The sequence below is a fragment of the Astatotilapia calliptera genome, chromosome 23, assembly GCF_900246225.1.
Source record: "Astatotilapia calliptera chromosome 23, fAstCal1.2, whole genome shotgun sequence".
In the NCBI taxonomy this organism is placed as follows: Eukaryota; Metazoa; Chordata; class Actinopteri; order Cichliformes; family Cichlidae; genus Astatotilapia; species Astatotilapia calliptera.
The window spans coordinates 29,407,840-29,513,452 of record NC_039323.1 but is presented as its reverse complement, the minus strand read 5'-3'; the positions used below and the strand labels follow the sequence as shown (position 1 = coordinate 29,513,452).

At 40.6% G+C, this 105,613-nt stretch overlaps 7 protein-coding genes across 10 annotated transcripts; 4 read left to right on the top strand and 3 right to left on the bottom strand.

Moving 5' to 3' along the window:
- Positions 1-13,923: 13,923 nt before the first annotated feature.
- LOC113016191 (B- and T-lymphocyte attenuator-like) lies at positions 13,924-20,912 on the bottom strand. Of its 2 annotated transcripts, XM_026158820.1 has the most exons (7): positions 20,323-20,912; positions 17,085-17,405; positions 16,904-16,945; positions 14,849-14,890; positions 14,646-14,771; positions 14,537-14,571; positions 13,924-14,457 (listed from the first exon to the last, which is right to left on the bottom strand). In XM_026158820.1, the coding sequence occupies exons 1-7, from the start codon at positions 20,405-20,407 to the stop codon at positions 14,353-14,355; spliced, it is 756 nt and encodes a 251-aa protein (XP_026014605.1). In that variant the 5' UTR covers positions 20,408-20,912; the 3' UTR covers positions 13,924-14,352. The 2 variants fall into 2 exon arrangements, with proteins under 2 accessions (XP_026014605.1, XP_026014606.1); XM_026158821.1 differs by lacking the exon at positions 14,849-14,890.
- A 2,657-nt stretch (positions 20,913-23,569) lies between these two features.
- Positions 23,570-30,291, bottom strand: LOC113016190 (B- and T-lymphocyte attenuator-like). The gene is made up of 5 exons (XM_026158819.1): positions 29,702-30,291; positions 24,747-25,067; positions 24,570-24,611; positions 24,367-24,492; positions 23,570-24,285 (listed from the first exon to the last, which is right to left on the bottom strand). The coding sequence occupies exons 1-5, from the start codon at positions 29,784-29,786 to the stop codon at positions 24,005-24,007; spliced, it is 855 nt and encodes a 284-aa protein (XP_026014604.1). The 5' UTR covers positions 29,787-30,291; the 3' UTR covers positions 23,570-24,004.
- A 9,723-nt stretch (positions 30,292-40,014) lies between these two features.
- LOC113016856 (uncharacterized) lies at positions 40,015-41,885 on the top strand. 2 transcript variants are annotated; one of them, XM_026160014.1, is made up of 3 exons: positions 40,015-41,389; positions 41,484-41,602; positions 41,692-41,885. In XM_026160014.1, the coding sequence occupies exon 1, from the start codon at positions 40,424-40,426 to the stop codon at positions 41,189-41,191; it is 768 nt and encodes a 255-aa protein (XP_026015799.1). In that variant the 5' UTR covers positions 40,015-40,423; the 3' UTR covers positions 41,192-41,389; positions 41,484-41,602; positions 41,692-41,885. The 2 variants fall into 2 exon arrangements, with proteins under 2 accessions (XP_026015799.1, XP_026015798.1); XM_026160013.1 differs by having other exon boundaries at positions 41,484-41,885.
- A 2,120-nt stretch (positions 41,886-44,005) lies between these two features.
- On the bottom strand, positions 44,006-49,028 carry LOC113016855 (B- and T-lymphocyte attenuator-like). Its single transcript, XM_026160011.1, has 6 exons — positions 48,760-49,028; positions 45,809-46,129; positions 45,625-45,666; positions 45,425-45,547; positions 45,309-45,343; positions 44,006-45,230 (listed from the first exon to the last, which is right to left on the bottom strand). The coding sequence occupies exons 1-6, from the start codon at positions 48,857-48,859 to the stop codon at positions 44,904-44,906; spliced, it is 948 nt and encodes a 315-aa protein (XP_026015796.1). The 5' UTR covers positions 48,860-49,028; the 3' UTR covers positions 44,006-44,903.
- A 919-nt stretch (positions 49,029-49,947) lies between these two features.
- Positions 49,948-65,381, top strand: LOC113015687 (splicing factor U2AF 35 kDa subunit). The gene is made up of 8 exons (XM_026157807.1): positions 49,948-50,052; positions 53,623-53,710; positions 55,373-55,439; positions 61,878-61,927; positions 62,453-62,551; positions 62,650-62,783; positions 64,922-65,014; positions 65,103-65,381. Exons 1-8 carry the CDS (start codon positions 50,009-50,011, stop codon positions 65,209-65,211), a joined length of 684 nt encoding a protein of 227 aa, XP_026013592.1. The 5' UTR covers positions 49,948-50,008; the 3' UTR covers positions 65,212-65,381.
- An 811-nt stretch (positions 65,382-66,192) lies between these two features.
- On the top strand, positions 66,193-76,810 carry LOC113015686 (cystathionine beta-synthase-like). Its single transcript, XM_026157806.1, has 15 exons — positions 66,193-66,384; positions 69,916-70,176; positions 70,511-70,617; positions 70,801-70,935; positions 71,033-71,112; positions 71,856-72,060; positions 72,187-72,278; positions 72,373-72,498; positions 72,617-72,701; positions 73,500-73,605; positions 73,727-73,804; positions 73,888-74,022; positions 74,176-74,284; positions 74,581-74,665; positions 76,022-76,810. The coding sequence occupies exons 2-15, from the start codon at positions 69,923-69,925 to the stop codon at positions 76,153-76,155; spliced, it is 1,731 nt and encodes a 576-aa protein (XP_026013591.1). The 5' UTR covers positions 66,193-66,384; positions 69,916-69,922; the 3' UTR covers positions 76,156-76,810.
- A 3,942-nt stretch (positions 76,811-80,752) lies between these two features.
- Positions 80,753-104,583, top strand: LOC113016160 (uncharacterized). 2 transcript variants are annotated; one of them, XM_026158766.1, is made up of 10 exons: positions 80,753-81,000; positions 82,530-82,675; positions 94,353-94,434; positions 94,672-94,807; positions 95,147-95,349; positions 95,584-95,612; positions 95,774-95,915; positions 96,007-96,288; positions 96,635-102,113; positions 103,486-104,583. In XM_026158766.1, exons 1-10 carry the CDS (start codon positions 80,875-80,877, stop codon positions 103,500-103,502), a joined length of 6,642 nt encoding a protein of 2,213 aa, XP_026014551.1. In that variant the 5' UTR covers positions 80,753-80,874; the 3' UTR covers positions 103,503-104,583. The 2 variants fall into 2 exon arrangements, with proteins under 2 accessions (XP_026014551.1, XP_026014550.1); XM_026158765.1 differs by having other exon boundaries at positions 95,476-95,612.
- The last annotated feature ends 1,030 nt before the right edge of the window (positions 104,584-105,613 follow it).

Sequence of the window (105,613 nt, the reverse complement as noted above, 5' to 3'; positions counted from 1 at the left end):
AGTTTCCCTACCTCTGTTATATCTGCCCCTCATACAGTATACAATTTCACATACAATCACACTTCCATGTTTATTCCCCCAAAGAGGCAACGGGGTGCTCTGAATGTGTCACATGGTGGCCGGTGGGCGATGTGTTATCTAAGGTGGGATGTTTGTGAGTATGTGCTTGTGTGTCTGTGCCAGATTTTGCAGCAAGGCACGTCAACTTTTAGTACCTATGAAACCACAACGTCCTACAGGTGCCACATACTCCATGAAGGCCTCCACTGTCAGTCTGACCCCGTCTACCTCTGCAGTACCCTCTGCTCACTATAAAGTTATTAGAGGCCATTTTGTCCACATTTAAAAATAAATCTTACACTTTTTGTAGCTTTAAAACAGCTGCAAACTGCTTTTTTTGCCAATGTTGGTGTCGATTATATAATCTTTATCAGATAAGCACTGTGGTTAAAGCCACAAATTAGAATTTCAAAGCCTAAACTCAAGCGCTTTCCTTTTAGTGTTATTTATATACATGTGTCATTTACAAGCATGAATGTAATGTTGCTGCAGGCTGGGTATCATCAGTGTCAAAGCATGTGACTAAGAACAACATTTTCTTAATATCCGTGAGATTGCGTTTGCATCGTGGATTCTGCATGACTGAAAAACTTTGTTCTTCTTTTTCAATGCTAATTCTCTGTACTCTTCTGTACTGTGCATGATTTAAATTCTAACACCATTTAACTGGTGAGAAATTGCCCTTTTTTATTGTCTGTGAACGTCAGTTTAGAAATGGTTCCTGTTCCAGACTTAAGGTAACGTAAATATGGGAGACTCAAGAGAATTTCTTGGTTCATTTTTTTTATAAGCGTCTGTAGCTGGTTTCAGTCTGAAGTGAAAGGTGTCACTTCCTGCATTCAAGGTGTAAGAAAGTACGTCACATCTTTGGATGAGCCAAAGTTAAAAAATAGGGGGGCGAGGTTTCATTGACTGCGCCAAGCATGTGATTCTGCACATGCTGTGAGTAATCCAGACAACGGAAAGTGAAAAATATGACATAAAAATCACATGCTCTCAATCCCCACCTTCCAAAGTCCAAACTGTTTATGATTCTCAATTTAGGATTATAACTTGAGAGTATATTTCAGGTTAATTAGCAAGAACCAGCATGTAGCATGCATCGGAAACAAAAACATGTAAGTCAAACTAATAATGGCTTGAAAAGGCTGCTCTGTGGTGCGGTGGTTGGCACTGCTGTCCCACAGAAAGGATGCTATCTGGTCAACTGGGGCATTTCAATGTAGAGTTTAAGTGTGCTCAGTGTGCCTGTGTGGGTTTTCTCTGGAGTATAGCGACGATGTGTTGCACTGCATGAGGCAAATGGTGTTCACACCAGATACTGACCGGTTCTGGGTCCCCAGACCCCCAATAGCACAAAAAACTGCACATTCCAGGGTGGCCTTTTGTTGTGGGCAGTCTGAGGTACACCTGTGCACTACTCATGATGTCAGATCAGCATCCTGATGTGGCACACCTGTGAGGTGGGATGGATTATCTCAATATAGCAGATGTGCCCACTACCACACATTTGGACTGATTTGTGACCACTGTTTGGGAGGGATGGTTATATTGTGTATCTGGAATGAATTTTAGGTCTCTACGTCCATCCCATGGGGAATGGGAGCAGTAACAAAGGTGTTGCGTTTATATTTTTGTTGAGTGTAGTATCTGAAACTAGGCCCAAACATTTAGCCAAGGTTTCTGCTTTTTAAAATAGCCATCTTTCATAAGCTGCACTAACTATCACACATAGCATTCTGTGATAATGGCTTTACTATTAGCCTGCAAATTATACTAGTAACAATTTTTGTTTCCTACAAAGTTTGGTTTGTGCAGACTAGTGATGGGTCGTTCGCGAACGAAATGGCTCTTAGAGCCGACTCTTTGAAGTGAACAACGCCAGCCGGCTGTGAGGTTTTTTTTTCTTTCTCTCACCCTCTCTCTCGCCCTTTTTTCCGCTAAACTCCACACACGCGGCCTGTACTTTGCGCAGGCCAGAGGGGGGAAGGGGCGTTAGTTACACTCGCAGTAGCACAGGAACAGAGCCAGAGAGAAAGAGAGCGAGGGACAACAACGTCACATTAGAAAAGTATAGTAATCATCCACTATTTTCAGTTGCAAATGATAAAGGATTCAGAAATCATGCAGGCCCATATGACAGAGAATGTGCATCTTCTTTTTGTTTTAATATTTAAATTTATATTTAATTGTGTTGTGGTTTGCAGTGTTTTGTGTTGTTTCACATTATTTGTTTAAAAGGAAAAAGCTGAAAATTTAAATAGTTAAAAGTTTAAAATGTAAATAGTTGTTTTTTGTATTATAAGATTTATTTATTACATTTTATGTGGAGTGAATAAATAAGTTATATTTATGGTGGCCCTTAGAGACAAAGCACGTACAAACTCCAAAACACGTACAAACTCCAAAACACGTACAAACTCCAAAACATGTAAAAACTCAGACGCACTTACAAACCTCGAAGCATGTACAAACTCCAAAACACATAAAAACTCACAAGCACGTACAAACTCCAAAACACGTAAAAACTCAGAAGCACGTACAAAAGACAACAGAAGTGCTCCAGGATGCTAGGGCGCAGTGTTGAGCTTTTGTTACCTAGTGGCTACACAAGCCAGGAAGTATCAACAACCGGATTTGGTGTGTGGTAGTAACGGGTAAATGAACTTTTTTTAAAAATTATTTGAATAAATATGAGTGCTTGTCTATAAATACACAAACAATACACACATGCTTTCAATTGTGTAATTTAAGTGATCTGGGTAGCTCTGTTTTGGAAGTTCAGCTAACGCTAGAAATGTGTTTTGGAGTTTGTATATGCTTTAGAGTTTGTACGTGCTTTGTCTCTAGGGGCCATATATAAACATATAAATAAAACCACTTTTTTTACATTAGTAATTCCTTTTCTGCATAATTTTATATTATTGTTAATGATAAATTAATTAAAGCAACAAAACAGCCTGAAGATCCGGTTCGGAGCCGAAAGAACCGGCTCTTTTTAGTGAGCCGAGCCGGATCTCTAAAAAGAGCTGGAAATCCCATCACTAGTGCAGACCTAGGGAAGAAGCATATCTTCCCTTTGATTTCACCTGCACAAGTGCCAAGGTAGGTCTCCCCTGCATAATTGGTTTTCCCTGCATCGGGAGCACGCGCTGGGCTCTTCAAATCACGGGCAAACAGTATCCCACATTCTTGATTTTTAGTTCACAAACACTTCTCATAATGACTAACTACTCCTGACATTTTGGAGATGTTAGCTCTTTATACAGTAAAGTTACAGTGGGATGCAAATTTGTCCCCCGGTTCAAATCATGGACAAACAGTATCCTACAGCTGTTTATGTTTTTAAACCCATTTTGCACAGAGAGGCATTCTTGGAAAAATGTATTGACAGCAATGTTGAATATTATTACACGGGGAAAAAATAACTACACGTAAAATAATTACACCGTGACACCTCTGTCTTTCTAAATGGAGGGACAGTAACTGCGTGTGTGTATGTAAGCGTGTAAAACTTGAAGATAGTCAGATTAACAGTATTTTGTCTCTATCTGCCATTCTGCAATTCATCTCATGTAAACAGTTTTTAAAAAATGTCAATTTTCGTTGATTCAAAACGCTGTTTACATGTGGATGAAACAGCGTAGCGTAAAAGAGTTAGTATTTTATTTTATTACTACCTGTAATTTATTGCAGATTACTTGTATTTGCTTAATTGTTTACTAAATGTTTGAGGTGTGAAATAAACTGCAATGGAGCAAAATAGGGGTGTGTGTGGTTGGAGGATGTGTTTGTGCCCGTGCGGGGGGGCGAACATTTTTCTTGTAAAACAAAGGGGGGCCTAGCAAAAAAAGCTTGGGAACCACTGGGTTGGTGCAACATGGTAGTAACATTCCTTATTCTGATGCTTGATATTCTATGCTCAAAAACACTGGACCTGAGCATTGCTGTATTGTTACAAAAGAATGTTCTAAATATATTTCATCAACTTTTTAAAATGTTTCACAGTTATTATTACACCATTACCCCAACTGTGATAGAAAATTATGGGTGCAATCTGTAAAATACATCGTATTACTGTTTTATTACATTGCTGCAATGTTGCACAAGTGTCTCATTGCGGTTTGGTTAGTTTGTCACAATAGAGCGATGCTGCGACAATATCACCATCTGGTTATAATGGAAACTTTCCAAACTATGAGCTAATGCATTGCAGCCATTGTGCAACGTGTTGTAGTGTGGTTTATTTTAGACACATCAAAGTATTTTGTTATGTTGTTATTTAACAAGTAACTTTTGAAGTAAAATTTAGTTTTCTTAGTGCAATAACAGCTGTGGGATAATGAGTGGAAGGCTAACTTTATGAGTTACATCTTCCTTTTCTTTTTCTGTAAAACCATTGGAGCCGTTGTCTTCACATATGCTCATGTGGTGTGTGGTTCAATTCTACTTCCTGCTCCCAAATGCAAAGACACTCAAATAACAAAGAAGAAAAGCTTCTTTAATCATCAACGACAGAGAGCAGCGATGCAAACACACTAATTCAATCATAAATACAGTCAAAGGTCCTGTTTGCACAGGATGTGTGCAAAACTGTTACCTGTACAGGAAGCAAAACTATTACCTTTCCAATGTGTCATACACCACACACACGCACGTACACACATGCACACTTACGCACACACACACATGCACCCGCAGTCTTTGCAGACTAAACAATAGTGGTTTCTCAAGTAGGAAATTTCACTTCTACAGTTTGATTTGATTTACAGGAATTCAAAAAATGCTAAACTGGGTACACGGTAACACACACCAGTGAGACGCCAGTAGATTTAAATAAGAAATTGTAGCAAGGCTTAGCTCACACATCAGTAAAATATGCTGATTATAATAAATTGAGCTTTACAGACTGATTTTAGAGCATTTCAGACATGAGGATCGTCATCATACATCGTTGTCATAGATATGAGTGTAGAGCTCCTGACTTGGTTTTGTTGTCTTCCTCGGTTTTCCTGGATAACACAGATGAAAGGAAGTCAGTTCATCTTCTCAGGATCATGATAGTGAATGTGCATAGCATGACATAAGTATTAACTTTATGTGCAATTTTAATTAATTAATTAATTGGGGGGGTTTTTGTTTTGGGTTTTTTTTTACTATTTTTCGGTTTAAACTTTATCCTTTCAGCAACACAACCAGTTCCTCTATGTACAAACCCAAACATCTCACCTTTGCAACCTTGCTTCGATGTAACACATATTAATATTACTACGGTGACAAATACCACACTCCCAACAACACGGTATATGACTGGCCAGAAAGTGTCAGCAGAAGTTGTATTCACTGCAAGAAATCAGAGGACGATTGATGTAGCATCAAAGAAGCAGTGATATAAAAATTAGTGTGGGAAACATAATGTTCGCAAAACAAGGCAAACAAAATGGTAAACGGAAGTCTCTTACCTGGGCCCTATTTCAGGAAGCCGGTTTAGTGCAAACTCTGAGTAAGTATACCTTGAGTTAACGAAAACTCTGGGTTTTCGGTTTCACAAAGCGAGTTTAGATTAATTCTGAGTGAGTTATGACGACACACTCCGTGAAGCTAACCTGCCCCCTAGCAGGTTTACTTCAACTAACCCTGACCTTCTCCGCCTCTTTGTCGGAAACCTGACTGTAGGAAGTGTCAGACATGGCGTGTCCCTTCCTTGAAGAGCCAGTAGATGTTGAAGCCCAAATTCTCCGCAGAGCTCTCCGCCGGGAGAGAGTGATCAGAGCGCGTTTGGACATTTTATCATTTCCTGATGATTTTCTGTGTGAACGTTACCGTTTTTCAGCACAATCTACAATTTATTTGAATAACATCCTCAGGCCTAATATTGCTCATGTGACACATCGTGGACATCCTCTCAGTTCTGTACATATTATTTGTATTGCACTTCGTTTTTTTGCAAACTGGAGCTTTCTGTATAATATTGGTGACGCTGAGCACGTTTCCAAGGCTACCGTCTGTCGGGCAGTCAGGAATGTTACAGTTGCACTGAAACGTCTCCTGTACTCGTTTGTGGTGTTCCCCGGTCATAGACCCACAAGATTTATCAAAGAGGGATTCCACAAAATTGCAGGTAGCAGGATGAACAAAACTTAATTCATGATGTGGTGATACTTGAACTACTACTTAAATTTTACATTTATTTTCACGGTTCCCAGGCGTGATTGGCTGTATAGATAGCACTCACATTCCAATCATTGCTCCTTCAGTAAATGAAGGAGACTATGTGAACAGGAAGTCTTTCCACAGCATTAATGTACAGGTACATAGTTCCCTGTAGCATTTCAAACTAACAAATTATTTCATTATTAGTAATGGATGCTAATTTATGTTCTCTGCACTGTGAAGATCATATGTGATGCTGCCAACATTATCACAAATGTGGAAGCCAAGTGGCCAGGCTCTGTGAGTGGTGGTGGTGGAGGACCCCCACCTGTTTTTCGGGCCTCCGCTTTTTTTCTAGTGGCCATAATGGGTCACATTTGAGCATACAGAGTAAGCAAATATGTACTTGTAATGCTCAGATAATTTCAATAAGTGCTTACAGAGGGGAAATTAATGTAGCCTCTAACTGCAATTGATTTACATCGGACAAACAGACCAAGCACTATGGCTCATAATACAATTACACCATACCTGTTTGGACTATATTTTTATATTTAATTTTTACTTGCTGCCAGGAACGTTTGTGGCCTGTTGGGTTGCACCTGCGCTCACATCACATCACAAAATAAAATGTATGAAATAAAAAATAAAATATAATAAAATAACGTGTTAAATGGGTGGAAATCCCTAGATCAATGTTTAAATTAACACTCACGCATTGACTCTGTCGGCTATGTTTTGCCATGCATGCTCCCTTTCTTTTGCAGCTGAGGCTGTGTTACTTTTTTTCTATATACTGCCATCAGAATTTCGGCCTCAAGCGCTGTAAAATACATTGACCGCGCCTTCTTTCCCTCCGTCTCCCTGGTGACTCGCTTAATCTGTGCTCCACTAATCAGGGCTTTATGTATCCTCGTGCGTGCGCTTAATTTGGGGTTAAAGCAACTCCGCGTTGATTGAACTAATTGTTATCAGCCTTTCTGAAACCGAATATTCCGAGTTGGACAGTTCGGGGTTACTCAACCCTGAGTATCGTTTTTCACTCTGAGTTTTCTAAACCGGCTTCCTGAAATAGGGCCCTGGTGCCAAAGTTGTCCACAAAGCTGTGGTGAGCTTCACATTATCTGAAAAAGATTTGAGCTGTTTGTTTTTCAGAAATCATATCATAAATCAGATTATCTGAGAATTAATGAGGGATGTTGAATGAATTATTCTGTAGCAGGAAAAAATAAAATCATGTAGTCATCATTTAGTCTTGATATGTATAAAGGATCACTCACCGTGGACATTGACAGTGATTGCATGACTCATACTCCCTCCACCATGACACTGATACTGACCAGAGTCACTTCTGAGAATGTTTTGGAAGATCAAATAGAAGATCCTTGCTGACTTGTTTAAAGGTTTCCACTCTGTTTTAATGTGATTGTCACTGCTGACATTGACGGGGACATCTGTTTTCTCAAGTTTATACCAGGTTACTGTTGGTAGTGAATCACTGCAAAAAATAACTGTGCAATTAATCCTAAGTTGATGTCCAAGTGAGGCATTATGAACTGTGTTGTGACGTACTCTAATTTCTGTAGAACAGTCAGAGTCATCACCTGCAGAAACAAGAACAACAAAATATAGATTAGGAAAGACTGAGCATATATTTACCTAAATTAAGTTTTTCTAAATCTATCTGAATTAGATCACAGAAAAAGCTTTATAGGTTTCCATGCTGCACCTGTGTCACTAAACAGTACAATCAGGTTAGAAAGTCAGTCTGTGGTGTATTTGTGGTTTGAGCACGTTGCTGCTCTGAATTGACTGAAACAAATTCTTTAAAAAAAAAAAAAAGAAACAAACAGATTTAAGCCTTTTAAACTTTGGAATATTAGAGTCTGACTGTTTTTAGGATTTGGAACTAAATGTTCACAAAGTGGTTAAATATAAGTTTCCTTTAATGAGTCCAGTCCTTCAGTACAGATTTGTTAAAAGAATCATCATCATTTTCAAAAAAGTTTTTTTTTTTTAAATTCAGATTTATATTGATTCAAGATTGGCACAGTATTGTGGTATTGTTGTTGCTACTATTAACATATCTGGAAAAAGTCAAAAAATCATTCACATGTTGAGCTAAAATCTACATCATAGCATCAAAGACCATTTCACAGCGTTTTGTCCTTCGTGTTGAGGCTTTTGGTAGACAGAGGGTGTGAGCGCTGCACGGTCAAGCCTTTTGGTGCACCTTAAGAATACTATAGAAAAAATACTAGACGCGTGCACTGAATTAACATTTAAGGTAAACAGTAAAGGATATTTACAATTTTGTAGCTGTTTTCTGCATTTTGCACCTGTAACAGTGCAAATATTAAACTCAGTAGGGTTCAGACTGAAATAGAGCCATTTAAAGTTAGTAAGAATCACTTACTCTGAGCATCCGGAGTGATAATGAGGACTGGGAAGATCAGCAAATAGAGGATGGTCCAGCACAAGTAATGTTTCATGGCAGACATTTAAGGAACCAGCTGTGTACTTGTGTAAAACCTGTATGTGCTCTGTATGTGACAGTGCATGATATATGGTTGACTTCACTTCCTGTTTCTGATTACAGGGGTCTTCGGATGCATAATAGTGTTACACCCAGTATGTACCTACCACAGCACCAACACACCTTGGTGTATTTTTCAGGGTTTTTTTTTTTTTACTTTAGTGCTTTACACGAACACAGTATGAGAATAATTCATTATCATGATCTAGAAAAATCAGTATTATTTAATTGCACAAAATGACTAATATTACATCCTAAACTTCCAAATGAATCACTAAAACTACAGGAGCTCATCAGTCAACAATGTAGTTCTTTCTTCTTTCTTTTGTCCCTAGCCGGCGGTTGACAGGAGAGGTTGTCCACAAAGCCAATACATTGCTGTGTGTACCGTAGGGTTTCCATCTTGGTCAACAATGCATTTCCAGGCCAGGTGATCTCTGGCCTTGACCTTTGCAACTACATTAATGTAGTTGGAAAGTGAGTGGATAGCTGATATGGTACAGACAGTGTGTAAGACATTAAACGATAACTGTTATCAGAGGTGTGGTTTCACAACAGTACGGATGTCATGGATGTGCACTGACACCACTGAGACTAATTTTAGTAGCAGGTTAATAAACATTTGATAAACCAGTGAGCATTAATGGCAGGATGATTGTGTGCATAGCATTGGCTGAAAATAACAGCACCCACATTCTTGGTAATGAACTAACATGCCAACAGAACAATTGTGCAGCTGTTTAACATCATTTTGTAGCAACACTGGAGCTCTGCAGCACACAGGAATAAGGCCGATACAAAATTTTGGAAATAACAACAATTTGCAAAAGAAAAAACACACAAGCATTTTAGCAAATCAACAATTCAACAGAATGTCTTCTATTAGCGTGGATAATATTTTTTAACCTCCTGCAAAACCTATTTATTAATGCATTTTAGAAGTCCTTCATGCAGGTGGCGCATCTATGTAAATACATCTGTCAACTGAACTAGGGCGTAGAGCACAGGTGTCAAAGTCAGGTCCTCGGGGGCCGGTGTCCTGAAACTTTTCCATGGGTCCCTGCTGCCACACACCTGAATAAAATTAGTAGTTCATTAGCAAGTTTTTAAAGAACTTGAGTGTATGTTGAGGTGCCAATTCAGCCACTTGTTTCATGTTACAGCAGCTCATGACTAAATGAACATATTTTAACAAATGGCAGGATTGTAAAAGAGGCTATGAAATGTTAGCTATGTCCACACTAGCCTGGATAGATTTGAAAACGGCGTTTTCATCTGAAAATGCTCCGCGTCCACATTCAGTCGTTTTCACAGAGTTGTGCGTCCACATTGAAAGGGCCCAAAACGCTTACGTTCAAGTCCTACACATGAGCAAAAGCGAGTGAGAATTAAAGAATTTGAAGAAAAGCTATCTGGAGCATGTACAAACTGATATTAATCTTTTTGTAGGGCTGTCAGAATTGAGAGCAATCAAAACAACTGCTGTACAATGCCCTCTTTGTTTAATTGGTCACATGACTGCATCACATGACTAAAATGTGTCAACATTTTAGAAAGTCTGCCTTTTTGATTGTCCACACTGCGACGGGACAGCTCCGTTTTGAAATCTATGTGTTTTTGAAAGCATTTTCAAAACGCTGTGTTTTTCCTTGGGGAAAACGCCATCGCAGTGTGGACGGGAGGCCAAACCGAAGAGAGAAAACAAAGCGTTTTCAAAGGAAAACGCATTAGACGTAGCCGTTATCCAGTGACCGTAAAAGTACTAAAGAAATTTTGTCTGCTATTGCCAGTGTACTTGGTGCAAATATTGTGGCAAGGAGAATGTCTGCAATGTCTGCAGATGCATTATAACAGCTGGAATTGGACATGCATAGGTGCAAATCATTTTTAATTCAGTGTGCGGAGTCAGCTGGCTGTTGTCAATCAGATGGTGTTTGGTGACTTTTTTACTTCAACTGAAAACTACAGGCAGAGCAGCAGATATTTACAATTACTGAAAGACTACTTTGCAAAACAAAGAAAAAATGCCTGTTGAAAAGCTTGTGTCTGTGACAACTGCTGTGGCAGGTTGTTACTCAGGAGTTTAGTTTCTAAACTGTCATTGCATCACTTACCAACAGGCTATACCCATATGGAAAAGATATATATAAATCTTATAAAGTTTGTATCTGTCTTGGGTGAAACTTGTATGAAAAGCATAAGTATGAAAACAGATATAAAATCCCTTGAAAAATTATATAATGAAACTTGTATGTTTTGGATACTTACTAAAACAATATATGAAAGTAAAGTACTTTCATGAGTGATTTACTCATGAAAGTACTTTACTTTCATGAGTAAATCATGTAAGCCTTATATGATTTACTCATGAAAGTGGCCACTTTAATGAGTAATCACATATAAGTTTTTACTATTTCTTTTCCATATGGGTATGCCCAAAAGTTATGGAATTTGACCATGTCGTGCTGCCTGTTGTTAATAATGTTAATGTCATCAGCTCCATTCGGGCAAAGGCAAAGCAACACCGAAGCTTCAGGTTGTTACTGGAGGAACGCTCTGCCGAGTATGGGGATGTCCTCCTCTATACTGAAGTCAGATGGTTAAGTCGAGGTAAGATACCAAAGTGCTTTCTTTCATTCATCTGGAAAATGAGGGAGGAGGATACCACACTATAATCTGATGAAGGGTTGCTTCTTGATCTTGCTTCCCTGACAGTTGTAACCTACAGTTACAAGGCAGAGATTTAAAAAAAAAACTCTTGAGAAGTGAAACAGGGATATGAATGAATAAGTAATATCTTTGTATCTGCACTGTTTTAATTTAGTGTGAGATACATGTCTTTGCAGTGTATACAGACATACAACATGCACTTGGTGCAGTGTCCCTGTGTCTACCCAGCTGACTCAGTGAGGCTACATGTTTTTTTGTTTTGATTTTATTCCTGCTCTCACTCTTCCTCCCTATTCCTCTGTCTCCTGACTGCCTGGGCAGAGCTCATCTCAGGCTCCCGCCATTGGCCTACGCACCTGGCTGTAATCACACACCTGAGGCTCATTACCTGGCAGTCTACGGTCTCATCACTGGACCGTTACTGACTCTCATTAGCAACAGGGCTACTAGCACTAGGTTAAAAGTAGTCAAAAAAGGCCAATTATATTTTGGACCCAACAAATCATGAAAAACTAGGTTTAACCTTTTGTTCACGACAGTGTAAATTTAAGCATGTAACAATTAGATTTTTTTCTAACAAAAAACAGTTCAACTTAAATTAGACTTGTGTTTGTAAATGAACCACCCCGTGGTTTGTAGCTTTCTGGATTTTATAGTTACTGGGCTACATATTTATTTATTATACAGGCTATACAGTAGATTAAATCAGCATTCAAATGTGTTATTTAACTAAAGTGTTTAATTATGTGGGCTACAGAAATAATTAAGTTATAGACTATATTTATATGAAACGTGTATATTTACTGGATTTTAGTCATTTTAACCATATGTAACACCTGCATATGTGTTTTTAAAAAGGCTTTGATTTTGCCACCCCATTTGATTTCCATGCCATTCTCATGCCACCCTAAGAAAATTTCTTTAGATTCGCCCCTGGTTAGTGAAACCCAGCTTAGTGAGTTCCCTGGTGTTCTTAGCGGTAATTCTCTCATTTCCCTGGACCTGCTCCTGTGTTTCCTGAATGACTGCACTTGTGTCTTTGGAGTGAAGCCAGTTTGCGTGAGGAGATTCGGAGTGCGGAAATGGAGCGACTGAGCGAGGAAGTGGAGCGTGTGGAGTGAATGGAGTGAGGATCAAAGAGCAAGTGTGGAGAGTGTGTTTCTTCCCTCCATCTGCTGGGGATCCCTGGAGCCCTGTCTGTCCCCTCACGTTGTATATAGTTCACATGGTGCTTTGTGTAGATAAAGACTGTTTTCTGCTTTGATTCCAAGTCTTCGTAGGAGTCCATTCAGTCAGCCCTGACACTTGCAAGTGAACTAAATATTTTTTTGATGTGTTAATGCAAAATGTAAGTTGTGGACAACATCATTTTGTAAATATTCAGGACAAACAAGCTTTTTGGGTTGTTTGAGTTGAAATTAGGTATGAAATATTAGAAAGCATGAGTAGCTCTCGGGGGGGTTGGGGATCCCTGCCTTAGAGTATCTGTTGGTAAAGCTAAAAGCTAACCATTAAAACCAGCACACATGTTAACCCTTAATAAGATTTAAAAGAAACTTATCCAGCTGTTTCAAGGTGTTTAATATGAGGAGTGAATCAGATGCACACTTAATGTAACGGCTGCTGTTATTGTGTATATATATATTTATATTCCTTCATACATTCTTATATATTTCTATACTGTGTATTGTGTATTTTGTTGTACAGTTATTTTATTGTCAACTTTAATTTATATTTTTTATCTTATTCTTTCCCAGTTAAATTTACCCTTCATTCTAATTTGTGTTGTACAGTTATTTCATTTTTAACTTTTATTTTCATATTTTACTTTATTCCTTCCTAGTTAAATTTACCCTTTTTAATTTTCATATTTATTTCCTATCTTATTCATAGCCTTTTCTTTTTTTCTTTAGGTCACGAGCAGTTGTCTAAGCATTTCACTGCATATCGTACTGTGTATGACTGTGTATGTGACAAATCAAATTTGAATTTGAATTTGAATGCAAGCCATTTATTGTGGACTGAAAGCAGGTTGTACAAAACTTAAAACAAGTACAAAATAATAAAAATGGACAATGAACCAAAAACTAGAAAACATACTAAGGCTAACAATAGTAGGATAGAACAGACACTGACAAAGGACAAGGAGAGAGAGCAACTTTATGTGCAAAGAAGGGCAATTAGGGGAAGTGGACAGATGGGGGGAGATGGGGAGGATGAGACAGTTGAACAAAGTCAAAAGCAAAACTGAACACAACACATGCAAGACTAGCAAAATAAAACAGGAAGTAGGTAATTAAAGGAACATCTAACAATATGATGGAGAATAAACAAGATATGGACAAACATGGGGACGAAAAAAACTAAAATAAGGAACAGAAGACAGAAACTTCAAGAAAAAAAGCCTTAGGCTATATAACAAAATCAACAAGAAATAACTAATAGAGATTTAAAAAAAATTTGTTTAATTATATGACTAGAAGTCAGACAGAAAAAATAAAAATGACAGAAATTGAAAGTAGAAAAACTGAAAAGGCTGGATCGAAAACTCCAGGATTCTGACAAGCTAATGAAATAAACTGGGAAATTAGCCACAGAGACCAAAACCATTTTCTTGTACCATCCTGTAACCATGTTTATTTCTGCTGTAAACTTTGAGACCGCCTCAAGTGGACATTTAAAGAATTGCAGGCTTTGGCACTTGGACATCATTTTTCAGCCCTGGAGATGACTGCTTATGGTTTACAGGTTGTATTTTACACTTCAAGTAAATCTTTGCATCACCTGCTAATTGTACAGCTTGTGGTTGGGAGCAGCAAACACAACATAGCTGCTCTCCTCCTCGAGCAGGCATATTGCCCTCCTTGGTCAATATGCCTGTTCATCATATCTTGATAATGTCAGCTCATTGAGTTACGATGATGGTGTCCTTGTTACATCTCCGAGATCGCAGAGCAGAGGGTCTTCCTCTTTCCTCTTTCCAAGTGCTTGAAGATGACTTTTGAAAAGAATTGATCCACCATGGGGATCTCCATCTGCTTTAAACATTCAAAAATGTTTGTGGGTTAACATTATTGATGGAAAAATGTGATAAGCTTGAAATATTTTATATCTTACCTGATTTTCAACTTGACTGTCTTTCTTTGGCTTCCCTGCAGGATGGACAGTTTACATGTTCAGTACGTCTGGTGATGTTTTATTTTGAAGAGGCGAGAGAACAGCTCACCTTTACAGCCTCGCATTGATATGACAGATATGATTATGACTATGATGACGAATGTGGTGATCCCAGCAGCAGAGTACACGTACAGCAACAAGGTTTCTGTATTGTCAGGAACAGAAGTCGTGCTGACTGCAAGAAAAACAGGTTTCAGTCAGTTTGGATTTAATAAAGCTACAACAACACAAATTATATAAAACCTTTCTTACCTGTGAGATTATTCTGTGTAACAGTGGTAATTTCACCATGATCTGTAAAAACAAAACAGGGAAGCTGTCTGAGATCTGAACAACAGAAAAATATCATGAGATTCAGAAAAAGTCCACTGTTCAGGGGAAAAGTAATTTGCATGAACTCCAGCAGTTCAGCAAACTGTGAGTGAACCCGTCCTAACACAAAGGGAAACCTAAAGCCACGTGTATTAATTTCATGTCTCCCTTTTACTGTCAGATATTCCACTGCTCTTAAATACTGAGCTCACACTTTCTCCTGTAAAAAGAAAACCTTTAAGAGATGATTTTGCTTTTCACCCAGAAGCAGTTTAAAAAATAGCTGTCAGATGTTTGCTGTGAGAATATCAATGTAGTTCGGTCCACCACTGGCGCCCTCTGTTTTTCACCAGTGAGAGCAGTTTCACCCTGAGCACATGTGACAGATGTAAATGAGAGTCTGTGGAGATTATTCTGCCATTGTGGGGGGTCACACACACTGCTGAGCACTATTTTGAGTTGCTACAGTAACAGTTTTCCAAAATGGACTAGCCTGAAGTCATAATTTTTGTCTGACTTTGAATTCGGTCTTTGTAGTGCATGCTGCACTGGTGTCCGCCAAGCAGTAAATTCACGTAAGTAAGTCATCTGTGGTGTGATGGCTGCAGTTACAGCCACACATATTGGGTAATATCCACCAAACATCACAGTGCTACAATCAGTGATGGGAATAATGGTGTTAAAAGTATTGGCATTACTAACACCATTACTTTTTTCAGTAACAAGTAATCTAACTAATTATTATTTCTATCGTTACAAGGCCATTATCATTACTAGCAGAAAATGCAGTCTGGATTTTTTTCAACACACGGATGGGTGAAGCTATCTTTGTCTTACCAGGAGCTAGAGGGGCGAAACAATTGTACAAGTGCTACTGCCTGGCTGAGGAAGAATAAAGTAGTCTGTAAACTGTAAACCAATCACATGACCAATTTAAGATGACATAGCAAGAAGATGCCATGTCAACCCAAGACAACCCCGAGTCTCTATTTTTGTGTTAAAAGTGGAAACTTCAAACTATGTACCAGTTTTTAAATGTTCGGTAACAGTAAAAATATTAAACTCAGCCATGAATAGAGAAACAACAGCCTGTTCAGACTGCAATGGAGACATTTAAAGACAATAAGGATCACTTACTCTGAGCATCCAGAGTGAGGATGAGGATTGTGAAGATCAGCAAATAGAGAATGGTCCTGCATGAGTAATGTTTCATAGCAGACACTTACTGTAGTAAACCAGCTGCCTACATGTGTAAAGCCTGTATGTGCTCTGTAGAGACAGTGCATGGTATCTGGCTGACTTCATCACTTCCTGTTTCTGATTACAGGCGTCTTTGTTAATAGTGTTAGAGTTTGTGTTTTGGAGGCTGATACACTCAGTATATATCTACCACTTGAAACTTTGGGCATTGATGAGATTAAAACAAAAGTTGTTTGTTTGTTTTTTTCATTGCTTTAGAAGAAACACAGAATGAGAATAATTTGTTATAATATTTTAAACCTAACAGATATGGAGAATATTTAATGTTTTTTTAATCGCAAAAACAATTAATTTTACATTTTGCATTTCCAAATGAACCACAAAAATTTCAAGAGCTCATTAGTCATTCATGTAATCGGAAAGTGAGTGGATAGCTTGTTGCTGTACGTGATATGTACACATAGAGCAACAAGCCTTCTGTGTTGTCAGGAGCAGAAGTTGTGCTGACTGAAAGAAAAACAGTTTTCAGTCAGTTTGGATTTAATACAGCTACAACAACACACACTTAACGTAAAACCTTTCTTACCTCTGACATTATTCTGTGTAACAGTAATTTCACCATGATTTGTAAAAACAAAACAGAGTCGCTGTCTGAGGTCCGAACAGCACAAAAAATATCATGAGACTGAAAAAGACCACTGTGCAGTGTGAGTGAAGGTTTCTTAGAGAAGAATCCACACTCATCGTAGACATTGACAGTGATGGCATGATGGCATTATATAAAACCTTTCTTACCTGTGAGATTATTCTGTGTAATAGTGGTAATTTCAGCATGATCTGTAAAAAAAAAAACAACAGAGAAGCTGTCTGAGGTCTGAACAACACAAAAAATATCATGAGATTCAGAAAAAGTCCACTGTTCAGTGTGAGTGAAGGTTTCTTAGAGAATTATAATTGGTGAAAAATCCACACTCACCATAGACATTGACAGTGATGGCATGACCCATACTCCCTCCACCTTGACACTGATACTGACCAGAGTCATGTCTGAGAATGTTCTGGAAGATCAAATAGAAGATCCATACTGATTTGTTTAAAGGTTTCAACTCTGTTTTAATGTGACTGTCACCGCTGACATCGACGGGGACAATAGCTTCCTCAACTTTATACCAGGTGACTGTTGTTGGTGAATCATTGCAAAAAAATACTGGGCAATTAATCCAAAGTTGTTGTCCAGCTGATGCATTATAAACTGTGTTGCGACGTACTCTAATTTCTGTAGAACAGTCAGAGTCACCTGCAGAAGAGAAATTATACCAAACACATGAAGAAGAACAATTAGAAATTAAGAAACGTTTGATGTTAATTTTAATTTAATTAAGAACATAAAACAATATATTACACAAGAGACTGATCAAAGGTGTTTAGACAATACATTTATATAAAGACTGTTTAATTGGACAAAACAAATAAATATATAAACAGAAATAAAAATTGTGCACATTCCTATAACCTTTCTAGAAAGATATTAAAAGTATAATGAATACTCACTGTACAAAAGAAAGAAAAAGTATAATTTGCAACAATAAGATCAAAAGAGAAGTAAACATGAGGTATGACAGACATCAAAAATGGAAAAAAAAAAATCTAGAATAAAAAGTGTCACTGGGTGACATTTATTTGATGATGTCATGACAGGCTGTGTGGCAGGCAGGCAGCAGGAGTGGTGGACCGAAAATGCAGGACTCTTGGAGACGGGACTTAAATTCAAAACCCAGCTTTTTTGCTGGAAAAAACTCTCAATCAATTAAACTCACCAAAACAAAAACAAAATCCAAAACTCTACGGACTGAATTGGAACAGAGAACCTAAACAGGAGCCAATCACACAGCAGCTAGAGGGTAGCAACATTGATGACATGACAAAGAGTAAAGGAAAACACAGGGCTTATATACCCAGGGGAGTAATCAGGGAATGGGAAACAGGAGGGAGACACAGCTGGGAGGAATTAGGGCAAACGAGACAAAGAGACGTAAAAGTGAATTCACTGACATAAGTCATGGACTTTCAATGTAAAACAAGAAACAAGTAACAATGATGCAGACTGAACTAAATCTAGAATAATGATAGTGAACACAGCACAACTAAAGAATCAGAACATAAATCCTAGTACAGAAAAAAACACCAAAATATAAGAAAAAGAAAATGTTGGGTCAAAATGACCCAGAACTGTGACAGGAAAAGTAATTTGCATGAACTCCAGCAGTTCAGCAAACTGTGAGTGAACCCATCCTAACACAAAGGGAAACCTAAAGCCATGTGTATTAATTTAATGTCACTGCTCTTAAAAACTGAGCTCACACTCTCACTACAAGATCCACCAGCAGGTGTCACGGAGCCGTTTATCATATGACAGAAAAACTGGAAGTTTAAACTTCTGTGACAGCACGTATCATTACTGTCCTCTAGAAAACCTTTAAGAAATCATTTGCTTTTCATTTTGTACCAAATAATTTTATGTTGAGAAGAATAAGATAAACCCTGAGGATTCACAGTAGTTTAAAAAAGAGCTGTGAGATTTTTCCTGTGAGAATATCAGTATAGGCAGGTCCACCACTGATGTCCTGTGTTTTTCACAGATGGTTTGGTGGAGGGTCAGTGGTGGAAGGAACGATGACTAAATCTGGGAGTTAAATTCTTGCACCCACTATCAGATTCTACACTGGTGCAGTGGGTCCTGGGTTCCTCCTAGTCAACAACAGTACCCGGCCTTATGTGGCGAGAGTTTGCACATGAGAGGATGAAAGAATTTGCACCACTGACTGGCCTCCACACCAACCTGACATAAATCCAACAGAACACCTGTGTAACATTATGTTTCAGTCCATCTTACACCACCAGGTTGCACCTAAGACTGTCCAGGGACTCAGTGATGGCCTGGTCCAGATCTGGGTGCAGATCCCCAGGACACCATTCCTTCCTCAGGAGCATGCCCCGATGGTGTCTGGCATACATTCAAACATGTGGGGGGTGGGGGTCACACAAACCGCTAAGCACTATTTTGAGTTGCTACAGTAACAGTTTGCCAAAATGGACTAGCCTGAAGTCATAATTTTTGTCTGACTTTGAATTCAGCCTTTGTAGGTCGATAATTTTCATCTCCAGTACAAAATGTGGCATCCTTGTTATTCCTAACACACTACCCAGTCCATAGTTTTCCCCATTGAGATTTGTTGCATTTTCAAAGTTTTCCTTTAATTTGTTTTTAGCTGTATAGTTTAGAAATGACTATGCACTCCAATCTTAACTAGTGCACAGAAAATGTTTCACAGGTTTGTGTCCACCACACAGTAAATTCAGGGAAGCAAGTCATCTGTGGCGCATCTGTGGTTTGACACTTTGCTGCTCTGGGGTCTGAGTTGGAACCAATTCTTTCTTTTAAAACAAGTTTCATGTTCAAATTTCTGAACGTTAAAGGCTGGGTATTTTTATGATTCGCTCAAAATGTACAAAAAGAGGCTAAATATGAGGTGAAACAGCTGCATTGTGACGTTTAATGAGTTTCTGTTATGTCAGAAAAGTTGAGGAAAAAATATTCAGATTTTATATTGATTCAAGATTGGTACAGTAAGTGGATGGTATTGTTTTAGTAATTAAAAATGTATTTTATCAAAAGCGGGTGTGAATGTGAATGCAAATTGTTGCCTGTGTCTGTGTTAGCCCTGCGGCAGTCTGGCAACCTGTCCAGGGTGCACCCTGCCTCTCGCCCCAGGTCGGCAGGGTTCCAGCCCCCGCAACCCTGAAAAGGGATAAGCAGAAGCGAATAGATGGATGGATGAATATTAAAACATCCAGAAAACCTCTAAAGATCGTCCACATGTGTGAACTCAACTAAAATCTCCAGCATAGCATCAAAGACCATTTTACAGTGTCTTGTTTTGTCCTTCATGTTGAGGCTTTCTTTGAAGGCGGAAGGTTTGAAGGCTGCGCGGTCAAGCCTTTCAACGTGTCCTTTTCAATTACTATAAAAACTACTAGATGCCTGCTTTGGGTTTTTGTGTATAGCAAAAGATAAAGGATATTTTAAACCTTTTACAGCTGATTTCCACAATTTTCGATCTGTAACAGTAAAATTTTTAAACTCAGCCGTGAACAGAGAAGCAGACGTGTTCAGACTGAAATGGAGCTATTTAAAATGAATAAGAATCACTTACTCTCAGCATCCGGAGTGAGGATGAGGACTGTGAAGATCAGCAAATAAAGGATGGTCCTGCACAAGTAATGTTTCATGGCAGACATTTAAGTAACCAGCTGTCTACGTGGTTAAAACCTGTTTGTGCTCTGTATGTGACAGTACATTGTATGTGGTTGACTTCACTTCCTGCTTCTGATTACAGGGGTCTTTAGATGCATACTGGTGTTAAAGTTTGTGCTTTTGAGGCTGGTGCACCCAGTATATACCTAACACTGGCAACATTGGAGCAGCACACAGGAAAAACACACTGAGATAAAACCTTTAGTAAGAAAGTACATTTGCAAGAGAAAAACACAAATCAAGAGACTGTCTTTTTCTGTCAGAGTGTTATTATTTTTGCTAATTTCTGGCTAACTCTATACTTATGCATTTTAAAAGTCCTTCATGCAGGTGGTGCATCTATATAAATACTTCTTTCACGTCTCAGTCTTTTGCATTTGTTGGCAACAATCACCTTACATCTTCATCTCTAGCTACACTGGCCATTGTGATCTCACCCACAGGTTTGAGGTCTGTTGTTTTGAATTCTTGACTTTTTGAAAGGTGCCGTTTTGTTGTTTGTTTGTTTATTTATGTATTTTTAACAGAGTGTGACCATATTCAGTTCACAGGATTAGGCAGACTAGCTCATTTAGTTAGGCTAGCTTGATTAGTAAAATGCTTATCCCTGTGACACTAGATAGCATGGTACCTTTAGCTAACTTAAAAAAACATTCTTAAAATAAAAGGAACTTTCTGGAAAATCTGGACAGCATACTTCTTAGAGCAGGAGCCTCCAACATGTTGTTCCTTTTCAAATACATTTCAAAACTTGTGTAGTCAAATTTGATTGGTCAATCATCAAACCAACTTATATGTACGAGGAATCAAATTCATAGTTTTTCTATCAAATGATTATTTGACAATTAGGTGTCAAACAGTTGCAATGCTGTCAAACTTGATGAGTCAGTTTTGATGGGCAGTACGAAGAAGGTCAATGCCGCGACAGAGGCCTTGTTGAAAGTGGCAAATCACTCAATGAAGCACTAGAAGCCCTTCACTGATGGCAGGATTGTAAAGGAAACTATGACTGCATGGCTGAAACGTTATTAGGTGACTGGCAAGGAGTATGTCTGCACTGTCTGCAGATGCATTAAAACTGCCGGAATTGGACGTGCAGAGGCGCAAATCATTTTAAATCCAGTGTGCTGAGTCTGTCGACTCCAGTGATACAGCCCAGCTGGCTGTTTTCATTCAGATGATGTTTGGTGACTTTTTTACTTCCACTGAAAACTACAAGTAGAGGAGCAGATATTTACAACCACTGAAGGACTACTTTGTAGGAAAAAAAAGATCCCTGTTGAAAACCTGGTGTCTGTGAAAACTGATGGAGCACCTGCTGTGACTCAGGATTTAATTGGACCCGGACTTTCTTAAGTTTCTAAACTATCATTGCATCACTTACCAACAGGCTCTATGCCCATAAATGATGGAATTTGACCATGTCATGCTGCCTGTTGTTAATAATGTTAATGTCATCAGCTCCATTCGAGCAAAGGCAAAGCAACACCAAAGCTTCAAGTTGTTCCTGGAGGAACGCTCTGCCAAGTATAGGGATCTCCTCCTCCACACAGAATTAGACGGTTAAGTCGGGTTAGATACTGAAATGCTTTCTTTCATTGATCGGTGAAACCGAGGCTTTTATGGAAGTGAGGAAGGAGGATACCACACTATTATCTGATATTACCTGAGTTGCTGCTTGATCTTGGTTTCCTGACAGATGTGACTGAGAGAGAAAATTAACCGCCTGAACCTACAGATACAAGGCAAAGATAAAAACATATTTAGTGTGAATGCTTTTGAGAAATGAAACAAGCACATGTAACGAAATCATAATTGAATAAATAATATCTGTGTATTTGTAATTGCATTGTTTTGTTTTGACAGCATTGTTTTAATTTAGTAGTGCAAGATACATTTCTTTGTAGTGTATACAGACATAAAACATGCACTTGCAAGTGAACTAAATATTTTTGTGATGTTAATGCAACTTTTAAGTTGTGGATACCAACATTTTTGTAAATGTTCAGGAAAAACAAGCTTATTCGGTTGGTTTGTGTTGAAATGAAACATTTGAAAGGATGAGTAGCTCTCAGAGGGGAAAAAGGTTGGAGACCCCTACCTTAGAGTGTCTGCTGCTGAAGCTGAAAGCTAAACATTAAAAAACAGCACACACGTTAACCCTTAATAAGATTTAAAAGAAACTTATCCAAAAGCTGTTTCAAGGAGTTTAATGTTAGGAGTGAAGAGGCAGACTGAATGGAACTGAAAGCAAGTCATTTATTGTGAGCTGTACAAAACTTAAAACAAGTACAAAATAATAAAAATGAAAACAATAAACTTAATGAAACCAGAACCTAGAAAACATACTAAGGCTAGCAATACCAGGATAGAACAGACACTGACAAAGGACAAGAGAAGACAGCAGCTTTATATACAAAGAAGGGCAATTAGGGGAAGTGGAGACAGTTGAACAGAGTCAAAAGCAAAACTGAACACAACACATGCAAGACCAGCAAATTAAAGGAACATCTAACACTGTAAAGGAGAATAAACAAGATACGGGCAAACATGGGGACGAACAAAACCTGAAATATGCAAGAGAATACAAACAAGCTAAAACCATGGACAGAAGACAGAAACTACAAGTAAAAAGACCTGAGGCTACTGATTTAAAAAAAACTACAACAAAGAATAACTAATACATCTGCACAGCAGTGCTGATTTTCTAACACTGGAAAATAACTCAAAATGTTAGAAATATTCCAGTGTTAGAAAATCAGCACTGATCAGTGTTAGCCATTGTTAATCTTCAAAACTGACTAGGTTACTTTTAAACATATAACACTGTCAAAAGTGTTAATTTAACACTCAACAGTGTTTAACACTCAGAGGTGTGGGCCCATATAGACACTCTCCAGTGTTAATTTAACACTGGAGATTTTGCTGTGTGTGAAGGTTCTCAGTCATCCAGGTCATCGTAGTCAAAGGAGCTTGCAAAGAAAAGCGTCTGGACTTCTTTAAGTTACTTGAAGACGTTTCACCTCTCATCCGAGAAGCTTCTTCAGAACTAACCCTAACCCTAACCCTTCTTCAGAACTGAAGAAGCTTCTCGGATGAGAGGTGAAACGTCTTCAAGTAACTTAAAGAAGTCCAGACGCTTTTCTTTGCAAGCTCCTTTGACAATAACTAATACAGATACAAAACCAAAATACGACTACAACAAGAGTCAGACAGAAAAATTAAAAATAACAGAAAATGAAAATAGAAAAACTGAAAAGGCTGGATCGAAAACTCCAGGATCATGACAAGCTAATGAAATAAACTGGGAAATTAGCCAAAAAAACAGAAGCATTCTCTTGTATCATCATTTTATCTATAAGGACTGGCTTTTGGACACAGCCTCAAGTAAACATTTAAGGATCTGCAGGCTTTGGCACTTGGACATCTTTTTTCAGCCCTGGAGATGACTGCTTATGGTTTACAGGTTGTATTTTGCACTTCAAGAGAATCTTTGCATCACCTGCTAATTGTACAGCTCGTGGTTGAGAGCAGCATACACAACAGATCTGTTCCTCTGTCTCTCTGCCCACGCGGATTGGTCAATATGCCTTCTCATTATCTCTTGATAATGTCATCTCAATGTGTTGCATTGATGGTGTTCTTCCCTTGTTACATCTCCGAGATTGCAGAGCAGAGGGGCCTCCTCTTTCCAAGTGCTCAAAGATTACTTTTGAAAAGAACTGATCCACCATGGGGATCTCCACCTGCTGTAAACATCCAAAAATGTTTGTGGGGAAAACTATTGATGAAAAAATGTGATAAGCTTGAAATATTTTATATCTTACCTGATTTTCAGCTTGACTGTCTTTCTTTGGCTTCCCTGCAGGATGGACAGTTTACATGTTTAGTATTCAGTATGTCTGGTGATGTTTTATTTTGAAGAGGCGAGAGAACAGCTCACCTTTACAGCCTCGCATTGATATGACAGATATGATTATGACTATGATGACGAATGTGGCGATCCCAGCAGCAGAGTACACGTACAGCAACAAGGTTTCTGTATTTTCAGGAGCAGAAGTCGTGCTGACTGCAAGAAAAACAGGTTTCAGTCAGTTTGGATTTAATAAAGCTACAAAAACACAAATTATATAAAATCTTTCTTACCTCTGACATTATTCTGTGTAATAGTGGTAATTTCAGCATGATCTGTAAAAAACAAAACAGAGAAGCTGTCTGAGGTCTGAACAACACAAAAATATCATGAGATTCAGAAAAAGTCCACCGTTCAGTGTGAGTGAAGGTTTCTTAGAGAAGTATAATTAGTGAAAAATCCACACTCACCATAGACATTGACAGTGATGGCATGACTCGTACTCCCTCCACCTTGACACTGATACTGACCAGAGTCATGTCTGAGAATGTTCTGGAAGATCAAATAGAAGATCCATACTGATTTGTTTAAAGGTTTCAAATCTGTTTTAATGTGACTGTCACCGCTGACATTGACGGGGACAATAGCTTCCTCAACTTTATACCAGGTGACTGTTGTTGGTGAATCATTGCAAAAAAATACTGGGCAATTAATCCAAAGTTGTTGTCCAGCTGATGCATTATAAACTGTGTTGCGACGTACTCTAATTTCTGTAGAACAGTCAGAGTCACCTGCAGAAGAGAAATTATACCAAACACATGAAGAAGAACAATTAGAAATTAAGAAACGTTTGATGTTAATTTTAATTTAATTAAGAACATAAAACAATATATTACACAAGAGACTGATCAAAGGTGTTTAGACAATACATTTATATAAAGACTGTTTAATTGGACAAAACAAATAAATATATAAACAGAAATAAAAATTGTGCACATTCCTATAACCTTTCTAGAAAGATATTAAAAGTATAATGAATACTCACTGTACAAAAGAAAGAAAAAGTATAATTTGCAACAATAAGATCAAAAGAGAAGTAAACATGAGGTATGACAGACATCAAAAATGGAAAAAAAAAAATCTAGAATAAAAAGTGTCACTGGGTGACATTTATTTGATGATGTCATGACAGGCTGTGTGGCAGGCAGGCAGCAGGAGTGGTGGACCGAAAATGCAGGACTCTTGGAGACGGGACTTAAATTCAAAACCCAGCTTTTTTGCTGGAAAAAACTCTCAATCAATTAAACTCACCAAAACAAAAACAAAATCCAAAACTCTACGGACTGAATTGGAACAGAGAACCTAAACAGGAGCCAATCACACAGCAGCTAGAGGGTCGCAACATTGATGACATGACAAAGAGTAAAGGAAAACACAGGGCTTATATACCCAGGGGAGTAATCAGGGAATGGGAAACAGGAGGGAGACACAGCTGGGAGGAATTAGGGCAAACGAGACAAAGAGAAGTAAAAGTGAATTCACTGACATAAGTCATGGACTTTCAATGTAAAACAAGAAACAAGTAACAATGATGCAGACTGAACTAAATCTAGAATAATGATAGTGAACACAGCACAACTAAAGAATCAGAACATAAATCCTAGTACAGAAAAAAACACCAAAATATAAGAAAAAGAAAATGTTGGGTCAAAATGACCCAGAACTGTGACAGGAAAAGTAATTTGCATGAACTCCAGCAGTTCAGCAAACTGTGAGTGAACCCATCCTAACACAAAGGGAAACCTAAAGCCATGTGTATTAATTTAATGTCACTGCTCTTAAAAACTGAGCTCACACTCTCACTACAAGATCCACCAGCAGGTGTCACGGAGCCGTTTATCATATGACAGAAAAACTGGAAGTTTAAACTTCTGTGACAGCACGTATCATTACTGTCCTCTAGAAAACCTTTAAGAAATCATTTGCTTTTCATTTTGTACCAAATAATTTTATGTTGAGAAGAATAAGATAAACCCTGAGGATTCACAGTAGTTTAAAAAAGAGCTGTGAGATTTTTCCTGTGAGAATATCAGTATAGGCAGGTCCACCACTGATGTCCTGTGTTTTTCACAGATGGTTTGGTGGAGGGTCAGTGGTGGAAGGAACGATGACTAAATCTGGGAGTTAAATTCTTGCACCCACTATCAGATTCTACACTGGTGCAGTGGGTCCTGGGTTCCTCCTAGTCAACAACAGTACCCGGCCTTATGTGGCGAGAGTTTGCACATGAGAGGATGAAAGAATTTGCACCACTGACTGGCCTCCACACCAACCTGACATAAATCCAACAGAACACCTGTGTAACATTATGTTTCAGTCCATCTTACACCACCAGGTTGCAGAGGTGTGGACTCGAGTCACATGACTTGGACTCGAGTCAGACTCGAGTCATTAATTTTATGACTTTAGACTTGACTTGAAATAATGTTCTAAGACTTGTGACTTGACTTGGACTTTTACACCAATGACTTGGGACTTGAATTGGACTTGAACCGGTTTACTTGAAAAGACTTGATATTTTACCCCAAATATAAAATTTAACATGCATATTATATAGAGATTGAAAATGTGACGTCATTCACGGGTAGAACCGCAAAGGATTCTGGGAACTCGTGGCAAGCGGTACTAGCGCACGCAGGCTTTCAATTGAAACCAGTCACACAGCGATAAAAAGAAACACAAAAATGTCAAGAAGCTGTTGTATTATTAACTGCAATAGCTGGTCGCATGACAGCCACGGGAAGCCGACGGGTAAAGAGATCGGTTGTTATCGGATTACGTCGTTGAAGAGAAATTGTTCGAGCCATGTTTCCGAAGTGACAAAGATGCGACTGGATTGCAGCCATTCAAAGACCAATTATAACGTCCCAGAACACTCCAGCTCACAGGTTAGTCTGCTCCAAGCATTTACACAAAGGTCAGTCTGCTGTTGTAGTTAATGCGTCATTTTTCTTAACATAATTGGTGATATAGGTTACAAGCAAGTCTGGCGCTGAACAGAAATTGTCGCGCTATGCTCCTTTGTTTATTGTGCATAAATAGTGAATTGTCCTGACAGAATATTGTGTTTCGCTTCTGTTATTATGGTACATTGACAAAAACATATACTTTTATTCACAGGGTAAAACAGTTGTTTTGTATCACTAATTGTCCAGTACGATTACAGCATACAGTATTGTTGTCACTGCTACATTTCTGTGATGCTACCAGAAATTATTTCCACTGCTAATTAACTACCGTTGAGCTCAAAGGTCCTATTAATAAACGGTTAACGAATGTGTATTTATGACGACGATTTGTGAGACTGGTAAACTTATGATACGTACGATGGTCTTTACTTTCTACACGGTGCATTTCAAGGTCCTGCACCCATCCGTCGGTAAACTGTACCTGGGCTTGTTGCAGTGACCGGAAGTTACTAAACTTCATGAGTGTATGCACTCACTCCAAGAAGCGTATAATTATAAATATGCATATAAATATGCTACGATGAGATAGCTGACTTCATCTAACTAGCAAATGTTTTCCAGGCTACGTTGGTGATGCAGTTTTTTTTTAAATTATATATTTTTTAAAATATCATTTATTTATGTATGATATTTTTGTCATGCGATTTTAAAGCCGGTCCTACAAGCGCATCCAAGAATAACATGCAGCTTATCTCAGAACTGTCGGTGAAAATTATTCTTGGAGCTAGGTTTAATTGAGCTGCATTTTAAAGAGGTGCAATTTCACAATTTGTGTATATTTTCTAAGTTCACTATTTTGTCATGTGTTGAGAAAAACACAGATTTAAAAATTACATGGGTCTAATATTTACATTTAGCATATAACTGCAACATGCTTTTTTTCGTTTTTTTTTTTTAAAGACTCGAAAGGACTTGAAATTCAAAATTTCAGACTTGTGACTTTACTTGGGCTTTTACACCAGTGACTTGAGACTCGACTCTGACTTGCCTGACATTACTTGAGACTTGACTTGAGACTTGAGGATAAAGACTTGAGACTTACTTGAGACTTGCAAAACAATGACTTGGTCCCACCTCTGCCAGGTTGCACCTAAGACTGTCCAGGGACTCAGTGATGGCCTGGTCCAGATCTGGGTGCAGATCCCCAGGACACCATTCCTTCCTCAGGAGCATGCCCCGATGGTGTCTGGCATACATTCAAACATATGGGGGGTGGGGGTCACACAAACCGCTAAGCACTATTTTGAGTTGCTACAGTAACAGTTTGCCAAAATGGACTAGCCTGAAGTCATAATTTTTGTCTGACTTTGAATTCAGCCTTTGTAGGTCGATAATTTTCATCTCCAGTACAAAATGTGGCATCCTTGTTATTCCTAACACACTACCCAGTCCATAGTTTTCCCCATTGAGATTTGTTGCATTTTCAAAGTTTTCCTTTAATTTGTTTTTAGCTGTATAGTTTAGAAATGACTATGCACTCCAATCTTAACTAGTGCACAGAAAATGTTTCACAGGTTTGTGTCCACCACACAGTAAATTCAGGGAAGCAAGTCATCTGTGGCGCATCTGTGGTTTGACACTTTGCTGCTCTGGGGTCTGAGTTGGAACCAATTCTTTCTTTTAAAACAAGTTTCATGTTCAAATTTCTGAACGTTAAAGGCTGGGTATTTTTATGATTCGCTCAAAATGTACAAAAAGAGGCTAAATATGAGGTGAAACAGCTGCATTGTGACGTTTAATGAGTTTCTGTTATGTCAGAAAAGTTGAGGAAAAAATATTCAGATTTTATATTGATTCAAGATTGGTACAGTAAGTGGATGGTATTGTTTTAGTAATTAAAAATGTATTTTATCAAAAGCGGGTGTGAATGTGAATGCAAATTGTTGCCTGTGTCTGTGTTAGCCCTGCGGCAGTCTGGCAACCTGTCCAGGGTGCACCCTGCCTCTCGCCCCAGGTCGGCAGGGTTCCAGCCCCCGCAACCCTGAAAAGGGATAAGCAGAAGCGAATAGATGGATGGATGAATATTAAAACATCCAGAAAACCTCTAAAGATCGTCCACATGTGTGAACTCAACTAAAATCTCCAGCATAGCATCAAAGACCATTTTACAGTGTCTTGTTTTGTCCTTCATGTTGAGGCTTTCTTTGAAGGCGGAAGGTTTGAAGGCTGCGCGGTCAAGCCTTTCAACGTGTCCTTTTCAATTACTATAAAAACTACTAGATGCCTGCTTTGGGTTTTTGTGTATAGCAAAAGATAAAGGATATTTTAAACCTTTTACAGCTGATTTCCACAATTTTCGATCTGTAACAGTAAAATTTTTAAACTCAGCCGTGAACAGAGAAGCAGACGTGTTCAGACTGAAATGGAGCTATTTAAAATGAATAAGAATCACTTACTCTCAGCATCCGGAGTGAGGATGAGGACTGTGAAGATCAGCAAATAAAGGATGGTCCTGCACAAGTAATGTTTCATGGCAGACATTTAAGTAACCAGCTGTCTACGTGGTTAAAACCTGTTTGTGCTCTGTATGTGACAGTACATTGTATGTGGTTGACTTCACTTCCTGCTTCTGATTACAGGGGTCTTTAGATGCATACTGGTGTTAAAGTTTGTGCTTTTGAGGCTGGTGCACCCAGTATATACCTAACACTGGCAACATTGGAGCAGCACACAGGAAAAACACACTGAGATAAAACCTTTAGTAAGAAAGTACATTTGCAAGAGAAAAACACAAATCAAGAGACTGTCTTTTTCTGTCAGAGTGTTATTATTTTTGCTAATTTCTGGCTAACTCTATACTTATGCATTTTAAAAGTCCTTCATGCAGGTGGTGCATCTATATAAATACTTCTTTCACGTCTCAGTCTTTTGCATTTGTTGGCAACAATCACCTTACATCTTCATCTCTAGCTACACTGGCCATTGTGATCTCACCCACAGGTTTGAGGTCTGTTGTTTTGAATTCTTGACTTTTTGAAAGGTGCCGTTTTGTTGTTTGTTTGTTTATTTATGTATTTTTAACAGAGTGTGACCATATTCAGTTCACAGGATTAGGCAGACTAGCTCATTTAGTTAGGCTAGCTTGATTAGTAAAATGCTTATCCCTGTGACACTAGATAGCATGGTACCTTTAGCTAACTTAAAAAAACATTCTTAAAATAAAAGGAACTTTCTGGAAAATCTGGACAGCATACTTCTTAGAGCAGGAGCCTCCAACATGTTGTTCCTTTTCAAATACATTTCAAAACTTGTGTAGTCAAATTTGATTGGTCAATCATCAAACCAACTTATATGTACGAGGAATCAAATTCATAGTTTTTCTATCAAATGATTATTTGACAATTAGGTGTCAAACAGTTGCAATGCTGTCAAACTTGATGAGTCAGTTTTGATGGGCAGTACGAAGAAGGTCAATGCCGCGACAGAGGCCTTGTTGAAAGTGGCAAATCACTCAATGAAGCACTAGAAGCCCTTCACTGATGGCAGGATTGTAAAGGAAACTATGACTGCATGGCTGAAACGTTATTAGGTGACTGGCAAGGAGTATGTCTGCACTGTCTGCAGATGCATTAAAACTGCCGGAATTGGACGTGCAGAGGCGCAAATCATTTTAAATCCAGTGTGCTGAGTCTGTCGACTCCAGTGATACAGCCCAGCTGGCTGTTTTCATTCAGATGATGTTTGGTGACTTTTTTACTTCCACTGAAAACTACAAGTAGAGGAGCAGATATTTACAACCACTGAAGGACTACTTTGTAGGAAAAAAAAGATCCCTGTTGAAAACCTGGTGTCTGTGAAAACTGATGGAGCACCTGCTGTGACTCAGGATTTAATTGGACCCGGACTTTCTTAAGTTTCTAAACTATCATTGCATCACTTACCAACAGGCTCTATGCCCATAAATGATGGAATTTGACCATGTCATGCTGCCTGTTGTTAATAATGTTAATGTCATCAGCTCCATTCGAGCAAAGGCAAAGCAACACCAAAGCTTCAAGTTGTTCCTGGAGGAACGCTCTGCCAAGTATAGGGATCTCCTCCTCCACACAGAATTAGACGGTTAAGTCGGGTTAGATACTGAAATGCTTTCTTTCATTGATCGGTGAAACCGAGGCTTTTATGGAAGTGAGGAAGGAGGATACCACACTATTATCTGATATTACCTGAGTTGCTGCTTGATCTTGGTTTCCTGACAGATGTGACTGAGAGAGAAAATTAACCGCCTGAACCTACAGATACAAGGCAAAGATAAAAACATATTTAGTGTGAATGCTTTTGAGAAATGAAACAAGCACATGTAACGAAATCATAATTGAATAAATAATATCTGTGTATTTGTAATTGCATTGTTTTGTTTTGACAGCATTGTTTTAATTTAGTAGTGCAAGATACATTTCTTTGTAGTGTATACAGACATAAAACATGCACTTGCAAGTGAACTAAATATTTTTGTGATGTTAATGCAACTTTTAAGTTGTGGATACCAACATTTTTGTAAATGTTCAGGAAAAACAAGCTTATTCGGTTGGTTTGTGTTGAAATGAAACATTTGAAAGGATGAGTAGCTCTCAGAGGGGAAAAAGGTTGGAGACCCCTACCTTAGAGTGTCTGCTGCTGAAGCTGAAAGCTAAACATTAAAAAACAGCACACACGTTAACCCTTAATAAGATTTAAAAGAAACTTATCCAAAAGCTGTTTCAAGGAGTTTAATGTTAGGAGTGAAGAGGCAGACTGAATGGAACTGAAAGCAAGTCATTTATTGTGAGCTGTACAAAACTTAAAACAAGTACAAAATAATAAAAATGAAAACAATAAACTTAATGAAACCAGAACCTAGAAAACATACTAAGGCTAGCAATACCAGGATAGAACAGACACTGACAAAGGACAAGAGAAGACAGCAGCTTTATATACAAAGAAGGGCAATTAGGGGAAGTGGAGACAGTTGAACAGAGTCAAAAGCAAAGCTGAACACAACACATGCAAGACCAGCAAATTAAAGGAACATCTAACACTGTAAAGGAGAATAAACAAGATACGGGCAAACATGGGGACGAACAAAACCTGAAATATGCAAGAGAATACAAACAAGCTAAAACCATGGACAGAAGACAGAAACTACAAGTAAAAAGACCTGAGGCTACTGATTTAAAAAAAACTACAACAAAGAATAACTAATACATCTGCACAGCAGTGCTGATTTTCTAACACTGGAAAATAACTCAAAATGTTAGAAATATTCCAGTGTTAGAAAATCAGCACTGATCAGTGTTAGCCATTGTTAATCTTCAAAACTGACTAGGTTACTTTTAAACATATAACACTGTCAAAAGTGTTAATTTAACACTCAACAGTGTTTAACACTCAGAGGTGTGGGCCCATATAGACACTCTCCAGTGTTAATTTAACACTGGAGATTTTGCTGTGTGTGAAGGTTCTCAGTCATCCAGGTCATCGTAGTCAAAGGAGCTTGCAAAGAAAAGCGTCTGGACTTCTTTAAGTTACTTGAAGACGTTTCACCTCTCATCCGAGAAGCTTCTTCAGAACTAACCCTAACCCTAACCCTTCTTCAGAACTGAAGAAGCTTCTCGGATGAGAGGTGAAACGTCTTCAAGTAACTTAAAGAAGTCCAGACGCTTTTCTTTGCAAGCTCCTTTGACAATAACTAATACAGATACAAAACCAAAATACGACTACAACAAGAGTCAGACAGAAAAATTAAAAATAACAGAAAATGAAAATAGAAAAACTGAAAAGGCTGGATCGAAAACTCCAGGATCATGACAAGCTAATGAAATAAACTGGGAAATTAGCCAAAAAAACAGAAGCATTCTCTTGTATCATCATTTTATCTATAAGGACTGGCTTTTGGACACAGCCTCAAGTAAACATTTAAGGATCTGCAGGCTTTGGCACTTGGACATCTTTTTTCAGCCCTGGAGATGACTGCTTATGGTTTACAGGTTGTATTTTGCACTTCAAGAGAATCTTTGCATCACCTGCTAATTGTACAGCTCGTGGTTGAGAGCAGCATACACAACAGATCTGTTCCTCTGTCTCTCTGCCCACGCGGATTGGTCAATATGCCTTCTCATTATCTCTTGATAATGTCATCTCAATGTGTTGCATTGATGGTGTTCTTCCCTTGTTACATCTCCGAGATTGCAGAGCAGAGGGGCCTCCTCTTTCCAAGTGCTCAAAGATTACTTTTGAAAAGAACTGATCCACCATGGGGATCTCCACCTGCTGTAAACATCCAAAAATGTTTGTGGGGAAAACTATTGATGAAAAAATGTGATAAGCTTGAAATATTTTATATCTTACCTGATTTTCAGCTTGACTGTCTTTCTTTGGCTTCCCTGCAGGATGGACAGTTTACATGTTTAGTATTCAGTATGTCTGGTGATGTTTTATTTTGAAGAGGCGAGAGAACAGCTCACCTTTACAGCCTCGCATTGATATGACAGATATGATTATGACTATGATGACGAATGTGGCGATCCCAGCAGCAGAGTACACGTACAGCAACAAGGTTTCTGTATTTTCAGGAGCAGAAGTCGTGCTGACTGCAAGAAAAACAGGTTTCAGTCAGTTTGGATTTAATAAAGCTACAAAAACACAAATTATATAAAATCTTTCTTACCTCTGACATTATTCTGTGTAATAGTGGTAATTTCAGCATGATCTGTAAAAAAAAACAAAACAGAGAAGCTGTCTGAGGTCTGAACAACACAAAAATATCATGAGATTCAGAAAAAGTCCACCGTTCAGTGTGAGTGAAGGTTTCTTAGAGAAGTATAATTAGTGAAAAATCCACACTCACCATAGACATTGACAGTGATGGGATGACCCATATTCCCTCCATTTGACACTGATACTGACCAGAGTCATGTCTGAGAATGTTCTGGAACATCAAATAGAAGATCCCTGCTGACTTGTTTAAAGGTTTCCACTCTGTTTTAATGTGACTGTCTCCGCTGACATTGACGGGGACAATAGCTTCCTCAACTTTATACCAGGTGACTGTTGTTGGTGAATCATTGCAAAAAAATACTGGGCAATTAATCCTAAGTTGATGTCCAGCTGATGCATTATAAACTGTGTTGTAGAACAGTCAGAGTCACCTGCAGAAGAGAAATTATACCAAACACATAAAGAAGAACAATTAGAAATTAAGAAATGTTTGATGTTAATTTTAATTTAATTAGAACATAAAGCAATATATTACACAAGAGACTGATCAAAGGTGTTTAGACAATACATGTATATAAAGACTGTTTAATTGAAGACTAATAAATATATAAACATATCCATCATATTGCAACAATAAGATCAAAATAGAAGTAAACATGAGGTATGACAAACAGTAAGAATGGGGGAAAAAAAAGATTAAAAAGAAAAATCACTTTGTGACATTTATTTGATGTTCAGTGGAAAAGTAATTTGCATGAACTCCAGCAGTTCAGCAAACTGTGAGTGAACCCGTCCTAACACAAAGGGGAACCTAAAGCCATGTGTATTAAATTCATGTCTACCTTTTACTGTCAGATATTCCACTGCTCTTAAATACTGAGCTCACGGTCTCACTACAAGATCCACCAGCAGGTGTCCCGGAGCCGTTTATCATATGACAGAAAAACTGGAAGTTTAAACTTCTGAGTTTTCAGGACAGCACCTATCATAACTGTCCTGTAGAAAACCTTTAAGAGATGATTTTGCTTTTCACTTTGTTCCATTTGAGAGGCAGAACATAAAATCAGAAGCTTCAGAGGAGTTTAAAAAATAGCTGTGAGATTTTTTTCTGTGATAATATGAGTATAAGCCGGTCCACCACTGGTGACCTGTGTTTTTGACAGATGAGAGCAGCTTCACCCTCAGCACTGTCCGGTATGCATACAAGCACGTGGGGGTCACACAAACTGCTGAGTACCATTTTGAGTTGCTGCAGTGACAGTTTGCTAAAATGGACTAGGTCTGAAGCAAATGGTTTTTTAATTGGATTTTCAATCTGTCTTTGAATTCGGCCTTTGTAGGTCGATAATCGTCATCTTCATTACACAATGTGGCATCCTTTCATTCCTAACACGTTACCCAGTCCACATATTTCCCATTGAGATCTGATGAATTTTCAGTTTTCCTTTAATGTTGTTAGCTACAGATTAGAAATGACTGTGCACCCCATTTACCAAAATTACTAAAGTAATCTTAACTAGTGTTCAAATTTTTAAATATTAGAGGCTGGGTGTCTTTATGATTGGATCACAATGTTCAAAAAAAGAAGCTAAATATGAGGTGAAACAGCTACACTGTGACATTTCGTGAGATTCTGTAATGACAGAAAAGTTATAGAAAAAAATTATATTGATTCAAGATTAGCATAGTAAGTGGATGGTATTGTTTTAGTAATACTAACATATCCAGAAAACCTCTAAAGATCGTCCACATGTATGAACGCAACGAAAATCTCCAGCATAGCATCAAAGACCATTTCACTGCGTCTTGTTTTGTCCTTCATGTTGAGGCTTTCTTTGAAGGCGGAAGGTTTGAAGGCTGCGCGGTCAAGCCTTTCAGCATAACCTGTAAATTACTATGAAAAAATATTAGTTGCCTGCTTTGGATTATTGTGTATAGCAAAAGGTAAAGGATATTTTAAACCTTTTACAGCTGATTTCCACAATGTTTGAACTGTAACAGCAAAAATATTTAAACTCAGCCGTGAACAGAGAAACAAAGACGTGTTCAGACTGAAATAGAGCATTTAAAATGAATAAGAATCACTTAATCTCAGCATCTGAAGTGAGGATGAGGACTGTGAAGATCAGCGAATAAAGGATGGTCCTGCACGAGTATGTTAGGAGGTGGTGGGTAGGTGTACTGTTGTTGTTTGGGTTTTGTTTTCCTTTTGGTTATAGGTAGGCGAGGCGGGGCTTGATGGCATTCCAACACACCTGCGACGCATCGGACGTCATCAGTGAGCGCTTTTAGGGAGCAGAGTCACGGACGTCTGGTGTCGGAGTATTATCGCTGTCACAAGTGGTAACGAGTTAGCACAGGCTGCATCTGTTGATTTTACGCTGTGGAGCTGTATGTTTTAAAGGATCCACGTTTCGCCTACTTTTCTTTGTCTTAGCCTGTTCCATCGCCTGCCCGCCTACCTAGGATTTTGTGTTGGCTATTCTGGATCCGCGACGGAGTGCTACGTACCATCAGGCGGCGATCACCGCAGCGGCTGTGGTTTGGGGTGGTCAAGTAAGCTCTCCAACTCTCTCCGTCCACTTGTGTTTAACGTTCGGCTATCAACGGTATGCCATAAACCCTGTTTTGTTCCCTGTTGTCAGGTAGCTCCGGTGCGTCTGCTACCTACCTGTATGCTTCGGCTCCATCTCATCGCCTCGGTGTTTTCCTGCTGGCACATTTTTATTTATCACTGTATATAGCCCTTTCCCTTGTAAATATTCCCCCTTACTCGTGTATATAAAAACTTGCATCACAAACTATTCTGCGTCCGTGTGTGTTTCTGCCACGTAATCCATCTGTGTAATCCAGCTAACCTAACAGAATACTCCGACCATTTTTGATGGATTCGGCAGAACACACAGGTCCCGCGTCCGGCGATTTACTCCAGAAACACGAGGAGTCTTTGTCTAGTTTGTCTCGGCAGTTGGCGGCGTCCGAGCAATGGGCAGGCCGAGTTAATGAGACCCTGTCGGCCATTCAAGAGACTTTGGCTCGGCTAGTTCCTCCTACTGCTCCCGTTGTTCCTGCTCCCCCGCCCATACCGTCTGCCTCACTGAGTGTGGGCTCTGTTCGTGACCCCGCTCCCCCGGCTCTGGTGCCTTTTACGGGAGAGTTGGGCCGTTGCGGGGGTTTTTTGATTCAGGTTTCTCTGCTTTTTCAGCGTTATCCCCAAGCGTTTTCCAATGATGCTGTTAAGATTTCTCATGTTATCGGTGCCCTTCGTGATCATGCTTTGGACTGGGCCGAGGCTTATCTCGCTTTGCATCCCGTGGAGACTGTCACGTATGAGCAGTTTGTTCAGGATTTTCACCACCCCCTGCACTCGGACGAGGCCGCGCGGCAACTGCACGGGCTCCGCCAAGGGGGCCGGTCGGTGGCGGAGTTTTCTATTGATTTCCGGGTTAAAGCCGCGGAGACGGGGTGGGGTGAGGACGCGTTGCGCGGGGCTTTCGCCATTGGATTGGACAATCACATGAAGGATGAGCTCGCCACTCGTGACGAACCGGAGAGTTTCGAGGCTCTAGTTAATCTGGCTATTCGTATCGATAATCGCCTTCGCGAGCGTGAGAGGGAGAGGGGTGGCCGGGTCTGTGCTGGAAGTGCTGAGCGCGCCGCGGTGCGCACAATATTCCGTCCTCCTCCTCCCGGTCCGGCCCGCGCACGGTCTCCTCCGGCGTCTGCCGCTGAGGAGCCTATGCAGTTGGGTCGTACACGGCTGACGCTGGAGGAGCGTCGGAGGCGGTTTGAGGGACGGTTGTGTTTGTATTGTGGCCAGTCGGGCCATTTTGTGTCCACCTGCCCGTTGCGGTCAAAAGGCGGTGCCCACCAGTAACTGTGGGGGTACTGGTGGGTGGCACTTCCTCTCTTTCCCAAATTCCCCGCATGCAACTTCCTGCTGTCGTTAATGCCGCGTCTGGCGCTTTCTCTACTAACGCGCTTTTGGATTCTGGCGCTGAGCAGAATTTTATTGACGGCGGTCTCACGAGGCGCCTCGGGATTAAGACTATACCCTTGCGGGTTCCCGTCTCTGTTGTGGCTCTCACCGGTCAGTTGCTGCCCTCCGTCACTCATGAGACTGAACCGGTTTCGTTGATTCTTTCTGGTAATCATCGTGAGGTTCTTCGTTTTTTTGTTTTTTCCTCCCCGGAGTCTCCCATCGTTTTAGGTTATCCGTGGTTCGAGCGTCATAATCCTCATATCAATTGGTCCTCCCGTCGCATTGAGAGTTGGAGTAGCCACTGCTTGTCTCACTGTTTACAGTCTGCTCTTCCGCCTTCGCCTGTCTGCTCGTCTAAGCTGGCGCCCGAGGAGGTGGATCTTTCGTCTGTACCCGAACAATATCATGATCTGGGGGCGGTTTTCAGTAAACGCTGTGCGCTCTCGCTTCCCCCCCATCGCCCTTATGATTGTGGCATTGAACTGTTACCTGGAGCTCCTTTGCCCACCAGCCGGCTGTATAACCTCTCTGGTCCAGAGAAGGCAGCCATGGAGAGGTATATTACGGAGTCACTGGAGGCGGGCCTGATTCGTCCATCGTCTTCGCCGTTGGCGGCGGGTTTTTTCTTTGTGGATAAGAAGGATGGATCTCTCCGACCCTGCATTGATTTTTGGGGTCTTAATGACATTACTGTGAAGAACTAATATCCTCTTCCCCTGATCTCTTCTGCTTTTGAACCTTTACAGGACGCGGTCATTTTTACGAAGCTGGACCTTCGCAATGCGTACCATCTGGTGCGCATGCGCCAGGGAGATGAGTGGAAGTCGGCCCTTAACACTCACCGTGGTCATTACGAATACTTGGTAATGCCTTTTGGTCTGACGAATGCGCCGGCAGTGTTTCAGGCGTTGATTAATGATGTGCTTCGGGACTTTTTGAATCGGTGTGTGTTCGTTTATTTGGATGACATCCTTGTTTTTTCGCGGTCGTTTGAGGACCATGTTCAGCAGGTGCGCAGCGTTTTGCAGCGCCTCCTGGAAAACAAACTTTTTGTGAAAGCGGAGAAGTGTGAGTTTCATGCTCATTCTGTGTCGTTCCTGGGCTATGTCTTTGCTAAGGGGCGGGTGGGGCCGGATCCTGGCAAAATCAGGGCGATTGCTGATTGGCCGACTCCTTCCTCGTGCAAACACCTGCAGAGGTTTTTGGGGTTTGCTAATTTTTATCGCCGATTTATTAAGAACTTCAGTCAGATCACCCTTCCGCTCACCCGGCTTACGTCCTCGGCTCGAGTTTTCTGTTGGTCTCCTGAGGCCGAGCAGGCGTTTGCTCGGTTGAAGGAGTTGTTTTGTTCCGCGCCCGTTCTCGCCCACCCGGATGGTGCCAGACAGTTTGTGGTGGAGGTGGATGCTTCTGATGTGGGTGCGGGGGCGGTGTTGTCGCAGCGCTCGTCCGATGATGGCCGTCTCCATCCGTGCGCATTTTTTTCGCGGCAGTTTTCTCCGGCTGAGCGGAACTATGACGTGGGTAATCGTGAGCTGCTGGCGGTTAAGCTGGCTTTGGAGGAGTGGCGTCACTGGTTGGAGGGGGCGGAACAGCCGTTTGTGGTTTGGACGGACCATAGGAACCTCTCTTATATTCAGAGTGCGAAGCGGCTTAACTCCAGGCAGGCCAGGTGGCAGCTGTTTTTTTTTTTTTAGCCGGTTCCATTTTACGATCTCGTTTCGCCCAGGTTCTCGCAATGTTAAGCCGGACGCTTTGTCCCGTCAGTTTTCCCCCGCGTCTGAGTCTACGGGGGTGGTTCCGATCATCCCCTCGTCTTGCGTGGTGGGGGCCGTGACATGGGAGATCGAGAGCTTGGTGCCCCAGGCACAGCGGCAGGATCCGGACCCGGGTTCGGGCCCGCAGGGTAAACTGTTTGTTCCGGCGGCCGTGCGCGCGCGTGTCTTGCACTGGGTGCACGCGTCTCGTTTTGCTTGTCATCCTGGCGTGCGTCGTACGGTTTCCCTGCTACGGCGCTCCTTTTGGTGGCCCGCTTTGGCGAGGGATGCCCGCGAGTATGTGCTGGCCTGTGACACTTGTGCGCGCAATAAGAGCCGTCACCTGGCCCCTCCCGGGTTGCTGCATCCCCTGCCTGTCCCTGGTCGACCTTGGTCGCATATTGCAGTTGACTTTGTTACCGGGTTGCCGCGTTCCGCTGGTCACTCGGTGATCCTCACCATTGTAGACAGGTTCTCCAAGGCGGCGCATTTTGTCCCTCTGTCTAAACTTCCTTCTGCCCTGGAGACTGCTCGCGTGCTCGTGGATCATGTTTTTCGGTTACATGGACTTCCTTTGGACATTGTGTCGGACCGGGGGCCTCAGTTTGTTTCTCGGGTGTGGAAGGCTTTTTGTACCGCGTTAGGAGTGGGGGTGAGCCTTTCCTCGGGCTATCACCCACAGTCTAATGGACAGACTGAAAGGGCCAATCAGCAGCTGGAGTCCGCCTTGCGCTGTGTGGCCTCCTCTGACCCCGCTTGCTTGGATTGAGTATGCTTATAACTCGCTCACCTCGGCAGCTACGGGGTTTTCTCCGTTTGAGGTCTGTCTGGGATATCAGCCGCCGTTGTTTCCTTCTCAGGAGGCGGAGATTGCGGTTCCGGCCGTGCGGGATCATCTACGTCGCAGTCGGAGGATTTGGCGCCGGACCAAGGCGGCGCTGCTCCGGACCGTGTCTCAGACTCGCCGGGCTGCTGATCGGAGGAGAACGCCTGCGCCTCAATACACCGTGGGCCAACAGGTTTGGCTGTCCTCTGCGAATGTTCCTTTGAAGTGCGTGGCCAGGAAGCTTGCCCCTCGGTTCCTGGGTCCTTTCACCATCCAACGCATCATCAATCCTGTTTCTGTGAGGCTGCAATTACCGGCTTCTATGAGGATTCATCCTACGTTCCATGTTTCTCAACTGCAGCCAGTCTCTCACAGCCCGCTGTGCCCACCCGTGGAACCTCCTCCGCCCGCCCGGGTGGTGGACGGGGGTCCTGTCTATTCAGTCCGGCGGCTGCTGGATGTGCGCCGTCGTGGCCGAGGTTTCCAGTTTCTGGTGGACTGGGAGGGGTATGGCCCGGAGGAGCGCTCCTGGGTCTCGAGGGCCTTCATTGTGAACCCAGCGCTTATTGTGGATTTTTACAGGAGGCATCCTGACAAGCCTGGAGGACCGCCGGATGGCGTTCCTTGAGGGGGGGATACTGTTAGGAGGTGGTGGGTAGGTGTACTGTTGTTGTTTGGGTTTTGTTTTCCTTTTGGTTATAGGTAGGCGAGGCGGGGCTTGATGGCATTCCAACACACCTGCGACGCATCGGACGTCATCAGTGAGCGCTTTTAGGGAGCAGAGTCACGGACGTCTGGTGTCGGAGTATTATCGCTGTCACAAGTGGTAACGAGTTAGCACAGGCTGCATCTGTTGATTTTACGCTGTGGAGCTGTATGTTTTAAAGGATCCACGTTTCGCCTACTTTTCTTTGTCTTAGCCTGTTCCATCGCCTGCCCGCCTACCTAGGATTTTGTGTTGGCTATTCTGGATCCGCGACGGAGTGCTACGTACCATCAGGCGGCGATCACCGCAGCGGCTGTGGTTTGGGGTGGTCAAGTAAGCTCTCCAACTCTCTCCGTCCACTTGTGTTTAACGTTCGGCTATCAACGGTATGCCATAAACCCTGTTTTGTTCCCTGTTGTCAGGTAGCTCCGGTGCGTCTGCTACCTACCTGTATGCTTCGGCTCCATCTCATCGCCTCGGTGTTTTCCTGCTGGCACATTTTTATTTATCACTGTATATAGCCCTTTCCCTTGTAAATATTCCCCCTTACTCGTGTATATAAAAACTTGCATCACAAACTATTCTGCGTCCGTGTGTGTTTCTGCCACGTAATCCATCTGTGTAATCCAGCTAACCTAACAGAGTAATGTTTCATGGCAAACATTTAAGGAACCAGCTGTGAACTTGTGTAAAAACTGTATGTGCTCTGCATGTGACAGTGCATGATATGTGGTTGACTTTACTTCCTGCTTCTGATTAGGAGTGTCTTCGGATGCATACCAGAGTTACCAGAGTACCAGAGTTTATGGTTTGAAGGCAGAAACACTCAGTCTATATATACCACTTGAAACTTTGGGTATTAATCAGATTAAAACAAAAGCGTAGATTTTTTAAATTCATTTCTTTACAGGAAAAACAGGATGAGAATGAATCATTATAATCTTTTTTTTAAATCTAACAGATATGGAGAAAATATTATAGTTTTTACTTGCACAAAATGATTAATATTACATTTCTATTCCCAAAAGAATCACAATAAGTACAATAGCTCATTAGTCATTCATGTAGTCAGAAAGTCAGTGGATAGCTGATATGATACAGACAGATAACCATTACTGTTATCATAGGTAAGTTTCTCAAGAGTTAATTCAAGTCATGGATGTGCAACAGAAGAACATCACAGTGAGTGCATGACAAAAAACAAACAAACATTCAAATCAATACACACAATCATAAAAATCTCCAAAAATTTGTTTTGTACTACGACTTAACCTGACTACAGCTTCTGTGACACCTCTGTCTTAGAGGACAGTTTACTCATGTGTCATGCACACAAATACAGTGACAATAATCCTCAGAACAATGATCATCTCTCTCTCCCTGAGTTTGCTATACCTGTATATGGCTCTTAACCCACATCCCTGCAGAAGTTGTACATCTTTACAGATCTGGTCACAAATCTACATTTTTAGTATTTTAAAATGATGCATTAATATCCCAGCGCAGATATATTTTCAACAATTTTTACTGTAACACAAAAACAGTGGGAACCTAATTTTAGTAGCATGTTAATAAATATTTGGTAAACTAATGAGGAATAATGGCAGGATGATCGTGTATATAGAATTGAACTAAAATTCACTACAATGTGCACATTCCTGCTAATGAACTGACATGCTAACAGGAACAGTGCTGTTGTTTTACATCATTCTGACACAGCACTGGAGCTGCAGCACACAGGAGCAGTGTTGGTCAAGTTACTTGAAAAATGTAATCAGTAACTAATTACGGATTACTTCCCCAAAAAAGTAATCCCGTTACTTTACTGATTACTTATTTTCAAAAGTAATTAATTACTTAGTTACTTAGTTACTTTTAAAAAACACGATTTACAACCTGAATAGGTGATAAAGTATGGAAAGCAATAGATCTTTCAGTCCAATTCTACTTTTTCTGCATAATCCATCATACAAAATGTAATCAAATGGAAAAGTCTCTTTTTAAAAACTTGGTTTATTAGTTTTAACCTTTTAACTTTATGCATCAAGCAAAATTTTAATTATATGCAACATTCTCTGACTGGAAGAAATTTGTTTAACATTTAAACCTATTTTCTACACATTCCAGCACATAAAATAAAATATATTTTTGTTTACACTCACTCCTTCAAATAGATGCAAGTAAAACACGGCAGAAAATAAATAAAATCAAAGACTTGCGGTCCTGTTGCTATATTTTCACCTGTATAGCAGGAGTTTCTCTGTGAGTTTCCCATTATGTCGTAGCGCACTCGGTGCTTGCTTAGAAGTTTGGGGGGGGGGGGGGGTTTCGCTGTAAAAAGAAGTTTTGTTCCCACACACAACGGACACTAATATTTTTGTCACTTTTTATGGAATCAAACTCAAAATAAGGTCAGTACTTCCACGCTTTAAACGCTGCACGCTCATACTCTCTCCTGCACTCAATATATTATCCATTGTTGATCTGCACACAGCTGTTTTCACGAATGTTGCACTCGCTTACGTCACTGTCATGAGACATTCTCGCAAAAAAATCACGGTTTTAGTAACGCAGTAACGCAGCGTTCCTACGGGAAAGTAACGGTGATCTAATTACCGTTTTTGCAATAGTAATCCCTTACGTAAAGTAAGGGATTACTATTGCCAAAAAGTACCTGAAAAAAGTAATCGATTACAGTAACGCGTTACAAATAACAAGTAACGCGTTACTGCCCATCTCTGCACAGGAGTAACCTACAGAAATAAGTAATGCTGACTGATATTACCAGCTAGTTTGGTATTATTTTCAAGCCTTTACTTTTTGACATGCTGCTATGTTATTCCTGGTGTAAACTTGGATCATTTTAACTACAAGGATTGACTTTTGTAGTCAACCTCAAGTGGACATTTGAGGAACTGCAGTTTTTGGCACCTCTGTCATTTTTCAGCCCTGGAGATGACTGCTTATGATGCCACATGACACAAAATGCTTCTATTAAGCACCATTTGAGGCAACAGCTTTGGTGTTAGAATCCCTAACAGCTTTAAATCTAAACACAATGTGATGTGTGTGCTCAGACCATACTCTTTGCAGTTTGCTTGGCACAGGTTGTATTTTATGGTTGATTGACGTTGTAGGTGTAATTTGCTAGGTACACTGGGTGGTATTGTCTGTGCTGAGACATTGTGCCCATATATATCAAACATGCTCTAACACAGCTCTTGTTAGTGTACCCATTGTAAGTGACATGACATCTGGTGAAGAATCTCAGCATAACTCTGCTAAATCCCAAACTGAGCAGAGGCATAATCAGCGAGAGTAAAAACACTTATGAAAGCTTGTAGGCTTTTAAATATTGACCAAAATGTGAGGGTGCTGATTCTGCTATTTAAATTATTAACAAGTCTTCAGGATCTCAGGTAAACAAGGTGTGATGGTCTATGCGGTATAACTCAAAGATCAAAGAGCAGTTTTTACAGAAGTGATGAGTTGTGTTTTTGGTATCCACACTCTTTACTTCGAGTCTCTGCATTCCCTTCTAACTGTCCTTCAGGTCTCCTCTGGTGGAGTTACACCAGCTTCAGATATTCATCAGTTGTCCTCTAGTGTGATTTAGTCAAGCAGTTCTTAGTCTTTATGCCAAACGGATGGCTGCGTACTCTGAGGTCTCTTCCACCTCCATCCGTGGCCGATTAACCCGCTGAGGCAGCTCGTGGTTAAGAGCAGCATACACAACAGAGCCGCTCTCCTCCTCCACGGTGTTCCTCTGTCTCTCTCTGCCCACATGACTCGGCCCATAAGCCTGCTCATTATCTCTTGATAATCTAAACTCATTGGGCTGCCTTGGTGGAGTTTTCCTCTTGGTAGATCTCCGAGATGGTGCAGCATAGGGGCTTCCTCTCTGTGAGGGCTCCAAGCTGGGTTGAGGAAGAGGTCGCTCCACCATGGGGATCTGCATGTACTGGAAACATCCAAAAATGTTCGAGTTAAAATTATTGATGGAAAAAATGTGATAAGCTTGAAATATTTTATATCTTACCTGATTTTCAGCTTGACTGTCTTTCTTTGGCTTCCCTGCAGGATGGACAGTTTACATGTTTAGTATTCAGTACATCTGGTGATGTTTTATTTTGAAAAGGCGAGAGAACAGCTCACCTTTACAGCCTCGCATTGATATGACAGATATGATTATGACTATGATGACGAATGTGGCGATCCCAGCAGCAGAGTACACGTACGGCAACAAGGTTTCTGTATTGTCAGGAGCAGTCGTGCTGACTGCAAGAAAAACAGGTTTCAGTCAGTTTGGATTCAATAAAGCTACAACAACACACATTATATAAAACCTTTCTTACCTGTGAGATTATTCTGTGTAATAGTGGTAATTTCAGCATGATCTGTAAAAAAAAAAAAAAACAACAGAGAAGCTGTCTGAGGTCTGAACAACACAAAAATATCATGAGATTCAGAAAAAGTCCACTGTTCAGTGTGAGTGAAGGTTTCTTAGAGAATTATAATTGGTGAAAAATCCACACTCACCATAGACATTGACAGTGATGGCATGACCCATACTCCCTCCACCTTGACACTGATACTGACCAGAGTCATGTCTGAGAATGTTCTGGAAGATCAAATAGAAGATCCATACTGATTTGTTTAAAGGTTTCAAATCTGTTTTAATGTGACTGTCACCGCTGACATTGACGGGGACAATAGCTTCCTCAACTTTATACCAGGTGACTGTTGTTGGTGAATCATTGCAAAAAAATACTGGGCAATTAATCCAAAGTTGTTGTCCAGCTGATGCATTATAAACTGTGTTGCGACGTACTCTAATTTCTGTAGAACAGTCAGAGTCACCTGCAGAAGAGAAATTATACCAAACACATAAAGAAGAACAATTAGAAATTAAGAAATGTTTGATGTTAATTTTAATTTAATTGAGAACATAAAGCAATATATTACACAAGAGACTGATCAAAGGTGTTTAGACAATACATTTATATAAAGACTGTTTAATTGAAGACTAATAAATATATAAACATATCCATCATATTGCAACAATAAGATCAAAGAAGTAAACATGAGGTATGACAAACAGTAAGAATGAAAAAAAAAAAGATTAAAAAGAAAAATCACTCAGTGACATTTATTTGATAATGAGTGGAAAAGTAATTTGCATGAACTCCAGCAGTTCAGCAAACTGTGAGTGAACCCGTCCTAACACAAAGGGAAACCTAAAGCCACGTGTATTAATTTAATGTATACCTTTTACTGTCAGATATTCCACTGCTCTTAAATACTGAGCTCACAGTCTCACTACAAGATCCACCAGCATGTGTCCCGGAGCTGTTTATCATATGACAGAAAAACTGGAAGTTTAAACTTCTGAGTTTTCAGGACAGCACCTATCATAACTGTCCTGTAGAAAACCTTTAAGAGATGATTTTGCTTTTCAAGTTTTACCAAAGAATATTATGTTAAGAGGGAGAATTTGAACCCAGAAGCTTCAGAGCAGTTTAAGAATGCCTGTGAATTTTTTTGAATTAATTATTAGACATTTTTACCGAGACAAGAATTTGATAATAATAGTTATGCTTTAAGTGAAGTCCATATAAACCTGTAATTGCAATTTATAAAAACATTACTTTTAGCTGCTGCTGTCCCACAGTGTTTCTGTCGTTTAACATTCACCATAAAAAAATCTTTTAGCAGGCGTGTGTTTAGGCAGAGTCCAGCATTATGGCAGACAAATATTTAGGTCCCACCTTCATGATTACTATTAATATTAGCACTGACAACTGTATCACCTTTAGACCACATTTAAAGACACCTTGTAGTAGACCAGAGTGACTATAGCAAGTAATCTGTAGAAAAAGGTGTTTTAATAAGCATTACTGTGAGGGGATATTTAGATTGTCAATTTTTTTAAATATGTGATTAAGACCATTGATACTTTTTAAACATTTTTTGAAACAGAAATTTTACAGGGATGTGAGGCTTCATTGGGCCCAGACGAGTATTGCATCATCGCAACAGGTGACCATGTCTGTGTTATCATTGTTTCTCCTCTTGTGTATTTACTACAGTATGTTTGTGATCATTGTCATGAGGGAAAATCCCTCTCTGAGCAATATTCTTGTGAACAGGAGTCTCTTAGTATTTTTATAAGAAATACTGCCACGTAAACAAATGTATTTAATTATCTACACCACACCCTTTATTCTTACGAAGCCTGATATCTGCCCATTCTGACGCCTCACACTGTGCGGTGTCTGTAGCGGGCCTGACCAGATCCACGTAAAACACAACAGATTTAATCTGAGCCACAGAAATATTTTGATTTCATTTAACTAAAGATTTTGAAGCCATTCATCAGCATTCTTTTTATCAGCGTTGGGCGAAGCTATTTTGTGTTTTATGAGCAGTTTATTTGTCACTTCATGTCTCGCCCACTCCAGTCTTTTTGTTGTGTGTCTTTCTGTTTGTCTAGACCATTGTTGACCTTTGGTTTTGGACAACATTGCTCTTCCTACTCCATTAAAACCACTGCTGTACATCTTGTGTCCTCTCTAGGAAGTTGCACAGTTTCATTTCTTACTTGTGTGGTCAATTCCTTTTGACACAGACCCACAAACACAGCCTCTCCCAGTCCACACAGTCTTTTTAACCTTATTCATAACTAAAAATTACAGCAGCTCTATTATGTCTGATTCACTGATGTGATACTTTTTGCTTCCTAATTTTCAACTGTGTTTCTTTTTAATGACGGCACACACAAGATTAAATACCTGACACTTCACTTTTAATATTTTAGTTATATTAAAGGAGTGCGCTCATTTGCGTATGTCACTATACTGGCTGTGAATAAAGTCACGTGCATCTTACGTTTCCCATGAGAAATTAAAAATAGGAAATTACACGGAGGTAGTATCTCCCCTGATCCAAACCATCACACACATAAAAAAGCACAAGGAACATAAAGTAGGCGATTAATTGAGCTCTGAGAATTTCTTTTTAATATATATGATCTTTTCCTCCTGTGCAAATTATTTCCATCAAGCTCCCACACGTAAGAAACCCTGCTGCTCTGGGAGAACAGAAGCAAAAGTTTTAGCATCTGAAACAGAAAGCTCTGCAGATGTTTAAAGGCAGGCTGTGCCATTTATGGCAGAATCTGCCTTCGATATCTGATACCACTGATAGTTTGAGTTTGAGATTTTGAGATCTAACTGAATTCTGCCTCTGATCTTTTTTTAAAGCTGCACGACTGGCAGCCACTTTTCACTCAAAAGTTACATCATATGTGGATGTGGCACTTTCCGGGTCACAACCTTTAAAAATATCAGGCCAACAGCTTTTATCAGATCATTTCCAGTACGATCGCAAACACTTTACTTCTCAGCCTGACTGCCTGAGAAGAGAAGAAAGCAAATATTCCACAAATACTGAGACGGCACAACACGATCTGTACAAAAACATCAACTTACTCTGAGCATTTAAGGTGAGGAGCAGCCCAACCAAGATGGACACATGGAGGATGGTCCAGCATCGATTAGCCCTCATGATGCTGAGAAAAGCTCCCGTCATTGTCCAGTAACAGCCAGCCCAAGGCAGTAATGTTCCTCCAAGCGCATTATTATGTGATAAACCCAAAAGAGAAACACTGATATGAAACTTGCTCCTTCCTCTTTCTGCTCACTCCTTTCCCCTTATCTCTGTCTCTCTCCCACCCTCTGTGTGATTGAAGCTGGGGTGTGTACACCAGTGGGTGGTCTTGCTTCTGCAAATCTTGCAAGTCAAATTCAGTGAAATATCTCAAAAACAGGGGGTTCCCACATGAGCCCTCTCTCGCGCACACTTTTCATTTCAGAGTCTTGTTTCGCTCTGTGAACCTGTGCACCTTCATCATCACTTCTGGGTAGATTGTGTGGTTTACCTTCTTTAAGCTGACTTCCTTTCCCCTCTCCTTTCCTTTTAAGTTGCCGTCTGCCTCTCCTGCAAACTTGTGCGACCTTGTGCAGAGCACTGTGGTTTGAGCGGAGGGTGTACATTGCTCTGAAGAGGAGATGGGGACTTTGTGGCCTGTTAGGCTTTAATGCCCACTCTGTTGACATGTGTGTGTGGTTGCTGTTTTGGTAAGACCATCAACCCGTGGACCCCTTATCTGTCAGTCAATCACCTTCAGTTGGGTTTTAATGGAGTCCTCTGGGAGGTTTCTGAAGATATAAATCACCCCAAAGATGTCAGGGTTGCTTTTTTATCTTTTGAATAGAAATATACTGTGGTTGGGAGCTTCACCTATACTTAAAAGTACACTGAGCTTTTTTTCTTTTGCCCATATCTCTCAGCTTTGGCCACCAGCATGTGGAAAAGTAGCTATCCACTTAAAAAAAATAATCTGGCTGTTTTATAAGTAAAAGTATAATTCTAATAGCCTACTTTGTAATGCTGCGTCCCAACTGGAAATAAATTTGCTTAATTTTTTCCAATTCTATATCTGGAAACTAGTCCTCATTTTGGTGGGGAATAACGTAAAACTACTTAATCAAAGGGGAATTTTCATGCTATTCGAGAAAATTAAAAAAATGGCACAGCGCTGTTCACCCGAGGAGGGAACTAATTTCTGAAACAACAGCGCTGTCAGCCGGCGGTACGGCTAAGTACAGGATGAAAACCATACGCAAGCGCCCACTCTTTACGTAATGACGTAACGAGGACGTTTCCGACGACCCGAAAATGGCGGAGTACCTGGCATCCATTTTCGGTACAGAGAAAGACAAGTAAGTTTTGAACAGTTTTCAGTCAGTTTTAAATATTATTCGTTCTTAAATTCGTATAAGATATCGCTTTTATGTAAAGTGTGCTTGCAGTGGTTCTATTTTGCCGGCGGTGGGGCTTATTTTGTACCCACAGCTCAGCTGCATGTCCCAGTCAAGCTAACCTTAGCAGGAGGAAGCTAACGTTAAGCTAACGCTTTGAATGAAACTCATGCCCTGGCTAACTTGCAGCCTTTGCGTGCTGTTAGTTTGCGCCAAAACATTCAGTTGTTTTAAATGTTTCCAGTTTGTGCGTGCACAACTGGAGTGTATGTTAAGTGTATGTTAAAGAAATTTTCAAAAAGAAGAAGAAACCGCTAACGCGTGGCCCGCTCAGTTAAGAAGCTGATTAGCAGAGTACCTGTCTGGCTTGTATTGTTCCGCCCCACCGGTGGAGTGCAGCAGAAAGCATCTTCCACTATGTGCCTGCTGAAGTCTTAAAAGTAGCTTTAAGTTAGCTATACGTTTATGTACTGATGTGATGATTTCCACAAGTAGGATCTTTGGTTTCGTACGGGTGAAACACAACAGTGGTTGAGATACCCAAGCAGAGCCAGAAACGTACATCCATTTGTACTGTGCGTATTAAGAGGCTAGAATCAATGTAATTTAATTCCCGGACAAACTTTGATCAAGTATCGCGTTAATGAAAGATCAGTAAGTAGGCCAGCCGTAGCTGTAATGTTCACACGGTCTACTATGCGACTGATGTCTTTCAGTACTAGTAGTGAGCCCCGCAGTGCTTCATTGCTTCAGTCTTATATGAAAAAGACGTGACTTGGTGGTAATGATGGTGAAAAAAAGTTGTTCCTATACACCAAACAAATGAGTAACATGTATTTATTGTTCTTCTTACACATTCATTGTATAAGACAAAGTAATCCGTTACAGGTACTATTAGTGTTGCTGTTTGATGATCTCTTATTTACAGGAATGCGTGACTTGTCCCAAATAATTAAAAAACAACAACTGAAAATTGTTTAGAAAACTGTATTTACAAACAACAATGTACACATATTGTAGATGCTGGTTTTGACATAAGCTGCTACACATAATATATATATAATTTCAACAGATTTATGGGTCATAAAGTATAATTCCCAAATTCATTATAGTTGTTGATAACCCTGGTAACCTAAGCAGTTTATATAGTAAGTTTAGTCCATATTGCATCATTATATTAAGATTATCATTTGTATACAATCAACCAATTTCACAGAGAGCTATGAGTTGATTAAAATGCTTTTAATAGTTAAAAGAAATGCAAAATATATGTTTTGGAAGTTTTTTGGTACCTTTTTTTTCTTCCCACATCTTTTCGAGTATGTATTAAATGTAAAACGCATAACACCTCTGCACCTGGTGTCTGCACTACTCTGACATTTCACATGTCCTAAATGAAGCAGACACAGACTTTCGTTTCCTGACTGGGTTTTGCCCTGACTTCCTCTGGGAGTGGATGAAGTTCCAACTTCTTGTATAACTATGACTCCCAAGGACCTGACGGTCATGGCCCTGATACTTTTGGATTTCATTCTGTAATGCACCCCTCCCTCCCATTTTAGACAGGCTATGTAAATCTGGTCTTTCTGTTTTGCAAGGAAGCGTCTGTGTTTTGTGGACTTAGCCAGACGTCAGGCCTGGTCTGGCAGCGACAGCACCTGCAGGACTAGAGCATCTACAACAAGTTATCGGGTTGTGAAGCGTAGTTAGTCTCATTTTCTAACTTTGTTGGCTTTATGGTCTTTAAAACCAGCCTCAGATGTTAACAAACCTTCAACCAAACCTTTGTATTTATCACAGTCATTTCATTCGTTATCTTACCAGTCGGAGTGTGCAGCATTGTGCTGTTTCTGTGCAGTGTTATGGGTGTGGTTGTGTTACTGTAGTGCAGCTACTGTTATTGTATGTTGCATCTGTAATAGAGCTGGGCGATATGAGATTTTTTCATATCACGATATGTTTTTTTCATTTCAGGCGATAACGATATCTATCACGATATAAGCCAAATAACTATATTTGTAAGATTTAAATGTGCCGTTGCTCACAAGTAAAATGTGAAATAATCAGCAGCTTGTTTTTATTTAAATATTTATTTCCCATAATAAGTTCAACAGGGTAGATGTACTTAAGGAACATGAGACTTTTTCAGATAAATAAAGGCAAATATTGCAAACTACACAAAAGGCAGCCGCTAAAGCGTTTAAGTTTCAAAATAGAACAAACAAAACAGACTAAATTGTCAATTCCACTTAGAAACAAAATATTAATTCTAAAAATAAATCTTAGTTTGTTTTACAGAAGAACAGACAAAACTGACTAACTTTTGTCAATATCAAATAAACTGAGAACTAAAAGGAAATTCTCAATCTCTCCTTGTTGTATAGCTGAGCTTTTCAAACAGTTTTAACAGTTACTTTAGTCTGACAAAAGCCGAATGACGAATTAGCGCTTCCAGTCAGAGACTGAGGCTACGTCCACACGTACACGGGTATTTTTGAAAACGGAGATTTTCCGTTTTCGTTTTAAAAAAATAATCCCGTCCACACATAAAGGCAGAAATGAAGAAAAACGCTGCTAGGAACATGCCAAAGCAGCAGGTGGCGCTAGATTCCTAACCGTGCAGAAATGTTGGCCAATCAGAAGTCTAGAAGCCTCGGTGGGAAAAAGTAAACAAAGCTGGGGCATAGAAGCAGAACCGAGTCGTAAGTGTGGAGGGACAGTAACTGTGTGTATATGTAAGCATTTAAACACTGCAGAGAGTAGAATTAACAGTAACAGTATTGTAGAAATTCATTTCACCGAAACAATAACGTGGCGCACAGTGTGACGCATGCACCAGTTTATTGTATTTCCAGACTTGCTTTCGGCACAATTTACAGTGCACGCTACTCTGTTTTTTGTCAGACTTGAAATAGCCGAAATACCTTCACACTACGGAACTTCTATGGCTCTTCCGTTCGACAATCTCTCCGGCATTGGAACCATCATCTGTTTTCTCTTCGGTCACGCTCGGTTGATTTTTCTAGTCGGCACACTCATTTCCTCCATTACCCGCTGGCTGCTTCCCAAACAAACACACGTGCGGCTTGGCACTTGTGCTGTACGTAACAAGTCACGCGACGTGACGCTGCGGCTGTGATTGGTTCGGCTCTGCGCTACTTAATTTGGATTGGCTGACCTTTTAAAAAAAAAAAAAAAAAAGGACAAGAGCGGCGAGGTCTATCGCGATAGCTTAATTTCTCTATCGAGTAAAAGTTATATCGCGATACATATCGTTATCGTTCTATCGCCCAGCTCTAATCTGTAATAAAACAGTTATTGTCTATTGCTTATAAAGGTTATATCTCTACGCTCCGTATTAGGTTTTGTCTATAAACGGTTTAAGACCCATCACTGATGGTTCAGAACAAACAGGGTAGTTGCATTCTGCTTTTTCATTAGTTCTGTTAATATGTCAACATTCGTACACCTTAGCAACACCCAAGGTCAGATTCTAAATATGTGTGATAATGATTTTTCTTCTTTTTTCAGGGTCAATTGTTCCTTCTACTTTAAAATTGGAGCTTGCAGACATGGAGACCGCTGTTCGAGATTGCACAACAAACCAACCTTCAGCCAGGTGGGTATCCCAGCAAAGTACCTTTTTAAATTGATGACTTTATTGCATGAGGTCGACCACGAACCCTCAGCCCTGCAGTACACTGATAACCCAGTGTACCTCCTGACCCACTTAGGCTATGTTCACACTGCAGGCGAAAGCGCATCAAATCTGACTTTTTTGACCCTATGCGACCCATATCCGATCATGGTGTGACAGTGTTAACAGCACAAATCCGATATTTTCAAATCCGATCTGGGTCACTTTTGTATGTAGTACTGAATCCGATACATATCTGATGTTTTAGAAAGCGACTGCTGTTTGAATGGTCATGTCGCATTAAATCCGTCTTTTACGTCACTGACACAAGACAGACACCAATTATCAGTGCCCGAGAAGACATCGTGAACGCTTCCTGGCCATCCAGTGAAACTGCTGGGAAGACAACGTTGGAGAAACGTGAACATTTTATTTGTACTGTATAATCTGCAGATTCTGACAGACAACTATACTTTGAAGCACTGCTCCTCTCTAAAACAGCAATAAGGATAATTATCAGGCCATATGTAAATAACAAAATAACTTTATAACTTAAAGCAAAACTGGGAAACGTAAAGTCTGAAACAAGTGTTTATATTAAGGGCCATCAGTCGAACAACACTGTTTGGTCTGGGTCTAAACAGAGCGTGTTGTGTGTGACGTCTTCTTTTGCGCATGTAGGCCGCTTTGAGTGTTCACACTAGAGCGCGTTTGCTGTCGCATTTTATTTGTAGTGTGAATAGCAGACAAAAAAAACGGATTTGATCAAAAAATCGGAATTGAACATTAAGACCTGCAGTTTGCCCTCTTGACTTAATGAGTTGCATGCCGTGGCCCTGAAGGATTTAGACACAAGAGCATAAAATTGCTCATATGCGCTCAAAGTCTTTGTGGTTTTAAAGTTATGTTAGGTTTGCATGGTGTGTGTAAAAAGTGAGGGTTTTTCTTGGCTCAAAATGAGCCTTTAGAAGTGGCTACGCTCATAAGCACAATTGGTCTGCATGCATAAAGCAATGAGTCTGTTACCCTAAAAAGTGTCTGTGAATTTTCCTGTTAAATGTATCCCATGCGTGAGTATATTTGATCTCTTTTACAAGAGAACTTGTCCTGGTTCTAGTGATTTTCATTCTGTGGGTGGGTGTAAATGTGAGAAAAGTGTTCTGGTCATTGTCCTGTTCATGTTATTCCAAACTCATGTGCTTTGTTTGTCTTTGCCTTAATGTGTCACTGACTTCTTGTTGATCATTTTCAGTGTGGGGTTTTTTTTTTTTCATTTGTTTTTTTTTTTGTGTGTGTGGTATTCAGTAACCTGTGTTTTGAAATTGGGAAAAAGTTGGTGCTTTATGTTATGTGAAGTATGTGAAGTTGCGTGAGGTAGGTTAACTGAGGTTACTGTGAGTGTGGGCTAAAATGTAGAGAGTGGGGAAGACATGGCAAACTTGCCGCAAACACACGGCCAGCCTACATTCCAGTGTAGTTTTACATTGACCCTAATATGTCACACTTATCACATTTCTTTTTCTTTTAAATGTGCTAAAGCATGATATTACTGACAGGCTCAAACTGAAGTCTTTGTTACCAGAAAAGGTTGAAAACCTGACACTCCTGGCTCACCAGATGCACTTTTTCTTGTTTTCTCCACAGACCATCTTGATTCAGAACATCTACCGCAATCCTCAGAACAGTGCGCAGACAGCCGACGCTTCTCGCTGTAAGTGAAACTTTCATCAGCAACGTTTTCTTGCTCTGTTTCCTAAAAGCACTGGTCCAATATAAAAGCACATCCAAGGGACTGCTTCAGCCTTCTTCACTGGAGAACTTGTTCGGACCCCATTATCTCCCACGAACCCCAACACAGTTGATGTGTAATATCTAACCCTGTGGTTCCCAAACTAGGAAGGCACAGTTATGAGAGTAATGGTCCAGCAGTGCTGAATAAAATGACACATGGGTCTCTGAAGCAAAGCGTGGACAGTACAACTGCCAAAAAGACCACAAAATATACTGAGGCATATCTCAGTCTCTGCTTCACCACAGTGTGTAATGAAAATGGACCACTGTGTCGTATAATGCTATGCCTCTTTTCCACTAGCACCTGCTGAACTTGGTTTCAGCTGTTTTACATTAAAACTGAGGACCACCTTAACATAGACATAGACATCGACATCGTTTTAGTAACGCGGCTCGAAACTCCCATGACGTTGTTTGCACGTGACACAAAGCAAACCTCGAGCTCCCTATAGAGCTGGGCGATATGAGATTTTTTCATATCACGATATGTTTTTTTCATTTCAGGCGATAACGATATCTATCACGATATAAGCCAAATAACTATATTTGTAAGATTTAAATGTGCCGTTGCTCACAAGTAAAATGTGAAATAATCAGCAGCTTGTTTTTATTTAAATATTTATTTCCCATAATAAGTTCAACAGGGTAGATGTACTTAAGGAACATGAGACTTTTTCAGATAAATAAAGGCAAATATTGCAAACTACACAAAAGGCAGCCGCTAAAGCGTTTAAGTTTCAAAATAGAACAAATGAAACAGACTAAATTGTCAATTCCACTTAGAAACAAAATATTAATTCTAAAAATAAATCTTAGTTTGTTTTACAGAAGAACAGACAAAACTGACTAACTTTTGTCAATATCAAATAAACTGAGAACTAAAAGGAAATTCTCAATCTCTCCTTGTTGTATAGCTTAGCTTTTCAAACAGTTTTAACAGTTACTTTAGTCTGACAAAAGCCGAATGACGAATTAGCGCTTCCAGTCAGAGACTGAGGCTACGTCCACACGTACACGGGTATTTTTGAAAACGGAGATTTTCCCTTTTCGTTTTAAAAAATAATCCCGTCCACACATAAAGGCAGAAATGAAGGAAAACGCTGCTATGAACATGCCAAAGCAGCAGGTGGCGCTAGATTCCTAACCGTGCAGAAATGTTGGCCAATCAGAAGTCTAGAAGCCTCGGTGGGAAAAAGTAAACAAAGCTGGGGCATAGAAGCAGAACCGAGTCGTATGTGTGGAGGGACAGTAACTGTGTGTATATGTAAGCATTTAAACACTGCAGAGAGTAGAATTAACAGTAACAGTATTGTAGAAATTCATTTCACCGAAACAATAACGCGGCGCACAGTGTGACGCATGCACCAGTTTATTGTATTTCCAGACTTGCTTTCGGCACAATTTACAGTGCACGCTACTCTGTTTTTTGTCAGACTTGAAATAGCCGAAATACCTTCAAACTACGGAATTTCTATGGCTCTTCCGTTCGACAATCTCTCCGGCATTGGAACCATCATCGGTTTTCTCTTCGGTCACGCTCGGTTGATTTTTCTAGTCGGCACACTCATTTCCTCCATTATGCGCTGGCTGCTTCCCAAACAAACACACGTGCGGCTTGGCACTTGTGCAGTAAGTAGCAAGTCACGCGACGTGACGCTGCGGCTGTGATTGGTTCAGCTCTGCGCTACTGAATTTGGATCGGCTGACCTTTTTTTTTTTTTTTTTTTTTTTTTTTTTAAAGAGGACAAGAGCGACGAGGTCTATCGCGATAGCTTAATTTCTCTATCGAGTAAAAGTTATATCGCGATACATATCGTTATCGTTCTATCGCCCAGCTCTTGCTCCCTACGGATTCTGTCATCAGCCATCTCAAACACAACAACGTCTGCCACTTAAAAAAAAAAAAAAGTACCTCCTAACAGGCACTACCACCTAATGGAAAACCATAAAAATATAGTCGAGTAAATTATTCCACATTAAAAAATAAATAAACATGGTTATACTCAAAATAATGTGCAGTATATTAAAATGGGTTTCAACAGGGAGAATAACAAAAGTCTGCACTTTGTTGTTCAGTCAAAACAAGTTCAAACTTTTTAAATTACGTAGGCAGTTTTTAAATTGCTGCCTTGGTGGAGGTTTGTGCTTCCTGAGTACTTGTTGCTTCTTATTTGTTATTTTTCTTTAGGTTCACATGCTTAAATTGTATTTCTGTATTGATCACTAAAAAGCTGTTTGGAGTTTGTGAGAAAAAAGTGTGTATAAGATTGCATGTGAGGGGTGGCCTTGAAAAATGTTTTTATCTACTGATGGAGGCCCTGCAGAAAAAGTTTGGGAACCACTCGCCTAATACAAACAAACAAAAAAGCATGAACACCTGCTTCTGATGCCTCTGCTTTCACGTAACTCAGAATGCAGTAAACAACCGTCTGACCAGTGACACTAAAGCAAACAGTGCTTACAAACTGTGCTGATTATGGAAGAAATGAGATCAGTAAATATGTCGAGCCCAGTCTGGCAGAGCTGAAGCAGACCCTCTCATGCAGGTAGGTTGGTAATGGAGTCATAGGCTGCCTGTGGATTGAGAATTAGCTTGTCTATTTGTCTTTGGGCTCTGTGTTCAAACTACACATCCAGCTAGCTTTGACAGGCCTGTATTTGGTTTAATGTTGATAGACTGTCTTTTAATACACAGCTACTCTGTACTTGATAAATTAAAAAAACAAATAGAAATTTGTAGTACTTGAAGTGGAGCTATTATGCTTTTTCTTATAGTCTGTTATATATGTACTTTTAAATGTTGTCCAAAGTTTCAGATAATGTGAACGTGTGAGCATATGGACAAGTAGTGCCTGTGTGCCTTCAGACTACTCTGAATGCTCAGATTCGGAGAGTTTTTTTATACTCTTGGTTCTGTATGATGTCATAGAGAGATGGGTATAGAAACGCCTCCCACCTGCTGCTCTCGTTATGAGAGGAAGCTGATCAGAACAGTTTGCTTAAAGAGAGGGCAACAGGAGCCAAATCAGATAGATGTAGAAAGATGGTGAAATGGGCTTTTGTGCCAAGGCATGAATCACGCAGAACTACCCTAGTAGGAACCAAAAATTAAAAATTTGGAGCTTCAAGTGAGCATAATGGGTACTTGTGGTTAGAGCTGGGCGATAGAACGATAACGATATGTATCGCGATATAACTTTTACTCGATAGAGAAATTAAGCTATTGCGATAGACCTCGCCGCTCTTGTCCTCTTAAAAAAAATAAAAATAAAAAAAAAAGGTCAGCCAATCTAAATTAAGTAGCGCAGAGCCGAACCAATCACAGCCGCAGCGTCACGTCGCGTGACTTGTTACGTACAGCACAAGTGCCAAGCCACACGTGTGTTTGTGTGGGAAGCAGCCAGCGGGTAATGGAGCCAGCGCGTAATGGAGGAAGTGGAGAGTGTGCCGACTAGAAAAATCAACCGAGCGTGACCGAAGAGAAAACAGATGATGGTTCCAACGCCGGAGAGATTGTCGAACGGAAGAGCCATAGAAGTTCCGTAGTGTGAAGGTACTTCGGCTATTTTAAGTCTGACAAAAAACAGAGTAGCGTGCACTGTAAATTGTGCCGAAAGCAAGTCTGGAAATACAATAAACTGGTGCATGCGTCACACTGTGCGCCACGTTATTGTTTCGGTGAAATGAATTTCTACAATACTGTTAATTCTACTCTCTGCAGTGTTTAAATGCTTACATATACACACAGTTACTGTCCGTCCACACATACGACTCGGTTCTGCTTCTATGCCCCAGCTTTGTTTACTTTTTCCCACCGAGGCTTCTAGACTTCTGATTGGCCAACATTTCTGCACGGTTAGGAATCTAGCGCCACCTGCTGCTTTGGCATGTTCATAGCAGCGTTTTCCTTCATTTCTGCCTTTATGTGTGGACGGGATTATTTTTTAAAACGAAAACGGAAAATCTCCGTTTTCAAAAATACCCGTGTACGTGTGGACGTAGCCTCAGTCTCTGACTGGAAGCGCTAATTCGTCATTCGGCTTTTGTCAGACTAAAGTAACTGTTAAAACAGTTTGAAAAGCTAAGCTATACAACAAGGAGAGATTGAGAATTTCCTTTTAGTTCTCAGTTTATTTGATATTGACAAAAGTTAGTCAGTTTTGTCTGTTCTTCTGTAAAACAAACTAAGATTTCTTTTTAGAATTAATATTTTGTTTCTAAGTGGAATTGACAATTTAGTCTGTTTCGTTTGTTCTGTTTTGAAACTTAAACGCTTTAGCGGCTGCCTTTTGTGTAGTTTGCAATATTTGCCTTTATTTATCTGAAAAAGTCTCATGTTCCTTAAGTACATCTACCCTGTTGAACTTATTATGGGAAATAAATATTTAAATAAAAACAAGCTGCTGATTATTTCACATTTTACTTGTGAGCAACAGCACATTTAAATCTTACAAATATAGTTATTTGGCTTATATCGTGATAGATATCGTTATCGCCTGAAATGAAAAAAAACATATCGTGATATGAAAAAATCTCATATCGCCCAGCTCTACTTGTGGTGGATTTAGAAGTAGAATGGGAGGCAGAGCCTTCAGCTTCCAGTTTGGAATCGTGTGACAGACAGTATCTCTACTTTCCTTTTTGATAAGTCATTTGGTTAGGGCTGGATCAGGTGACCCTGAATCCTTCCTGAGTTATACTGCAATAGGTCTAGGCTGCTGGGGGATTCCCATGATGCATTGAGTATTTCTTCTTCTTCTTTTTTCACTCCCTATGTGTTTATACACCTCTGCATTTAATTATTAGTTATTATTAATCTCTGGCTCTCTTCCACAGCGTGTCTTTGTCCCGTCTTCACTCGCTCATCCCCAACCGGTTGCAGCAGATTGCCGCCCCTCCCTGAGCCTGGTTCTGCCGGAGGTTTCTTCCTGTTAAAAGGGAGTTTTTCCTTCCCACTGTCGCCAAAGTGCTTGCTCATAGGGGGTCGTATGATTGTTGGGGTTATTTTCTGTTTTTTTTATTGTAGGGTCTTCACCTTACAATATAAAGCACTTTGAAGCAATCTGTTGTAATGATTGGGGGCTATATAAATAAAATTTAATTTTAATAATAGATCCACTTCAAAGAAAAATCCAAGTGAGGCTATAAATGTTTTAAAGAACAAGTTCAGATTATCCATTATTTTGAGGTGAATCTTTAATGAATGAATGAATCTTTAAGCAGAGTTTTCATCTAATGAATCAACTCAGAAACACTTTAAGAGACTAAACAGGTGTGATTGATGATCTGTTACCTCCAAAATTAAACTTTGAGTCAAGCAGTGTTCTTTTAGACCTTTATTAATATTACAGCCTTTTCATGATGAGCTAAAATATTCAAAAGCTACATTATACAGCGTGATTGTGCAGTCTTGCCTTCTTGTACCACAGATCTGCTATATTAAGGGGAAAAACAGCGGAGTGGTCTATTTTTTTGAGATTGTGCAAACGGGTGTAACCATCACATGATCAGCAGGAGCAATTTCACAACAGAAATTATCTAATAACATTGTTTTCCTCCCCAGCTCTGTATTCGGTTGGATTTATATCACAGCAGTTTACGTTTTGTATTTCAGACCATTTCCCTCTTGAACATTTACCTTCATAACCTTGAAAACTGCCCAGTCTGCTGATGCTTACACTGTAAGTTCTCCCTTCATCCGCAGGACCCTCCAGCACTGACTGCACTTAATTCATTATACCACACCTCCCCACATCAAATTTGGTCAAGTATAGAATTGTGTCCTCTGTACACACACACACACACAGAGTTTTTGGGCCTCATGCTGTTTTGCATGTTTTCCAGGCCTAAACTCCAATTAGCCCAGTCAGTGTCATGCACTGATGTGCAAAGAGCAGCTTTTCTTTCACTTCCTTCATTTTCAAGATGTGATTAAACCAAAAAGCTATAATTAAAGTACTGTTTCTGGGTTTTCTACACTTAATGTTTTCATACTGAGTGCACAGTGATTGCTTCTGCATTACTGAAGCTGGCTTCTACTAGTGATGCCCCCGACTTAGTCAGGGGTTTGTCATTAAAATGCATATTTAATGTTAGGATCCCTGTGTACTCAGTGAACAGTTCTGTAAAGGTGGCAAAACACTGCAAGAAAAGTCATTTTAAAGTAAATCCACCAACCTGGAGAAGACTAAAGGGTTTTCTTGTTAAAGACAGTTTGTGTAGCATCTCCTTCAGAATCTTTACTTTATATTATTAACAGGGTTTAGCAAGATTTGATGTTGCTTAACATGGTCTGAGTTTTTAACCACCAGTGTCTGTCTAGCTTTGACATGACTGTCCCTTTTTGGGCGTTTTTTAGGTGCCGTCAGCGATGTGGAAATGCAGGAGCACTACGATGAGTTCTTTGAGGTGAGTGAACTTTTGTTTCTCCTTTGTGTCCCACGTGTGGCACTGTTGGACGTCATGAATGTGTTATCTGCATATTTCAGCCAAAAAGAGCAACTGGGGCAAGGTGTTATTGACAGTGTATTCATGAAGCAAGGATCTTTTATTGGTTTAGAGGGGCTGGTATTTGGCTAACTAATAACCCAATAAAAACTGATTGTGAGTTTATCATGTTCATAGGTTTTGAATATGAGATTTAAAAACAGTTTTTATAATATGTGTTGTAGAGATGATTGTTTGTAAAGGTTAATAATCCTTCTTAGTTGTTATATAACTTATTACTCACTGATTAAAAGCCACTCAGCATGACTCCACAATAATAGCATTACTTACTACTACATATTATTTACTACACAGTTTTTACATTACCGCCGCTTTGTACTTTGGTTAGTTTGTGTGGTAGGTTTTCCTGGTTATAAGAGGTGCAATATAAGAATAGAACTGGTTTGACAGGTTTCGATTGTGCCCCCCCCCCAATATCCAACACAGGAGGTGTTCACAGAGATGGAGGAGAAGTATGGAGAAGTGGAGGAGATGAACGTCTGTGATAACTTAGGCGACCACCTCGTCGGCAATGTCTATGTTAAGGTCTGTTTTAGGATCTTGGTTTATTTAAACGGGGTTGAATTGTTATGATGAGCTTAAACCAGTAATTTCCTAAGTATGTGTGTGTCTTTTGGGTGTAGTTTCGTCACGAGGAGGATGCAGAGAAAGCCGTTATGGACCTTAACAACCGCTGGTTCAATGGCCAGCCCATCCACGCAGAACTCTCCCCAGTCACTGACTTCAGGGAAGCCTGCTGCCGTCAGTATGAAATGGGGTGAGTATTGTGAGAAAACGTGTTAGTGTTTAATGAAAGCATTTTACTGTATTTAATTAACCAGCTGACTAATAGACTATAGCAGCGGTCTCCAACCTTTTTAGCGCCACGGACCGGTTTATGCCCAACAATATTTTCACGGACTGGCCTTTACAACAAAATAAAATTAGTACCGGTACCGAAAGAAAGAAAATGTATTCATAACACATGTGAAAAGACCCAGGAAAACCAAGTAAACGATAACAAAATAACGCTCAAAACCGATAAAAACCCTGAACATTTCACACCTGAGCCTCAACTCTCGCGGCCCGGCACCAAACGACTCACGGACCGGTACCGGTCCGAGGCCCCGGGGTTGGGGACCGCTGGACTATAGGAAGGGAAAAAAAAGTTTTTTATCTAGAGCCAAACCACAACAACAGTTGCCCCAAGATGCTTCATATTGTAAGATAAAAACCCTATGATAATACAAGAAAACCTCTACAATTGGACAACCTCTATGAGTAAGCATTTGGTGAACGTGGGAGGGAAAACTCCCTTTTAACAGGAAGAAACCTCTGGCAGAACTGGAGGGGCGGGGCTGTAGTGAGTAAAAAAAGGAGTAGAGGTTAAACTTTCTTAAAACAAATACTGCATGTGCATTTAAGAGAATTTTGTCACTTTGTACTATGTGTAACATCGTATGCTCACAGTGTCACATTAGTTTGCTGTTAATGCTGGCACTATCGGCCTCTTTAATGCTTGAAAGGTTATATACAGGGGTGCACATAAGTGGTCTGCAGGTGCGCTGTCAAAATTAAAAACGCGCACTAGATAAGAAGTTGTCCACTAGAGTGGGATTTTCACGGCATATTCTGCACCACATCGCTGTGCGTTCATCATTTGTTTGAAGCCAGCTCACCTCCTGCAACCACTTTTCCAAGAATACGCACTCCTTTTGCGCTTTGGACTCCTGACATTTCTTTGGAGGTGGAGGAACACCAAAGTAATTGCTTAAAGGAGCCTGCTTCTTTGACTTCTTTAAGAGTTCTAAACAAATCTGTCCTCCTCCAGAAAATCTTATGTACGCAAACGCGTGTTGCAACTTCTTAGCTGGTGTGCGTCTTGTTTTATTTTGAAGGCGCATATACAAATACAGGCCAGGCCATTTACTTAGACAGTCTACAAGATAATGTAGACAGTGTCATCCTGCCGCTGATGGATAGATGACAGAGCCTCACTGTTCACCCTGGAGCCAATGCTTGTCTACCAATCAAGGATGCTAGCCTCAGGATGCAGCACTCGAAGCAACTGTAATGGGCCTGTCTCCCTGAGTGTAAAACAATCACATTTAACTAAAAGGACAGCATCAGCTGACACGATGATGGCACAGAGCAAAGGAGAAGCGTGCACATGTAGTTACACTCTGTCCTTGGTCAGTGATAGGGTCTTTGCGATCTTTTCCTTTACAAGTCCCTCTGTGATTTTTTTTTTTTTTTTTCCATTGGATCAACGGGGTTGTTTGCTCTCCCTCAACTCTGGAGGCAGATAAAGATTAGGTGTTCTGCTTGGTGGGTTGGCAGGGCTCCTCAGAATGTGCGACTATGAGCCAACTTTTCCTCGTGGCACAGATCTACAAAATGCAAGGCCAGCAACGTTAACCCTTCACATCCTGTTTTCCTGTGTTACATACTGCCAAGCTAAGTCACATTGTTTCACACTCTAAACCGGTGACTGTTATTCATGCATTTATTACATCACATCTGGCTTTATCGTTCACTTGTTTATGCAGAAACTCTAGAATGGCGTACTCTCACATCACACAGTTGCTGATCCAGCTCCCTGATGAATCCAGGGTCCATTTTAAGATTCTGGGTTTGACTTCTAGAGCTTTTCATAGGCAAACATCAGCTTACATGAGCAAACTTTTAGATCCCTGAGTTCATGTGATCAGAGCCTGCTGGCTGAGTGTCTTGGGAACTCATCTGCTTTACGAAAACTAAAGGAGACAGTTTTGGGCTTCTGGAACACTCTCCTTCTGAGAGATCTGTGACTGGAACTTGATAATTTATATTCTGGTGTTTTGTTTGAAGCACTTTGTGATGTTTATGTAGAAAGGTGCAATAGAAATCAAACTTCACACACTTGCTTACTTACAGAGAGTGCACCCGAGGTGGCTTCTGCAACTTCATGCATCTGAAACCAATATCAAGGGAACTGAGGAGGGAGCTGTACGGCCGCCGCAGGAAAAGGTCCTGTAAAGCCCGAGAGCAAGACAACTGCTTTTGTGTATGGCTTTTAAATTTGAAAATAAATATCTTTTGCTCTCTTCTTTACCAGACACCGCTCACGCTCGCGCTCCCGGGAACGACGTTCCCGCTCCAGGGATCGACGGCGGGACCGCGAGAGGCGGAGGTCGAGGGATCGAGAACGCTCCGGAAGATTCTGAAAGTAGACGAGATGGACCCACCAAAATTCTCCCCCTAAAGCCCAACAGTGATGACAGTTATTTTGTTTTTTGTTTTTTTGTGAATTGTTGGAAGTGTTCTTTCTCTTATTCCCTTTTTTTTAAGACAAGCTTGTGCCGCTTTCTCAATAAAAAACAGATTTGTAACTGCATCTGCACCGCTTTTCTTCAAGACTCAATCCTATTCTAGGAAGGATTTTATTATGATTTATTATTACTCTGCTATATTTTTATACCAAAGCTGCTAACCAGAGACTAATTTTAAAGCTCCTTCGTAGTCTGTCAGACTGTAAACTTTCCTTCACACAGTCACTAACAGCGGACAACTGTTGCTGCATTTTTTTTCTGGTAAATGGCTGATGCAATGCTAACTAATCAGCCTGTTCTTTTACTAGTTCCCTTTTTTGACACTTCGCTTAAATTTGATGTGATAAATATTCTGGTAGTTTAAGAAGGGGAAAAAAAACCCTCTAAATTAAGTAAGAAAAAATTACCTCCAGATAGATCTCAAATCTAAACTTATTTTGTCATAGTATTGATTGAGCAATTAAGATGGTGGGTTAAGATCCACTTAAGATGGTTTAAGTTTAATGTGCATAGTCTGGAGTTATAAAGATACAAATACTACAATAAAGTACAAATACATCAAACTTCTATGCAAATACAGTACATGTGTTGTACTTTTAAATGCTGCTTGGGAGTTGAAAAGTATTTTATTTGTATTTTTTTAAGAGAATTTATAAGTCTAGTTACGTTGTCAAAAAAATAGATTATTAAACCCTTGCTTACTTGAATTCAAATGTTAGCGAAAAAAAGACGTTCATGAGAAGCTTTCAAGTTGTTACACGCGGTGTCTACGTGCGCGGGGGTGTGTTTGGTCAGTAAAAAGTAAACAGGTGCCACGGACTACTTTACCTCAGCGTTTTTTTCCCCCTCAACCCCTTTTAAAGAAATCTCCGTACAGCCCACAAACAGACGCCCCCACCGCAGCCAATAAGAGCGTCTCCCTAAAAATTCTGCGCTCCATACAGTTTAGTCCACGTGCGTCGGCACGTTAAAGGCTTGCTTTGTCGGAAGTTGATCCCTAGGCTGTGCAGTCGTCTGCTCGTCGTACCGGAGTACAGTTTTCTCGCAGATTTCAAGATAAATCTCCAGGTGAGTGAAAATAAAGCCGCCTGACACAGAGAATGGAAACGAGGAGAAGCCGACGTATTTAAACACACTTTTTTTCGAATTAAATTAATTTATATTTTCCCATGGGCTGATAGAAAGCTGCCTCCAGCTCCTCAGTTCTGATGCAACATTGTAGCTGCGCAGTTCAGGCTTTTGTTGGACCTTTTCCAGCCGATGTGTTATAATTCAGGTGTTCGCATACACACTGCGGTGTCCTATATTTATTATATTAAATTATGTAAGCATTACTGGGGGGTTTTGTTTTTATTTTTTTTTACAATTAATCGCTTTTTTGCTTTCCCCCCCTTTTGGTTACCTTTTGTAGTTTGTCTCCTTTGTATCCCGCCACATCATCTATTATTTTCAAATGACGCAGCGTTTATTTCTATCATGCTGTTTCCGTGCTCTGGTTCGTTTTGAGCAATGCAGCCAAGTGAGATTTTTCCCCTTTTTTTGTCTTAAATCTTTTTTTCCCAGAAAATTGTGACAACCTTTTTCCTTTTTTTCTTTTTTTCTTTTTTTTTTTTTTTTTACTTCGATAGCCTTCAGTGTTATCGTTAAATTGTTTTATTAAAAGAGGCTAAAACAACTATTTTCCTGCGACCTACACTGTCCTATTAAAGGTTATGCATGTGGGTGAACCTTTATACGGCCTTTCTATGGCCATCATTACTGCTATTCGCATTGGCACATCATTTGTGATGGCTCAGTGGATATCTATAGTGTGCTGTTGTATTGCCAACAAGCAGATACTTCGGTTGTGTTTGTTGCTGCCAGAGCAATTAAATGCTGCAAACCATAAAGGGATGCTGCAAGTCATAGTCACCACTGGACTCCCAAGAGTGGTGAACATACCATTGGTGCTTTCCTTTTTCTTTTCTTTTTTTCCTTTTTAAAGCAGATAAACGTATGAGGGGGGATTTTTCATTAGAGTGGACCGATGTTGCCAAACTCTGATTTTTTGTGTTATGTTTCTTTAGCCTGGGACCTTTAATTAGGGATTGGACTCTTGGCTGAAGTATGGTGTATTAAACCAAACTTAAGTTTAAGCTGGGCAAATCCTCTTTCAAGTCTTTCTTGCCCTGCAAGCCTGGCTCAGACTTGTTTTGTGTGTGTGTGTCCTCCACCAGGAGGATCATATTTCCCTGTTAAACCCTGTAAGGCCGACACATACCACACACATTTGCCAGCATCGATGTTGCAAGTGTTACTGTAATTAGCAGTGTGCCTAGCAGTGGTTGTAAGGAAAAGGTAGGGTAGGTGGTTTGTGCTTCTGTTTAAATTTTGATAGCAGATCAAATGCATGTATCATCGTAACGGCAACATTCCACAAAAGCGCGTGAAAGCCTGCTCCACTCCGTGTAGAGCAAGGGAGCTGCAGGCTTAAGAAAATGTGTTTAGTCCACTCCTGTGGACATTGTCTGAACTCATTCTGCAGTCAAAGACAGGGGCCCCGTTGTAACAGCTGGCCCTGTCGGTGTGTGCTCTGTGTGTTAGTGAAGCCTCATGTGCTACCATTGCAGCTGGGGGATGGGAGGGAAACAACAGGATGTAGTAAGAGGAAAAAGTTGGGCTTGTAAATCTGTGGCAGTCTTAGCAACTGGTACTTATCTTACTTTATTCTGTTCTGTAGTTTTGTTGTTTAACTCATTGACTGATTGATTTAAAGTCTTAAAAAGTTATCACAGTGACAGAAAGTAGTAAGATTAAAATGTACTGAAAGTTTGAGAAGCTCTTGTTGTACTGCTCTCGTGTTTGGAGTCATATAACCGTAACATGAAATGGCAAATTATCATGTTGCAGAGGCTGTGACTGTGACTGAGGTTTGTCTTGTATTTACAAGTGAAATTTTAAAATTGTAACTTGTTTTCCAGCTAATCTTTCTTTTGTTCCTGCCAGTTTAGCCAAACTGCCACTCAGTGGTTTAGCTCTCTTCCTGGAAAGTTATTGCTGAAGTTCATGTCAGGTATTTCACCTCGTGCTTAATTACCCAGCTTATTTGTCAAATTAATGATCAAAGACTGGATTTAAAGCTTCCCTTTGATCTCATCAGACTCTTAAACACCCGACTCAGATTTAAGGTAATGCTTAACATTTGGTTAGCCATTAGTAGCATTTATAACTAGTTATAACTGATTACAAAATCTTTTTATGGTTTAGATTAACTACATTTACAAACAATGAGAAAAGCAGTAATTTTCTTTTCTGTAGATCCTCAAAACGGATGCGTGCCTGTCGGTGTTGTGTGTCTAAATCTTGATATGTGGGAACAGCAATCAGTCTTATGATTTATAAAAACAATACTGCTTACCAACCCCCTAAAAAGAAGCTTTTGTTTTTTCCTGTGGAGAAGAAATGATGAAATATTAACTGAAGTTTTATCAGCCCCACCCCCCCTTGCTTACTCCCACTTTTGCTTTCTCACGTAGCTTTGATAAGGGCAGAATTTGGCCTCTCGTCATGACTAGGCTAAACTAGACTAGACTGAAAAGCGGTGGTAGATGGAGATGAGCTGTGGATTTGTTTTAGCAGTGCAGATGTCACTCAGCATTAATAAAAGAAAGGAGTGGTTCAGTGTTTGCTTTGCACTGTGTTTGCTGATTGGTGAAGTTGAATGTAAGCTTTAACAGATTGTCCTTTAGCTCACATTTGTCATCTCTTGGAATTTTTTTCAGGTTATCTTATTTACAATAAAAATAGCCCTTTTATATTGTACGGTAAAGATGCTACAATAATAGAGAGAAACCCTAACAGTCAGACACACCCCGTGATCACGTAATTTGTGACAGTGGTGAAGAAAAACTCCTTCCTTAACAGGAAGAAAGCTCTGGCAGAATTTAAAATTAGAGAGGGTCCTTCCCAAAGCTGGTTCCACAGCTGTGGATAATCAGTCCAGCACTTGTGACTGAAGTATCTCAACTTTAAGTTGGGTTGCCATAAAATCGTGCATCAAACTTGTCCAAATATCCAACAAGAAACCCATCCAAATTTTAGCATTACCATGCATTCATGCGGTTCTTGGATGGTCGGATTTCCTTCATTTGGAAATTGTTCCACTTACAAACATGACACATTGGATTTTATTGCTCAGAGGGTTTAAACTGCACTTTAATAGTTATTTCTGTAAGATACACCTCAGTTGTCGAAACTATTGGTGATAACTTTTCTAAAAAGTAATCGAGGTCACACAAAGAAAGTGATTGAAGGATTGAGCCCATCTCCTTGGTATAAACTCACAGGGTTGAATATTTTGAGCCCAAATGAGCAGTAGAAACTGGAGCTATTTAGTTAATAATAGAGAAATGCATCATGCCTTTGATGCAGGTTGCAGAGAAGGAGACTACTGCTTGTGTCAGTCAAAAACAACATTATGAAAGTATTTAATTTCCTGGCTGTCAGCCAAGTCACTGATGATGCAGGAAAACTTATCAGAACATGCTGTAAGAACAGTGTGTTACATAATTGGATAACTTTACAGTTGGTTTTTTTTTTTTTGTTTTTTTTCCCCTTAAGTTAAGCAATGCCATCAGTTCCCTCATCCAAAGAGACCACAGTCAACAGCCCTGTGTGCCCACACGCTGGCAAGCTGCACGGCTTCAGCAACGGAGAGAACCTGAAGACGGAGGAGGAGTCGCAGGAGGCAGCCAGAAACATTCAGATCAAAACAAAGAACTCTTCTCCCGAAAGGAAATGGATCCGGCCCGACCTTCCCAGCCGCTGCACGTGGAGCCTAGAAGCCTCAAAATCCGACTCCCCCCACACTCAAGTTTCAAGGTCAGCGTGCCAGTCAGATATCCACTGCTTCTTGCATCTCAGCACTGTTGTATTGATCTGCTGTTACAAATAAAAAAACTGTCGTAAAGGCGTTACACTATTTGTTTAAAGCTCTGAAAAAGAGGCTGTTATTTTTGTTGTTGTTTAGACTTCTCAGACCAGTGAAGTGAGTGGAAATGGGTGTTATTATCTCACACTAGTGATAGCAATAAAAGACAGTCTTAGCCTGATAAAGAAGTGATTACCGTCCAGTCTATCTGCACAGCCAGACGTGGCGCTTCTGTTTATCATCTCGCTGAGGTTTCTTCTTCTTTTTTTCCCCTTCTCCTCTCAGGACTGTTGCACCAGCCATTCTCCCCAACATCCTGAACAAAATCGGTGACACTCCCATGGTACGCATCAACAACATCCCCAAAGCCTTTGGACTCAAATGTGAAATATGTGAGTCACACCACATTCAAGCCGAGACACATTCAGAAGTTGGTTACGTCTGCCTGGTTACTGTGCAAACTTGTGAGCGCTGGTTGGGGTGTGAGCGTTTCTTCAGGTCACAATTGTATCTTAATTGTTTCATTTGGCTCCTGTGATTTTTAATGTGTTATTGTGACACTTTTTTTGGTGTAGTGGCCAAGTGCGAGTTCTTCAATGCGGGCGGCAGTGTCAAGGACAGAATCAGTCTGCGGATGGTGGAGGACGCTGAGAGAGCCGGGATCCTCAAGCCAGGAGACACCATCATAGAGCCCACCTCTGGAAACACTGGTAATCCCCTGCATGCGCCTGTGCTGGTGTGAAAAAATACACGAAAGCCTGTGCTGATAATGCCACTCAAATCTGCTTCTTTCTTTTGTTCCTTAAGGTATCGGACTCGCTCTGGCTGCTGCAGTGAAAGGCTACCGTTGCATCATTGTCATGCCAGAGAAGATGAGCATGGAGAAGGTGAATTTCCTGTCATATAGAAACCACAACTCACAGAAACATGGCAGGTTTTTTTTTCTGTCAGAGTAAAACATGTCTAGACTGCTACAGCTAAATTGAAGGGTATGATTTCCTGATAGAAAAGTGCGGTTTCTGTTCAGAGGGGCTTTTCCTGAAAATGTTGCGACTAAGTATGCAAATCGCAGCCTGTTATAGAGGCAGAGGTCACGCTTTAGCATTGCTGTTGCATCATATGATGCAATCTTTAAAAGCTGTGCAAAAATATAAATCTAGTGTACATTTGTACAAAATGTTCAAAGTTTTTGTTTGAGGTCTATATTATATCTTATCTTGTTTTTTTTTTTTTGTTTTTTTTTGTTTTTTTTTAAAATAATCATATATCTTATGTTTTGTTTCTAAAGGGATTTTAATAATATTTTCTGATTATTTGTTCCTGTTTTTTGTTCAATTTTTTGAACATTACAACAAGCTCAGTATTCCTTTTTAATTTCTTTTTTTAATGAATTTATTTTATTAATTTATTCTTTTTTTTCAAGCTGTTTTTCCACAGTAGCTTTCATTAAATTACATTAAAATAAAAACATTAGTACCCTTTTAAAAAGACTACTGTTCTTCAAGCTTACTGCATATCTATTAATTCTAATGAATCTTGAATGTTTTAAAGAACAAATTCCTGTCGGTGTTTCTCACTGCAGTCAGGCCATCGTGTACAAGTGTTAATATTTGTCAGATGTTCTCGACAGGTGGATGTCTTGAGAGCACTCGGAGCAGAGATCGTACGTACGCCCACCAGCGCCCGTTTTGATTCGCCAGAGTCTCACGTGGGCGTGGCCTGGCGCCTTAAGAACGAGATCCCCAACTCGCACATCCTGGACCAGTACCGCAACCCGAGCAATCCCCTGGCTCACTACGACACCACAGCCGAGGAGATCCTGGAGCAGTGTGAAGGTACGAGCATCCTGAGCTGTAAAATTTACAGAAACTTCTTCAACGGCATTATTGCTTTTTCCTTAAAACTCACTTTAGAAGTTCACTGGAAATCAAGTCAACAAGGTTCTGTGTTTCTGCTGACAGGTAAGGTGGACATGCTGGTGGCTGGTGCAGGCACAGGAGGGACGATCACAGGCATCGCCCGCAAGCTGAAGGAAAGATGCCCAAATATCAAAGTAAGCTCTTTCTTGAGATTATGTTTCTCCTCTTTTTTCAGATAAATATCTGCTGAGCTACTTGTGGCTTATGAATGGTGTGTTTTGTGCGCAGATTATTGGTGTTGATCCTGAAGGTTCAATCCTGGCTGAGCCAGAGGAGCTTAACAAGACCGATAAGACCCAGTACGAGGTGGAGGGCATCGGGTACGACTTCATCCCCACCGTCCTCGACAGATCGGTTGGTTCAAGCGGCGTCTATAATCCCATCTCCTTTTCATGAATGCTCCTAAGTGAGCATGGTAATGTCGTATGTTTAATATTACTTTTTTTTTTTCTTCCCCCGTCAACATTTCCAGGTGGTCGATACGTGGTACAAGTCCAACGATGAGGAGTCCTTCAACATGTCTCGTTTGCTGATCAGAGAGGAAGGCCTGCTGTGCGGTAAGTCTTTGTGGTTCCTGATTTAGGTAGGCTCTTCTACCCCGGGACTTATTAGTTTTTTATTTTTTTAGTGGCCAACACACAGCACTTATTTCAGGGCCTGTTCTGAGGTAGTGACTTGTGATTGGCCTTGAAAAACAATATGGAGCTTTATGCTGATTGGTTCGATTCATTCATTTTTTGATTTATCCTACCACTGATGGTCACAAGAGACTTTGCTTCAACCAGGACAGGCAGGAGGTGGAACTAAAATGTTTTTCATAGTTTCAATCTGGTTAGTTTCTAAAGCTCTGAAACTCCTCCAGAGCCCAGTAGCTCACCACAGGAAGGTGCTCCTTATAAACAAACGGCAGAATTCATCCTATTCGAGGGGACGTGGGTGTGAATGGTTACTGACTGGCATACAAGACAACAGAAGAAGCACAAAGCCTCCAGGAATACTTTTGCTCCCAGGGAAAAGCTTCATGAGGAAGATGTTGTGGGTACCTGGGTGCCACTTAAGGCAAACTAACCTACCGGCGATCGTGGCTCAAGACTTGGAAGTTCTCCTTGTGATAGGAAGGTTGCCAGTTCGAGCCCCGGCTTGGATAGTCTTGGCTGTTGTGTCCTTGGGCAAGACGTTTGACCCTGCTGGTGGTGGTCAGAGGGCCCGGTGGCGCCAGTGTCCAGCAGCCTCGCCTCTGTCAGTGTGCTCCAGGGTGGTTGTGGCTACAATGTAAAGCGCTTTGGGGTCCTTATGGACTAGTAAAGCGCTATACAAATACAGGCCATTTACCATTTTGCTTTTTCCTGTAACAGGAGGCAGCTCGGGGACGGCCATGGCAGCAGCTGTGCATGCCGCCAAGGAGCTGAAAGAGGGCCAGCGCTGTGTGGTGATCCTGCCGGACTCCATCCGCAACTACATGTGAGTTTCCATATATGTTTGTGCTAGAGGTCCTTCAGATATATGCAGACAATTTGTTTGCTTTCTTTGTGTAAACACAGATCAGTCTTTTCTTTATCTTTTATTCTTTACCCCCCTCAAGGTCAAAGTTCCTGAGTGATAAGTGGATGGTCCAGAAGGGCTTTTTGAGGGAGGAGGACCTCATGGTGAAGAAACCATGGTGCGTGTCATTTAAAAAGACCAAATCTCCAGTTTTTAAGTCTCTCTCTATGTACGCTCATTAAACATGCCGTGTTCTCACAGGTGGTGGAACTTGAAGCTGCAGTGCCTGAACATGTCTGCCCCGCTCACTGTCCTGCCTACCGTTAGCTGCCAAAAGACCATCCAGATCCTCAAGCATAATGGCTTCGACCAGGCGCCGGTGGTCGATGACACAGGGTGGGTGTGCTATAGGTAGAAAGATTAGCTTTACAACAGAAAAGCACAGAATATTAGATCTTCACACATTCCTGGAAGCTGTGTTTTAGACCCTGAAAACCTTATCCTTGACTAACCTTTAACTTCACTTCTTGTTTATGTTTTTGTGTGTAGATTGATCCTGGGCATGGTGACTCTAGGCAACATGCTATCTTCGATCCTTGCAGGGAAGATCAACTTGTCAGATCCTGTCAGCAAAGTGCTTTACAAGCAGTTCAAACAGGTTAGTTTGGTTGGAAATTTAATGGATTTTAAAGACTACTCTTTTGATTCTGATTGGCTGAGGATGATCTCCAGGTAGGGAGAAAAAAAAAGATTGTAAACTTGCTGAACTAGAAAATTGGGGTTTGAAATAAGACTTGTTTTTAGTGCTAAAAAGACAAATTTGTGTTATGTTCTGTTCCATTTCTTTGTGTATACAGAAAGTTTTACTGTGACAGATGTTGTGACAGCTGTGTATATATCTATATATTTCTATGTATCTTTATATCTTCAGCACATCCTCTTATTTTAATTCAGATCACACTGACTGACAACTTGGGAAAGTTGTCCTCGATTTTGGAGATTGACCACTTCGCACTGGTGGTACACGAACAGATCCAATGTGAGTACAGCAATGCACACACACTGCCAGAAGTTTGTGCTGTGGCTGGTTGAGCTGCTGTTGTCTGTGGATATAAGTCTTGACAATCTGTGCGTTTAAACTATGACCAGGGGTTAGTGATTCAATGTGTAAAAACATTGAGTTTGTGTATTTGCAAGAACCACATTTTTAACAGCTCTATGAGCTCAGTATATCCGCTTCCTGCTGCTCCTTGCTTGAGTATAGATGCACAAGCTCAGTGTGAGAATCTGGGGGCAGGCTTTAGATGACCTTGACCGTCCAAGTAGAGACAATTTAGCAAACAGCAAGCTTTGTCAAGGTTACATTTAAGCAGGCTTTTTTTTTCTTCAGTATTGAAATCCAAAATGTGCAGGCTGAGAAGGAATCTTCAATCTTTATCTTTTTCCTTTGGCTGCACCCATTAAAAGTGGCCCTACACCTAACATCCTCCTTTGTCACACCAACCCTTTGAAGGGTGTAGTGAAATAGGATAAGCAATCTTTTCTGTGGTCTTCCTCTTTTCCTCCTTCACAGCAGCTTCATAATAAAACCAATTCTGCATCTTTAAATTGATCAAAGATGGACAAACAGACCTATCAATCAAACTTGCACTGTGCAACTTTTATCATCCCCATATGGCTGTCGGAGTGGTTACACAGACCAAGTAGGCATTAATTTAAAAAGGTTGAACTGTAAAATACAGTATACCTGCCACTGATCGTAATCAGCTTTAGATGGCGAGTAAGGCGCACAATGTGGTGTGATCAGCTACATTTATTTATTCTCCTCCCCCCCCCCCCCCCCCCCCACCCCATACTGCACATTCTGGCATGAGCACTCCCTGTTGCTGGTAAAATGGAGCTCTGACAGCAATAAATAAACTCCAGAAAGGTGGCAGCTACTGTTACGTGTCAGCTGATACACATGTGTAAGTGTAATATTGCTGATGTTGAACCTAACTGACATATCACGTGCATATTTAGAATACTGCATGTGTCTCATTTACATTCGTATACTGACAATAGTATGTGACCATGCTGCATACTGGATCCTCAGCATCAAATGGCTAAGGGACATGACTGTCCATTTGGCAGCTAAAGAGACAACTCCAACAGAATATTGAAAAGTTTAAAGAGCCCACTTGGCTTGTTCCACTGCCCCCTAGTGGCCAGAGTCCTACATTACAGTTGTAGGAATTATTATTATTATTATTATTATTATTATTATTATTGTTATTGGGGTTTTTTTTTTTTAAAGTTTTTAGTGGAAGCACTGCAACACTTTGATAGTTGAGTTAAAACCTTTAGACTAATAATTGCTCTGATACTATCTTTTCTACTCCTTGTCCTCCACCAGACTTGACTGATGGCTCTCATAGCAAAAAGCAGATGGTTTTCGGGGTGGTGACAGCTGTCGACCTGCTCAACTTCGTCACAGCCCGGAAGAGGCAGGAGCGCTCCATGTCAGAATCCACCGATGAGCTGAATTAAAAGCAAAGACACTACAAGCCTTTACATTTCTTACTTTAGAATGACAAACACATTGACATTTAGTTTAGTGTCTTAAAGATGGCAGAAAGTTTTTTTAGAAGTTTTGGTTTGAGTTTGGCTCTTATTTCTCTCTTTTTGAATCATTTTTGTATGTTTGACCTTGAGTCTTGAAGTGTAATAAGCAGAATACTTTGTTCTACTGTCAGCTTATGATGGGGGTTGTTATTATTGCTCAAGCCTGTAGTGCTCGAATCTTTTATAAGTTTTGTTACAGTGTGTAGACTTTTATTGTTTTGTATCGGACTTGAAGAGAGGCTGCGAGGAAAGTAAATGATTACATCATCACTTTGGCTTTGTATACCAGACAGGAATACAAAAGTCACATTCAATTCATTTATTATGGGAGTTGCTGTGTGTATGTGTAAAATATGCATATTATATTTTCATTATTGCTCGCTGTATGCTGATTTCATGATTGTGTGTACACAGAATAATCCATGTCAGGTAATGTGAAATCTGAATATAATCATGGTGTTATTCAAGTGTAAAGTAGTCTGGACTACTTAATCTTTGCAGTGTCTAGGAGAAAATATTTTTCTATGACATCATTTTTCCTTAATGGATGTATAAGGCTAAATAAAAATTACACTCTGTAGCAGTGTGGCTTCTTTTTTCCCTTTGTCACAATTTGAGGAAAAAAATATTCAGAAACAAAAAGATGCTTAGGGAAACTTAGGAATGAGGTTAGGTAGGTTGTACCTACTTTGCCTTCAGAACTGCCTTAATTCTTCACAGCATAGATTCAGCAAGGTGTTGGAAACTTTCCTCAGAGATTTTGGTTCATGTTGACATGATGACACCACACAGTTGCTACAGATTTTTCACCTGTACATCCATGACTGGACGCTCTTGTTCCACCACATCCCAAAGTTCAGAATCAGAATCGTGTTTATTGGCCAAGTATATGTGCAGACACATACAGGGAATTTGGTTCCGGTAGATGGTGGCTCTCAAGCACAGCAATGTAAATCTCACACACACACACACACACGTGTCTATATATACACATTACACATACATACACAAAGCTGTGTAAACCAACTATAAATAACAAATCTAAACTTATATACATAAAATACAGAAATGAATGAGGTGGAATGAATACTACAAAATGTACATAAGGTGCAGCTGCAGTCTGGCAGTGGGAGCAGTGTGACAGGTCAACTGTTAAGAAGGGAGATGGCGAGGGGAAAGAAACTGTTCCTGTGTCGGGTGGTCCTGGTCTGCAGGCTTCTGTACCGTCTGCCAGAGGGCAGCAGATCAAAAAGTCTGTGTCCAGGGTGTGAGGGGTCTGTGATGATTTTCCCTGCCCGTTTCCTGGTTCTTGAGAGGTACAGATCCTGGATGGAGGGCAGGGGCATGCCGATGATCCTTTCTGCTGCCCGTACAGTCCGCTGCAATCTGCTCCTGTCCTGTTTAGTGGCTGCTCCATACCAGACTGTGATGGAGGAGCACAGGACAGACTTAATGACCGCAGTGTAGAACTGGATCAGCAGCTCCTGTGGAAGACTGTACTTCCCCAGTTGTCTCAGGAAGTACATCCTCTGCTGGGTCTTTTTGAGGATGGAGTTGATGTTGGTCTCCCACTTCAGGTCCTGGGAGATGGTTGTACCCAGGAACTTGAAGGTCTTCAGAGTTGACACAGGGCTGTCTGATATGGTGAGGGGGAGCAGAGTTGAGGGATGTCTCCTGAAGTCCACTGTCATCTCTACAGTCTTAAGAGTGTTCAGCTCCAGATTGTGCTGACTGCACCAGAGTACCAGCCGCTCAACTTCCTGCCGGTATGCAGACTCATCACCATCTTGAATGAGGCCAATGACAGTGGTGTCATCTGCAATAGGAGTTTGACAGCCGAGTTCTTGGAGGTGCAGTCGTTAGTGTAGAGGGAGAACAGTAGTGGTGAGAGGACACATCCTTGAGGGGCACCAATCCTGAGGGACCGGGTTTCAGAGGTGATCTCCCCCAGCCTCACTTGTTGCATTTTGTCTGTCAGGAAGCTGGTGATCCACTGACAGGTAGCTGGTGACACGCTGAGCTGGGAGAGTTTGGAGGAAAGAAGTTCAGGCACAATGGTGTTAAAAGCCGAACTAAAGTCCACAAACAGGACCCTGGCATAAGTTCCCGGGCGGTCAAGGTGTTGCAGGATGTAATGCAGCCCCATGTTCACTGCATCATCCACCGACCTGTTTGCCCGGTAGGCAAACTGCAGAGGGTCCAGCTGGTGGCCTGTAATGTCTTTCAGATGGGCTAACACCAGTCGTTCGAAGGATTTCATGACCACAGACGTCAAGGCGACAGGTCTGTAGTCATTCAGTCCTGTGATGGTGGGTTTCTTGGGAACAGGGATGATGGTGGAGCGTTTGAAGCAGGAGGGAGGTCGTTGAGTCTGGGTTGGAGAGGGTGGTGGTGGTCGTTGAGTCTGGATTGGGGAGGGTGGGGTGGTCGTTGAGTCTTGATTGGGGAGGGGCAGGGTGAAGGGGGGAGAGGTGGAAGGTGTGTTGGGGGTCAATGTCTGAAGCAATGTCCCTGGGGAGGGGAGGGTGGGGCGTGGGAGTCTGTCCGTCTCAAACCTGCAATAGAAAGTGTTTAACTCGTTGGCCAGGTTTTTTTTTTGCTTCAATAGTGGGTGGGGGGGCGTCTGCAGTGTTGGGGAGTAACGGAATACATGTACCGCCGTTACGTATTTAGAATACAAAATATGAGTAACTGTATTCCGTTACAGTTACCGTTTAAAAAGGTGGTATTCAGAATACAGTTACTTTGTTGAAATAAACACTGCGGTACTTTCCTGTTTCATTTTGTCGCGGGTCAGGACTGTTTGGGTTTTGTTTGACAGCTACGTTCTTTCGTTCCAGGCGGCAGCGTTACGGTTGCCATGGTTACAGGGCGACGCTCTCTCTCTCTTTCTGCGACTGTGTGTTTCCTGGGTGAGAGAGCGCCTTTTCGTTGTTGTTGTTGTGCTAAGCTAACAGGCAGAATGCTACAAGCATAGCTCTAAAGAATGTAGCATCAAAGGCAGTACAGACGCCGCGTCTGTAGCTGGTGATTTCCTGCAGGCCCCTCCACACTGACGCAGGGTCGGTGGCTGAGAGCCGTTCTTCCAGTTTCTGGGAGTAGATGCTTTTAGCTGCTTTGATCTCCTTGGTCAGTGTGTTCCTGGCTTGCTTGTACAGGGCCCTGTCACCACTTCTGTAGGCATCCTCCTTGGCCTTACAAAGAAGTTGCTCTATTGGATGGAGATCTGGATCACTGTGGAGGCAGTTTGAGTACAATGAACTCATTTTCATATTCAAGAAAGTAGTTTTAGATGACTTCAGCTTTGTGACGATGTTTGAACAGTGGTCTGTTGGTACCAAGGAACCAAAAGTGCACTAAAAGCATCACACCCTGACATTATACCACTTAACAGCAGGTTGAACCATTCACACAAAGTAGGATGGATCTGTTTTTGTTATTTACACCAAATTCTGATACTTTCATCTGAATTTCACAAATTTGAGACTGCCAAGAACAGTCAATGTTTTTACAATCTTCCATTGTCCAGATCTAGAGAGCCTGTGTGACATGTAGCCTCAGTGTGGTCTTCTGCTGCTTCAGAGATGGTCTTCTGCATATAACAAGTGGTTATTTGAGTTACTGTTGCTTTCGTATCAGCTGGAAGCTGTCTGGCTGTTCTCCTATAATTGTTGATATCAACAAGGCACGTTTACTCATGCAGAAACATGTTGAGTTGCTGCCATTTGATTGGCCGAATAGATATTTGGATTATCAAGCAGTTAAACAAGTGTACCTATTGAAGTGGCCATAAGTGTGATTTTTTTCAGTAGTGTTAGGTGGTCTTTACATACACTGTCAAAACCAACCAATGACAATATTCACAATCATATGCATTGCATTACTAGATTCTAATTATTAATTAATTGACGTGTGTATATATCTATTTAATGTTGCAGCCATTGTTGACTTTAAATATTTACATAATGCTCAGCAGGGTGATAATAATGCAACTGATGTGCAAAACCAAAGCTTCAAAATAAATAGTATGGAATTTAAAGTACAGTAATTGCATCTGAAAAATCTGGAGTGTGTAGAAATACTGAAATAATCATATTTCGGGTGGGGGGGGGGGGGTTGTGCCACCTCACGCCCCCCTTCTACACACGCCTCTGACTAATCTTTAAAAAATGTCAAATTGTATCATTGTATATTGAAATTATAATTATTTTACTTTGTATATTTTACATTTTTTCTATTGTTGTATAGTAGTAATGGGACTAATAAATGCTATCTTATCTTATGACGTGTAAAAAATTGTATATGAGCAAAACTTAAGTTAGACCAGTTCAAATGCACAATAATTTTTTCCAAGCTTATAAATGGGACGTGAACGCAAATGTTAAGTCATGTTTGTGTTCGCCATGTGGTTTGTGGCGCATGTAATGGTGTTCTGGTAGCACCGTAATTACCGGGAAGATAGCGTAACTGGGCATCTATAAGTTGTCATAGGCATCCCGCCCTCCCATCGGCGCGTGCTGGTCTAGTAAATGAGCGCGTCACTTCACGCTCCCGGTATCCAATCAGCGCTGTCAATGCAAGTCGTTGACTGTGGCGATGTATGTGTTGTGTGCTGGCTGCTACGAGCGAGGCTAGACAGGCAGTATGGCGGAGGAGAGCAGTGTGTACGAGTTAGAGGGTCTAGAAAAACAATTGCAGACTTTGTTTAGCCGCTACTCAAGCGATGAACTCCGAGGCGACAGCGAAGCGTTCTGCTTTGACTTTTGCAAGGTATGGAGCCGTAGCTGAAGTTAGCGGCGTGCTTGTTGTCAAAGATAAGCATATATGTTAGCCGACTCCCCTCCCCCAGAACTACTAGTTACACACGGCTAGCATTAGCGGCTAAGCCCGTTATCATTTAGCTAACTAGCAGTAGTCGCTTTATAAACAAGCATATTTGCGTGACAAACAGCGTGTCAAGTAATCCGAGCCCGCATACACACGATTTTAGCAAAACATGCGAGCCACTTAAGCAGTGATTTAGTGACAGTGCATGATTTCAGGCTGACTTTGCTAATCGTATGAGCCAGCTAGCCCAGAATTTTCTTGCAAGTTAGCATGGTTGTACGCTGAATGTTTACTAACTACCCGCTGGTCAGGATTTTGCACGATTACACTACGTTTTGGCAGCGATTACGCTGAAATTGGGTTAATATTTGTTATCCTGTGCTGTCGGGCGTTTGTTTTACAGCCCACCTTTCACAGCAGTGGGAAAATAATTCCTGCCATCACTAAATGGTCTCACAGTGGTTGCATCTTATGCAAAAGCGCATTGGAATGGCAGTAACTAATAACCCTGCACTGTTAACAACAGAGAGATAAAATCATGTTTGCCCAATTACTGACACTAGAAATAGCCAGGCGTACTACTTCCTGTTGACAAATCCCAGCTGTAAGCCATCCAAACTTTAAAAGTAAGCATTAAACGCGTGACGCATAGGCATATGTAATTTGACTTGATTTCTTTGGAGCTGAAGTTGGGGTGCTAGAGCTTGGGAGTATAACAAAATGAGAAGTAATTATTGCACCACATATTTTAAAATGATATCACACATGGTATTGAGTTTGTTGTTCATAAAGAAGGTGCCAGACTCGGGCTGTCATGCTTTGCTAACATGGTTACATTTAGCTTAGTAGGGAACTAATTGTTGCAGTTGGATGAGGGCCTAAACCAGGGGCGTCAAACTCCAGGCCTCGAGGGCCGGTGTCCTGCAGGTTGTAGATATCACCCTAGGTCAACACACCTGAATCAAGTGATCAGTTCATTACCAGGCCTCTGGAGAACTTCAAGACATATTGAGGAGGCAATTTAGCCATTTATATCAGCTGTGTTGGATGAAGGAAACATCTAAAACCTGCAGGACACTGGCCCTCGAGGTCTGGAGTTTGACACCTGTGGCCAAACTAAACACTGGCTGAGGGTTAACACTTCACTGCGTTCCACTGGAGATGAGCTGGATTTCCACCATTAGAGGGCAACATAAGGATTAGGATGTCATAGGTCAACTGTAAACAGATATTGTTTCGTGATGGGCCTGTAGTACATGTTCAAGTAAAAATAATCTAGGTAGCTGTCCAAAACACACAGATCTAAAGTATAACATGATATAAACAGATTTTTGTAATCGAGTGTGATTAGAAGCATCAGCAGTGTACTTGCGTTTGCACTCAAAACCTTTAAAAATGCCATATCCACAGAGATGCTGTGCAATTGCACTTTGTATTGTACTTTTGTTTAGATGTTGTTTTTGTCTTTGCAGCTGGTGGAGGAGTACGCCTCTCGCTGGCAGGTGCTCCTGCCTCAGCTCAGGATCCTTGAGATTGCTCTCTGCTATTTTGCGCAAGCCTCATCCTTCTTCACGTCAAACTGTGATCACGTGCTCCGCACACTCAGTAGCCTGGCTTTGTAAGTACCCAGTCCTACCTAAAAAGGTTGCTTTCAGTCTTTGCTGATCTAAATACCTCTCACAGATTTGCTGTGATTTTTGGTTGTTTTCAGGCTGAAGTTTTCTTATCTTATAAGTAGTCTGGATTATTTATAAGTGCTGTTGTAGCTCGTACTTACACTATATAAGTCAGAGGAAAGCAGCACCTTTGTTTCCCAAACATCCCTCTTTTCTGGATAGTTTTGCTTGTAATGTAGACAAAGCCAGACACACATAGTTGGACACAAAGTTGAATTGTTTATTAACGACACAGCTGCCTCTGTAGCATGGGCATGGTGCGGTTATGAAAAGTCTGACACGGAGCAGAAAACCCGTCCCTACCACAGAAACAATCCCCTTCTACCACCTATGCAACAATCATGTAAAAAAGTACGGAGAATTTACAAATGAGAAGAAAAAAAGATCTGCCAGGTGCTCAAAATAAACCTCATACGCAAACTCTAGAACAGGCTTTTCTCTGCAGTACGCCATATAATAAAGACTCATAAATATACTAGCGGCCAAATATATGTTTTCACACATTGGTCAGAGTACTCGACTCCAGGGACACTACGCCCAGCTGAAAACACTTCTCACAAGTAGAGTTGCCTCGTTTATATTACGCGTCAGACCAAAGTATTGGAGGAAATTTGCAACGTAGCATACCACGTTGCGCCAACAGATATGTGGATGAACCGAACAGCACATCCTTGTATGAGCTTAATGGAGCGCGTCATTTAAGACTGCACACTCTTCAGTCGATGTTCGTAGACAGGCTAGTTTCCTGACGATCATACAAGACCAGTAATGATAGCCGGGGGGCCTCAGGAGGCTTTTGCGTGACTGCGTGGGGTCATTTAGTTTGTGTCACTAAGGGATAGCACCTTGTAATTTATTACATTTTTGATTATTTAATTTGAATGTAAAAAAATAAAGAAATAGTACTTTCAATTTGGTGATTAAATAAACCAGTGACTTGATTTACGGAAAATACACTATGTTGTGATATACACTGTTATGGGGATAAGAACGACGTGATTTTGGTCTTATCAGTACAACCAAGATGGAAAGTAAGAAAGCTAACAGCAGCTTGTGCTAATGCAGCTCTGCATGACTTGTATCTAGAAATTTGTCATTGGATCTCAGCTGTATTGGCTTAAACTGACATAATAAGCACTTGACCTGAGCAGTGTGTGACCACATTTTGCACAGGCGTGTGGTCTGCTGGTGCAGTGTTTGCTGCACTTGACAGACTAATTTCACTTTGTGTGTGGGCAGTGTTTCACACAGTGCGAATTGTCACACATGATCATGAGTCATTAAAAATATAATCTAATCACTTCCTTTCATACTCAAAGGTTTGAAATGGCTCTAAAATACACAATAAATATTAGCCTCATCTTTTGATTGTTTCCTCTGGGTTTTTAATTAATTCTTTTTAGTTTTGGAGTAGTCAGTCCTTCTGATTATATTTTCTTCTCCTGCTTAAATAGCTTATAAATTAACTCAGTGCCATCTTCAAATGAAGGAAAAGAGACAAAATTAAGAGGCATAGTTGTTTTTAAATAATGATTAGAAGAGCACTGGTTTGTGCACATGTAGCTGGAGCCCTGCTCATTTCCTATTCTCCTAGTGATCAAATATTGATGGTGGACCGCTGCCATTTCTGTCTGGCTGCTATAGACTTTTCTCAGTTTCTAGTTTAAGAGAAACATTTTTAGACATAAATAATTGTTATCTCGTTAAACAACCACTGTTAATGTTAAAGATGGGAAGTGCTGATAGCATTAATATTACTGTTTTATTATTAGCCATAAGCCAGTTCCTTAATGATAGCTTGGCAGACAAATAATATGGGTAATTGCTAATAGTTAAAAATCAAAGGTTAATGTGTGTACAGGCCAAATTAACATTTAGGATAACTGTTTAATACTTCAGTATTGTTGAAATAGGAGCCTTACTGACCTCACAAAGTTCCTATTAAGACCAGGGTATCAGTTTGCTGTTCCAAGTGTTCAGCTGCTAGTGAGGGGAAGGGGCTGTGTGCCTGCCTGTCTAGTAAGGGTGTGAAACAGAGCCTCAAATGTTATCGTGGTATTTCATAGGGCACTTTGATATAATGATATACATTAAGTGACGATATGAAAACGTCTATCGTTTCATATTACGCTATCGTTTGCTTCGTGGTGTCGTGGTGCCGTAAATATTGCTGTTTACGGCAATATTTTTTTCCTCTTTTTGATGGTCACTGTAGTGGCTCTATTAATTTCTTAAAGTTCTCTCTTTCTCTTATATTGAAAATAACCACACTACAGACGGATAAACGACTGTTTTTACGCATTGTTGTTAGCAACAACAACAGTAAAGCCAGCGTGTAGCTCCACCGTCTGCTTGTTTATTTTCCACATAAACCTTTCACAATAAAGCTGAAGGTCCTTTTGAGATTTTTCAAAATAAACTGAAATAATGAGAAACAAAAGGACCAATCAAAACAAATCGAAGACCTTATTTCTAAATGAGGGGCTACCACTGTAGCATGGACATGGTTTGGTTATGAAAAGTGTGACACAGAGCAGAAAACTGTACTATGCGAATTATGCAGGAAACCGGTCCGCACCTCAGACTCAAACACGACAAACCTCGTCTACCACCTATGCAAGAATCATGTGAAAAGGTATGGAGAGAGTTTATGGATGAGAAGCAAAAAAAGAGCCGTCAGGTGCTCAAAATAAACCTTAGACTCAAACGTTAAAACAGGCTTTCCCCCACGTTGTTGGGAGGATAAATATCTTATATCGGGATATGAGGTTTTGGTCATATCGCACAGCTCTAGTATTTCAAGAAAATTATTAGAATAATTATATTTCTTGAAATATAGAAAAAAAAAAGCTGATATATAAAAATTGTTTTATTGCTACTCTCAGCTTGCAGGCGGTGGCATTTTTAAGTGTAAGTAAATGAAGGGCCATTTCCATCCTTCTCTTCCAATGAGCTTGCCATTGTTGACACACTGCCTAATTTGAAGTGTGACTCTATTGCCACTTGGTGACAGCAGCAGTATTACAGCTCAGTAGCACAAGTCAAATGTAAGCTACAACGTAGCCTGGGTAGTGTTTTTAAGTAAAAGCATAAAAATAACTCCTTAACACTTACACTCAGCTGCTTAGAGCCCTGCTTTTCCACCATGTAGCGGCATCAGTAACTTCCATTTTCCATTTGCTCTTCCTGTCATATGTAGTGCAACTAGCATGTGCTCAAGTGATGCTCTGGAGTCAGCTGTTTACATTGGGTCATACCTTCTGCTAGTATCTTCTCCTTTGTAGTCTGATTGTAGTCGATAGTGTGTCTATTGATTTTTGCTTCAAGTGGCAAAATACTAGGGGTGCAACGATACACAAAATTCACGGTTCGGTTTGATACTTTGGTGTCACGGTTCGATATTTTTTCGATACAAAAAAAGTTCATGCCTTTTTAATTTGTCATTTATTAAAATTACAAATGTATATTTTAACTCAAAAGTACAGTTTTTAAATTTAATGTTGCTGAAACAACAAAATAATAAAAAAAAAAATCTATCTGATCAAGAAATCACTCATCTTTGGAAAAGAGAGTTTATTACAGAGAAGTGGCTCTTTCCAAAATAAAAGCTATACTAGACGCTTCTTCTGGGCTATATTTCTCAGCAGCATATTAAACATATCAGGTCCCCATAAGGAGAATCATGTCCTAACGGCTGTTTAAATGACTCGGGTAAAGTTTGTAGCATGCGTGGTTGTTGTTTTTGTCTGCTTCCACTTGTCTTTGGGCGATCGTGGCTCAAGAGTTGGGAGGTCACCTTGTAATTGGAAGATTGCTGGTTCGAGCCCCGGCTTGGACAGTCTCGGTCGTTTTGTCCTTGGGCAAGACACTTCACCCGTTGCCTACTGGTGGTGGTCAGAGGGCCTGGTGGCGCCAGTGTCCGGCAGCCTCGCCTCTGTCAGTGCGCCCCAGGGTGGCTGTGGCTACAATGTAGCTTGCCATCACCAGTGTGTGAATGTGTGGGTGGATGACTGGATGTGTAAAGCGCTTTGGGGTCCTTAGGGACTAGTAAAGCACTATACAAATACAGGCCATTTAGGATGATGTCGGCGTAAATGTGCCGTCATATTCGTTGTGTTCCCTCTAGTGCTGTCAGCGTTTACCTCATTAAAATGACATTAACACCATAACGCCGCAAATCTCTCTTAACAAGTTACCGCGGATCGCCCCATGTGTGGTGCTGGACTGCGTCAACACGTTAATGAGCAAACTGTACTAACACTCTAGTTCCCACCATTTGAGTATTGCGTGGCACTTCCGACATACTGTTTTACTTTTGTCCATAACGCGGCTTATCTTGGTTTTCAAGCTTCACATGAAAACCAAGATAGTTCCTAACGCCAGATCTGAATGAGGGTGGGGAAGGTTCTATTTCGGGTAGCGTTGAGGCAGTTGCCATGTTGCAACGAGCTTAGCTTCTAGGGGTGGGTTTTTATAATCGATTTATCGATTAAAATCGATTCTGGCTTCTGGAATCGATTTTTTTAATATGAATTTATTTTGCCCGAAATGCCAGAACCTCAGGTGAAACCCCACAAAATGTCAACAACCACCAAACAGCTAAAACAGTGAATGAGAGCAGGAACACGGATTCTACACAAAGACGTAAACACAAAGCGCGGACCGCAGATCAGAATCAGTGAGATGTCGCCTTTCTCACCCGACGGGACGGACACGATCGGGGCTGAAAGAGCCGACAGGTCGCTGATTCTGATCTGTCGGCGGGTCCGCGCTTTGTGTTTACGCCCTTTTTGTGCTTATTCTAAAGCTGTTAGTTTTTATCTCTCTCCAAACATTATTGACTGAACCAGCAGCAAAAGAAGATCCAAACTACGCTTCACATAAACACCGTCATGAATTCACTCTGACTTTTACTGTTTTGCTTCCACCACAATAAAAATCACACTTCATGCAGCGCTTTCTCTCTCTCTGTACTTCAAGAACAGTTTCCCGTCTAAAATCTTTTTTCTGCATTATTCACTTGCTTGTTACGCACAAGTCTACCGGTGTTTACAGGCTGTCGGCCACTGTTTTTTTTCCTTTTACATACTTCCGAAAAGAAAACCTAATTTCTGCTGTTCAATACTGAAAAAATTTTAACTTTTTAAAATTATGCAAAACGCTTAGCCATAAAACCGCTGTAACATCAGAGGTAATGTTCATAAGTTGATTAATGATTTTCTCTCGTTTTTGATGTACTGCAGAATATTTTTATAAAATTCCAGGCCAGGAAAATCACCTTCATGTTTTTCTGTGTTTTATCTTCAGCTACTTTGACACAAAGGCATCTGCTATGATGCTTACACATTTGATAAAGTCTTGTGTGTGTCAGCTTCCTTTTTATAGATACAAAAATATGCAAATGTATTGATCTGAATTATAATATTTCTGACTGTCAAAATTTCCCAGATTCAAATCGAATGAAATTGAATCAAATCGAATTGAATCGAATCGTGGATCGAATTGATTCTAGAAATCAGTGACGATACCCAGCCCTATTAGCTTCTGTCTTGCTAGCTTGCGCTGCGCTCAGTGGATCTGCACTCGACAGTGCAGGCTAGGCGGAGTAGTCGAACGCAGATCCACTGAGCGCTCAACACAGACAGCATCATCAGAAGAAAAGTTGATAAAGTAAACAAAAATTTGTATTGTTTGATACATATGCGTACAGAACCCAAAGCACTTTATCGAATGGTTCAATATCAGTAAGAGTATTGTTGCACCCCTACAAAATACATATGTTGTTTTCACAGAAACAGTTTTCTTGCATATTTTGCGAACTTGTGCTTTGTTGGAGGTTGTTGAAGAAACTAAATTTTCAGGTACGGAATTATGATCGGAGATTGACATGCAGCTCTTGCTCTCAAACGTGCCTGGGCTAGTGTTGTTGTTATGCATAACGGAGACGATAAATTCATGATATTGCTATAGCAATATACGATATGGCATTCCTAGGTGTTATTAGGGATGATGTGAAATGGCACAGCACTGAAGTTTGCAGCAATCCTGTGTGAAGTTGTCATTTGGAAGAGGCAAAGATGACACTGTTGGTATAAATAGTGTTGTAAATAAATGACTCTAATCTGACAACCCTACGTGATATCTATACTGTTTGTGGTACTTACGGTACATAAATACTAGGGGTGCAACGATACACAAAATTCACGGTTCGGTTCGGTTCGATACTTTGGTGTCACAGTTCGATATTTTTTCGATACAAAAAAAATGTTCATGCATTTTTAATTTGTCATTTATTAAAATTATAAATATATATTTTAACTCAAAAGTACAGTTTTTAAATTTAACCCTAACCCTTGTGCGTGTTTTTTATTTTGACAGCGAATGCGCACCTGCGGACCACTTATGTGCAGCCCTGGTTATTTAGCTTGTCATATTGCAGCCACAGAAATTCTTTTGTCCATGAAACCATAAAGCTGCACTTTCTTTTTGCCTTATAGTCTGATTTGTCATAACTTCTCCGTTTTGTGGTAAGCTTTTCTTTGGCTGTCACTTCTTCACCCTGACCTGTCTTATTTGGCTCAGCAGAACTAAATTATATATCTGTCTGTGAAGGTCATCGTAGTCAAATATATATCCTGCTGCTTTTATACACGCACTCACATAAGCTCAGCGATTCTCTGCGCGATCAACCTCTCACATGTTTAAGCTGCGTGAGATTTCACTTGTCATGTTTGCATAGTAAGCTAACAATTAATAAGACGATGTCAGAGGAATTGGTGCGCAAATTATCATCACTCACAGATCAGTGCTGTCGCTCTCTATACACAGTTCGCGCGATTGCAAAGTGAAAGCAAAAAAACAAGCGCAAATTCAAACGCGATTTCAATATGTCACATATTGACAGTGGCTCACCGATGCCAATGACATAATTACCCAGCTACATTTCCGAAAGAATGCAAAAGCATTGACATATATTTTTCCTTCCTACAATCCGGTTGTTCAGTGATGACGCGACGAATCCTACTTCCGGGTCTAAAGTAGTCTGCATTTAATATGGCTTTTGTGTTGTTAACATGTTTAATGTTATGTATTTTCTTCTATTTAATCTCAAAAAGCTCCTAAAACAGTCAGTGATCCCTGTTGACCTCCCTCGGCTTTTATTACCGCTAATCATTTATTTAAGCTCAGTTTTTAAAACCTTAGGATGTAACTGCAGCCCAGCCCATGCAGCAGTATATGAATGACTAACCTCGTATTGTGGATGGATTATCTCAGTTGTTCTCCTGGCTAAAGTTTGGTCCTTTTACAGCATCCAGCCATGCGATTACATTTGTTCCTGACCACCGAGAACACTCACGTTAACTTTTATCGAGTGGAAAAAAAGTTAGCTTGTTTATATTATGCTAACATAGCTGTGTCGCTAGCGGTCACGTAGCACATCATTATATACCAGCTAGCCCAACTTCAGTAACCCTACAAACGTCACTGCTGTCTTCATTTATGCTGGAAGTGATAGCAGAGCTGTACGTTTTAATTTGTTTCCAAAACCCCGCAGTCAGGACATGCTATATTGTATTTAGATAGAAGCTAGCGAGCTAACTCCCTGGTAACTTCTAACTCCGTTAAATGTCATAAATTCCGTTTTCATGGATGCCTGGATGTTAAACTCAATTGTTACACCTGTTAGAGCAGAACGCTGATCATTTTATTAAAGATGAAAGACTTTAGACAGTTTTTCCACTCTCAGTAATGCCATAGTGATCGTTTGATATATGGACCTGCAGCGGAGTTTAGACCCAGACACTGCTAGTGACGTCAGACTGAACAACCGGGCAGGGCAGAGATAGATTTTGGTACCCTGACTGGGAAAAAATCGCTAGCCCCGGGACGTTGGGCTAGTGATATTGCGAGCCCTGTATCTGATTGAGGAATCACTCATCTTTGGAAAAGAGAGTTTATTACAGAGAAATGTCTCTTTCCAAAATAAAAGCTATACTATCCGCTTCTTCTGAGCTATATTCTCAGCAGCATATTAAACAGCTATCTAAATGACTCGGCTAAAGTTAGTAGCATGCTTGCTTGTTTTTTTTCTGCTTCCACTTGTCTTTGCACTAGGATGATGTCGGCGTAAATGTGCAGTCATATTCGTTGTGTTCCCACTAGTGCTTTCAGGTTAATCTCGTTGAAATGACCTTAACGCCACAACACGGCAAATCTCCGTTAACGAGCTACCGCCGATCGCCCCGTGCATGGGGCTAGACGGCCAACACGTTAACGAGCTAACTGCGCTAACACACTAGTTCCCACCCATGTAATTGAGCATTGCATGGCACATCCAACATACTGTTTTACTTTAGTCCATGACTCGCTTACCTTCAGGGTCATATGTCACATGAAAACCAAAATAATTCCAAACGCCAGATCTGAATGAGGGTGGGGGAGGTCCATGTTGCAAGGAGAGCTTAACTTCTGTCTCGCTAGCTTGCCCTGCGCTCTTCCTTCTGACGATGCTGTCTGTGTTGAGCGCTCAGTGAATCTGCGTTCGACTACTCCGCCTAGGCTGCACTGTCGACCCTAGGCGGAGTAGTCGAACGCAGATTCACTGAGCGCTCAACACAGACAGCATCGTCAGAAGGAAAGTTGATAAAATAAATTACAAATTTTGTATTGTTCGATACATATGCGTACCGAACCGAAAGCACTGTATCGAACGGTTCAATATCGATACGAATATCGTTGCACCCCTAATAAATACAGTTACCACTGAGTTTTCAACATTTGGTATTGAAACTTATCTGCTCTGGTGCCATCTCTATGCTCAACAAAGTCAAAATTAAATATATTGACACTAGGGATGTACCAATTTGATAACTCAGCCGGATATGTTCCAAAAGCTAAATTGGTGACAACAGGCTGATCTTTTCAGTTAACTGTTCAGTGTTTTACTACATCACACATCAGCAGCAGTGCACCAGCTGCTAGCTTGGGAGCAAATGTGGCATGGAGAGAGCTAACAGCAAAGGGTCGGCAGTTTGGCGTTTTCTGCACGTTTGTAGTTTTTGAGGTATCCGTAACTGGTGAAGTAGGTTGACACGACTAAAAAGCTCTCACAAAGATGATTTCCCTTTTGGCGTTTTCACACATTTTTTTTTTCCACACTTATTCCCAACTAGTCTAACACTTGTTGGGAAGCTTTTATCACCCTTGCAGTACCAAAGCATTGTAAGAATATAGGCTTATTACTGATCTAATTGACAGTTAAAAAGTACCGCCAGACATCCATCTTAAATTGCTGAAAAAGCTTTAATGTTTGCATAATACTCGCAATTCCTCCTTTTGAGTTGTTCATCATTTCAGAAGCGGGCCTTGTTTAAAAGGCTCTTGAAAATGCACATACATAACGTGACACGTTACACACTATTGATAAAAACCATTAATTAAAAATTAGCCACATATGAAGTTAAAATACAGAAAATCCTTTGTAGTTCCTTAATTTCAGTGTAGATGTCAGCATCTTAATTGTGGGTGTTTGGTGGCAGCTTTTATGGAAGTGAAGTAAAAATTGTTTTCATTGCTTATTTTTGCTCATAAGCAAATTTGCAAGCCAAAGAAAGCATTAACATGCTGCCAGGTCACTGACCTAAATATTAGGGGTGCAACGATATTCGTATCGATATTGAACCGTTCGATACAGTGCTTTCGGTTCGGTACGCATATGTATCGAACAATACAACATTTGTAATTTATTTTATCAACTTTCCTTCTGACGATGCTGTCTGTGTTGAGCGCTCAGTGAATCTGCGTTTGACTACTCCGCCTAGGCTGCACTGTCGAGCGCAGATCCACTGAGCGCTCAACACAGACAGCATAGTCAGAAGGAAGAGCGCAGGGCAAGCTAGCAAGACAGAAGTTAAGCTCTCCTTGCAACATGGACCTCCCCCACCCTCATTCAGATCTGGCGTTTGGAATTATTTTGGTTTTCATGTGACGTATGACCCTGAAGGTAAGCGAGTCATGGACTAAAGTAAAACAGTATGTTGGATGTGCCATGCAATGCTCAATTACATGGGTGGGAACTAGTGTGTTAGTGCAGTTAGCTCGTTAAAGTGTTGGCCGTCTAGCCCCATGCACGGGGCGATCGGCGGTAGCTCGTTAACGGAGATTTGCCGTGTTGTGGCGTTAAGGTCATTTCAACGAGATTAACCTGAAAGCACTAGTGGGAACACAACGAATATGACTGCACATTTACGCCAACATCATCCTAGTGCAAAGACAAAAACAACTAACTAACTTTAGCCGAGTCATTTAGACAGCTGTTAGCACATGATTCTCCTTATGCTGCTGAGAATATAGCCCAGAAGAAGCAGATAGTATAGCTTTTATTTTGGAAAGAGACATTTCTCTGTAATAAACTCTCTTTTCCAAAGATGAGTGATTCCTCAATCAGATACAGGGCTTGCAATATCGGTAGCCCGACGTCCTGGAGCTAGCGATTTTTTCTTTCAGTCGGGCTACCAAAATCTATCTCTTCCCTGCCCGTCGGACTATTGTAGGAAGGAAAAATATATGTCAATGCTTTTGCATTCTTTCAGAAATGTAGCTGGGTAATTATGTCATTGGCATCAATGAGCCACTGTCAATATGTGACATATTGAAATCGCGTTTGAATTTGCGCTTGTTTTTTTGCTTTCACTTTGCAATCGTGCCATTCTTGTATTTTGCTCGTTTGTGTTGTTGTGTTTGCACATCTCTGTTGCTTGTGGGGCTCGCACACAAGAATTTCACTCGCATGTGCTGTGCCAGTGTGCCTGCACATGTGATGTGACAATAAAAGTGATTTGATTTGATTTGATTAGAGAGCGACAGCACTGATCTGTGAGTGATGATAATTTGCGCACCAATTCCTCTGACATCGTCTTATTAATTGTTAGCTTACTACGCAAACATGACAAGTGAAATCTCCCGCAGCAAGCTTAAACATGTAAGAGGTTGATCGCGCAGAGAATCGCTGAGCTTATGTGAGTGTGTGTGTAAAAGCAGCAGGATTTATATTTCAGTTCTGCTGAGCCAAATAAGACAGGTCAGGGTGAAGAAGTGACAGCCAAAGAAAAGCTTACCACAAAACAGAAAAGTTATGACAAATCAGACTATAAGGCAGAAAGAAAGTGCAGCTTTATGGTTTCATGGACAAAAGAATTTCTGTGGCTGCAATATGACGAGCTAAATAACCAGGGCTGCACATAAGTGGTCCGCAGGTGCGCATTCGCTGTCAAAATAAAAAACACGCACAAGGGTTAGGGTTAAATTTAAAAACTGTACTTTTGAGTTAAAATATATATTTATAATTTTAATAAATGACAAATTAAAAAGGCATGAACATTTTTTTTGTATCGAAAAAATATCGAACCGTGACACCAAAGTATCGAACCAAACCGAACCGTGAATTTTGTGTATCGTTGCACCCCTACTAAATATATCCATCAACCCTTTATAGTTCATCACGTCCCTCAATAACAGAGTTCCTTAGAGCCACACAGATAGCTAGTTTACTCGGAATATCCAGATTTAAGTTTTAAAGTAGCTTGGAAATGAGCATTTATTCCTTTGATTTCTCCACAGGAGTGTTTTTGAGTTGCTGCTTTTCTTTGACCAGAACGACTTCTATCAGGAGCCACTGAAACACTTTACTGATACATTCCAGGTGAGAATAAAGAGCTTATTATCTTCCCAATAGAACAGTGAATGCATGTTTGTCAAATCTGATTATGTTCATTATCATTCATTTCACTGCATATTTTGTTGTCAGGGCACTCCATCATTTGGGCTAGACCTTTGCTGCTGTACCTAAAAAGTTATTTTGTGGTCCCATCTTTTATGTACTCTGTGGCACGATAGCGCAATTAAGACACTTTTGTGTTTTTTCTTTATTCTCCTCCAGGAATGTTATTTGGCTCTTGCAAAGCACCAGAATGTTCACTTACTTCAGGTGGAGCGTTTGGTTCAGGGCGGCGGGCCTTGGGCCAACCCGACCGTACAGGCAATCCTCAGCGAGTCCAGTTTACCTCAGAATGACGGTCAGTGATGTAGTTATTATTTGTAGAAATGCTAATACTGGAGTAACTGTAACACACCAGCTACCTTTAAATTTTAATCAGCTGTCTTTTAAAAATTAAAAGAAAAATTTATAATACCATACTTTGTTTTTTTTTTTCTTAATTAATAATAATTTCTCATGTTCTGTCAGAAATCAACCATTTCATTTGCTGAATGGAGGAAAGTTAGGCTTCTGCTCCTCCAGAGGCCATTGTAAATTCTTAATGCTGTCTGCAGGTTATCTAACATAAAACTGTGTTATCTATCACTGGTTGTTCTCATACAAAGTAAAACTCTGTTCTGACTTGGCTTTCCTTCAGTGGATGGATACATCAGCTCTCAGCTGCCGGTGTTCTTTGAGCTTCGCGTGCGCTACCTTTTATCCTGTGAGCGTATTGCTGAGGCTATGGCCCTGGCTAAGTGTTGTGCTCGGCATCCCAACACAGGACAACACTTGTTCTTCCTCCAGGTCTACCTCACGTGGCTTTACAAAACTTCACAGCATGACTGTCTACATAAAGAGGTGGGTAGAGTGCAGTAATAAAATACTTTTTCCTTCCGTGTAAACTTACTCTGTGGACATGCTTGTATTATATACGTCTTTACTAAGACTTGCCTGAACTAGAAGTCATTTTCCAATGTTTTTTAGGTTGCGGATCTTAATGGTAAAAATGCAGTGCACATCATCTGTAACTTGGAGTTTGAAGAAACGGATGAGTTACTGTTAGCTCTCATCACAGCCTTTCTGTCCCAGCAGCTCTGGAGGGGAGATATGTACTATTTGTGGTAAGTAAACAGTATTATAAACAAATAACTTTTTCAAATTTATTCTAAGTGAGGGCTGTTCTACAAATATTACAGCAGGCGAGTTATTTTTAATGCAATGTTTACATCCCTACATCTTATTATCAAGAACAGATTTTACTTCTTTCTCCCCCCCTTTGCAGTGATCTTGTGTTCTTGTGGACTAAACTTCATACTCGGTTGAACACATCCAAGCAAGTTCTTCTAGAGGAGACTCGCCAGCTGATGCTGTCTGCCACTAATGTCAACTCGATCTTCCCGTTCATCAGATCCATACTGCAAGAAGTTAGACCATATAATAACACGTTAACTATAATAATATTATATATATATTCATGGAGATGAATATTTAACTCCTTTGTTTATATCTCATTAGGTTGGAGACGATGGTATCCAGCTTTGTGTGGAGCTCTGTGCTAATGCACTGAAGTCTTGTCTTCCCTGTGATACCCTCACGAAATCACTAATCTACAAAACCATTGCCGGCCTGCTACACAATGATCTGGAGGTATGCCGGGCGTGTGCTCTTCTCGTCTTCTTCTTGGAGCGCACTGTTGAGTCCTACAAGATGGTCTACCTTCTTTACATGCATCCTGATCAAGAGTACGACGCAGAGTACAGCTCTATTGGAAATAATGTTCGCTTTGAAACGCTACAGGTTGGGCATCTTTTTTTTTGTGTGTATATATTAACAGACTGAAGTTTATTTTAAGAAAAGTAAAGTCTTAGTAGTATAGACATTTCACTTGTGGAAATAAATATATTCCTGTATCTGATAAATTTGCACTATTCTGTTTCTTCTTCCTACTTCTATTTATTGTCATAAAAGCTAGCTATAAGAAGAAATCCTTGTCTTCCAGTAGTTGAATGGCTTGCAAATAGCTAAGTGGTTAAAATACAAGTCTACAAAGTTCTAAATCACAGTGTCAGATGTAGTAATTAGAAAATTATCCATGTGTGTAGAAATGGTGCTAAAAGACTTCATTCTTTTGTTCTCTTCTCAGGTCTTGAAGAAGGATCTGTATTTTGATCCAGAGTTTTGGAACCTCATTGCTTTGAGGACCAACTGTTTGAAGCTGATGAATGAGAAAGTGGTTAGTGCTGCTCTTGAAGAAATCATGGAGGACAAATGGATTTCAAACTACTGCACCAAAGACTCTGCTTTCCGATCAAGTGTGTTGGCATGTCAGAAAGGAAGTAAAAGTGTACTTCAGGCAGAAGCTAAAAAGCGGCATCATAAAGAGGATACGAATGCTGCATCAAAAAGACTAAGGATGGGCACAGGAAAAACACCAGTAAATGTTGATCACAGTGCAAAGAAGAAGGGCAACCAGGGGTCAAGACCTTTGAAAGAAAGATCTGCTGAACCTTTGAGGCGCTCATTTTGGCAGCTAGACAGAATACGGGACAGTGTAGGCCAAGCTTACGAACAACATAGACGCATTACACGGTTGTCTGAAAAGAATCTCCCAAAACGGAGAATTAGAAAACCAAAGTGGCTCCTAGAAGACTCGGGAACTCTTGAAGAGAACGTTCCCCTGAAGGTCAAAAGACATGGGTTAAAACATGACAAGCACCATCGATCATCTCTCAGATCAGAAACGGGTCGTATCAGGAACCATGCCAAACACAAATCTTCAGTGAACCTTCAGTTAAATGAAAGTGAAGACATTAAATACCAGAAAGGGTTTTCTTTGGATTGTTCTAAACCAGATTCTCCTCCACAAGTAATTCTGGAACTTTCGCTACCAGACAATGAACTTGTGGGTGTGTTTAATGAAGATGTTTGCAACCGAAAGAGAGGGTTCCCACAAGTGCTTCTTTACAAACCTACTGTGAAGCTTCCTGCAACATCACCACTCGTCAAGACTGTGCATCGTAACAAGGTGATTCTCAGAGCACGGGATCCATCCATATTTGTCCAGCAGTTGCATTGTTATGCAAGGCGGCAAAAAGGAAAAGGAAATGGGCTGAATATTCACAGCTCAGTATCCACAATCACACGGTCATCTGTGCACGGTAGCCCTCCAAAAGATCCGCTTTGTGGAGAACCTGCCACTGAGACAAAGGATACAATTGGCTTTCCAGCAGCAGCAGTTAAACATAGAGGGTCCTCAGTTGGAGAAATTCAGACTTCTGTCTCAGGAAAGATATCTTCAGTAAGAGAGCTCTCTGAGAAGTCAGCTTCTGAAATGGGAGATACCACAGCGTCTTCAGCATCAACAGAAATTCCACGTTTAGATGAAATCCGCGAAGTTTCCACCATTGCTTCAGCAGAAGAGGCCTGTGAAGAGCCCACTGTTGAAATGAAAGTTACTATTGCCTCGAAATCCACGGTTTTAGGCAAAGCTCCAACAGCAAAAGATGTCTCAAAAACTGAAGTTTCTCAGACTTTAATATCAGGGAAAAAGAAAGTTACTGACAAAGTCCACCCAGTTTCCAATAAAGGGATTGCTTCCAAGTCTAGGAATGCTGATCGTGCACAGTCACAGTGTCAAGATAGAGAACAAGAACTTAACTCTTTCCAGACCGAGAGTGAAGAAGGCAAAAGCGATGTTTCTGTGATAGATCTCACAACGGTTTCACCTAAAGATTCAAGAGGACATGTGCCTTGTAAAAGTGACTCAAGTTGGGGAAGAAATGAAGCCGCTCTAAGGAAGTTAACCAAAATTGAGGCTTCATGTACAGACCATGACAGTATAAGTGACATATCTTCGCTAACACTAGTAACAGAGATGGTGACTGATCTTCCCCCTGGGCACCTTACTCAAGACCTGGAGAATGAAAAAGAGCGAACTCCAACCAATAGTGCCTCCAAAGACTCTAGAGTTGGAAGTAAACCTAAAAATCCTCAAAATATACGGACTACCTCCAGCTGCTCTTTACAAGAACAGGAGGCCTTGGAAGTTGATGGGACAGTGCAAACTCAGGATGGCAGTTTAGATACATGGGAGAACAGCGAACTTATGGAAACGCCACAAGAATCGGAGGAATCCAAGTTGGAGTACTGTTGTACCTTCTGCAAAAAGGATTTCAAGGGAACTCGTGTTGTGGCACATGCAATGTTCCATTATCGTAAAGATGAGTGCATGTTCTGTGGAAAAGTATTCACGGATGACCTCCAGGCCATGATGCACCTGTCTGATCATATAGAGAAGCTAAAGAGGATTAAAGCTGAAGAAAATGGGGTGCCTGACACCAAAGATGTCTCAACACTTAAACCCAAAGCTAAGATGGCAAACACATCTTCTGGGAGTCACAGTAAGGGGAGACCAAGGAAATCAACTGCCTGTCCTACATCAGTAAGCCCACCACCTGAAAGCAGAAAATTAAGATCCAATGACAAGCCTGTGGATGGTTCATCTTCACAAGAGAAACATAACACGTCTAAGCACCTTAATAGTAAAAGTCCTGTTCACAAAGTAAATGGGCATATCGACAAAAAGAAGGAATTTAACAGACAGAAAAAGGATGTGGAAGCTATGCAGATACTTGAACAAGATGCAAATATAGGCTCTTCTGCAGCAAACAAAAAGTTGGCCTGTTCCACAGAAGATAAATTAAAGGTGAAAGCTACAAAACAAATTTGGAAAGTTGTTACAGAAAAAAATACAGAGCCCCAAGAGAAAATTAGCTGTCCCGCAGATGGATGCTCTTTTTTTACTGACATTTCAAAGAACCGTGTTGCACTTCTATACCATGCACTCGATGATCACTACGGTGAGCTGAAACCTTTAGAACTGGCGTTCCATGTCGGAAACAATAAATGTAGTATTTGCATGAGGGTTTTATGGAGTTTCGAACATTTTCAACATCATGTTGAAAGACACAGATGGAGTCCAAGGCATCCTTGCCTTCATCAGGGTTGTACTGCCAGGTTCAAAAGCGGAATGGAAATGAGACGCCATGCCAGGAAGCACAGTCCACTGCAGGCAGTGTGCTGCCTCCCTGGATGCTCTCATTTATTTATTTGTCTTTGGGCACTGAACCTTCATGAAAGAGAACACTATGCTTCAAAATCTACTAATTCAGACAAAAACACAAATGCACAAACAGGCGACAAACTTGATGATGCATCAGCTGGGAGGCAGCAGCAGAGTTTGCCAGATAGTCTCACCGCTGCAAAGAAGACAGAGAGTGTGAAGACTGCACTAAAGTTACCAGAACAGGCAAGTCAAGAGTTGTTGGTAAGAATACAAGATAAAGCTGCTCCTCTCTCCATCAGCAGATCATCTTTGATAAAACAGAAGTTGAAAAAGAAAAACGAGAGCAAGAATTCAAATGTATTGAAGAGTCTTTCCAACAAGGAAACCTCTGCACAGCCTACTGATTCAAGTAATAGATTAAGGCATAATTTGAGAAAAGGGCAAGTAACAAGTACAGCCCTGATGGCTCCCAAAATTCACAAAGTTATCTCATCATCATTGTTAAAACACAGCAGCAAAGTGAGGCATAACCCGAAGCAGAAAAAACAAATCAAAGTAAACACAAAAGGTCCTAAAAAAAGAGGTCGACCACCCAAGTTAAATAATGCAATGGATGATGAAAAGATTAACGCTGGTCAAAAGGGTGAAATGGTGAAAGAAAAAACTGCAATGGCCAAGGCTCAGAAGAGCCCTGCCCAGCTTCGAGAGAAAGCTGTCAGTGCAATGGAGAGTAACAAGCTAAACAAAGAGAAAAGTCAGCAGGTCCAAGATGGAGGTGAACGTAGAGCCATGTCAACCAGCAAATTGAAGAAATTGGTGGGCAAGGAGATCAGAAGGAATTATGTCCAACTAAAGTCTTCATCATTTAACAGTTCAAAACCATCAGGCATCACCAACTCTGGAATTAAAAAATACAGGTCACTAAGAAGATGGGTTAAAATTAAAAATCATTCTGCACCTTCAGATCTCAAGAAGACAAAGAAGATTGCAAACAGTAACAACAATGAGACTTTGAAGAAAAACCCAAAACCTGCCTTAAAAAGCCATGCCACATCCAAATCTGCTGTCCCACAAGTCGAGGCCAAAGGAGCCGCAGTAAAAGGTTTTGCTGATGATGAAGTAAAAGTAAAGGTGGAAAACAAAGACTTGACTAAAAAGGTTACTAGTGACTCAGAGCTTTCTGTCCCAGCTCCCTGCTTAAACGTACCTCCCACCACTGAGAAGGCACGCAAGTTAAAAACAGAGGAAAAATCAAAGAAATCACTTGTTATAAAAGAAGACAAAAAAACAAGGACTGCTTCCTCAGACTCGAACAAGGAAAAGAAGCACAAGATGGTAAATGATGAAGTCAACACGGAGACTGTCAGGAGGGATTCCCAGACTAGAGAACCAGCCTTAATACAAACTGTTGAGTCTAAATCGGAAGTCCCACACGTTGAGGCCAGAGCAGCAGAAAGTTCTGCTGATGAGGGAAAGGTGAAGGTGAAAAACACAGATGCGACACACAATGGCTCCTGTGACTCTGTGCCAGCTAACGGCTCAGGTGTTCAACCCACACCACAGAAAGTGCAGAAACTAAAAAGGGAGAAAAGGTCAAAGAAATCAATAGCAACAAAAGAAGGGAAGACTACTCGAACTGCTTCTTCACACTCAGGCAATGTAAATAAGAAGCACAAAAATATTAACAAAAGAGGGAACAAAAAGTCTGTCAAAGCAGATCGCAGCAAAATGTTTAAAGAGAAAAAGACGGCAAAGTCAAAATGCATTCAGCAAAAGGGTGACTCGGCAGAATCTGCTCCTGTTGACGAGGAGGGAAAAGGAAAGCAAGAAGACTCAGTTGCACCATTAGACAGCTCAGGTTCCTCCACACCTGCTGCTACTTGTGACATCCTACATGAAAAGACTTGTCTACCTGCTGCGCCTGAAGGAAGCAAGCCGAAGGTAACAAATAAGGAAAAATCCCAGAGAAAGAAAGCCCTAGACCCCAGTAAAGCAGATAAGAAGCGAAAGCGTGTTCAGAAAGATGACGCAAAGACAGTGAAGAAACATCGCAAAGACAATGCGGCTCAGTCAGCATCTAAGAAGCCTGCAAAGTCTAAATCTGAAGTGCAACCGCTTGCTGAGGCCAAAGCGATGACTGATGGGAGCCCAGTGGGTGATGGAGAGAAACCTTCTGCAGAAACGGCACAGGCTACAAATAATGGACCTGGATACTCTGTGATAACAAATGGACAGATGTCAGGTGACGCTGAAGACACAAAGGCCTCTGTGTGCAAGAACACTCTTGCAGAGTACAGCAAAAAGCCGTACATGCGTCTGCCGCCTACAGCATACCTGGATGAGAAGTACATCACCATGCCAAAACGAAGGAAGGATGCGTTGTCTGTCCTGGTGTCTCAGATGAGCAACGATTTAGAGCAGGCCTGTTTGACATCAGCCGTGCAGAGACAACGATGTGCCAACTGTTTTGCCACGTTCAACAGTGTCGAGGAACTGCAGAGTCATCGCCAGCTGCAGAAATGCTCAGACCTCTTTGGATTTGACTCCGATGACGAGGGTGAGTAAGCTGTCTTGGCTACTGATGGAAATCATACTCTTAAGTTTTTATGCAATACATAGTGGTCCAAATCAGTAAAAAATGGTGAAAGAGAAACATACTTTTCAGTGCAGAAGTTTATAAACAGTCTGTGCATAGTCATAACAGTCTGCTGCACATACAGACAAGTGTTTAAAGAGTAGAACAAATGAGTTTGTCTATCTAAATGGTATAATTGAAAAGCGGTGCTGTGGGTGTGAGGTGTGTTCTAATAATGTTTCTTGTGTTTTATTGATGCCAAAGTTCAAATATGTGAATTTATTTATATATATTAGAGTGACAGAGCCGTAAGACTTTTCTTGCGTTCAGCTGACACTATCACTCACTTTTAGTAAACTGACTTAAAGAAAAATGACCTGGGTAAACTTTATTTTTATTTTTTAACAGCCCTCTGTATGTTTAGTATTATTAAAATTCACAGTTCGGTTCGATATTTTTTTCGATACAAAAAAATATTCATGCCTTTTTAATTTGTCATTTATTAAAATTATAAATATATATTTTAACTCAGTAGTACAGTTTTTAAATTTAATGTTGCTGAAACAACAAAATAATTTTAAAAAATCTTTGGAAAAGAGAGTTTATTACAGAGAAATGGCTCTTTCCAAAATAAAAGCTATACTATACGCTTTTTCTGGGGTATACTCTCAGCAGCATATTAAACATATCAGGTCCCCATAACGGCTGTTTAAATGACTCGGGGTAAAGCGTGTAGCATGCGTGCTTGTTGTTTTTGTCTGCTTCCATTTGTCTTTGCACTAGGATGATGTCGGCGTAAATGTGCAGTCATATTCGTTGTGTTCCCACAAGTGCTGTCAGTGTTAATCTCGTTAAAATGACATTAATGCCATAACGCGGCAAATCTCCGTTAACGAGTTACCACGGATCGCCCCCGTGCGTGGGGCTGGACGGCGTCAACACGTGCGTGGCACATCCGACATACTGTTTTAGTTTTGTCCATGACGCCATTACCTTCAGGGTAATGCGTCACATGAAAACTAAGATGGTTCCAAACGCCAGATCTGAATGAGGGTGGGAGAGGTTCGGGTAGCGTTGAGGCAGTTGCCAACCGAAAGCACTGTATCGAACGGTTCAATATCGATACGAGTATTGTTGCAGCCCTAATATGTATGTATGTATGTATTTATTTAAGTGGCTTTTTTCCCAAGGCTGATTTAAGTTTGTGAGGGGTTTTTTTTGTTTGTTTTTTATAAAGAGCTGCATGGTGCTTTATGTAGTTATTGTAAGGCCAGGATGTTGTAGGATAACATTATTTTATGATTCTAACATAATTTTCTCTCTCCTGTTCTTTCCTCCTCTTTGTAACTTTAAGGCATCGTGTTTAATTGAAGTGAAAAGAACTGAGGCTTGGGATACAACACCTGTGGACCTACATGGAGCCCAAGGATGGATTGTACCTCAGCAGATTAGTGCACTCTGAATGGCTTGCTTGTTACTCTGTGCAAAGACTCGTGCATCTGGAGATGCACAGCAAGAACTGAAAGGCTTACCGGATTTCTGCTGTGGGGTGTTTCTAAAGAGTAAGGCCCGAGAGCAGCCTGATCTAATAGCCAATCAGTGCAAACAGCTACTGAACTGAATCCCAGTCAGTTTGTGAGAAGGAGAGATACTGAAGTGCCTGCTCTGGAATTGCCATGCTGTTTTCCAGCTGTTATACCTGGTTTGGACGCTAAGCATTGTGGGTTAAAGACAATGAAAGCTGTTGAAAGCTGTGAAAAAACAAATAAACTGACAAGGCTGTTGCTGTAATAAGGATACATATTTTTCACAGTAAGCCATAAAATATTATTTGCTTTTTGCACTCTTCTCATAAAATTTCTCAGTTAATTTGTCCCACCCTTGACTGGTAATGGTGGGAATATACAGTGAAAGAATCCTTTGCAAGTTCATGCTGATTTAACATGCTAATTTAGACAGAGTCTAATCTCTAAAGTTGTAAGATTGTGGTATCAAAGTCCTCTTTGAGAAGTTTTTATTGAATATTTCTTGTTTAAATACTAATTGTATTTCTTATTAAAAAATGTGGTTGATTAGGTCTAAGCTGCTTGACCTTACCATGAGCAACCAGTAGGAGTCAGTGCTCACCAATCTCTTAATCAGTTAAAAGTTTTATGTTTTGGTTTTCTTTTGGCAGTGAATTCAATATTCTTTGCTCTTTTTGCAACATAAAAAGCTGCTCGTGTTCTTTAACACTGTATGATATAAAGAAATTGCTTCATTTTCAATCATATCTGGAAAACTGAACCAAGCAATAACTGAGACCCACCAAAATTTGCCAGTATCCCACTAATTTATTGTTGGATTTGGTTCTTTATCATAGTTTGTTTGTAATTCCCTGACAGTTCAGGAACTGACCCTCTGGCTTCTATTTAATCATGTAATCGTAATTTTTTTTTTTTTTTTTTAAAACCACAGAGACATTTTTGATTTCTTTATTAGGATGAATCTTCTCCTTCAGAGAGAAACAGAAGCGGCAGGAATAAACAGTTTAAAGTGTTACTGGGAGGCCAAACCAGTCTTTTCTCAAGCAGCAGCAGGTTATATTTATTTGTTTTATTTTCTATCTTTTGTAAATATTTGAAGAGTTTCAATGGCTAATTATATAAGGGGATATTGGAGCTGGGTTTATATTTTGTTCTTGAAGAAAAAAAATAAAACTTATTTCAAATCGTGTTGATTCTGCTGGTCTAATATATGCGAGACATATTGCCTTTAAATTAGAGGAAAGAACTGCTTCCTCCATAATTATGAAATGAAATACTTTACTGCTCTGGATAAAAATATGACACAGACGGTAAAGAAAATATTACATTATGTCCTGAATGGAATTATAGTATCATTTTTACCTTTTTGCATGCCTTTAAGCCCATGTTAATATTAAAGTTTCAAATATTTTCATGTGTTTCAAAGGTGTGTTTCTACAGAGTGGTACGTAACATGGCTATGCAATAAATCATATTGCAGACTGTCATGGTCAGAACAGCCTAGTAAGATATTGGCTTATAGTGATATGACCCTCATCTACAATAATTATATACATCCATTCGCTTCCGCTTATCCTTTTCAGGGTTGCGGGGGGCGCTGGAGTCTATCCCAGCTGTCATAGGGCGAGAGGCGGGGTACACCCTGGACAGGTCGCCAGTCTGTCGCAGGGCCAACAACCTTCTAGTAGTGGGTTGAACTTCTGCCTTCGGATTTGTCCTAATTCTTCATGGCACATATTCAACAAGCTGGAAACATTCCTCAAAGGTTTTGGTCCATATTGACATGATGGAGTTACACAATACATCCATGATGTAAATCACCTGTTCTACTACTCCTCAGAGGTGCTCTGTTGGTAACTACTAACTGTAGGGATACAGTGAACTCAATGTCATGTTCACGAAACCAGTTTGAGATGATAATGACAACATGATGTGTTATCCTTTTATAAGCAGCCA

What these genes read in the sequence shown, in the direction of transcription:
- LOC113016191 (XM_026158820.1), bottom strand. Translation starts at nt 20,407, where the DNA reads ATGTCTGCCATGAAACATTACTTGTGCAGGACCATCCTTTATTTGCTG. An exon ending in CCTCACTCCGGATGCTGAGA is followed by an intron (nt 17,406 to 20,322) that starts GTAAGTGATTCT and finishes TCTCTTCTGCAG; the next exon opens with GTGACTCTGACTGTTCTACA. An exon ending in TACACAGAATAATCTCACAG is followed by an intron (nt 14,772 to 14,848) that starts GTAAGAAAGGTT and finishes TTTTTCTTGCAG; the next exon opens with TCAGCACGACTTCTGTTCCT.
- LOC113016190 (XM_026158819.1), bottom strand. Translation starts at nt 29,786, where the DNA reads ATGTCTGCCATGAAACATTACTTGTGCAGGACCATCCTTTATTTGCTG. An exon ending in CATCACTGTCAATGTCTATG is followed by an intron (nt 24,612 to 24,746) that starts GTGAGTGTGGAT and finishes TGTTTTTTACAG; the next exon opens with ATCATGCTGAAATTACCACT. An exon ending in ATCAATGCGAGGCTGTAAAG is followed by an intron (nt 24,286 to 24,366) that starts GTGAGCTGTTCT and finishes TCCATCCTGCAG; the next exon opens with GGAAGCCAAAGAAAGACAGT.
- LOC113016856 (XM_026160014.1), top strand. Translation starts at nt 40,424, where the DNA reads ATGGACAGACTGAAAGGGCCAATCAGCAGCTGGAGTCCGCCTTGCGCT.
- LOC113016855 (XM_026160011.1), bottom strand. Translation starts at nt 48,859, where the DNA reads ATGACGGGAGCTTTTCTCAGCATCATGAGGGCTAATCGATGCTGGACC. An exon ending in CATCACTGTCAATGTCTATG is followed by an intron (nt 45,667 to 45,808) that starts GTGAGTGTGGAT and finishes TTTTTTTTACAG; the next exon opens with ATCATGCTGAAATTACCACT. An exon ending in ATCAATGCGAGGCTGTAAAG is followed by an intron (nt 45,344 to 45,424) that starts GTGAGCTGTTCT and finishes TCCATCCTGCAG; the next exon opens with GGAAGCCAAAGAAAGACAGT.
- LOC113015687 (XM_026157807.1), top strand. Translation starts at nt 50,009, where the DNA reads ATGGCGGAGTACCTGGCATCCATTTTCGGTACAGAGAAAGACAA. An exon ending in GACAGCCGACGCTTCTCGCT is followed by an intron (nt 55,440 to 61,877) that starts GTAAGTGAAACT and finishes GGCGTTTTTTAG; the next exon opens with GTGCCGTCAGCGATGTGGAA. An exon ending in TCGGCAATGTCTATGTTAAG is followed by an intron (nt 62,552 to 62,649) that starts GTCTGTTTTAGG and finishes TTTTGGGTGTAG; the next exon opens with TTTCGTCACGAGGAGGATGC.
- LOC113015686 (XM_026157806.1), top strand. Translation starts at nt 69,923, where the DNA reads ATGCCATCAGTTCCCTCATCCAAAGAGACCACAGTCAACAGCCCTGTG. An exon ending in GCCCACCTCTGGAAACACTG is followed by an intron (nt 70,936 to 71,032) that starts GTAATCCCCTGC and finishes TTGTTCCTTAAG; the next exon opens with GTATCGGACTCGCTCTGGCT. An exon ending in AGAAGATGAGCATGGAGAAG is followed by an intron (nt 71,113 to 71,855) that starts GTGAATTTCCTG and finishes TGTTCTCGACAG; the next exon opens with GTGGATGTCTTGAGAGCACT.
- LOC113016160 (XM_026158765.1), top strand. Translation starts at nt 80,875, where the DNA reads ATGGCGGAGGAGAGCAGTGTGTACGAGTTAGAGGGTCTAGAAAAACAA. An exon ending in ATGACTGTCTACATAAAGAG is followed by an intron (nt 95,350 to 95,475) that starts GTGGGTAGAGTG and finishes AATGTTTTTTAG; the next exon opens with GTTGCGGATCTTAATGGTAA. An exon ending in TTCGCTTTGAAACGCTACAG is followed by an intron (nt 96,289 to 96,634) that starts GTTGGGCATCTT and finishes TTCTCTTCTCAG; the next exon opens with GTCTTGAAGAAGGATCTGTA.